The 138,293-nt window shown below is 40.5% G+C and overlaps 1 protein-coding gene across 13 annotated transcripts; it reads left to right on the top strand.

Annotated features, from left to right (window-relative positions):
• The first annotated feature begins 17,381 nt into the window (after nt 1-17,381).
• Nucleotides 17,382-130,468, top strand: KCNC2 (potassium voltage-gated channel subfamily C member 2). Of its 13 annotated transcripts, none has more exons than XR_008575394.1 (6): nt 17,383-17,906; nt 18,651-19,398; nt 119,936-120,866; nt 123,292-123,459; nt 127,357-128,300; nt 129,344-129,392. XR_008575394.1 is itself a non-coding variant. In XM_054812657.1 (6 exons), the coding sequence occupies exons 2-5, from the start codon at nt 18,769-18,771 to the stop codon at nt 128,265-128,267; spliced, it is 1,791 nt and encodes a 596-aa protein (XP_054668632.1). In that variant the 5' UTR covers nt 17,384-17,906; nt 18,651-18,768; the 3' UTR covers nt 128,268-128,300; nt 129,344-130,462. The 13 variants fall into 13 exon arrangements, 12 of the variants coding, with proteins under 12 accessions (XP_054668630.1, XP_054668628.1, XP_054668626.1 ...); XM_054812657.1 differs by having other exon boundaries at nt 17,384-17,906; nt 128,206-128,300; nt 129,344-130,462; XM_054812655.1 differs by lacking the exon at nt 129,344-129,392 and having other exon boundaries at nt 17,382-17,906; nt 123,301-123,459; nt 127,357-129,337.
• The last annotated feature ends 7,825 nt before the right edge of the window (nt 130,469-138,293 follow it).

Genomic DNA, 138,293 nt, shown 5'->3' with positions numbered 1-138,293 from the left:
TGCTTATTCTAAGCAAGAATCCTGATGTGGCTCATTACGATTTTCTTACTCCCCATTCCTGCTGGAATTTCTCTTGCTGGAAAGATTTTGTTAATTAGTGTTCTTGGAATTGGTGATTCTGAGAAGGGCAACTTCAGCTGGTTTTACAGGGATCTGCTTGTTAATGTGTCTGTTCAAATAACTGAAAAATACCAAGTGGCATTTTTATTAGTTTTTCAAAGAATCACCTACTCTGTTTAGACTTGTTCACTTAGGAGAGGTGTACCAACGCATAAAACTGTAATTCAGTTTAATAAATGTGAAAGTGATTGTGAAATGAGGTATTGACATATTTCTTTTTGCAATGCCTTTTTTTTTTTTTTTTTTTGCAATGCTTTCAGGAAGATTATTCCATATTACCCTATGGAATGGAAAAATTGATAACAAGTTGGTGTATCCTTAGTGGGCCTGCTTATCAGCAGAGGCTGTATAGGTCACATCTGCTGCAAATGAAGCATTTCTTTATTTTGCTCTCATCACTAAAATGATGTGCTGTTACAAGAACACTGTTTCCATAGCTTTGGTAGTCATGCATTATTTTTTTTCTTAATCTGAAGACAGATCCTTAACAGGGTAATCTACGATAAATTCTGAAGGTCAGAAATTTCCTGAAAATACAAGTATGTACTCTGGTAATTGTGTAAAACTTGTTGGGTATATAATTTCTGTTAACTAAGAGGTCAGTTATGCATCAGTAGCTGCCTCAAAACATCAGGTATGATGTCTATGGTGAATTTTTAATGGAGTTCACAAAAGCAGTTTTCCATCTGCCTGCTGTTTTTCATTGTCTAAACTTAGAGACTGTAACAAAGAATTCAAAGCAACTTCTACCCAAGGCTGGTCCAGCGTGCTTACTGTTAGTTGAAAAATACAGAAACTGTGTTCAACCTGGCGCTTGTCATGTCTGACTTCTTTTCATCAACAGTGGTCTCAAAGCCCTGATTAATTGCATTCTGATTTGTTCTTATTTACTTGTAAACATTTGAAGAACTTGAATCCTTTTTTTGGATCAATGCTTTGTAGCTTTAAAACTTTCTGGAGGTGTCTGCTGTGGTTTACTGCCTTTAAATGTGTTTCAGACAAAACTGTTTCAACATTTGCTGCCTTTCTCAGAATTGCCCATGTTTTCTGAATTGGGATGTGTTAGAAGTGATGTTCTCAGAGAAGCTGGCTGGCTTCTTTCCTGAAACTCACTGCTTAATAAAATTAGTTGTCTTCATGTCACCTTGATTTACACTTGTGCTAAAAAGTCTTCGCAACCTGCTGTAATTGAGAGTATCAGAAGTGTATGATGCTACGAACATATTTTGTCCTATGGTTTGTCACACTTCCAGAATCAGAACCATAGAATGGTTTGGGTTGGAAGGAACCTCAAAGATCATCTAGTTCTAGCCCCCCTAGACCAGCTTGCCCAAAGCCCCATCCAACCTGGGCTTGAACACTTCCAGGGATGGGGCATCCACAGCTTCTCTGGGCAACGTGTTCCAGTGCCTCACCACTCTAACAGTAAAGAATTTCTTCCTAACATCCAATCTAAATCAACCCTCCTTCAGCTTTAAGGCCATTACCATTGTCCTGTCACTACATGCCCTTGTAAACAGTCCCTCTCCAGATTTCACGTAGGCCCTCTTTAAGTACTGGAAGGCTGCTGTAAGGTCTCCCCAGAGCCCCCTCCAGGCTGAACAACCCCAACTCTCTCAGCCTGTCCTCATAGGAGAGGTGCTCCAGCCCTCTGATCATCTTCATGGCCCTCCTCTGGACTCTCTCCAACAGCTCCATGTCTCTCCTGTACTGGGGCCCCCAGAGCTGGACGCAGTACTCCAGGTGGGGTCTCACAAGAGCACAGTAGAGGGGCAGGATCACCTCCCTCCACCTGCTGGTCACGCCTCTTTTGATGCAGCCCAGGACACGGTTGGCTTTCTGGGCTGCAAGTGCACACTGCTGGCTCATGTTGAGCTTCTCATCAATCAACACCCCCAAGTCCTTCTCCTCGGGGTTGCTTTCAATCCATTCCTCACCCAGCCTATAGTCGTGCTTGGGATTGCCCTGACCCATGTGCAGGACCTTGCCCTTGGCCTTCCTGAACTTCATGCAGTTTGCACGGGCCCACCTCTCCAGCCTGTCAAGGTCCCTCTGGATGGCATCCCTTCCCCCCAGCATGTCGACCACACCACACAGCTTGGTGTCGGCAAACTTGCTGAGGGTGCACTCGATCCCGCTGTCCATGTCGCCGACAAAGGTGTTGAACAGTGCTGGTCCCAGTACCAACCGCTGAGGAACACCACTCATCACTGTTCTCCACTTGGACATGGAGCCATTGAATACGCACTGGCAATGTTAGCTGTGATGTTTAAGAGTATTTTTAAAAAGCAAAGCACAGGCACGTGTGTAAACCTTCAGTGGTGTCACTTTGTCAGCTAACGGAAATATGGCAACCTCACCTGGGATGGCTTTGTTGCTGGGAGGAGGTATTTTTACTGATTTGTACCCACAAACTCATTTCCATAAGAGTCACTGCCAGCTGATCAAGTTTTGTGGGTCTTTGGGGCCAGAAAAACAAAAATATTAGGAATTTATCTGCCACCGCATGTTTGTATGGAGGTGCTGTTTAGTTTGAGGTTTTGGGGGGGGGGGGGTGCGGAGGTGGTGTTTGGGTTTTTTTGGTCTTGTGGGTTTTTGGGGGTTTTGGTTATTTGGTTTGTTGGTTGATTTTTTGTTTGGGTTTTTGGTTTTTGGGTTTTGTGGGGTGTTTTTGGTTTTTTGAGCATGCTCTCTCTAGATAGTAAAAGAGAAAACCTAGAATTGAATTCTTATTTGTTCGTCTGTTAAGTCTATAGAAAAACAAATCAGATAAGTTTCCGTGGCAGAAAAAGGCAAGGTAAAAAATAATGTTTTTTTCCTGGATATTACTCTAACATCTAATAATTTATCCTTCCTCGCCTTTATACTCATGAATTTAGAGACTGAGATAATTCTGTACTTGCTTTTCATGTTGTTAACCATCTTGTCGTTGAGACACGGTCAGAAGGACTCTTGTAATCGTGAGGCATCTCCAGTGATGAAAGAAAGAGGCAAGTAGTATTTCTTCCAGACCTATTTAGGCTATTTTTTCCACAGACAACTTTTCAAAATGTTACCTGAAATGGAAAGTACTTAGGAAAGAAATGTGGCAAGATGGTACCTACATGATGACCCTATGAAGTATTTTGTTTTGTGGCTCCTATACTTTTGTTGCACCCCTTCTTGATTGTGCAGAACTAGAGGTTCAAAGATGTTAGAGAGAAAGTACCCTTCAGAAAAAAAATTAAAATTGGTTTCTTAATGTTTATTATAATATTTGTTGTGCTTACCTGGTATTTATAATATCTGGGTACCTGTTTTCTGGCTTTTTGTCTCCTCATTCCTGTGTTATGGTTTGGATGGAATTAATTGGATTTATGCATGGAAACTTCTGTGTTTGTTGCTACCGGCAGAATTTTGTGTGTCCAGCATCCCCAGAGAAGCAGCTTCAAAATAAGAAAAGTAATAGCCATTTCTTTGTGGCTTGATTTTTTGCAGGCCTCATTCTCATGAAAGATGTTTAATATTTTAGGATCTTTTGCTGGCTTGTGGGGTTTTTTTTTGTTTTTTGGTTTTTTTTAGCTCGTGTGTTCTGACCTTTTGCTGTCATTTCCCCTCCAGGTTTTAGGAGAAAAGAGGAACCTGAGAGACTCTGGAAAAGGTAGAAAAAATGGTATTTAGAAGGTGTGCTGCCTAAGTATCTTGCTAATGAGGATTCTCCCTGTAGAAACTCAACACTGCTTTCAAACTGCCCTTCTGAGTAGTCTCAGAGAACCTCTGTGGTGGACTCCTTCTAAGTAGACAAAGGCCCGAGAGGTTCTCCTCTTAGGCAGCACTGGTGAGAAGGGCTAACCTTGTGGCTGGGAAGACGAAGGTGCCCGCTGCGGTCCCACTGCCGATGTCTGCCTTCCTCTTTGGTAACTGCTGCAACGGTGAGCTCCTTTCGTAACCCTCGTTGGGAGAGGCTTGTGGGAAGGAGACTTCTTGCAGACATTTAGCTACCTACCAGCGTGCCAAGCTAGAATGCAAGGACTGTCCCTCTCATGGAAAAGCTGCTCTTTATAGCAGCTTTTCAAAGTATCAGCCACTGAGTACCGTCTAGCTGCCAGCCAGCGTAACGGAGAGGGCAGGGCTGGGCAGAGATGAACTGGAGAGAAGACGTGAAGAAAGGACAGGCAGAAGACATAAAATGGGGCAGTGGGGAAGATGAAAAAGCAGTGAATGGCAAAGGGCTCCTTTGCAGCAGGGATTTGAGGGGCTGCTTCCTCATTTTTCTCTATACTTCTATTTTATGCCACATCTTGCATTTGGTTGTAAGTTGGGAGTGAAACTCGGCAGAAACCCACTAATTCAGGTTCGAAAGGGCTCTGTTCCAAGGATAACTCCTGGTGTTCTAGTGCCCTGTTTTTATCTGTCCCATTTCTAGGGTGGTTGTTGGTAATTCTGCTCATGTTCTTATTTTGAGAGTTTTGGCCAAGGCCCTGCCAAAACGCGCTTTGGGAGGAGCGTGCCATGGGTGATACCTGCTTTATGCTGCTTTGCGCTTTGTATGGGCAAACCCCAGGTTGTTACAGGGAAGCACAGGTTAAAATCAGTGGAAGCTAAATAGCAGCCCTGGGGGTGTATCTTAAAGTGATATTCCCTTTTCTTACAACCTCTGTCAAGTAAGTGAACACTTAATGGCTCCGGTGACTAATTCTGGGTTCCTATGATTTGTCTTGGCATGAATTAAATCCTGCACTCACGCTGGTAAAATTATTCCCCTGAAGTAATTTCTTTTGACATTAGTATTTGCCTTGCAGATGCTAGTGATTAACTGCAGGTTTCAGTTGTGAATACTGCAGTTGTTTTCATCCACTAGACATTCTTGAATTCTTTTCCTTTCTCAGTGTTTCACGACCAAAGGGAACAGCAACAGAGGTCAAACTGATGCTACAATTTAATTTTTTAATTTTTTTTTTTAAACCAGCATTTTGGAAGTACCTGATACAGCAACACATTTTAAACCAAGTTATAATATTCTGCTTTTTATGGGTTTAATATGCTTTTGAGAAATATCTGTTCTAGATATTATTGTTGCATAGATTTGAGTAACCATAGGGAAATAAACACCCAGAGAAGTTAGTCAGTTAGTTTGTGTATTTATTAAAACCAAGACAGTGAGAAGGGAATCTGTTGTCAGTGCCAGATAATTAACTTCCCATATCCCTTGTGTTTCTTTTCTGATACTTACCCCTTTTTTCAGATTATGTGATTTCTAAGTTCTCTTTCCAATTTTACCTTGATATGCCTCCAAACTCTCTTCTTTTGGGAGCATCCTTCTCAGAAATGAGCTTCTCCAGTAACAGCCATAACCCTAAAGACTTTTCTGAAATAAATCAAAATATGAAGTAACATCCAGGAACAAAAATCCCTGGGGGAGAGGATAGGAAACAGGGCAGATAAAAGCAAACAGTTGCTGTGATAACATCACTACTCATGAATATTTTTTTTTCATTCATATCTTTTGCCTCTCCCCTCTGGAGCACCAACCATGAAGAAAAGCCTACCCAGTACTATTGGTCAGTGTAAATACTTTTCCTTCACTCACAGTCAGAAGAAATCAGTCTGGAAGAGATTTCATGAGGTTGTCTGCTCCATTATCCTACGTTATCTGGAAAAAATAGCATGTCTGCCCTCTTTTCATCTGTGATGGAGACTCCACTATATTTCCAGGTAATTTGTTCTGTTGCTTCACTGCACTTCATGTTAGAAGAAGTTTCCTACTGATTAACCTGAATTTTTCTTGCTACAGTTTAAGCTGATTGCTGTTTCCGCTATCTCATCCTTTCCTTATGCAACAGCTTTGAAAACTTTTACTACATCCCCTTTGATCTGAAGTCTGCTAAATATGACTGTTTAGGAAAATTACATTAACTGGACATGTTTAGTCCATTCTCATTATTCTCCCTTAAGTGCCAGCACATTTCTTGTGCTGAATGTGATGCCCTACGCTAGGCACAATGTTCTGGTTCAGGTCTTGCCAGCAAGGTACTATTTTTACAGATTTTCTTTCTCACTGTGCTCCTTTTTTTCCTTTTTCCTTATTCCTTGGCAACAACCTGATGTTATTAAGTATTGCTGAGGTTGCGATGAGTTTTAATCCACAATTTTTCTTCTCAAGAACTTCTTTTTCTTCCATTGTTTCATTTGAGGAACAGTAAAGTTCTGCCACACACTGAGATGTGGTTTTCCTCCTAGAAAACCTGGCCTCGAGTGTCTCAGTTGGGTGGGAACTTTGTGCTTATGCTTCTTTTCAGATAGCTAACATGCTCTCATCAGTTGTACTTGAGACTAGAAGTATTATTTCTTCTTCCTAGTTTTGCTTCATAGGATATATTTCAGTGAAATCCATAGCATTGACATGGAATCTTATAATGGAAAATAAAGAAGATCCAAACAATTATATTTTTTTATTATTGTTATTATTTTTAGGGACGGGGGGAGGGTAAAGGGAAGCTGAACCAAGATGTAAAGTGTTTAACAGCAGCTCTTTTCAGATATTGTATGTAAACAGTCTCTTATGCAATTAATAAATGTAATGTAATAATGTATGCAGGCATTTATTAGAGTAATCTTAACATTGCTTATTTTTCATGTCATTTGGAAAATCTTTTGTCTCAGCTGAAAGATATCTTTATTAGTTTTCGATATGCATACTAATCCCAGCTACTGCCCGATGTGCAGAAGTGCAGGTAGACCACCTTCAGTCTATAGTTACTTTACCGTAATTCCCAAGCCAAACTTTGCTTCTCTTCAACAATGTTCCAAATGTATGACTTCTATTATTTTCTGCTGCTCTGTTTTTTTCTCCTTTTACTTAAATTAGGCTGTCTCTAACATGCTGAACTGAAAGGTTTTATTCAGTAAATATACTGAAAGAGCACCGTTACCAGGTGAGATATTTCTTCAGCCCCCTTGTTAGCTTACTACTGTATTAATTTCTGCAGTGCTTTCCCCCTCCTCCCCAGTGAATTAACTACCATGAATAATACATAAAATTATGAACTGCCTTTCACCCTGAAGGAGCAGACCACAAGGTTGCTTTAGACGCTAGTCAGGATTACGTCGAGATTACGAACTTGTTAGTATTACCTTTTGGGCTTAATTGCATTTTTCTCTCACTAAAATGAAAGGACTACTAAATACAGTAGCTGTATTAGTTCCAAATAATCATGGACTTCAAACTGTTCCTTTGCACTTTTACTTCAAAGACAGTCTTTTTGATAACTTGTTAGATTGAGTTGTGCTCTTGGGCTGTAGAGAGTATTTGATGGCAGCAGTTAATGTAGACTGTGCATTCATAACTCATATCTATGAGCAGTTTAAAGGTGGAAAAAGATGGTTCTGACACTTAAAAAAACAACCGACAGTGGTAACAACATAGCAACGCTTAGTTTAGACTGTTTTAATTGCCACTTCCTAATATCTATCCTGATAGAAAATGTACAGAAGCATCGAACAAAAATTGGCATGGTAGATGTCAATTTAGTAATCTAATAAAATGTAAGTGGAGGCTGGTGACATGTCTTTGTGCTGCTGGAAGTGCATTATGCCAATTCTGTACTGCGAAGCTGAATGTCCTGTTGACAAAACAGGATACAGTGATGCTCTTCTTTTAGGAGAGGTGATTGACTGGAGCCCCTTTTGCCCACTCGTGTTCTTGAACGTGTTTTGCCCCAGGGAAGGGCTGGGTGGCTGTAGGGCATGAGCTGACACGTGGAACCTCCTAAGCAATTTTCAAAATTAGTATTAAAAGCCTAAGCCAAGGAGTTATTAAAAAATGTAAATGAACCTGATAAGCAGTGGCATTTTTTCCCAAGATTAGTGTAATATTCACATTAATTATGATACTGTTAGATTTTAAACTGGATCTTCATTTTCTGGAGGAGGGGTAGCAATCTTTCAGTCACAGCAGTGGGAGAAGCTTAAAGGTACATTTAAGATGGCAGCTCTGTTCTCAGAGCATTTCTTTTTGCATTTTGATTTTCACTGTGCTTCTCCTTTTGATGCTGAAGCTTTTTGAGCTGGGACATATGTCAGTTACTGTTTCATTAATGTGTTTTCTAGCTTTGAAGCTCCTGAAAACTGAGCCATGGGCTGAGCTGGGCACTACGCAAATGATTACTTTGGGATACAATCCTTGCCTCAGAAAATGTAAAATCTGAGTTGGAAAAGGTGCAAGAGAAGAGATGAGGATAGGAGACGGAATACTATGTTAATGATACAAGCAGCTAACATTTAACGTAACAACAAACATCTCAGGTTGCCTCTTGCTTAACAAATATCAGTGGTAACGACTTGTAGAATGAAGTCAGAGCAAATCTTCATCTCTGCATTGGTTAGCAGGAACACTGAAGTAGAGCTCTAGATAGGTAGGGGTTTAAAATATTATGAGGATATTCTTTGTTTAGGCAACTCCCAAACAGAAGATCTTTAGAATCCATTCTTTTTTAGAAAGGCCCTTTGAATCTCCCATGTGATACTTCTTGACTACAGTAGGTTTTATAAAAAAAATCACATGATATGGAAATGCTTCTTCCATTTTGACAGTCAACATTTGCTAAAAAAATGTAATAGGAAAGATTTTGTTGTTAGTGGTGGTTTTGTGTGTGTGTTTTGCTGTTGTGAACCTCCATCTTGGGGAAAAAACAGATGAGAACCCGAGTGGAACAAAGAGACAGTAAGGCACTTCCCCGTGCATGCCTCACCAGTCCTTGTCTTGCATACTGAGACGACTTTCCTCGCTATGGCAATGACAGATTGACTTCTGTCTGTCTGCCAGAACTGCTAACTGACGCATTGCAAGCTAAGTAGAAAGGTGAAGGTTGCAAAACCGCCACCCTGAATTCCCCCCGGCGCCTGGCAGTAAGCTTGTACTCAGGCTGCGGCATGCACGCTGTGATCTTGAAATGAAAATATCTCCTTAAGAGGGGTATAAAACTCTCAGGTCATTTTAGCCTGCATGCTTTCCGGGTGTAGGGGAAGGAAGAAAGTGTTACAGCAACCCAGTCTCAAGAAAGAGAATCATGAGTGGTTGTGGCAAGTTCTCGGTTAGTCACTGGCATGAGTGTGCTGCTTAACTTCAGGCAGCTGCTTTAGGCACCTCTGTGGTGCTGCTACGTTCTTTAGGCTGTCTGCTTATTCTGTAGAAAAAGCCCGGTCTTCCAGACCTTGAGAGGCATGTGTCTTCCTCTTGCTGAATATGTAAAAGCTTAGGGAAATTACCATAGCTAAACTGGCTAGCGAAAGTTAGGAGGGTATTGGGAAAAGCTCTTGAGGGTATCAAACATTGCCGAAATGTTTACAAGATTAGCATGGGCATGGCATGTTCTTTGACAACCAAGTATGACGGTCAATGTGACCAATATGGTTTTATTCTGCTCTGAAGTATATAAGCTGACTTGTTCAAAGACATGCAGAGACTCAGGAAATCAACTTGCAGTTTTACATCCTCATTTTATTTTCCTTATACTGAGATGGGCTACTAACTGAGAGTTAGCTACGCTGTTTCTGCCAAGACTTCTCTACCTGGCTATGACCTTGCATGGCTCTTTAAGGCTTATTGGCACCTTGCCCCTGAGGAGGAAATGCTGACAATGCTACCCATGGTGGAGCTGGTATTTCCCAGCTGGCTCTCCCCTGCCAGGTAGGGTAATGGTCCAGTTCACAGGTTATAGCAGAAATCTGTGCCAGCACCTCTAACTCTTGGGAGCAAGACTGAAGCACAAGCAGAGGAGATGCAGTGTTTATCTCTTGAGAATACTGTTCTGTTTCCATGGCAGTAGACAGCTCAGTCCAGATTTGGGCAATCTTGTCTGCAAAGTAGCATGAAAAAAATTAGGAGAGAAAAACTTGACTGCAGCTGAATGGAGGCAGTCAAAATTAATCAAGCTTGCATACACTGAGATTGGGCCTGCTATGTGAGACTGCAGACGCTATGAAGGAGCCTCTTTGCTTCCTGCATAGCTAAGGCATCTGATTTAAAATCTGCCTCCCTCAGTCGGCGAGACTCTGCATGAGACTTCTGCCACTTGCACTCTAGGAGCTTCCCTTCTGACAGGTAAACTATAACTACTTACAGTGTGAAGACAAAACCACTGCAAACCATAATTATTAAACTTTGAATCAACAGTAGAGAATGAACTATTGTTACAAAATCTCTTCAATACGCTGACAGAGTGATCAATTAAATGTCAGTAGCTTCAGGGATGCCTTGAAGATCATCAGTGCAAACATCTTCAGAAGATAACCTATTAAAGCAGATCCCTTGCCTTCTTGGGGTACATTTATTATGGTCTCTTACTAAAAATTAATGAAAATAATGGAGTTTGTTAGTCACAGAAAGGAAGAAAATGATAGATGAGGTAGGTCTCCAGTTAAACTTTGGTGGACCACAGAAATGTGGTGGAACAATGCCAGATTCATCTGAAAATCCTTGTAGTCCTTTTACTGTGTTTTCACTGATTTTGATGCAATGTGAGGGAAGGGATTGCTGACTTCCTCAGATAAATCACCATCATATGTGGGTTACATATAAAGTTTGAAGTGATTTTAGGAGAAGATCAGTAAAAACTAGCATTAAATGAAACGTAAAACTGCTCCCAGAAAATGTTAGTAAGTGGACCTTTTATTTTAAAAATGTAGACTCGCAGTTCAATAACAGTTTGAATATCGATTGAGGTAGTAGATAATATGTGTGCTGGATGATAGATAATATGATTTACTAAAATAAAAATGTAAAGGTATCTTTTTCTTTTTTTTCCCCTAGGCATCAAATTAAGTCCAACTCAATTTGATCACTTCAGGGACTTAGAAACTAAAGATTGATTAAAGTTTCTCTGTAAGGTTGTTTAGTGGTAGTTGTACAGTGCCCCTGTATATTGGCTGTTTCTTAATAGTCTTTCCCAATGAAATGAAAGTGACAGATGTTTCAGAGAAAACCGTGTTATAGATCTGGGGGGTTTTGTTGGGTTTTTGTTTTTTTCTTTTCTGAAGAGACTGCTAAAATAGATAATATGGCACCTCTTCTGTTTAGACGGATTTAGTTCTTTCAGGGCATGCTCTTCCGTAGCTGAAGAAATCTATTTGTCCTGTATCTCCCTGGTGATTGTCTATTATTTTTATTATGGGAATGCTTAAGACTTGCAACAAGATGAGGCCCTTGTTATGCTGACACAAAGTTTTATTATTGATGTGTTGTCCAAAAACTTCAGTCAAAATGAGATGGACAAAGAATACAAAATTCCAGAAATGTTGGGAATAGCATTTCCCAAAATTTTCATGAGGCTTGTGTTCCTGTGCCAGGAAGCAGAAGCAAGATCAGTGGAGGCGAGCTTCTCTCTGCTGGCTCAGATAGCCATGCTGTTAGAGAAGATACATGGCTTGGGCATTTCCCCATTTTCCCATCTCTCTCTGTTTTCTGCTCACTAATGGAAAGGTTTACCCCTTTTGAATGATGGAAGGTTGTACTCAAGAGCTGTAACTAGGTTGGAGGCACCACATTCATTTCCCTGTCCCTCAGGACTCTCTCTGTTTCACTAGGTCATTCCAAGACTTTTTTTTTTCTTTTTGTTTTCAGTCTCTGCAAATATATAGAGCACCTGCAAGAACCTTGGTCCATGTATTTACATTCTATTTGAACTAAGTTCAAGCTTGTTGAGGACCTCTGTACTGTGCTCACTGTTTAGTCTTCTTTACAAAGCCACTACCTTGCCAGCAGGTGACAGTGCCTCAGAAGTGGCATCGTGGGCTGGCAAGTTATGGATGAGAACTGACCTTTAACTGGAATTGAAGCAATTTTCAGGATATATCAAAAATTCATTCCCACTATTTCAGCATTGGGCACTAAAAAAATGTAAGTATGGACAGAGCCTGAGGCAATACCTCCTTTTATAAGCAGAATGTAATATCCTGTATCTCCCGAGAAAATGTGCATCCCACAAATGTGAATCAGCACTGACAAAGCTACTTGAATTACAGTGGAAACAGGTGAGTAATCTTTCTTTCCACCATCTTGAATTGCTAATACCTCTGGCATGAGTAATTGGGGGGAGTCAAAGGGCACCCTGGAGTCATGAGTGAAAAAGGCGGTGGCTGTGAGAAGATTCTGGAGTGACTGTCTTTTGGGCAAAGGGCATGTGGGAGCTACTCCTGATTTTGAGGAAAAATGGAATCTGAAGTGGAAGGTGATGGTTTCTAAAGGATTGGCCCCTGTGAGAGAAGGGGTGTTTGGATCTGGAAGTTTATCAGGGTGGTTGGAGGACGTGATTGAATGGAACGGCTCCACTTGCATTAAACGTGTGTTTGTACAGTGTTGTGGGCAAAACCCAGAGGGACCTGGACAAGCTCAAGAAGTGGGCCCATGCGAACCTCATCAGGTTCAACAAGGTCAAGTGCAAGGTCCTGCACAGGGGTTGAGGCAGCCCCCAGTAGCAATACAGGCTGACTGAGAGCAGCCCTGTGGAGAAGGACTTGATGAGAAGCTCAACATGACCCAGCAATGTGTGCTCACAGCCCAGAAAGCCAACCGTATCCTGGGCTGCATCAAAAGCAGCGTGACCAGCAGGTCGAGGGAGGTGATCCTGCCCCTCTGCTCTGCTCCTGTGAGACCCCACCTGGAGTACTGCGTCCAGCTCTGGGGTCCTCAGCACAGGAAAGACATGGATCTGTTGGAGCGAGTCCAGAGGAATGCTAAGATGATCAGAGGGCTGGAGCACCTCTCCTATGAGGACAGGCTGGGAGAGTTGGGGTTGTTCAGCATGGAGAAGAGAAAGCTCTGGGGAGACCTTATAGCAGCCTTTTAGTACTTAACGGGGGCTGATAAGAAAGGTGGGGACAGACTTTTTAATAGAGCCTGTAGTGATAGGACAAGGGGTAATGGTTTTAAACTAAAAGCGGGTAGATTCAGACTAGATACAAAGAAGAAATTTTTTACAATGATGGTGGTGAGACACTGGAACAGGTTGCCCAGAGAGGGGGTAGATGCCCCCTCCCTGGAAACATTAAAGGTCAAGTTGGACAGGGCTCTGAGCAACCTGATCTAGTTGAAGATGTCCCTGCTCATTGCAGAGGGGTTGGACCTTTAAAGGTCCCCTCTAACCCAAACTATTCTATGATTCTAAACCAGTCCCGAGTTGGGGAATTTTCACTTACTTTATTTATTTTAACCATGCAGGAGGCAAGTGCTGGGGCTCCTGGCTGGCTGAGGCTCTGGAGGGCGAGAGGCTGCTCACGGCGGGGCAGAGCCAGTTGGGAATGGATGGGACCAGCACCGGGCAGCTCACAGCCAGCTCCCCACAGGCACCCTGCAGTCCTGCTGCCCAAACCTTGCCATCTGTGCCCAAGATGCTTAGTCAATATGATCACATTTGAGATGGGAAAGATGTCTCTGGAGGGGGCTCGGAAATGGAATGGGACGGGCCCTCATTCCTCTGTGGGGGGAATCTGAGGGACAGCCCCGTGAAAGGAGCGCAGCACCACCTCAGCCCCCAAAAGAGAATTTTGCACTGGAAGTGCCTGAACCTGGAAAGGTCAAAGAAATGGTGTAGTTTGTGGTATCGGAAGCTTTTGAAGAGGAACGTTGCTTTGAGATCTTTCAAGCACCTGTGGGAGGACTGAAGAACTGAGATGACTTAACCATGTAGAATGGATTGTGCTGTGGATTACTAATTAGGCAATGCAATTAGTGTTTACCTGTTTTTTCTACTGTGTCATGCATGTGGCTTCTCAGGAGACTCCAACCTTGGGTTCCCTAGTTTTTCTTTCCTTAAGAAATATAATTTACAAGGAACTTCTCCAGTTTTTCTGAGACACCCCACATTCCCCAGAATTGCACAAAGAACTGAAGATCAGGGGCGAGGGAAGGTAGATGGAGCATACCTCTGTGCACCCCTACTACTGTGGGAATAACAGTAGACTGATTTCATGACAGCTTTCACGTTTTGTCCATCTGTCTTGCCCAATCTTAGTTTTATTTGTATTTTTCTAGACTAAGACCTTTTTTCACCAATTCTGTGTTACTGATCAAGCCAAGCTTACATTTCAACTGTATTAACTAAAAATGCAATCATGCTTTGGAATTTAAAAATAATGACAACTTTCTGTTGGCTTTGTTTCCAGCCTTGTCCAATTTAACTACACCATGGCTCCTTACAGTTATATTTCACAAACGTTTACTTAATCTATTCTTTTTTTTTTTTTGCAACTTCAGAGTAGTGATTCTGACTTATCACCAATGTACTTCAATATAATGTGGCTGTCATGTTCTGCAAGATCTGTAATGAGTCAGTACATGTAATTGTAAATAGTAGAGATTATTATAAATAATAAGGGAGAACAGAAAAATACGTGAAAGAAACAACTAGCAGCTTAATAAAATGTTAATGACAGTGGATATTAAAATAATTAGTTCATTTACTTAATCATCAACTAAACTCATATAAATTGATCGTATTTTGGCTATGCTGCACTGTCTTCAATTATAACTTGCCATTATAAAATTGATTTTTTTTTGTGTTTCCCAATTATGACATCATATGAAAAATACAAAATGGTGACCTGCACTAAAAAATCTAGGTGGCTTCTGCCCCTTATGTCCTCCTCAGGAAGGCAGACGGTAGCTGGGCAGGTTAACCTTCCCAGGGACCCCCTGAGACTGAGTCAACAGGGACTGAGCTGCTTCAGAAGCTGCTTCAGAGCATGGCTGTAACTGGGGTATGCTGCATTTGTCCTCAGATCTGGTTTTCTTTTCCACAAGTCCTTTCTTCCATTTACTCTTTCGTTGTTAGACAGCTGGTAACCCAATGACTTTGCATTGCAGTACTCAAGCTTGCAAGAAGAGTGAGTGCTGCTAGTAAGTAAAATGCTCATTTGGCTTGGGTTTCTGATAGCGGTCTTCACATCTAATTTTATTGCTTTCCCAGTTAAAACAATAACACAGGACCTTTCCTTTCATAATGTCTATCCAGTGGGGAAAATTGCTTGTGTATTGCTCAGCGTCACTCAGTTCTTCAAAGAGAGTTCAAAATGTGAGCTTCAGAAATGTTTCCACTTAACTTTTACATGAATATGTTTGAGAGTACGTGTAAATCATTTCTGGGTTTTTCCCGTTTGCAGATATATTTTATGGTAAGACTCATTCAGGAGGTGCATTTCTCTCTCTTATATATGTCTCATGCTTCCACTTTTATTGGAAACTGAAGAATGCAAAAATTCAGGTTAGTCTCTTGTAGGGGGGGAAATTAATTCATAAATGTTACTACAATTGCCTATGTAGAATATTGTCATTCAAGAAAATGTCGGCTCTGGAAAGTCAATGTCTAATATAATTTCATCCTTTATTGAGAAGTCTGCCACATGCTGAAAATACAAGGAAGACTGACACACAGATAAATTAATAGCATTATATTTAGTAACAGACATGTTGTAGAATATGGACATTTTGACATGACTGAAAGACTATTATATTCTGGAAGAGACCATTCCTTTTCTTACCAATTGGAAAAAATATTTCTGTGGCTTATTCTTGCCCATGCAATAAAAACCCCTGTGTGCTTAAGAAGTCTGAAGCGTAAACAGATTTCTCATAATAAATGCCTTTTCTTGGCATTGGCATTACAGAGTATGACTGTCAAGTTTTTGTTTATGAGATGCCATCCTTGCTAGCCTTAGGTTTCTTAGGTTGTTGGGTGGGTTGTGAGTTTTTTTTGGGGAGTGGTTTTTGAAGGTGGTTCTGTGTGGTGGTGGTGGTGTTTTGATTTGGGTTTTTTGTTTGTGGTGGTTTTGGTTGGGGCTGTGTTTTTTGGGGGGGGGTTTTGTGGGGGTTTGTTTTTTTTTTTTTGTGGAGAGGTTTGCTTGACTTGTAACTTGACCAGAGAGGTGGGACTTGAGCAGACAGTGACAGTTCAGAAGGAAGTCCTGGTATTCTGTGATGATACAGTTTGTCTAGTGCTTTGGCAGCTACTGCCACCCCATGGTTTTCCATAATGGATGAATGCTGCAGAGCTTTAATCTGTTTTATTTCTCCAGAAACCTCTCGTAGGTCAGAGAGAAGACAATGAATATTCATTTTGCTCTTACTCCCTCCTTCTCTATGCCCCCTTTTCAGAAAAATCTCCTCTGCAAAGAAAAGGAAGTATGGCATGAACAGCGTTGCTTTGGTTTAGGATGGGTGAGTCCTTTCCACTGGATTTACAATTACGTAATTGAATATTAATTTTGGCTCCTGGGATTTTTCACTAACTGATTATATCTACTTTGACAGGATATATTTTGCCTTTTTTTTTTTTTTTTGATCTTCAAAACATACATCTGGAGAAAGCTTTTGAAACTCATTTCTTAAAGTTGCTGCTGCTTTGGGAGTCTGTGTTTATATCATGGATGCCACATATAGACAGAACTGGGTTAAAGCAATCTGGTCTAAGCACTGTGTCCTCTGAGCATTGCTTCCAGCAGAGCTTTGCCCTCCCAACGCCAGCAAATGCCCAGCCAAAAGCTCTGACATAGAAGGGGGACATCTCAGATACCATTATTCATTACCATACTTCATGCCAGGGAATACCCTTGGTGTGGAGGAAAATTCTTCTCTTGAGGAAGTGGCAAGAGGGATCACCTTTAATTTTGCCTATCTTCTCTCCGGGGCTGGAAGCTTCTTTCCCTTTGACCAACCCAGCTGAAACCGTGCATCAATAAAATAGGCTGTAAAAAGAACTCAGCTGGTTTGGAGGCAGAGACTTTGGCACAGGCATTGGGCTCCCTTATATATTTTTGGGGACTCTCAGCTTCCATCCCACCACCACCTCCAACACACAAAGTGTATCGAGTATGATGTCTATCCACTTCACTGCATCTGTTTTTTTCCAGCTGACATAAAAGTTGAATCCCCTCTCCTTGAGCCCTCCCTCCCCGACCCCGGGAGGCCGGGGCCCCTCCGGCTGCCGGCCTGCGCTGGAGCTGGCTCCGGGGGCTCCCCGGGAGCCGCAGCCCGGCAGCACCGTGCGCATCCCCTGCCCCGGACGCCGAGGCTGTGGGCGCTGTATGACCCAGGTGCTGCAGGCACCGACCTGCCAGGTGAAGGACCCTCTCCTGGGGGGCCGAGCAGCTCCTCTCCGCAGTCACCTGTAGCTAGGCGCTGCTTTTCCTGCATTCCTCCTAGAAATAGCTATTCTCAGCCCCGATCCCTTCCCGCGTGTTTTCCTTAAGTGAACCAAAATTTACATGTAGCAGGAGCAGAGGTGGTGTTGCCTTTTTCGGAGAGATGTGGTATTTGTTTTTGCTATCGCCTCCCTCCGCCCCACAGGGCTGGGAGTGGGGGGCTGGAGGGGTGCGGAGGGACGGCTCCCCCGCCCCGGGGAGGAGCTTCAGCCCCAAATGAGGTGCGTTTTCACCTTTGGGCTCGTCTTCCCGAAGAGGCGCTGGGATTACGGCAGCACCGGTCCCCGAGGTGCCCCGACCCGCCGCCCATGGCTCTGCTTTCCGCCTGCGATGCTCGCTCGCAGTCCCGATGTGGAAAGGCGGCGTCTCCCTTGTAAAATGAAAGGAGCGGGGTCTCCGAGCGAGCCGCTTTTACGCCTGTCGGAGTTGAGCATGGAGGGAGGTAAAATAGCTACCTGAACGGGGGAAAAAAAACCAACCCCAAACCCAACCTCAACAACAAGTAGTTCTCGCCTGGCAGAGAGGTACGGAGAGCGGCTGGGAATCGGTGTCCGCCGCCACGCACAACCGGAGCCCGCCGGAGAAGAGGAGCCACTTTCTCTCCTCTGGCAAAGGTAGCGGAGGGGCGGCGGGGAGGAAGAGGGGCTGGGCGGGAGGGAGGGAGCGTGGAGGAGCCCACGGCAGCCCGGCGCTGGTTCCACCGGCTCTTCCCCGAGATGCACGCTCGTCTTCAGGATTTGTCTGAGAAAGTAGCGAGCCGAGGTCCGCACAGCCAGCGCTTCCAAGGGTGTGCCTACTGCCTGAGCTGCTGGGGGGCTTGCTATTTTCTCCCCGAACGCAATCCCTCCCTCCCAAAAATAGAGGCGGGGGAAGAGAGAGACAAACCTCTAATCCTTCTCTTCCCCCCCCCCCCTCGTTAAGCTGTTAGGATAATAAAAGATAGATGTCCGTTAAATAATTAACCGCACACTTTCTATTCCATCAGCTCGGTTCACGCAGCCCCGCGAGGGAGAAGGGGGTGGGGACGGTGGCGGATCCGTACGCGGGAGAAGCGGCAGTGCCATTTCGGTAGCCCGCTTTCGGGGGAAGCGGGGAGAGAGCCCGGAGCTTTGCCCAGGGCGGGGGGGGGGGGGCGCAGGCGGGAGAGCCCTCCGCGGGAGGATCGCGGCGGAGCTGCCCGGCGGTGGGTGGCGCGGGCCGGGAGGGTTCTCCAGGCGGTGCGGGGCGGCAGGATCACGGCGGGAGATCGGGGGTGATGGAGAGGGCTGGGGCAGACGACGAATAGCACCCCGCACCCCCCTACCCCGGTGATGCTTGGGGGGCTTCTCCTCGATTTCTTCTTTCTGTTTGCGTTTAAGGCAGAAGCTCGTCCCCCGCGGACCTGTCCGCGACCGGCTGTCCCCCCGCCCAGCGACCGGTCCCCCCCTGCCCGCTGCCGCCTCCCGCGCCCTCCCCAGTCATGTCCGACCCGGAGCGATGGGGAAGCTCGAGGACAACGAGAGGGTGATCCTCAACGTGGGGGGCACGCGGCACGAGACCTACCGCAGCACCCTGAAGACCCTGCCGGGGACCCGCCTGGCCCTGCTCGCCTGCGAGTCCCAGAGCGAGTCCCCGGGCGGCGAGGAGCCGCCGCCGCCGCCCCCCAACCCGCCGCCGGCGGGCGGCTGCCCCGAGCCCGGCAGCGGCTGCAGCCCCCGGGGCAGCGGCGGCGCCAGCGAGTTTTTCTTCGACCGGCATCCGGGGGTCTTCGCCTATGTGCTCAACTACTACCGCACCGGCAAGCTGCACTGCCCCGCCGACGTCTGCGGGCCGCTCTTCGAGGAGGAGCTGGCCTTCTGGGGCATCGACGAGACGGACGTGGAGCCCTGCTGCTGGATGACCTACCGCCAGCACCGCGACGCCGAGGAGGCCCTCGACATCTTCGAGGCGCCCGACCTGCTGACGGGCGAGCCGCCTCCCGACGGCGACGACGACGACCTGGCCGCCAAGAGGCTGGGCATCGAGGACGTGGGGGCGACCGCCGAGGGCAAGGGCGGGCGCTGGCGGCGGCTGCAGCCCCGCGTCTGGGCGCTCTTTGAGGACCCCTACTCCTCGCGGGCCGCCAGGGTAAGCGCCGCCGGCCGGCGCTCCCGCCCGGGGCGGCTGGGGAGGCCGAGGGGCCGCCGGGGGCGCGCACGCCACGGTGCCCTGCGTGGGAGGCAGGCGCGCGGGGCGTCGAGGGGAAGCTCGCCCCGGCTGGGGTGGGCGTGCAGGGGCGGTGCTTTGGTGGCCGCTGCGTGGGGGTGACGTTCGGCCCGCGTGGGGCAGTGGTGCTTGTCCCCTCTGCATCTGCAGGCGGTGTCAGGCAGTGAGGGGGTCCCACTGTGCCAGCGTCCCCCCGCGGGAGCGTACGTGGGGTGAGGTGGGAGCTGTGCCCCGAGAAGCCTGTGAGGGAGCCGCGCTCACCCCCCCGGCCTGGGCGGGGGTGTAAAGGTGTGCTTGCTGGGGGACCCGTTTGTGTGTGTGGGGGCAGGAACGGCCCACGGTGCCCTCGTCCTTTCTGAGCACCTGCATGGAGGTGCATTTGGGGCCGGGGCAGCTGGCCCCACTGGGGGGCCATCATCCCTCCCCCAGCTGTCAGTGGTCTCAGGTTTGGGGTGAGGTGGTGACAGTGATGCAGGAGAACGGCCTCAGCCCTTTCCCGGCTTCGCTCTGTCTGTGCTGGGAGGTGATCCAAGTTCAACAAAGTAAGTGTGACAGGGGGTCACCCTGCCTCTTCCTCCGTTGATTTCTCGGGGTGACCCTTGCTGGTTCTGTGACTGAGGGTATGGGTAAAAGTAGGCAGTAAATGGTTGTACTAAGTTTCTGTTATAGGGATTTTAGATTTCGATGCCAGCTACTTTCTACTTTGCTGATTTGGATTTTAGTTCCGTCTTTTAGTTGCTGTTGTCAGTGGTGATGTGGGTTCACTTTCTAACCCAGGGCTTTGGAGCAAACAAATGGTTGTAATTCCTTTGAGAGAAATACACGGCGATGCCTCAAATTCAGTAACGAAAAAAGCAACCACCAGCAAATCCCCTCTGCGACACAAGAAAAAAACCATGTAATTGGAAATGTTTCATTATAAATCAGTGTTTTGCAGCATATTTACCAGGATTCCCACAAAGTATTCAGAGCTAAGCCTCATCCTACAGAAAGTGGAGTTCTGGTGGGTGTCGTCATCTGATCAGTTCTACTGATTTCACTGGCAATCTCATAGATGCGACCATAAGCATGTGGTTAAGTGAGCTCCTGAATTGTACCCTACGGCCTGATGCAGTTTCTGTGAAAGTTAGCAACTCCTAGTTAGTGAGGTAAGTTAACCAGAACGTAAAAGTCCTTGTAGTTATTGCTGTCACTTGCTGAGTGCCAGCGTTGTTTTTGAAAGTTACCCACCAATACATTTTCCCTTGACAGCTGGCTCCAGCTGATACTTGAAATAAGTTTCTGATAAAGGATCGGTTCTGAAAACTACCAGAAGTGTCTGTCTTTGCTCATCAATGACATACCCACCTTGCTTGCGTCTTAGCTGTCTGAATCCTAAAGAAAATTTGGCCGTCAGTTACCTGACGAAACAGTAGTGTGCCCGGTGATTACCCTGCAGATTGTCTTTCACTTACGGTTTTGTGGAAAGTTGCTGGCAGTGTTGAATCTCAACTTTGCTGGAGAACCAAGGAGTACAGAGTCAATGTTAAAAGGAAGATACCAGGAGAAATAGGAAGGTAGGCATGCTGATTGCAATTGCGCCCTGGAGTTGTAGCTGTTGCTTGGGTTTTCAACCTGCTTTGGTCCACTCTTTGACAGAATCTGTAGGCAGTTGCTTTCCAAATTTTCCATCTGTACTAGACCATCCTGAACTGTCAGTGGCTCAGGTAAAGATATTTCGAGTTTGCAAAATGAACGCCGTAATTATCACTATAATAGAAAATTGCGACACGGCAATATGAATCTCTTAGAAGATAAGTTTATTTACCTTTTTATAACTTCAAAACTGGCTTTAAACATTATATTCTGTTTTCAAGCCCAGGCAGCTGGAGTAAGGCAGTGTCAGAGCCGTAACAACAGTGTCTAAATCAGTGTTTTCATTTTTTTCAAGGCTGCTGCTCTGTACCTTGATCTTTCAGGTAGGGAGACAACTTTGAGAATTGCTGGCAAGTTTTAAAGCATTCAGTAAACTTGTATTTAAGGACTAGCATGCACGTAGTAAGCACTCTTGAACGCAGTAATTTAAGGTGATGGTAACTTTAGTTTGGAACTGAGACGTTACTGTCAATTCAACATTTTCCCACACCTGAAACAAAGATATTATTTTCTTAGTATTGTGGCAAATAATACACTTCTGTTTTGTGTCAGCTGAAATGATGACTAACTCTAAAAACATTTGAGTGAAATCCTGGCCTTACTGAAATCAAGACAAAACTCTGTGAACATCAATCTTTGCCTCATAGTGTTAGCTACTGACTCATACACTACTTAGATTATGGTGAGGCTGCTTAGTGGTAAACTTTCTTAATAACTGTGGTAATTATTTTTTTAGCATTGCTGCCTGATTTAACTTCAGCAGTGTCTTTTCTGGGAAGTATGTTGATGATAAAAATGGGATATTTTCTATTAATGAAATGTTACTTAATATTTGTGATTTTTCTTTATCCTAAACTGTGATCTCTAAAAATAGAAATTTATAGAAATTCAAATATAAGTTGCCATGGTAACCTATTGGGGGATAGTGCACGCACGAGATTATTCTAGCAAGACCATCCAGTGATGTTATATAAATAGTGGAACTAGTTTGTTGACATGAGGGTTTACTTTACTTGAGATTCTAAAAACAAAAATTAAAAAAATCAACTTTTAGTGTATGCTGTTTGATAGTCAGATAGAGACATCTACTAAACATGTTTTTTGTAAATATAAAATGTAATCCATGTACATACAATTGCTATGAAACCTGCAACACTTTTCTTTGATTCTCACGTTCAAGAGTTACATCTGAATATTATTTCTGCTTTCATTTTATTGTTTTGGATTTCATAGACTGTGAAATGAAATTAAAGAGTACAGCAGTACTCCTTTCACCCCGGGTTTAATAGAGCAATCATTCACAAACTGCTATTTGACAGAATGCTGTTATGTAGATATGGAAAGCTACTGGCATAAGATACTGTCATAGGAGGAGAAGCGTTGGGCAACTAAATTTTTCTGTGCGTTGGTTTAAGCATCTCTGAAACAGACCCCTGATTCTTACCTGAATCAAACCTATGTACTGAGTTTTGTTAATACCTGTAAATGATTTTGGTATCCTTCGACGGCTCATAAGTGCAAAGTACTCATTATGCTTTAGTAAAGTACAAAGATACATCTAAATAGTTTGTAAGAAAGTACAAGAGGCATAATTAACCACTGAGTTTAAAAGAGTGTAGGTGCCCAGCCGGACCTAGAATGTCAGCGCTAGTCTCAGAATATCATATTTCAAATTAATGAAGCTTTTAAGACATTTTACTTTTGAATAATAGTTGAAACGTGATGCTGTTTAAAGAAGTAATTAGTATTTGTAATTGATTCCCCCTCGCCCCCCTGGATTATGGATTACTCCTGTACTTTGTACAGGAACTCAAAAAACGGCCCTGGGATTCACTAAGTTCATAGCCACTTTCTGAGAAGACTGTAAATCTGTTCCCGGATAAGGGGACAGCCCCTGCGAAGTTGGGTAGCTCAGCAGCGCGGGACTCGGTGTGTCCCCGGGCACTCGAGCAGGCCCCTCCTGCGACACCCTTGCTGTTTTCAGCAGCTGAAGGCAAGTTACACAACCCCTTTGCTGTACAGTCTGTATCTATATGAAAGATCGTAATTACTTGGTTTACAAGAGAAGGATAAAAACTAATTAGCAAGTATTTGTAAAGTTTGCTGTAAGTAAGAATTCACTGAAATGCAAATAAACCCACAAAAGCCTTGCAGTCTAGGCATGGAGATACTTACGCCTTGCAAGTGTTCTTAAAAACACTGATCTTGTGCTGCTTCCTCGTGACATGAGGAGCTGGGCTTGAGCAGCGAGCGCTATTATTTGATGGAAACACGAAGTTCCCATCTACTGCTTTACGTGAAGTTACGCTGTCAGAGGCTCCTTTCAGTGTCCTGTAACATGCACACCAGCTTTGAACATTCGGTGCGGTTGGTTGTAGGAAGAATCAGAGATGGGAGAGGGAGAAAATAGGATTTTATAGGTTCCCCTCGAAAGGCTAAAGCTACAGAAATCATATTGGAGAGCATTCTTATCAAAGATAACTTATGTCTTTATTTGGTGGCTTGCTTACGTTTTCTCCAGGTGCCTAGATACCTGTCGTGTACTATGGCGAGTGACTGGAGCGGGTTGTATTTTTAGGGCTTTGGCTGTTCGTGATGCAAGACAGTTTTTATTTTTGGTGGAAGCAATGCTGCTGGGATAGATTGAGATATTGTGAATGGAGTAGTGAAGATATGTTAATCTTAGAATATATGTTTGTGGACTAATAGTAGCAAAGTTTATTTGCTTTCTTAACAAATAGAAAGGCTCTTTAATTTATATGTGGAAACGTTTACTCTCTCTTTCATTAAACAAGGCAAGCAAGTATACTTGAGATTTTACCATTTAATAATTTTTTACTTTTGCAGACATCTTCTACATGAAAATAATACAAAGAAAATAGTAAAGGTTGATAAAGAACTGCAAAAAGGGTATTCCTTTTGTCATGTTGGTAATCAAAGTGCTGAATTTATTTTTAAGTGGGAAGAGAGTCCATTAGATTAAATTGGTGAAAACCAGTCATTCTGCTTGAAGCATTTAGCCTATGGGAGCTGTCATTTTTAAAGAATCAGCAAGACTTGTTCCTAATGACAAAAATCATAATGCATAACTGTTACAGATATTCATACACTCTATAGCTTCATATGTACATGGGCTGACTAAAATGCATTGTAAGTAAATTTTATTAATTTAGTTCTGGCATGCTGGCTTTTAAAAGTCTTAATTGCAAATTGTAGCTTAATACATGACATATTCAATATAAACTAGCTCGATCTACCTTAAATGTAGATGGTCTCTGATGGTACTGACATATTGGTGAGGTAAAATCAGCAAGATTTCTGCCTCCCGAACTTCTGCCTTTTCCTCTACAGCTGTTCTGCCTGATGCTGCTAGTGTTTCCATGGAAACAAGCCAGCTCTTGGCTTCCTCTTCCAATTGAAAACAGCCTTCTTGCTGTCACTTATTCATCTGGGAAAAGCATTTTGTCATGGCTCTGACATAAATGCCACAGAGATGATCTGTCCTATCATTTCAGAAATAGATGCTGTTATGTATGTGCACGTGCATACGGCCAGATCCATCTTCCAATGACTCTAAAATAATTCTGTTAATGGACTTAGGTTGAATTTGCTTTGGTGCAACTGGAAGTGGAAATTAGTTTAACATTCACAGCTCAAGATAATAACAGTGTGAGAAGTATTTTTGGTTGAGAAATCTGGCAGACCACGTTCCCTTCCTTTATGTAGTTAATATGTGATGTGCTCTGTCATGTTTGTTTACAGCGGTAAAATTCTTAAATGGTTTACTTTGGGGTTGGATGAGAACTTACCTTCAAACTGATGAAGATGGTGGTGGGAGAAATAGCTCACAACTTCTGGTGAATATTGTATAGGTTTCAGATGAGGTACCACATTATCATACCATTGTCACGTGATGCAGTCAGGAGATGAAAAAAGCGATGTAAGAAAACTGCTATCTTCGAGGTCCCTATATTCCTAAAGGGTCTGCCACTTAGTCCAAGGCAAATGTATCAATCAATACCCTGCGAAGAAGTCAGCATTTTTGCTTCTTTTGGTGAATTTGTGTTGAGACATAATCAAAGAAATTCAGAACTCAGACTAATCCCAAATCCCTGATTAGTTTCCTTCGCTGTAGGAACTTTAATTTTTTTTTAAGGGAAGTTTGTGTAAAACTTGCTTGTCCTTTTCTCCCTCAGTGATCATTGGCAGAAAGTGACTGTTCTCTTCCTATGAAGTTACCTTGCAATTGGGGTAGAAAGATCAGAGAAGAGGAAAGGCGTCCCTATATAATTTTTTAATAATAATCTCTTATGAAGTGCTGTCCAGTAGTTTTAAGATGGAAGAGACAAGTTCTTCTCATTATCAAGCGTTGTTTCAGTGCTGTTCATGTCTCCAGAGACTCCTCCTGCTCATCCAGCGCTTCATACTCTTGGCTTATCTTGAGGAAACATGGTTTCCTTCAGCCACAACTGGAAATAAATGGTTTAAGGTCTCTATATTTAGCACCTGATGGGGATAGTATGTTCCCTTTTAATTTTCTTTACTGAACTCTTCTTTAGACCTCACTTCTGGCAATGTGATTTACATAAGCTTGTTGATTCAATGTAGGAACTTGTGGGGATTTCTGCAGTGGTGGTTTTTTGTTTTGGTTTTTTTTTTTTTACTGTGAGTAAAGAAGTTAGACAAAATATAGATCTGGTAATATTTGGAATATCAAACTATCGGTTATCATTCTGCTTAGTATATTTCTCACAGTGATACAGTTCCTTTACACACAGTTATTCTTTCACGAGCACACACCCTTTCCAGTATAAATTAGTAATTGCATAGGAATAAAAATTTGTTTTTAAAGCAATGCTAAGCAAAGCTATTCAAGAATTGTATGTGGAGAGCAAATAGAGGAGCTACGTCCACTCTAACTTTCGTGTGCTGTTATTTCCAAAGAGCCTTTCTTCTGGTGCAAGGGCTGAAATGTGAGGATATTTCACACATCAGAAATAATTTGAAGTGCTGAACACAATAGATAATTGTGGAAGTGTGTATGGACATACTAATATAAACGTAGCATTGGCAATATTTATCAACATGATAAAAGGGATACAAGTTGTCGAGATGACCTGGTACGTTTTCTTCTCTATCCTGACATACACGTGCATATGTTGATATAACTAAATGGTAATTTTTTCAGAGAGCACTGTAGAAATAGCTGTAGAGAATGAACATGAAATCACACTTTTTTTTTTCTTAGTTCTACAAATGTGTTTAATTAACATCTTTGTTGGTACTTTATGATGACTAAAGCACTTTTGAAGGAAAAACTCCACTTCCATCTGTTAATCAGTAGTGTTAAAAATAGAATGCCATCTAATCACATGAAATACAATTTCTTGTGATTTGTGATTTGCTTTACAGAATTTTTGACTGAAGTGGTGACTTGAAGCTTAAAAACCGTATTTTCCAATTGTATGTTATAACCATGTGTTGGTTTCCCCCCCACCTTTAAGTTGAAAATTCTGAGATGTTGCTGTGCTTTTGGTCTCTTTACCAGTAGGTTAATTATTATGGTGGTGTAACAATTCCATCCTTTCTTATTACAGACGGCCTTTTGTAGGTTCTTAGTGTTTCTAGGTGAACCATAGATACTGGGTCTTTGATACGCTCCTGCAAAATGCAGTAAATGGAGAACAGTCTCTTACCCCTGTGCTGAATAACATGGTAAAGTTCATTAATATACATTAAATATACCACACTATCATCTAGTCTTATTTCTCAAATAAGTATGGTTTCTTAAGTGTTTACATTTTCATTAGCATATAGCATACAAAACTGGGGTTTTTTACTGTGCCTAGCCTTTGAAAAAAGGCAAGCATCCCTTGAAGATTGTGCGTTTGGTTTTGATAATTTATAGAGTACCAGCTGCATAGCAGTAATCTTCTTTTTAACTGTTTAATCCTTGTCCTAAGAGAAACAATTCTTCTTTAGGAATGACTTCCACCACACTAAAATGCTTTCTTTGATAAAAGCACAAAGCTACTCCAATCCTAGGGGTCTGATAGTACATGGGATTTTAGAGCAACAGAAATCAAACGCTGAAACTCAATTAATGGCTGAGAAAATTATTTTTCGGTGAATTGCGTTGGAGAAGATGAAGTTCAGCAGAGTGAAAAAGAGGGCTGCAGAACAGCGCTGTGAAATGCTGCGTACACGCTGGTGCGATGATGAGGAGCGCAGACTGAGTTCCTGGCGGTTTTGCAAGGGGACGGCGTTGGTGCCTGCCGCGGCACTGAGAGAGGGGGCTTAACCACCCCCAGTGGCGTCCCGCTGGCGGGTGCCCTGAAGTAGAGGGAGGAATAATGTCTTCTAATCATATTCCTGTTTGCCTACTTTAATTTCTCAGATCATAAACGTTCACAAAATATATTGGGCTTTTATATGCTGTCTACTATAAGATTGAGGGTAGTCAAGTATGTAGTAATCAGTATTTTATATAAAGCCTGTGCAATAACAGAATTTTTAATTTTTTTTTCATTAAAGTAGTGGTAAAAATTATTACAGGACAATGTAAAGGATGTTTTTAAAGTATACACATGTGTGGGTATAAACTTTCTTTAGTTCTTAGATAAAACCAAAGGAGATGTACTCATTAGTCCTTTTTTACATAAGTATTCAAAAATTCTCTGTACTTTTCAAGCGAGCTGTCTATTTTATCTTCTTCATTGGCACTTGGTAATCCTTTACCCATATGAATGGCAATTATTTTTTATAATTGGTTTCAGGAGTATCTTAATTTTCACAGGATAATGATTGTTAGGAGCTGAAAAAAGTTAACTTTTTTATATCATTTCAAGTGTTAGGCAGGTATTTTTTTTCCTGACAGGAGTTTTGCAGTATTCTAAGTTTAACCTAGATATGGTTTGGAGAAGAACCTTACTTGTCTTCCTTGTTTCTGATCACATTTGGGAAAGGAGTTTTCCTGCATTTTCAATTTTAGGTCTGATATCTACCTTTGGTTTTCCATTTGAATTTGCAAGCACATCTGGATTTCATCTTGAACATTCTTTCATTAGTCTGGGAAATCATTTAAACAAACTATAAAAAAACTCAGTGGGAACTTGAGTTTTGGCTCTACAGCTTCCTGAGGAGGGGAGGTGGAGAGGGAGGTGCTGAGCTCTTCTCCCTGGGATCCAGTGACAGGACACGTGGGAATGGTTCAAAGCTGCATCAGGGAAAGTTCAGACTGGACATTAGGAAGCATTTCTTTACTGGGAGGGTCGTCAAGCACTGGAACAGGCTTCCTAGAGAGGTGGTCAATGCCCCGAGCCTGTCAGTGTTTCAGATGCATTTGGCCAACGGTCTTAACAAGGTGCCGTAACTTTTGGTGAGCCCTGAAGAGGTCAGGCAGTTGGACTAGGTGATCGTTGTAGGTCCCTTCCAGCGGAAATAGTCTGTTCTAAATAAATAAGTTCAGGTCTTCCAACCTTCTTTTCCCTTACAATGGAAAATGAAGTCCTTTACTTAATAATGATGATGTTTCATATTTTGATGATTTAAAAAATAAAGTATATATTGTAAATGGAATATAATAAATTACATCACCAGCTTTTTTTTTTTTTTTTTTTCCTGTAGAAACCGAGTGGGTATTTCGGCATAGGTATTGAACATCAGCCCTGTTGTATAACTCACTGTGTTCATTATCTGGTAATACTTTATGTTACGCAAATTGATTTAAATACCTTAGGCGTCTTCATCCTTTGGCCAGTAAATTTTATTACTGGCTATGTTCGAGGCTATTTGAATATAGTTTTGAATTTGAGGACTGAGACTTTTGACAGCAGGCCGGAGTTATTTTCCTGCTTGCCTAGGTGATACACCTGTGCAGCTTGGAGAAGGAAATGGTGGTGTTTGTCATTTGTCTCCAGAACAGGCATGTGAAGCTGATGTTGCAGTGACCCGTGAATGGTCAACAAAATTGGTTTGATACATTGCAGCTACAGGGTCTCCTTGGTTAGTCATTGCATGTTTTAAGTTGGTGCCTAGATAGCAGAACAAATGAGCTGGGGAATTAGAAAGGAGAAAATATTTGATAAAAGGGAAAATTACATTTCGGTGAAAAATGAGCCATTATGGTCTGAAGCAAAGAATGTATTTTAATTATTTTGGTTTATCACAATATAGCCATCCAAACGTTAAAACTGGCAAAGGCATTTTATGTTTTATGTTGCATGTGTAGGTTGTTTGAGTGATGTTCATTGCTTTAAGGATGGAAGATGTTGGTTTTCTTTAAACTGCAGGTTTATCTACTTACACGTCTTGTTGCAGTTGCTACTTCCTTAACCTTAAAGTGGGAAGGGAGCTTTGATCTTTTTAAAGATGACTTCCTTAAAGACTAGGTTTATCGCACTTTGGAAACAACTACTGTAGGTAGGTACGGTCTTGCAGCCGGTCTCCACCTCAGTCCAGGAGCTGTGACAGCTGCAGGTGTCTCCCAAAATTATCTCCGAAGGCTCTCAGAGTTGGTTCTTAGTTTTCTGTTTCCTCGCTCTTCAGCCCCACTGCGTTGCATTCAGTATCTTACGCTGTCACTGACTGAATGACTGGCTAGTCTGATACTACTGAATCAATGCCTTTTCCCATGCTTTTGTAATAAAATTAACCATTCTGCTATGGTTTGGAGTACAACGATAGCTATAGATACCTCTCTACTGTTAATACTACCTTTAGTAGCTGTGTTAGCAGCTTTTCTTTGAAAGTGTGATGGCATGCATCACTTACTGAAATGAAAACCCAGGAAAATTGAAATGACTTTGTATTTTCAACAATTTAAAGACATTTAAATTTGGTATTTGGTAGCAGGAATGTACCCATTAGCCTCTAGAGAAATGCAGATGTAGTTCACGTTGGGTTTGTATTTCATTAGAGCAACCTACCTTGCACTGCAGTCCTGACAGATTCATGAGATGAAGGCAATCCTCTTTGATATTTGAATAAAAGCAGGCGTTATTTCAATAGCTTACTCTCTAAAATAGCGTGAGGAAAATGATGACACTCCTGTCTTGTGCTGCTACTGTTTGTGTGCTCCTTGAAAATATAGATCAGAAGGTGTGTATTAGTAATTATAATGAAGAATTTTTGCAAATCTTGTTTTGTTTGTTTACTAGCAATGCAATTTTAAAATAACGAGGTAATTGTTACAGTTCCCTAATCATACTGTGAGTAAAATGCTGCCTCCAGAAACCCAAGCCGTGTCTCTGGGTGGGAAAGTCTTGGCAATAGTGGAGGCTAAAGGAAAATGCGTGACCTAAATTTTTCATTGCAATTCTGCTGTTCAGAGAAGTACAGTGTGACAACTGCGCAAGCTGCAGAAACAGGAGTGAAATGTGAGTCTGAGACCAGGGAGGAGAACATTTGTGCTTTCAAACTTCAGGTGGAGTTTTCATCCACATATATAACTACAGACGCAAATATTTGCGTGTATGTGTCTATATGCACGCACACCTTTCTAAACAAATGCATATATTGGTGTTCCTAACCTGTAATTATGATAGTCAAGCAGATTTCTTTTCTTTTTTTTTCCCTTGTTTGTCCTTGAAGATTTTAATGAAGAAGGCTGCATCCCAACTCTCATGACTTAATTAAGTGTTCTTGCTTTTATTTGTTTAATTCAGCTCCCAGCTACAAGTTCAAGTAGAGTTTTGTGGACTGTCTGAATATCCTGCTTTATTAGGCTATGGTAGATCTATCTTACTGGATGTACGTACATATTACTACATTGGCTTACAATATTTTGTTAATCACGTTTGATTATAGAAGCAGTGTTCTGTTCTTTATAAATTTTATCTCACTAAAAATGGGAGAAACCTGAAGCAGTTATGTAACTAAAGAAATTTTGCTTTCTGTGAATGTTTATCTTACAGGTGACTCTCAGGGTCAATTAAACTTTTCCCTGCACTTGGCATATCATAAAGTGTCCCGTGAGTGCAGATTTGTTGCTGTCAGAAGGTTCTGAACTTGCTTTACAGCTTTTTCTCACTGAAGGTTTTGGATGACTCTTTGTCTAAATGGGCCCCTTATTTTCACAGTCCTGTTGAGATTGTTTTTAAAATCTCTATTTATTAATTTTATTTATTTTATTAATTGCTTTCAAAATCTCTATCTTTTGGTCTAACTTTGTTATAAACGGCCAGCTGGCTCAGAGTTCTTAGGTGAGGGATTGGTAAGTCTTTTCTTTTTAAAACAACCAACCAACAACAAAAAACCCAGCAAACCAAAACAAAAGAAGGTAAAGTTGCTTTTCACTTGGAAGTCCTGACAGCTTAGGACATCTTTTCTCAAGAAAGCACTTACATTTACACTTGTTACATCAGGAAGCATCGCTCTGCTGAAGTAACTGAAGCTCAGGAACAGGTTAGAAGAGCAAACAGAGGTTCAAGGACTGTTGTGACTGGGAGGGGAAATCCCTCCGCTCTTGAGAGCTCTGCCTTTTGTACAAGGAATACAAAATCAAGATGGACACTGTTTTTACAGTGTTTTGTGCAGTCAGTACTGCATTATGACATGCATTATGTCATTTAAAAGATACTTAATTATTCCAAAGCAAAGCTATATTTTGTGGTATCTTTTTTATCGAAAGCACCTATAAAATGTAAACAAGGAGACTAGTCTCTCTATGACTTTATTTCAGACATCCTAATACAAGTAATTATGTTGCTTTTATATATATATATTTTTAATACAAGTAATTATATAATTATATTGCTTCTATAGAGTTACACAGAATGGGTCAAAAACCTATAAAAAGGTCAAGTTCTTCTGGTAAATTATCTAGAATTGTGCTAGAACGCTACCAATTTTTATATTATAAAAACCTAAACGTTCTTTATATTATTTTATAAGACATTTTAAGAAAATCATGTCTCCCAGGGATGCAGCTTTTCCCTTCTTCAGCTGTTGGTAAGGGGATACATTAAATACAATCAAATTTGGCAATCATTTTCATCAAGTCATGTTGATGACATATCCCATGATTTTACATCTTTGAAGTGTTGCAACCTGTTTTATTATTCATGTGTCTGTGTGTTTTCATTTAGTTATTTTTTTAGAAGGAAGAGAGGATCAGTTCAAATCAAGTTCATACATCTCTGCTTCTTGTGAGGAATACTGAATAAAGAGAAGCACAAACCCACGAAACCAACGTTTAAGCAGAAGATGCAAAAAGTCATAGTACCATGAAAGCTGTGAATGGTTTGGGGATTGTGTTATGACGAGCTCATTTGGTCAGGCTAGGAGGGACATGGAGAGTGAAGAGGGCTCCGTGACTGAAGTGCTAGCAGGGAATTCTGGAGATCCAGGTTTATGTCTTTGCTGGGCTGCAACATCTCCTGTGATTCACCACACCGCTGTGGTTCACCCTGTCTGCAACCTGGGAAGGTACAAATGTTCTCTTACCTTAGAAAATTAAAAAAAACCCAACCCACCTTAAATTATGCAGTGCTCAGATAATGCAGTTAAAAAAAAAAGGTGATTGTATTTTAATTGGTGACTGTCAAATATAGTGCAAAGGAGAGCTGAGGTACTTTTTAAAGGAGGTTGGGGATTGTTTGCTGGTTTCTGTGCCCGAAGATTTAAGCATGCATAATTATCTCATGGTCCTTTTTTTTTGGTTTTGTTTTTTTTGTTTGTTTCGTGTTTTATTCAGTGGATCTATGATGGGAGTAAACTGGGAATGTAGTCATTTGGATATATGCATTAAGGAGTATGAGAGGAAATCCTCATAATATATTGATAATTTTGTTTGCAGAGCAGATTTGGAAGAGTGTATTCAGAGGAGGAGGCATGTATCCTACACCTAAGCAATATGGAAAAAGAGAACTTTGAATTCAGTAGGAAAACATTGTCCATTTTGTGAACTGACTAAGGCAGGGTCTACATGGGAGAAGACTCTTCAGTCACATCATTAGTAAAAATTGCTTTGTGGGATGTGAACACAAGGAGATTGAATTAAGGTGAGGTTTGGCGCAGATACAGTTTGTCAAAGTTATTCCTCCAAAACTTACTGTTAGCATTTCTGAAATAAAATGTGTCTAGAATTCAATAAACCTGAGACGATGTAATTCTCCATATTTCTCACAGATTGCTGAATGTTTGCAAAGACATTTGGCATTTGGCCTGTGTAGTTAAATTCTGGCACAACAGAGTAGAGAGTCTTAAAATGAGAAATGTCGGTCAATCATTGCAATTGGCTCTGCTACCAATTCGATCTGCAGTATATTAGAAAGATTGTTAAATATTTTCAATGATCTTGCGTTGATTCTTGGTTGTGTTGTGTAGCAGCTTTTGAAGTGTAGACTGATGGTGAGCCTTAGCCATCACGTACAGGGGAAATGGTTGAGCTTGTAGGCTGTACTTCTAGGGGATACATTTTATCACGCTAAAAAAAAAAAAAAAAAAGCCAAGATCCCAAAGGAACACCAGAACACTACTTATGGTAGCACTTAATTTTGTATTTCAGGACCATTTGCATTGATTAGTGAAAGCTAGTTACTGTTCTTTGCTGCTTTTTAATATGTTAATTAGTTGTGCTCAACTATATAGACGATCAGTATTGGCTAAGCAAACAGCAGTGCTGTAACTGAGTTACTGTAAATTTTGGTAAGAGATTTTTCCAAAGGAATAGGTAATACCTGTTCCTTAATTCTGAAATAACACCCATCTTTGGGTCCTCTCACGTACAAGAATTCTAGCTGTGGTTTCTCCCTGTAGAGATGAGTGAATTCTTCTGTATAGGTGAATGTATTTTCACAAGTAAGGTGTTGTTTAACGGTTTATTGTGAAACAAAACCAAACATTTTGCTGACTTCATCAGAAACCTGAATTGTTCTGCGAAGTGGAAGCCGTGGAGAGCATTGCCATCAAAATCATTGAAGTGTTTTGAAGATCTGCCTTTACAGATGCCTGGGAGCACCAGTCATGTTCGTTTGGTGGGGCTTTTTTTCCGCGCCCCCCCCCCTCTTTCCCCACAAACACCACAGTTCAGCACTGCACTACTTTTACATATCAGGGAAGCTATAGTGAAATATTACAGGAAATTTATTAATAGTTTAACTGCTGTGTTTCTATGCTGGGAAAAAACCCCCACCCAAACCCATCTAGCTATGTCTGGCCAAGATTTGAGGACGTGCTTGAAGCACGTGACGATGTTGGCTGAATTAATTCCGAAAGATGGCAGTTGACAAGCGTTAAGTCTGCTGTGATCGTGGACAGGCAAGCAATTTCTTCATTTACTTAATTGCTTTGGAACAAGATGCAGGATAAACAAATGAGCTCAGTTTCTTTTTCTACCTGAAATGAGCATTGCCTATAGCCTTAAGAGGAGAAAGCTGCCTTTTTGGGGATTTCTTCTGAAGCTTTTGAGGTTTGAAAAATTCTTCTCTGGTGTGTTGTTAATAGCTGCGTAAGGCAGGGCTGGATTTCAGCATGATTCCTTACACAGAGTAATGTCTGATCTTGTAACAATATAAAATATTTTATTTAGAATTGAATGCACATTCCCAAGCAATAAACCAACTGTAAGGTATTTAGCAAGAAAAAATTTACAGAATTATAGCTTTATAAGCCTGCCTCATATGCTTTCTGTTCTGCACATGCACCATGCTGATGTTGTGCAAGGTTCTGAATTTGGCGAAGCTCGTTCTGAACCAGGAGCGCAGGACAGATCATGTTTCACATTCACCGTGTAACTTTAGAAAAACAAACCTTCCATTACGGGAGTTTAACATGAAAAAATAGTTCTGTGTATTCCTAGTGGTAATTGCAAATTGTTGGCATCGGTGACTAGTTTGGCCCTGAAAAAGCTATGTGCTGCTGGCCGTGATAACAAGCTGCAGTGCTTTTTAAACTGAATTTGGCACTAGAGGTTAAGAAGGTCCTCCTTCACTGCTGTGGTATTTATTAGAGTGAAAACCCTAATATCTTAAAATATTTTCAAGTCTTATCAAGCTAAATAACTCGCCTTGTTTTTTATAAAGATTGGAGTTCATAGTTCTGTTCTTTTGAATCAAGGGTATTTGTATTTCCCCATTAGTGTGGCAATCTCTGAATCGGGAAAGAATTCCCTAGAATATGCAGGGAATCCTGCGCACACTGAGCATTGTCGAATTGCTAAGCTAAGTGTGCTAGAGGTTTTGAGTGCTCCTATAAATAGGAAACCAATCTGAAAAAAATACATTAAGACCTTGAGGAGAGAGGATCTTAAAGGACAAATCAGAAGATGCTAAAGAAAAATGATACATTTGAAATGGCAATTAAAGAAAAAGAAAAGCCAGGGGAAAGAAAAGACAAGACCTGTTGGGGAGGGGTTTTTTGTTTGAAGACCACAAAGTAAGTAAGGCTCAGGCAATTAGGGACTGGTGTTGCCCTGAAATGTAGATTGTGTTGGTTATAGTTGCTTCTAGATTTGTTTTATTCTGCTGTCTAGGGAAGGAAAAAATGCATGTTAACAGTTTTGTAGGGTGAAAATATTTGCGTCTATCACACAGTCCTTGGGAATTCTTCATCTGACTAGAATAAAGTATTGGCAAGGGGAAAGGAAAGGAGAAGGACAGGGAGAAGCCTCAATGCCCATTCGTAGAGAGTTACACGGTCTTATTAGGCACAATTATGCACTTGGTTCTTTTCATTTTGAAAAGCAATATATAAAATCTTTCAGTTTACCATAAATCTCTCTGAAGCTGTATCCAAATGGCAAAAATTCAGTGTACCTCTCTAAGCTTCAGAATGTGATCCTGTACATGCATTTGCTTTTTATTTTTCTAGAGAGTCAGTAGCTCATAATCTTGACACTGTGCTCATGCATAACCTCTCTGTCAAAAGTGGTGCTTGTTCTGCAGTATATGTAGCTTTTTAGATAGGAGATTTTTGAAGTTAAATGCCGGGAAATATGTGACACATATGGCATTGCGGTGTAACTGTTAGACAAAACACTTAGAGTTAAGTATGTACTGATATTATGAATATTATAATCCGGTGATTTTCAAAAGAACTGAATGCTGGGGTTTTTTTCATTTCATAGGAAGGTAAAAAATAAGTCATGTTAAAACAAAGAGGCTACTAAGATTAAATGTTTAATATTTGAAATTCAGGAAAACCACTAAGTAGTATAGAGATTTTTTTTTTCCTTTTATATCTAGCTCATTAGTTTTTTACAAAATAACCTTGCATGAAATTATCCAAAAGGAGGCCGTACTGTACATTCTGAACTGACATACTCAAATCAAGGCTTTTTCTCTGTCTCAAAACCTTCTTTAGGGCTGTTGTTGGAAGAATATTGGTACTGCAATGGTAAGAAAGTATCCCAGTAAGGCTTTGAGGAACCTCAAATAGCAGGTGATTCTACTTCTTTTTTTTAACAAAGAAAACATTTTGAAGTTATTGGAGGCTAAGAAAAATAGGTGAGCTGTAGTCGACTGTGGGGTACTTGCCTGCAAAAGTTAGATTTATGTGATATCGGCTAGTAGTGGTTTCTGTTCTTTTGGGAGAAAAGCACGGAATATAGTGTCAAGAATGGCTAACGTCTTGCTCTGCAGAGAAAAGGTGAAGACAAGTTTAAATGATGGGGCGGAACTTTTAAAAAATTATGTCAATTTTTTTATGTTTCCAGGTGCAGGGATTCCCCTTCCTTTAATAAAGGAAAATATGAATGAATTAGAATCTTAAACATGTTTCCTAAGCTTCCTTTAATCTTATCTCATGCTTTTCTTTGCGTAAAAGGTAAAGTCTAGAAGAAATTGTTGAACAAACCCCTCTTTTTAAAAATTTTTCTCTATAGAATGTAAAGCACTCATTTTTCTCTCAGTCATTGTCTAGAATACAGGAATGTGATGACCTGTGGAGTCCTAAGCTTGAGCTAATTCTCGATTTTTAGTGTCTTACAAAGCTATCCAATGCTTTGTAGTAGAGTCCTTTTCATTAGATTTTTTTTTTTTTTTGGTGGTAAATTTATATTATGGCAATAGAAGTGTTTTTTTGATATGTAGTGTTTATGATTTATAATGTATTTTTATGCTCACAGCAATGAAGAATAAGCGATTTGCTTCATCGTTTACTTAACGTACCTCTCTGTAGTTCTGACACTGGTTAAAGAAGTCATGCTTGTAAGTAGTGTAGAGCTGAAGATCCTTTGGCTGTAGGAATCTTACATTATTTTCAAGGGGAATTTCAGAGTGCACTGTTTCTGCTATGGATTAATATCCCAAAAAAGTGGAATCATTGTCCTTGACTGTGTTTTCAGTTTTCTGTCTTTAAAGACAGCACTGTTAATGCTATTAGCTAATATTATTTTGATAAGAAGAATGAGAGACAAAAGTGAGAGGAAGAACAAGTGACTTGAAATAACATAAAATGCTATATTGCTTGACTTGTAGGATACATTTTTATTACTGGTTTTAGGACATTTCTTATGGATCCATTCAATCAAGAAAAAGACTCAGAAAGGGAGAGGAAGAACAGTAAAAATTGAAAATGCAACTTGGAGGTTTGTGGTACCCCTTTTCCTGAATTATAAATGATGGAAATTAAAGTGTCAGATAGACTTGATAAACTACTTTGTGTTCATAATCAGACCACTTTATGAAAATTGGACTTATTTTGGAACAAACAGGAAGAAATGGAACAGCCAAACACATGAAAATTGTTATGTGTGAATGATGATTTTATGACACCTTTCACCAGAGGTTCACTTTGGAATGTGTAGAAAGGAAAACTCTGCCTAGACACGCACAGTCAGAGACAGTTCTAGTTCTGCACTAAATTTAGATTTTTCTTAACTTTTTTTATTTTTTTATTTATTTTTAAGTATATGAATCATCCTCATCATCATCCTTATTTCATAAGTTTGTTAATTTTTGGAACAAGCTAATTTTCTTTTGGCTATTTCCTGTTTTCACTTGTTTTTTATCTTTATTTTTTCATATTCACTTTTTCTTATTACTTGAGGACTTCCTAAATTTAAGTAACCCATTGCTCCTCTGTAGCAAGATTCATCAGCAAGGCTCCATTCCATGTGTAGGTCTTTACATCTGTAGAGCTAGTGGTAAATCTCATGAGCTTAGATATCTGATCCTGCAACACAGAATATGTGGGCGCAGTCCATACTCTTTTTTTTTTTTTTTCCCCCCTTTTAATGGGTAATGTAAAAAAAAAAAAATCTCTGTAGACTCCCAGCTCAGCACTGTTAAGTGTAATGAACAATATTCTTCTCTTTCTGAACATGGTTAGACTTACAAACTTAAAACTGCAGGGACAACTGCCTCTACTTTTTTATCCTATCTGCAGATCCATTATGTCCCTATTACAGAATCCTCTACACAATTTCTGCTTGAGAAGTTCTCAAATGTTGTGGTATATAATTTTTCAGCTAGGAGGCCAGGAGGTGCAATTCAGAGCACCTAAAATTAGGAATCCAAGTTTCCCATCTTCTTAATAGAGATGTAGGCCTAAATGATTAAAAGTAGCTGAGAGGATGCATACATTTGGACAGAGTAAATCCCCTTCTGAGTGTTTTAAATATAATTCTGCTATATGTGTGACTGAAATAGGCATTTGTGCTCTCTATTCCATTGTGATACATTTGTTTTCATGTAAGTTGTACTGCTGAGAAATAAGCAATGTGAAAAGTGAAAAAAGAGTGAATTGTATTTGTGGTCTAAATACAGAAATGGCACTGATTTAACTAAATTGTTTGCTAAAGCTGATTTACCTAAATCAATGTAGCAAGCTTGTATGACCATGGTTCAATCAGGTTAAGAATGCCCAGTACTCATTTAGCTTAGTTTGGCTTCCAAACCAATTTTCCCACACTTAACAGAATGCACCAGAGGCCAGCTCTGATGTAAATAAGTCAATTTGCAAATGAGTTTAGCTAAATTGGTGCGATATCTGTGCGATTTCTGTATAGGCCACTTGTGGTATTAAGGCGTTCAGACTCTCATGAGATATTCTAGGAAACCACTGTTGTATGCCTAGAGCTATCAGTTTTGCTCCTGAGCGCTTGGTATGTCTGAAGGACGCTTGCTTTCGGTATGCAATGCTTTTCTTGAAATTAAAGTACTTGAGTGAAATCAGATTGAGCCAAGACTCAGCTGCTCAGATACTTGATTCCAAGCCGCTCGCTGCCTGTGTGTAGTACTTTTCTGTTCCTACGCCTTGGTGTCTTTCAGCTGTAAATTACATATAAGCACAGGCTGTTGTTTCCGTATGTACGTACGTATTTGACCCATGCCTGTTTTGGATTGTGCGGCAGGAGCCCTGGTATCGGTTAGGGGCTTCCCTAGTTGTTACTGCAGCAGAGGTAGTCGTGAGTTCCCAATAAAATTTGCTGCCAAGTTTGTGACCTCATCAAAGTCAGGTGTAGTTTTAGAGAGCTTGAATGTTTGGGGTCTTTTTAGGAAGTCAGTAGAATCATCTTAATTCCATTCTGGTGTGTCTTATTAATGTTAATGGGGAACTGTGACAGCTGCCAGCATTTCTTATTGCAAATTATAACATCATGTAACCACCAACTGATTTTTATTTTTTTTTTCATTCTTTACATTTGGGCTGAATTTCCTCTTTGCTTGCCATGCCCCTGAAATGCACAGCAGAGCTATTGCGTGCTCTTGGGACGTGCTGTGGCTGCAGGAACCCCATTGAGGCAGACCTCCAAGGCTGTTACTTCAACATGAGTGATTTCTGTTCCCCCAGCACACCGCAGCTTCTGCCCTTCCGAGCCGGGGAGCAGAGGCTGGGATGGCTGCGCTGCACGGGAGGATTGACGTGAAGCTGGGTTGTGTTCGCAATCAGCAGAGAAATTCTTGTAGTAAATAGCGGGCTTGTGTTTTTGCGGTGGGGGTCGCGTGCAGAAGGATCAAAAGGTGAGGTCTGCTTGTCCTCTGCCATGTGAGGCAGTGAGAGCAGCGCTGAAGGAGCTGGCACGGACAGCTGCCTGGATGGACCTGTGGAGGTCTATGTAGGTGCAGCCTGGTTTTTATCTCTCAGGCCTTTTTTGGTGATAGAATAAGAGACACACCAGAGCATCAGCAACCTTAAAAGCTGTTTTTCTACATGAAACAATAGATGGCAATCACAATCAAAACGGAGGCCAGCACATTTTCATTTTAAAAGGTATGTAAATAGTGTCTGTTCAAAGGGAAGGTAAAGCAGGGGCTCAGCAGGAAGCCTCAGACTAGGCTGCAGTAGGCACACACCTGCTCAGCACTGCTGAAGCTTTGTTCAAGTGGAAAGCACTGTGCAGCATCACGGTAGCTCTGTTTAGTTTCTTTTTACTTTATGAAGCTGGACAAATTCCATAACTGTGAATTCTAGTTTTGCAGTTTTTATTTTTGATAGGAGAAGAAACTGTTGGGACTGAATTTTGCCTGCTCTCTTCTTCATTAGTCTCCTTTCTGCTGCTATACATCCCTTTTCATTTAGAGGAAATGAATGCAGCCCTCTGTGTTGGGTAGGGTAGGAGGTTATACAATTGCAGCTTTTATATAATTTACTCAGTCTGTGTCCGCTTGGGGAACAGAAACCTCAAACCTTCTCATGATCTTTTTGTCATTGTAGATAAGACCAATGCTTTTTTGTATGGGAAATACTTCCATATACGATATATATCCTTTAAATGCAGAAATTATGGTAAAAGGCATCTATTAAAATCGTACCGTTAGCACCCTGAATTAGGGAATACTAAAATTCATCATTTAGCAGTAACATCATCCTTATGAGTGTATTTAAGATGAAAAATTGTAGTGCTGGGTGATACTGTTCACCTAGTCAATGAGGACTGTTGCTACCTCCGCAGTTTGTTCACCAGGCTCCATCGCATGGTATAGACATGCTGGTAGGTAGCTATTAGTTTGTCATGTCCTTATATTTCCTTGAAAACTCTGTAATGAATTCATTATCTGTAGATCAGGCAATCTGGTGTAATCAAAAGGAAGGATCCTAGTGTGGGCTGTGAATTGCTTTCATTCAGGACCGCTGTGTTTTCTTTTGTGCTAAGAGGGTTTCCCTTTCTTTGGATTATATCTATTGGATCTCTGTGGGAAGTGAAAATATTCTTGTAACTTTGAAAGTTCTAGAGAAGGATGTTATTTTTTTTAGGGTATGTTTGAAAGAAACAGATTCAGAGATTAAATGAAGGATAACATGGTAATGCTGTAAAGACCACTTCAGCTTCTTTATTGCATACTAAGCTACCTTCTCAACACTGCTGTGGGCATTGCTGTGATTTGTATCCATCCAAGCTGACTTTTTGTTCAGGATGACTAATGTATGCACTGGTCTGAATGGACGGTTTACTGCAGTGTAGTGTTCAGCAGTGGCAAAGAGGCTAGAAAACCTGTTAAACCCCAAGAACTGCTCTCCAAATATTGCCAGGACAAACAGAGCAGTATGGAAAAACTGCTTTAGAAGGACAGCTACCCGTTGCTACTTTGCTTTTCCAGAAGCTGGAAGCCAGCTCCATTTGCTCAACTGTAGTTAATGGCTTCAGCCATTTCAGAGGAAACTGTCTTGTAGTGCACTGGAAAGAGATTGATTGCTTGACTAAATGTCATTGGAAATGTCATAAATATGAAAAAAACCCCAACTTGCTTTAAATTTCAAAGCAACAAGTCTTGCCAGTGGGCCTCTAACCTGCTCATGCAATGTGTGGCTGCTCGTTATCACGCGTTTCAACACATTTTGTTTCATACCTGTATTATAGCTTCCAGCAAATGAGAAAGGTTGCAAGGACCAGAAGTTTTGCCACTTTACTGGCTGGTGGATGCTTATGTGGTGGTGCATTACCTTATACCGATGGATTTCTTTAATGAAGTTTGTTCCTAAAGGTAGTAGGATTTACTATGTTTTAAAATGTTTGTAACTGCTGTAGGGTCTGACTAAAGCAGAGAAATTAATGTTTCATGATTTTGGCCTCTGAGGATGTGCAGACTTCCATGGTTTGGCTATTGCAGAGCTTAGGCTTGATTCTGGATCCAAAGTAATGTTTTGTTTAGTCTGGAGCCAGGCAAAGTAAACAATAATGTGAAGAGGCATAGACTTTCTCATTTACCTCAGTGGATGCTGAAGCCAGGTTCTGACCATATGAGTGCCAAGTTCATTAACCCGTTGACTGATGAACACATAAAAAAAAAAAAAAATCTTATTTTTCTGGTTATTTATGTAATCTTATAAAAAAACTCCCAAAAACCAAAAACAAAACCAGGGAAGTCTATTAGCTTGAAAAGATTGTAGCTTAAAGGACTAAGACTTAAACTAAATATTCAGATAGACTGATATCATATTTTCATTAACTGGAGTTGTGAAATTCTACAGTTGTGAAGACAATACTATGGAGCTTATATGAGTTTTGTGGTTTATAAGATTTTGTTGTTTTTCTGTAAAAGATGATCTTATTCTTAGGCACAAAAGCTGTATGTTCAACTGCAGTTGAACACCTGTATAAGTATTTCCAAATGACTCCCTTTCAACAATACCTGACAAAACACAGAAAAAATGGAAAATCAAAAATACCCGTTTATATTAGCTTGGGCCCTTGTCCTGGTTTCAGCTGAGATAGAGTTAATTTTCTTTCCAGTAGCTGCTATAGTACTGTCTCTTGTATTTAGTATGAGAATAATGTTGATAACACACTGATGTTTCAGTAGTTGCTAGGTTTGGGGAAAGACGATAAAACAGTGAAGAAGGTAATGACTTATTGTGATCAAGTCTTCTGGGTATGTGGGTGTAGCTTTTTCCTCGTAACTTCTGTTCTTGTAAGCATGAGTTTGTTTTTATTATGGAACAAGGATAGAAAGACGTGGGCTAATGGAGACAGTCCAGATCACCAAAGTATTCAGAAATTTAGAAATGAAGGCCTATGGGAAAGTATAAAGGACCTAAGGTTCGTTGTGTTAGGGAACAGGATAATGTAGACAGACATAGGGGACTTCAAATAGGCTGCTGCAAAGAAAAGAGTAAGCTTTTCCAGTGTTCATACCAAAGAGACCAAAACATAATAGGATTAAATTGGAGGTGGAAAGATTTTGTATAGATTTAGTTTAGTTTTAGTTCAGTTCAGTGCTTTAGTTTGGCCAGAACAGCTTCTGCAATGAGACTGAGCTGAAGCCATGAGCATGAAACATCAAGCCTTACTTTGCTCCTGTCTCCTTGCATCTTTCCAAATTCTGTGGAGTTGCAAACGGTCTTTAGGTTTTAAAGTTCAAACTGTACTTCTGTAGCTGGAGAGTTATAAATTAACAAGCAATTGCCTTGGATGAGATCATCCATACTTTATTCCCATCCATGCTTGTTTTATGTTTTGTTCCTAATTGCAATACTACTTTGTAAGAGTCTTTAAAAGTGATAGAAATTGTTAATGTTTAAGAGATCATATGTTTCTCGTCACAGAAATTTGGGAAATGTGTATTTGCCAGAAGATTTTGAACTTAGATTTGTAGAACAAGAGAGCAGCCTCAGATTGTAGGTTAAGGTTTTGTGTAGTCCTAATTAATTTCTTTTGCATGCATTCTTATTCTGTGTTGTCATTGTATGTAGCTGCTAAAAGCACCGAGTGACAAAAGTAGTTCCCTATGACAGGAGTGTTGGGAGCTAAGAGAATTGTGACGTTAGGCAATGTAGACTAAAGCTATTTTGCGTACATATTTAAATCACTGTGTAACAACAGTGATGATAAAGAGAGCAGTAGTCCACCAGGAAGAGTTGGCTGGGAAGTTGGAACACTTTTGCTCTACAGCCTCTATCTGCAGTCATGAATTTCTGCTCCACAGTTTCTAATCATGAAGCAAGCTTTAGTTGTTTGTTGGGTTTTTTGTTTGTTTGTTTTTTTTAAAAAAAAGTAGACCTGAAAGATGATTAAGAAGGTGCCAGATCCTATTGTTCTGGCCACATCAAATCGAGTCATCATTTATCATTTCTGTCACACAAATCAAGATTTACAAGCCTCCTCTACGTAAGAGAAAATGCCAGCCAATTTGTACCTCTGTATCTATGCTCCATGCAAGAGACTTGTATTAGTTTCTAAATAATCAAGAGGTATCTAAATAAGCGCAGGGAAAACAGAAACATTTATAGTGTGTGCTTGTGCCAAAAATACTTCATCTTTATTGAGAGACCTATCTTTTTCTCATGGAAAATGGTAGCAAGATTTTTACCTGAAACAAGATCTGAAAATAGGTTTTGAAAAACTTGAAAATAATATCAAAAAACTTCTGGAATACCCTTCAAAACCTTGAACTGAACCAGATTTTATCTTCCGTATATTTTATATTCATTCAACTGTTTCTTCTGAATTTGTCATGCCTTCTGATGTTGTGGCTTTTCATGTTTGTGCTTATGCAGCTAAGTGCCTGTTTAATGCACTTATGTGCTTTTCCGAGTCAGGGCTGTAATATTTTCCTGTAGTGCGTGTGTTTCATGTACAAAAGTCCATTCAAATACATGAAAAACAGCTGAAATGCTGGGCAATGTTTATTACTTGACCAGTAGTAAATTTGTCCAAACTGCAGCTTGGAGGAGGTGGAAACTATTCATAAATTTTGTTGCTGCTGTTGGGTAATTTAGGTATGGGGAAGGAGAAATAATGGGAAGGGGCAACATTTTTAAGGTGCTGAATTTTTTTATCAGCTGTTAATTCTGAAACATCATTTTCAGTAGAAATCTCATTAAAAATTAGAAACAAGGATAAGATAGGTTTAAGTATTTCGATGTTGAGGAAAAAAAAATTCCTCCTAAAAAACCCAGAAAAATATCCATTATGGACTGATCTATATTAAAATTTAGTATTTCAGTGTGTTTCTCAAACTGAGAAGTCCATTATTTTTATCGCTCAAGTGACTGTCCCTGGTTAGGCATTTGAGGCTTTCTGGGGAAGCGAGAAGAAAACAAGCAGAATTTAGAGCTCTCTGGAGGAGTCTTACAATAGCAGCATTAAAGGGCAAAACACCCTGGATGTCAAACACCCAAAGCAAAACTGACAGACTGCTCAGGTTGGAGAAGACTATGTCGCATGCTTAGGCTGCCTGAGATGTGTACTGGTATGTCCGAGCTGTGGGCGCTCTGACCATGGTTGTCTGGAGAAGGTTCATTAATTTCGGAATAATAGTTGTCCTGTGAGAGGGGAAAATGGAAGTTGCGTCTCAGTGTTTCAGCAGAAGCAAGAGATGTGCAAGGAGTTAAAAAAAAGAACCGCAAACCTGGCATGCTTAGTGGTCTTGATGAGTTCATTAAATCTTAGGCTCAAGTAGAAGCAAATTTTAGAAAAATAAAGTAGATGAGATTTCTTATATAAACATGAAGGCCAGGTTGGATGAGGCTTTGGGCAACCTGATCTAGTGGAGGGTGTCCCTGCCCATGGCAGGGGGGTTGGAACTAGATGATCTTTGAGGTCCCTTCCAACCCAAACCATTCTATGATTCTATGAATGTCTTCTGTTAAAAGCATGTGTCGATAGAGGTAGTGAGTCTTTATGAACATCTGTTGGCTTTTTAACAGAGTTCATTATGCAGAAATATGTCTCTGCTCATTTTAAAGTTTGGACATTAGACTTAATTGATTCACAAGAAGGTGACATGGGTAATAGGCTGTTATTAATGTGCATAACTTACTAAGGTGAGCTTTGTTCTGCTGAATTAGTAAGTGAATTGTAACAAAAATGGCCCAATTACCAGCCAAAATGGAACAGAATTTCTTTGTAGACAAGGTATAAATAAATATTATCAATTTAGATGACTTTTAAATTTTATTGAAACAAAAAAACAAGTGGAGAAGAATGACAGAAGTTTCAACTTTAGAAATCACAAGAGTTAACTTCTCCAGAACAGCAGCTGTTCTGAATTAAGGGAGTATGACTGCATGCAGGCAAGGGAAAGACTTTTCTCTTAAAGGAAGAAAGAAATATCATCCTTAGATACGCCACCGCAAAAAACCAAAAAACTCTTTTTCTCTCTTTTTCCCTTTCTCTGCAAGGGAAATCAGTTGCTTTTGCTCTGCTATTTGGAATGCCTACTCAAAAATTCTTCCTATATGCTCCTGTAATTTGTGCCATGATGCATCTTTACACTGCGAGTAAAATGTGCGTGTAAATATTGTTGTCCAGGTGTGACTGAGCAGTTGAAGAAGTGCGTGGGCTTGTCCCTGGCCCTGTGAATGTCAGCTGTCCTGCTGGGGCCACCTTATCTAGTGCCAGTGGTGTGAGACTCCGCTGTTGAGTCCCACCTGGCTGGTGTGATGTCAACTTGCAGACCTGTATGAGTATTTCTCCTCTTCTAGAGAACATTGTAGACCTACTTGTGTGTAGAGAGGAACTTTCCAATACACAGGAGAATTGGGAACTATGTCCTACATGCTCTCTCTCTGTATGTAATACGAAAGTCTTTTGCACAGCACTCGGTTCTGACTCCGTTGATGAAGCCCCATTTGCAAGGTTTAAATGGCTGTTTCACTTTGAAAACTCAAAGCAGCAGAAATGCTATTTCAATTAAATGGTACTTGCTCACCGAGATGAAAAAGTTATAAGCTAGTCAGAAATTTAGACCAGAACTGTTCTTTGCAAGAGTAGTTACTGGTTGCAGGAAAGAGTTTTTGAGAGGAAAAAGAGTTTGTACAACTTGCTGGCAGCCTTATACTGGAGGAGTGTACCAATGCTCTGTGTGTTCCCTGCAGATGTATGAGGAGTCCTTTTGCATAATTATGACACAAAGGGTGTGTTGTGCGAAGGAATAGGCATGAAAAAGTCTTTAATTATGTTAAAATTTTGTTCTAGTATTAACGGAAATTTTTTTGCAGTCCTTATGTGCACTATGCTCAGAGCTGTTTCCCAATCTCTGTAGCATGAGTTGAAATATGAGTTAACTCAGTTCAACGATCTGTTTGACATGGTAACGAAAATGGACGGAGTCTGAGGTGAAGGTCTTTTGTACAGGAATGTCAGCAGACAGATGTGCCCACAGCATAGGCTGGTTTTATTATTAATATTTTTGCTCGCAGGATTGTCAAGGTTAACTGTCTCCAGCAGATGTTTTACCAGGAGTGCTAAGTTCCTGATGCCGCTGGAAGGTTTTCATCTGAGAGATGCAGCAGTGTGTTTCTCTGGCACTCACAATGTTAGCGAACAATTTCCTTTCAGAGCGATGCTGCTAAAGGGAGAAAGAAATGATAAAGTAATGAAAGCATATATCTTCAACATTTGAGGTTAAAAAGTTCTTTGAATGATCAAAGCAGCAAATAATTCAATCAAAAAAGGGGTGGTGGTGGTAAACCCTGAAAATACTAGACCTGCTCTGGTATCTGTGGCTAGACATGCTGATTTCTCAAATCAGCCCAGAGTTTGAGCAGAGCTGGGATTATTTTGGCAGCTATGCAGAAATGGGCACCTTGGCTTCAGTGTAATCATTCAGCTTGTGGTTTTCTGCCTGCAGCTTTGAAACGTGGTCTTTATGTCCTCTTTTCTTCACTGATTCCTCTGCCTTAGAAATTAATAGTTGGCCAGGTAAGTCTGGACACTGAATCCGTTTGAATGTAGAGCAGCGAGGGAGGTGAGGAGTGATCCACACAAGGACCTTTTGAACTCGCTCTCCAGAATGTGCATCGTGAGGGGCTTGTTAGGGCAAAATGAACCTCACGGTTGTGTTCTATGTTAAGGAGACATTTCTTCAGTGAAGGAAGGGCTATAGTACCTGTGGTGAGGAAAGATGCACAAAGGGTAATTGTAAAATGCGTGTGTGTAGTTGAAAGGGCAAAATGTGGCACCTCTGCTCTCCCTTCTGTCCGTCCCCGGAGTAACAAGCAGTTCCAGACAGGTTTGTTAGGAGTGATAGACTGAATCTGCTTCATAGCATTTCTAGTACGATGATGAACTAGCTCTCTTTTTGGAAAAATCTGATTTTGCATCGGTGAATAACTGCTGTGAGTACAACCAATAGCTTTTAGGCAATAGGTTTTTTGTTTGGTTTGGTTTGGGTTTTTTTTAAATTGTAGTAGAGATGGTGTTTTGCTCTATATGTAATTTCAGCATGTATCCAAGGCAGCCATTCTTTTGATTGTGACCCACTGGCATTACAACTATTTAAAGAATACCACGCTGTCTAACGGGCAAGTGGGAGAAGAGCTAGAGAGATCTTCTAATCCCAGGAAACCAGGGTGGTCATCACTGGAAATGGTTATTTGAAGAAGTTTGCCTAGGTAAAGGCGATTCTAGCTTATCTAACTATTTCTGATAGAAAACAGAACTTGAAACAGTATTTTTTTTATGTCCATCTCTTCTACATAGAAACTCTACTTGTCATAAAACAATGGGAACTAGAATAAGCTTCTTATTTTTCTTAATGACTATTATATTTGGGACAGATAGAATAAGGTGAAGAAAACAAAAAGAAATGCAAATATGCGGGTTTTTTAAATTCACTCTGTGTTTGTATCTATTTGGCTTTCTATCAATAAAATATATTTGTATGAATAACAGTTTTCTTACCCAGATTTGCCATGACTTCAAAACAAATCGGCTACTAATAATGGGAATAGAATTTGGCAAATGACTACCCCAACTCGGCAATAACATTTGTTAAATCTGTCGTCTTTTTTTTTTTTTTTTTTTTTTGCTATAGTATAATAGAGCTAGTAATCTGAATAGATTTTCTCTTCAATGGAGAGTGATAACTACTGTAATTATTAATGCAATGCCAGTCACTTAAACATGTGGTATTCAGTATGAATAATAGTCTTTCTTTTAAAACAATTTTCACTCCTACGGTAATAATTTCATTACTTACTTCATGTCATGTTATTATTAAATGGAGTACACCTAAATGCTCTTCAGAAAAGATACTGCTGACACTTTCAAATTAGTTTTAGGTCTAATTAAACTTCCACCATAACAGATCAGGCATTTGGGGATTTCCAAATTACTATTTTTTTAAAATTTTTTTTTTTTAAATAGCGGATGAAGTGTCACTGGAACAGAGAGAGAGAGAAATACAAGTTGCTGCGACATGATATATTTGATCAATCACACAGAGCCTTTTTTCCTTGTGGAAATGTTAAATGCAGAGTGCCAAGTGTCTCAGGACACAACTGAAAATTAAAACTGCGACATTTGGATGTGTGGCTGGTCAGATGGGATGCCACAGAGGTTGATGAGGCAAAGTAAGAACATCTGACGTGTTGAAGCCGATGGGAGTATTGAAATGGGTAAAAGAGTAGGAGAAACCCATTTTGTAAATTTGTGATATTAATCACTGTCTTCAAGCCCAGAGCCGCTTAAGTTTCCATTAGCAGGCAAGTAGTGCGATTAGGTCCAAACGCAGGAATGCCTCCTGTTGATGTAGAGGTGAACGATCTGGTCTTCCTGATATGCGTTTTAAAATTAGTCTTAGGCCTGTGAAACGTGCCAAAAGAATACCACCCCCAGTGAAACTGCAGGAGGGGTCACATTATGATTCATATGTTGTATTTGCTTGTGTTCTGAATGCAGCATGACTGTCTGATTTGTGGTAGTATTTTTCAGCTCTGGATCAGATGTATATATTGAGAAAAAATTTGCTTTTCTCAACACTGAAATGTTTGAGAAGGAAATGTTTAAGGAGTGAAATTGTGGATCTAGCTGCATCCACAGCTCTGGAGGTAAGAGAAGTATCGACTGATTGTGTTTATCCTACATGCAATGAAGAAAACGGCTATCACATGAGACTTCTTTTATTCCAAAAGAAGAATTAAATGATACTCTGGCTTCTTGTTGCTGAAGTTCTCCATGGCTCAGAGCTGCAGTTTTCAAAGGAGGAAAAGCCATGTGCCAAATTGTATTGCATGCCAATAATGTTTCAACTCATGAAACTGCTTTGTGATTCCTGGTTGACAGATGTCAATAGTCAAATATATCACCCATCTTGTGAATTGCTTTAAACTGGGTTTAATGAATACTGGTATAGTTTAGTGGACCAACTCTTGTTTATACCACAATAGAAGCTCACTTTTTTTCTTTACTGGAAGCATCAGAAAGCTATTATTACTATTTCTTGATTTATTTCAGGATTTTGTTTTTCTCAGTATCACTATCCTTTATTAAGTAGGACAAAAGCCTCAGTTTTGTATGTGAGAATTCTATGGCTTTACTTTTAATAAGTATTCGCATCCTTAGTTTTCTACTTGTGGATCAGACATTGAGTAGTATTTGCTGCTTTTGACTATGCGGTGAAAAATTGGCTTGGGAGAATATTTTAATTTTGTGAGGGAAAAGGAATTTTTTTTTTAATATTACACCAAAATAAAGTACGTGAGAGGCAGTTGCTTAAGAGTTTGGCATAAGGTTCTGCTGGGCATATCTGGAAAGCTTTAGAAATTAATTTAATGTGGGATGGAAGCCAAAATGTAGTCCTGTTTATGGGACTGTGAACAATGCTAGGTTTAGTATCAACTTCCTGTTAAATGTCACTGTCACAACTGATGGTAGTATTTCCTAGACCTGATTAGGATTTTGATTTCATGCTCTTATCTTGATAGTTCCTTGTATAATTTGGTGATACAATAAGTCTTTTCCCATACTATTTTTTTTTCTCCTAAATTATAATTAGAAGTCTAAGCCACATTTCTTTTATTTCCATCACATAACACAGCCCTATTTACAGTTCTGGCCCTGTCAAGAGCATGAAGGTGCTTCTAAGTCAGAGTCAAGCCAAAAGGCTTATTGGCATTGTTATTTAGGTTAGAAGAAGAGTTGAGGTGATTACACACATACAAAAGATGATAAAGATTAGGTCAGTGATCCCAAGAAATTCCAGTAGAATCACAGACTGGTTGAGGTAGGAAGGGGCTTCTGGAGATCGTCTAGTCCAACACCCTGCTCAAGCAGGGCAACCCAGAGCTGGTTGCTTAACACTGCGACCAGTTGGGTTTTGAATATCTCCAAGGATGGAGACTCCACAGTCTCTCTGGGTAGCCTGTGCCAGTGCTTGATCATCCTTGCAGTAAAACATGTTTTTTATGCATTTAAATATCATTTCCTCTATTCTGATTTGTGCCAGTTCCTCTTGTCCTGTCTCTGGGCACATCTGGGAAGAGTCTGGCTTCTGTCTTCACTTTCACTTTCACTTGTGCGTGGCTAAGCTGGGTCAGCCCTAAACTTGACTTGTCATGATGTACCTGCATCAAATTGCTTTAAGCTTCTCTATACAAACATTAAGATACAGGTCTCCTAGATTTGTCTAAGACCATGTGGGAAAACAGTATTCTTAGTATTCCATTTAGTGTGGTTTATTAGTGTTGCATTTTGATGAGTTTTCAGTATTTAAAATAAGTCATCGCTCATTTGATTAAAAAAAGAAACATTGACAATACTGGAAGAAAGGTAAATCTCTGTTCCACATATTGCACCTATTCATTTCTGCTGTCTGTTAGAAGTCATCTTTAGCTCAGTGAATAAAATTAATATGCATTTATAAAACAATGTACTTCTACAGCGTCACTTTTGTTGGCAGAAAAATTTGACAGCACAGAATGGGCCCTTAATAGTGAGGGTCTAAATGGTTGTCTTGTCATTTACAGGTGAATTTACTGTTAAAAATGTACAAGACAACCAGCTGGTTTAGTTTTCAGCCAGTGGGAGGGTGGAGTATTTTACTTTTCCGCAAGGAAGAAATCCAGCACAGAAAAGCAAAATTCCAGATGTTTACTTCACAGCATGGGGAAGAATCTTAATAACCTCCTCTGCCATGCCAAAGAGCGAGACCATTTTTCTCTGTTAAAACTTGTGTAGCCTACATGGGTTCATAATTGCTTACTCTCTGAGCAATGCATGTGAAATGTCCTGGTTTGCAGCAGCAAACGTTTCAATAAATCTCCGTGAACTATGAGTACAGCACACTAGCGATAGAAATCCAGCTTGGCTTAATAAGAAATGTTTGTTTATGGTTTCTTCAGTGCTGAGACATTTCCCTGTTATGTAGAAAATTTTAACAATTTGAAGCAGACTAGCCTCAGAGACTGCAAGTGGCTGTTGCCAAAGCTCATGTCTGAATGTTGTGTGTTTGGTGTCCTCTATGACCTTCAGAAAATCATATATAAATATCTGAAGGGCAGGTATCAAGAGGATGGGGCCAGACTCTTCTCAATGGTGCCCAATGACAGGACAAGGGGCACAAACTGGAACACAGGAAGTTCCATCTCAACATGAGAAAAAACTTCTTCACTTTGAGTGTGACACAGCCTAGGAACAGGCTGCCCAGAGAGGTTGTGGAGTCTCCTTCTCTGGAGATATTCAAAACTCACCTGGACGCCATCCTGTGCAACCTGCTCTAGGTGACCCTGCTTTAGCAAGGGGGGTTGGACTAGATGATCTCCAGAGGTCCCTTCCAACCCCTGCTGTTCTGTGATTCTGTGATATTGTCTGGACAGCTTTTTTTTGTGTGGTGTTATTAACTCTACCACTACTCTCCACCGTTGTTCCTAAGCTATTAAAACAGTGCTTGAAAGCTCCTTTAGCTATCACAGTGCTACTTGCGGCCTCAAACAATTCAGGATGTGTCAGTGCTTCCATTGTAAGTCACGGTTTTCAGAATGTTACTACACTAAGCACATTCCTTCTGCTCTGAAATATGATCGACAAGGTATGTTAGAAACAAGATTTGATTTTAATTAATTTAACGGAAAGCTCTTGAGAGTGAGAGAGATTGGCTTTGGCTTGGGTTCAAAGCCTCCGCGCTTCCCACTGATTGCTGTGTTGCTTCCCCCCAGCCAGTGTCCCCAGCCTTCCCAGCATCGTCTCTCCTCTGGAAGGCTTTGCATTATGGTGAAAGGATAAAAGGCTGCTGTGAGGGCTTTTCCCCTCTGAGTGCTTAGGTTAAGAGCAACAGCCTTAGTTTCATCTGTACTGAATGTCGAATTTGAATCCAGTTTTGTGGAAAATAAACAACTCTGTCATTAAGACATTTAAACACAAGGTTTGCCAATTTGGGCAGTTCATGTTCTCTGCTGAAAGATAAATATTTATTCGTGAAATGGCTCTTCTTTAGCTCCAACAGCATTATGAATAAAATTCATGTACTACTTTTTCAGATAAGTAGAAATGATGGCTTGATTATTAGTTAAAGAAGGAAGAAAGAGAAATAGGTAGAAGATTTTTCAGTATTGTGGTCTGCTCATTTTAAGCCTGCAGATTTGTGTAGGGGCATAAGCCTTTGTATAAATAATTTTTTGCTCCCCTAATGGGATGTTTGTGCTTTGAGGTGATTACTCCTTGAGAAGAACATGTACACTCAGACTGTCCAAGAGTTAAGGCAACAGGACATTAGCTTCTGCACTTGTTGTCCTGCAAGAAATCTGTAGATTTTGCTTGTGGAGGTTAATTACAGTTCTTTTGGGAAGTAAAAATCCTCTCTCTTCGGCAGCTGCACAATATATGATTAGGTATCATGGAGCATTGCCTTGGATTATAACCAGTCTGATTGCTGAGCCTGAAAATCTGGTTGTTTAAACTGCCTGCTGCTTGATTATGCCTCTCTATCAGGACTCGGGATTACAGCAAGTGTCTCCCAAGGGCAGAGGTACCAGAAGCAGGTTGAAAGCTGCCCTTACACTTCAAGATATACTCGCTTGTGGCTGGTCAGGACTGCATATGCATGTGTGCGTATGTGCTGAGGGGAGAACGAAAATTTTCTGTTTACAAAGAAATGCAAACAAAACTAGTCATTCCTTGACTATCTGCTCATCTGGCAGTAGTTGGGGATCTTTCATGAAGAGGACAGCCATGGGTGGGAGTGCTTAAGGGACTAACGCTCAGGAGGAGTGGCTGCAAGGAGAAAATGTATATCCTGGTCTTCCATTGTCTGACCACTGGTTTTATGCATTGTGGCATTTTCATGGACTCTAATGATAAAATCGATGCTGCTGTAGGCTAGCTTAGGCTTTGCTGGAACTGGGACAACTCATGCAATCCAACAACTAAGATGAAAAACTCATTTAAGGTAGAGCTTGGTAAATTTATGGATGGAATTGGGTGGCAGGGTTGCTAGAAATTGAACCAATTAGTATGAGTCTGTGGGTGTCCAGCTTGGTGATATCACCAAAGGAGATGTGATTGGCATTGACAGTGTTCGTTTGTACCCTTTTTGTGTGAATCACAGCTTACTGGGATTGTCCCCTGACCTTCCATTGTATATCCTGTCTTCTCAGGGTTTTGGTGGGGTTTTTTTTTTTGGGTGTTTTTTTTGGTGGGTTTTCTGTTTGTTTGGTTTTTTCCTTTTCTTTTTGAAGTATACAAGAATGGCTGCAAGTACACAGGCAGGAGAAACTGGTGTGATCTGCTGATGCTTTGAGAAGTACCGTGTGTCATCAATCCCTGGCTGGTTTGTCATGTTCACATGCTCGGACTTGTCACCAGTTTTGCAGCTAGGGGAGGATTCTCACCCAGGTTTGGAAGTCAGGAGTGGGTTGTTTGGTTGGCTTGTTATCATTTTAATTCTGTTGCAGAATAGGGTCTGGGCCACTTCCTTAGGTCTCTTCTATGACAGAAACGTAAGGGGTGTTTTTGTTTGGGAAGGGGTTTGTTTTGTTTTAAATAGAGAGTTGTAAAGTGCTTGTTAGCAGCAACGTGGGGTCATTTCTTTAAAAAAGAAAATATAATAAAAATCTATTGTCTACTTGCCTGCAGTAGTAAATAGTAATACTTGTCTACTTGGCCTGTGAGGGATTAGGCTTGATCATGCTGGTAACCTGTTCTGTTCCTGTGAATGGGAGCTGAGAAAGTGAGCCTGGCGTTTCCAGCTTCTGAGTGTTTGGTTTTTATGACCTAATTAACAATTTTAATGTATTTCTTTATGAGTGGAGTATGTAATACAGAATATTCCTTTATGCAAATTGTTTTTTGAAAAATACTGAATAGAAAAATATCTAATACATTTCAGTTATAAACAAAGCAGCTTTCACATGTAGGAAATATCTACAAAGATGATACAAAACGTACTTTTTCCATCAGTGTGGAATATTTCTATTTTTCCTTTTGTATTTTACCTTTTTATATCAATGTATTTATCAGGCAGTAATAACTTTGAAAGACGAAGCATTTACCTTAGGATTTACACTTAAAGAAAACAACGTACACAAGCAACAGACATCTGCTTCAACAGTTGTTCCATTAGCTGCATTCCAGTGACTTACGAAATGTATTCCTCAGAAAATGTTTGTAGTCCTGAGGTGGATCTCTCTCAAAAAAGGTAAATCTCTATAAATTAAACTAATATTCAGTCATTTCTAAACATTTGCAAATTTACTTTGTGCTGAGGTGGTGCACAAATATTGCACCTTCTCACTCAATGGCTCTTTTGTTCAAACATATTAACAGATTTCTGTGTTTAATGAGAAATACTGAACTTCTGTTGCCACTACATAGGCTGCAGCTGTTATGAAGAGTTGACTAATGATTGCTCTTTCATGTACATCAGCAAAGGAATTGTTTACCCAAATGGTATTTATCAATTGTCTGTGAGCTATGGGAGTGTTTATCATATAAACACATTTTCTCTTTTGAAAAGACATGAAAAACTGCTTCGAAATCTTCTGAGTGGAGCACTGGTCCAGGCTGTGTTTGGAAATAAAGCTGCTGCCTTCAGAAAGTTTGGAATATTATCTAATTACCTACCATACTGTCTAACTTCCAGCTATAAAACTCCTGGAAACCGGCATCTTTCTTTCACACTGTCAGAGGTATAGGAGGCAGGACCACGGTAGCTCCTGGGCTGAAAAAGCAGCGCGCTGTGATCTGACCTGAATTTGCGTGGGTTGTACATGCAAATGTCTTGGGAAGGGTCTCGAGGCTGTTCCTTCCTTGGGGCACAGATCAGTCTGGACATTGACAGGATGACCGGTTTATTGAAGTACAGTTTTCTCCTATATTCCTTATACAATTGCAATTCTCATTGGAAGTAAGATTGAAGATATTTAATTCTGTAAGTTTTGCAAACTAAAGGCTTGCTAAACTTTTCTTCTTAGCTTAAATTTCCTCCCATGGTTTTTATTTTTTACTGTACAATATTTATTCTCTTTTAAAGAGATGCTTTCTTTAGTTGCGTTTTGCTCTGCTGTCTGACACAAATTCTGCCTTTTTTTAGCAGTGTTTCTGCCTGCCTTGGAAGAAAGAGAAAATTCTCCAACCTTCTTTGCCTGTTTTCCATGTCATACAATGCTTTTCGTGAGAGGCATTGGCAAGGAATTTGGGTGCATAAAACTGTGAAATACATGAAAATCCTGAAAGCATCATATAAAAAATTGAATGTCTAAATGTATAAAGCTCACACAGCATATCATCCTACTACATATTTAACAGTTTTTCCTGAGCAGTAGGCAGCTAGTGTTGGAAAGTTCATGAATATTTTATTCTCTGAGATGAAAAGTAACCATGTAGCAAACATACAAGACCTACATTTTTTATTTTGTTTATTATTTCTTTTTTTGGTTTTTGTTTTCATATGGGTGAATCAGCCTTTCATCTCCCACAAACCTTCTAAAATTATCCCCATCAACTTAGTAGTACTCATTGCTGAGGGCAGACCTCATCAGCTGGAGGTTCCCTTAGTGAAGAACTGAGCTAAACAGCACATCACGACTGTTTCTTTAGTCTTGTGACAGTTTATGAAGGAGAAAAAAATGACAATTAAAAAAAAAAAGTTCTGAAATGATAATGCTGAATGTCAAAATTAAAATATAGTTTGAACCCTTTGCGCTGCTGGGAACTGTAATGTTCTGTAACCTTCTAAACTTAGAACAGAAGCAAAAACATGGGATGTTGGCAAACGGGCTTTTTGACGGAACAACTAACTGAAGAGAAACTGGGCGTCCTCTGTAAGATGTTTGTCCTAGTTATGGTAGTCGGGCTGTTGTAGTTCTGCTAGACTAAAGATGGAAGAGAAATCTGATTTATAGGTAGAAATAATACCTTTTCTTAGATCAGAAGGCGTACACGGAAGAAATAGCCAAGGCTTTGGCTGCGTCAGCCGTTGTTCAGCTGAGAAACAGAAACAAAAGCAGAGGCAGTACAGGTTGAAGACAGTCGCTGTGAATTTAATTATGCAGATCATCTCGACAACTCAGAGAAAAGGATTCTTCCTACCTGTGGTGCAGAGAGCACTGTTGTGATGGATCACATTGTTTGATCTGGAGAAGGCAAGCCTTAGACTGGTAAAACTTGCTGATATACAGATACTCCTTCAAGTCTACAGGTATGTTAGAGGGAATGCATTTTTGTCTGGGCAATTATTTTTTGTCACCATGCTGGAATTTCTTTTACTGCTTGTTGACTGGCATCTGTTCAAATTATTAGAATCCAGTTTTTAAATATTGTTTTATGGCTTTTTTTCTCCCCCATGGACTCTTGAGAGCTTCTGTTGTCCTCTGTGCTCATTTTTTTCTTTTTTAAAAGTTTTTCTCCTTCCTCTGTCCCTCCCTCCCTTACATTTCACTTTTTTATGTGTTAATCAGAGAGTTCTGCTTTCTGTGGCAAGATGTCAGGAAAGTTAGCTGAACATGCCAGTACAAGTTCCCCAGATGTCATATCACATGCATGGTATCTAGAACAGAAGTAAAGAAATGATCTGTATGCATTGTAGTTGGAGGCAGCGGAAAGGAAAGCCTTCAGCCGCTGCCAACGTTTATTTAGTACAGATGCTGAAATCAGGCAATCATTCTGCAGCTGTAGTTCTGAGGTGGCCAGGAGATCTTCTGTAAAGGGCCAGTAACTGAATAACAGTCTTTTTTTAAAAAAAATGGAAATGCTAGTTAATGGGTAATCAAATTCCAAAATGGTCCCTTGAAGCAGAACACAGATACAATAGGATGGCCAAGAGCACCTGAGCAATTCATGGCTGGTGGGAGGGGGCAGAAACCAAAGGAAAAGAGGCAGTTTACACCAATTGTAGATCTGTCATAAGTTTGTGTTTTATTTCTGTAAATCCTAAAATGTACAATAGTATTCTAAGTGCGTTATCCCTCTAAATCAGAAGACGAGATGAGCCAAAACACATAGAAAACATACAATATACGTAGCTCCTCATTTGAAACTGAGGATTCAAAACACTATTTACTGTATACTTAAGAAAAAGTCAGGATAGTTTGTGAATTGTGTGTAATAAAATGTGTATGTTTACACACACAGCAGTTGGAGGAGGGAAGAGAAGGTTTTGTCACAGCTTGTTGAGCGACACTGGGAGCGGGGAACGCATTGAGCCTGCTGCCTTTCTTCCAGTTCACACGGTCTAAAAAGAAGGCTATACAAATGGGTCTGGGCTTGCCTCCCTTGAAGGGACTTTTGCTTTGCAGATCTATCAATGAAGATGAGCGTTGTACTTGGAAAGGTGTAAAGTTACTACATATTCCCATTTGCACTCTTCCCTTTTAGTTTTTTGTGTGTGTACGTTTCTTGAAAGGGTGGTTGTGAGGATTAAATGCTGTGGCAGCGCATCGCAATACGTGCTGGAACTGCCCGAGTCCCCCTTCAGTTTTTCAAGTCCTGATGGCTTTTCCTTTTGCATTTAAGCTTGAAATTATTGCAAATCTTCGAAGCCTTTATGCTTTTCTCTCAGCATATGTTTATACCAGTAGAGTACCACCGAGTATTTGCTATTTCATTACATTCATGCCCCCTAATCAACACTGACTCTGAAGGTAAAACAGATGGAATTTGTTTGCTTATGAATTATGCAAAATTATAGTTTATTAAGTTCCTGCATTTTAATGGGTAAATGAGCTAATGGCTATGTGGGTGGGCTGGGTACTACACAGTGTGTAGCTGCGTAGATGGACTACAATTGCTTCAGTTCGCTAACTGTGCTTTTCAAGTACACCTGTTCTCCATTGTGGTTTTCAGCTGGAAAATCTGCCATCTGGAATCAGATCAGGTTTTGAACAAAAAAATGAATGGCTATAAATTTAGGTCAAAACACTGGGGTTTTTTTTGAGCTAAAAGAATGCACTTTTCGTGGAACTTGATGAAAGAAACAACTATTTGTTGAGAAATATAAGGATAATTAGTGAAGAGTTTCATATTGCATGCTAATAGATGATGAAAGCTGAAAATGAGGGAAATGTGTGAAGTGTATTGGCACCACTTTAAATTTTGCAGATTGCATTTAATCAGAACCTGATTTGGCTTGAAATGGCTGTTCGTTGGAATGCCATTTTTTATGTTCTGAGAGACAGAATATAAAGCTCCAATGACTTTTTTTTTTTTTTATTTAAAGGGAATGAACTGGAAAAGATAGGAAGCAGCAGATGACAGGTGTGTTATTTGGCCACTGTCTAACTTTATTTACATTATTCACAGACAGGAGATGGGCTTCTCATCATACTTTATTTTATAGCTGGACAAAGTTTGATGGAAGATTCTTTAAAAAATCAACTTCCATTTTGGTTTTGAAAGTCACTGCGCCAACCCAGTTTCATAGTATTAGCCCAAAAGCACAATAAACTATATTGCAGGGTATTTGGTAGTGTAGAAAAAGGCAACAGTTAAGGTGGGAAAATGAATCTTTTAAATTACTTTCTTGTAAGCATGAAGAGTTTGTGGCCATGTAGGTGACTTACTAAAAAGAACCGATATGTGAAGAGAAATAGGGATAGTATGTATTAGCAAATTAATGTTCACCAGTTATTTAATTTTATAGCTCTGCTTCTTTTTGGTGTGGGAGAGTCAAAAATAAAAAAAGATGAGCCAAAGCGTGCCTTTATATGCACTAGTGCCAGTGCATTGACCTCAGTGTGATTGCAGAGCTGTAACAAATGCTGAAATGTGGCTGTTAAGAGGGAGCCTGGATGACAGTTTCCCCCTCTGCTAAGGGCAAAAGCAGATCCCCTTTCCTGCAGACATCAAAGATGACGTTACAGCTACCTGTGTGTGATCACCAGGATGGAGGTGGTTATGACCAAAGGATACTAGCCGCAAGGAAGAATTATTTATCCATTTGTCATTCAGGTCTTCCAAAACGCTTTAGGAAGTTATTTAGAGCTAAGATGAAACACTTTGCTTTGATATGAAATCAAGACACTCATTTTTTTTTCCTATGGGACTGGCAAACTTTAGGAGAGGACAAGTAACAAGCTTGGGGAAAAGTGGTAACATCGAGCCGCTCTGGTAGCTTCCAAAATAGTCAAGGATATCTCTTCCCCATCTCTCCAGTTACTACTTTGTGGTGATTACTATTTTTATGCCAGGAAAAGTGATTTTAGGTGTTGATTTTGGTGGTTTGAAAACATTTATTTATTTAATTTTTTCCCCTTCAGAAGGGGAGTGTTCGTCTGCCAATACTGCATGATGCATAAATGATGAGCACTGATGACAGCTGCTTGCTCACATTTGTCATCATTATGTAAACCGCCGTCTGTCAGAAATGGGCACCATTGGAATAAAAAGCAGAAGAGCTCTGCTGAATATCAGACGCTGGGCTGGGCTATGTAAAGATTGTCTGGTTGAAGACTCAACTTCTTCCTTTTGAGTTTCTTGCAGTGATTGGCTTTCCAATGAAATTGGTGTGCCTTGGCTGGGCGACGTGCATTCCTTGCTTCTAGTACTGTGCTCCCAAATAAACGTTCAGCAGAGAAGAACCGATCTATTGATGTGGCTTTTATATCACGTTCGTTGTGAACGACAGTGCTATATTTGGGAGAAAAGTTGGACTACCTGGTTATTGCTTTTCCAACATTACAGCTCTCAAATTCTGCAGCCAACAGGCTTGGAAATAAGTAATGATAGACTACTGTGGCCAGAATTGAAGGAAAAGAGAAATGACTAATCTGATAGAGGACGATAGAACTGTTTTCTGCTTTGCAATATAGCATCCTTTGGAAACGTTTCTCTGAAGATACAGTATTTTTGTCCAATTAGTAAGAGATTATGTTTGAGAAAATTCCACTTAAATATATTAGAATAACCTAAAGATAGTTACAAATTTCTATACAACCTGTTTGCTGTTCAGGTGCTTTTTTCAAGTCTATCTCCTTATTTTTATGTTACAGCTAAGTTATCCCTAGTCTAAACCCAGCAGGATAATATTCCACATTGGCCAGTATACACTGATACTGTAATGATCTCCAGCTGAGAGAGCTCCTACAGCAAAAGGGATTTGTTTTGTTCAAAGGCTTTATGTTGCTGTAACGTTCAAAATTTTTAGTCAGAATTACTGATAGACTGTGAGTCTTGATTAAAAAAAAATCTTGAAACTTTTTTTTTTTTAATGTTCCTCATGTCCTTGCAGAATGATGATGCCTGCCTCAACAGTGCTGCATCACAGTGCATGAACACGGCAGGAGACAAGCGAGGGTTAAATTTTGTGTAACTCTGGAGGTTTACCTTTCCATGTTGACAGTGACGCAATATGATACATCCTGCTCTTGATCACAGGCCATTTAAAATGTGATTAGTGCATTTAGTCAAAACTTAAATATAAATAGAAAATAACCATCCATATAAAAATATTTGTTGTGTGTGATTTTTTTCCCCTGGAGTAATAAATTAGCCAGTAAGAGGTTTCACGCAGTTTTATGATGTTTATTAGCTGCTATGCCACACTGTAGAAAAAAAATAACTCTCTTCAATTTTACAAAGCAGTAGAAGAACCTTTATTTGAGCAGTTTGTGGCCAGATGTCCCAGATGACAGGTGCAGCGAACAGTAACTTTAATTTTTAATGTGTTTTTAGCCTTACTTTGTCAAATACTCAACATATCAGAATGAAAAATGGTTTTCATTGCAGTTTATGCTTGATCTCAGTTACCTGAGATTGCAGATTTTACGTTGAGGAGTTTGGAAGTACAAGGACAGCAGTGCGGGGTCCATAGATTTGGCTCTCTGGAGCAGAACTGAACAAACGCACGAATGTAGCAACCAGCTACAAGTTTTTCCCCAAGCCTAGACTCCTCCTTATCCTTCTCTCTGTTTTTAACAGTGACACAAAGTCTTCCCTGTTCACTCCTGTGTTACTTATGTTTTGCGGCCAAGCCTTGCTTCTGGTTCTTCTTAATCCACCTAGAAAACCTACTTTTTCCATCTTTTGCCTTCACTAGGAGGCAGAAGGCTAGAAGTCAGCTGCGTTTTCTTTTGCTATACTTCCTATGAACCTCTGTTACTCCTTTACAAACTCAAGAAATCAGCTTCAGGCATAAAGGCCACCTGTGTTTTTGTCTGTAGGTGACTTGACTCTGACGCTAACTGATCTACACCGCCACATTGGGTGTAATGAATTTTTAAGTAATCTATGGCTATTGTGTCTATACTGTAATGTCTGTGCTTTGACTCTCTTTCGTTGTGCTCGCTTGGCACCTGAGTTCATGCTCAGCCTCAAATTCTGTGTTGTCTTTGCTTATTTGGTTTGTTTCAAGTCGTCTTGTCGCGACTTGAGAAAAGAGCCAAGCTCCAAGTGGGTTTCCCTGGTTGGCACTGTGTTTGTCGGCTTCGTGGAGAACCTTCCACCAAAACATGAGCAACATGATTCAGACTTTGTAAGACCTTCATAAAGTGTCCGGAGTATTTCTAGCCTGTTCAAAGACTTTTTCACTTGCTGTTTGCAAGGGATTTAGGATAAAAAGGTGGAAGAAACAGTAGAAATAGATGTGTGAACCATTTGTCATCTGCTAATGTAGACAGCTGTCCTTGTGTGCCAAATATGCAAGTACCTTCACTCCAAGTGATTTTGTCACACTTATAGTTAGAAAGACTTTATATTTCCAGTACTTCTCCAGTATTTAAAGTGAACCAATAATGTTTATTCTGTTACAACACTTACAGTGTAGCAGCTTATTCTTTTGTTTTGATTTTATGTGTTTTGTTCTTGTTCTTTTCCCTCTTAATTTTCACCTGTGAACTGATTCATAGGATTTGTTAAATCTTTCTATAACATGTCACATTTGGTCTGATTCTAAGAATTTTTTAATCTTGCATTTGCTGCTGAGATAAAATAAGCAAGGGGAAAAATGGAAAACTGCTTTGCGGAAATGAACGTTATTACAGCTTTGAGGAAATGACACTGTAATTAAAGCTGAGACAGACATTTTATTCAAATCCCTTCTCTTCAGCTGTGCATAGCATATTGAAAATAATGTTGCGATAATTTATCATATTTAAACTATTTAATGGACAGTTTGTGGAGAGAATTTGTACTTAATTGAGAGAGAAAATAGAGTATTTCTGCATGATACATTCAGACTTCTGTGAACTTTTGCACAAAGTAACTTGGAAACTGGCTTTAAACTTCTATTTTGCTTCAAACTCCATGTATAGTATTTCTATGGATGTTTCTATATGGTGGAATTCTGTCTTTTCCTTTCAAGAGCCAGAAAATTGGAGTTTGAATTTTGACATTAATGCGTATCATATTCTGTAATGATTAAGGATTTCTTTTTGCATGAGTAGATGTGGAAAGGGAGAAAACAGAAAGAAAAAAAATCATTGATACAATTGACTAGGTTTCAAGTTCTTGCATTGCACCTGTGACTCTACCATCTGGAGACCTTCCAGATTTGGGAATTTGGAGGGGGGGAAAAAAGGAAAGAAAGAAAGAAAAAAAGAATATGAGTAAATATGAGCATACTTGCTCTCATTTCCTCCAATCTCAGCCATGACATGTACTACTGAGCTGGAAAAGTCATGAAATCAGACAGTTTTGATTAGTTTGTCAGCATGGGAATACTGATTTCTGTCATCGTTCTTTCCTTTGCAAGTCAGTTCTAGTAAGTCAATTACATGTCAATTCTCATTCTCACAGCATCTCCATCCCTCTCTTAGAAATAGCAATATATATTTTTCAATTAGAAAATAAAAAGATAGAATACAGACAAAATATGGAATAGAAGACTTGAAGATTCACCCAGACATGTTCCATAATTAGCTCTTCCCCTTGTTCTGGTCAACAACACCTCAAATTATTTTAGTCTTTTCTCATTGCAGCCTTTTGTAATGCCTTCTTTTCATTTAGCAAAGACGATAGTTTCTCTGAACACAGAGAATCAGTTCAGTTTCTCTGAACACAGTGGGAATCAAAGAAACCCATAGCTTTAACCTGCAGTTCTATCACCTGATATTTTTCATTACAAATCCCTTTTTCCAGTTGCTTATATTTTTGTCAAAATCACTTCATACCAGTATGTACTGATCTAATTCACAGAAGGGGAAGTTTATCAAGCAGATCCCTTTCTCTAGCAAAGGGGAACTGTATTTTTAAAAGGTTTATGCTTAAATGAGAAGAAAGTTATATGCACAAAATATAACAAATTTCATGTATACATAGAAAAAATACACAATATTTGCAAAGATGCAAATATAAATCTTTGAAGAATCAAGCTTGGGGTTTTTTTAAGCATGATTTTTGTAATGTTAAGTAAGAGGTTTTTATTTTTAGACAGGAAAAGTAACAAGTAGTATTTTCAGTGTCCTTTGTTAGTGTAGGGTCAGAGTTCCCAGCTATGGAAAGCATATAACTAGTGGTTTGAAACCCTCTTCAAAGTGGCTTGTAAAAGCTGCCTGAGCAGATAAGTGATATCTCATACTAAGTTTGAAAACCTTTGATACAAGCCAGGTAGGCTGAACTAAAATCCTTTCAGGTGAGGAGAAGGATGACTTTCTGCCCTGTCTTCTGAATCCATTCAGAGCATTTAATTATGAGCTTTTGACTGTGAAAATTTGTGGTATATTGCAAAGTAGTATAGGTAAAATAGGGAAATGACCTTTTCTCCTGTGGTAAACTTTTTTTTTTAAATGTATTTTTGTTAGCAGAAGGAAAAAAGGCAAAAGAACTACTGCAAAATACTACACAGCTAAAGATATCAACTATGAGGAACACTTTCCTAACAAATCTGCTCTCTGCTTCAGCTTTTCACCCTCTTGCAAGATATTTTCAGAGACGCTTTTCAAGGAGAGTTTCCCCAGTATGAGTGCTGAGCTGGAGAGGAAGGCTGAACACATACCTGACTCGCAACTCTGAACAAGCTCAAATTAGTGAAAGAGTGAGCTCTTGTCATCATCTTGATCTGTGTGATGAAATTTGTTGGAGCTCAACAGGTTATTCTAAAAAAGCCTATGCATAGCAGCAGATAACTTATTGTCAATTCTCAGTGTTGGAGATGCACTGAGATTTCTAAGATCATTCTGAGGTAACTATAAATAGCACCATGCACAAAGAAGGTCTGTAATGCTTCAAAGGGATGCACAAAGCCTAGGGGGATGCTCAGACTTACTGCTGTGTGTGATTGCAGAAGTAAGTCGCAAGGCTTGCACACTTCAAAAGTCAGGGCATGCAACAGTTCAAGCAGCCCACGCAAATTCACCTCCCCCCTTCTGCTTGTTCATTACAGTGCATATAATTGCTCAATCACTTTCATTTCTTCAGGACATTTCCTTTAGCAGTGAAGAGATTTGATGATGTAAGTACGAATGAAGTTCTTAAGTAATGTTTATCGGTATTAAGCTTTTTAGCCAAATAGAAATACGAGCTTTTTGTTTTATTGCTGCTGCCTTGCCTTTACAATCCATGTCTTTTTTTTACCGTGACCTTATCTATTAAAGATCTCTCTTGTCTATCAAAGCAAGCTTCTGTTCTCAAATGCCTATATGGTACATCATTTACTGGTGTTTTGGTCTATGGGTCGCATTTTTACATGCTGCTGTAGCTGAAAGAAAAATTACGCTTGAACAGTATCCTGTCTGCCAATATTTAAATAGAATCTGTTAAAAAGATTTGATTTCATACAGTGAATAAAGGTATTTCTTTAAAAACATAGGACTAAGTGATGGGGATGGAGTCTTAATTCCACGTGTCGTGGTCCTCCAGTCCAACAAAATGATTCCGCTGCAGTGATGACACATACAGGTTTAAACCCAGCATAGTTTAAGCCCTCTCTGGAGTGTAGGAGGTGAGGTGACAATATAATAATCAGGACTATTACAGGTTTAAGTTCACGAGTATCAGCCTTTTCATTGTATTATGGAGGCTGAGGTACACATAGCAGTTAGAGCAGCTATGTCCTGCAGTGGCTGATGTAATATGCCCTTTACTTTGTCTAAGTTAGGCTCTAGCAAGACTGCAATTAAGCCTTTGTATTACTGTTATTGTTGTTATTATTATATAATAGTAGTCTGGTTTCTGTGTTTCAGTGAGAACACTCAGCCTCATGTAATGCACAGACCAACCTTTGCCTTTGGTTTCAGTGCTGTCAGTCCACTTGTGGGAGTGTTCTGGATTTGGAGACTGAGGTCTCTTTTCTCTAACAAAATAAAATTAATCCATTATTAAATGTGACCTCAAAAAGAGGGAATGTATGGCACTGTCTTTATCCATATAGAGTCAGGTAGTTTCTATGTAATGGCTTCAAACAGATGCTTTTTGTTGCTGGACATTTACATTTCTTGCAGAGTACTTTATGTAAAGTGATAGATAATAAACTGGTTAAAAATACTACTGTAAAGGATTTTTATGAAAAGGTGAAATAGTCTAAACAAGTTTATAGTGACTGAATAGATCTGAGGCATAAGTGGCAGGTGAAATTTGACAGATTTGACGTACTAATTGCCTCCAGCACTAGTTAATGCTGACTCATCAGTTAGTAAAGACATACAGTAATGTCAAATCTGCTAATACAAGCCATATTAAAATACTTGAATTTATGTTCACGAACTATTCTTTTCCCCTGCCTGCTTAGCCAATTTACTTCCAATGCCTTAATCACAGAATTGTCAGGTTTTGATGAGACTACTGCACTTTCAGGCTCTTTTTTTTTTCATCAAGTAGTTTAGTGTTGGTTTTTCCTGTCTCCCAAACCAGAAATGCTAAAGCTAGTCGTGAACTCGAATGTTAACAGTGAATGAGAGATAAGGCAGAACGTTTTGAAAATCCTGGAAATTATATTTATGAAAAAGTATTTTAGAGGAAAAAGGAAATGGCTCATAATTAAAGAAATAAGAGTCAGGCATGATCTTTATTTCTGTCTCTGGCAGAAGCTTTAGGAAATTGTTTAACGTTTTTGCATGTCTTTGTTTCCACATCTCTAAAATGGCATGATAACGGTGTACAGGAAAGCTAAGCTAATTCAAGGCTGCAAAGTGTTTAGAGACCTGTGGATGTGTCAGATGGAAACAACCGCAACTTATTTCAGTATTAAAATGTACCTTATTTAAATTACTTGATTAGTATGCTAATTAATTTTTTATCTAGAGCATAAGGCACACTATTGAATAGCTCATGTCTATCAGAATCATAACTTATAAAAAAAATGGTGGCAGAACCAGAAATTAGTCTCATTTTCATGTCATACAAGGGAGACCAATTTGATAGTCTCTGTTTAGTTTATTTCAACTCTGAAATAATTTTGAACTTCTACTAGGAATATGCAACAACAAAAATTCTCAAGCATTAAGAAAAGAAATGATCACAGATTTTTCAAATAAAGCAAAATCTGGAAATTCTGATTACATGAACTCAAGAAGTGTATGGGAAACCCCTCAGTTCAACTAACTTGCACAGGTTTTTGATGGATAGTCTGTCCCTTCCTGGCCATCCTACCTATTTGATTTTGGAAATGCTTCTAGAGTTTCCCAGAGGTCATGTTTTTGGGGGGAGTAAAAAACTCAAGTTCCTTGGAGATACTTTTGTTGAGATGGTTGAAATTAAGTGTTTGGCTTTGAAATTTGAATCTGTTTTAATTTCATATTACAGTGTGAGGTGGAAAGTAAATATTCTTCAATAGAACTGTCTTCAAGTAAGTAATTTTTTTTATTGAAAAACAACTTCATGTTTTGAAATATCCACCCCATTAAGATTGAGCATACTGTTGTTTTTTATTTACTCTAGATTAGAACATTTATTGTCCCATGGTGAAATATTTAAGAGCCAGTCTGTGCAAATGACACAAACAGCTAAAAATAAGTGAATAATAAATTAATGAGATGCGTGTTACTTGCTAAAGTGTCTCTAAGGGTTTATTGCCTTAGTGAAAAGAAAATGAAATGCTGTGTATATTTTCCTGGTGATGATGTGGAAAATCAGCCAGTAGGAAAATAATGTCTTTGTCATGGGTAACCTCCCAGGGAACAAATACAAAGGAGAAAAATCTGAAGCCAAATCGGTTCTTCATCTAGGAAAAAATACTGAAAGTATCATGATTAACTTTCATCTAATTAAATGATAAGCTTTTATTGAGTTAGGCAAATACTATATATTTGAAAATTTTATCCTTAACACATGGTTTATTATAGTTACTAATTTTGCTATGCTAAGAAATACAGATATGTAAAGCAGGTGGAAGGAGGAAGTTATTTGAGATCCAGAAGGAAACTCTTTTAATGTTTCTTTTCAAGAAAAGAACCTGAGGTACCTGATTGCAAGGTAATATATGAGAGAGGAGTGCAGGCCTTCTGAACACGAAATCCCTGTGTAGACTTCAAGAAGAGGTAGTAACTGAATTGGTTACACCTTTTGATAATCTGCCTTTTTACAAAAGATGAAGCCTCCTCCATCCCTGGCAGTAATTTTGAATGAGTTTTAGGCTATATGATCCAAACCCCTCACAATATATAGAAAAGGAATGAATCAGTACAGTGAATCCGCCCAGCCTCATCGTAATAAGCAGGGTGAATTGTGCCAATCTTTTTATACAAGAAAAGATGTGATTTTTAATGTGAGATCTAAGGTTTTGAGGCAACAATCTCAGTCCTTCACAAAGCATTCCTACATGTGTATAGTTTACTATGTCTCAACATTGTCAACTCTTAAAGGAAAAAATGATCAAGTGTATCTGAGGCTTTTCTCTAGCCACTTATTTTATTAATGTCTTACGTGCTTTGCTTGTTGATTCTTACAGTTTTGCATTGCAACTTCAAAAGCTATTTAAGGATACTGGCCAGATAAACAATTGCTTAATAGATGCAAAAAGCATCAGAGCTAAGTTGCTCACTGCAGCTAAGACATAATCAAATAATGATTCTCAGTGTAAGTTATAGGCTAAAGATGGTGGTTTGTGTAGCTCTCTGGCTTAATAAATGTACAATATTTCATTGTCTCTGTTCCTTCAACCCTTAGAACTGTGGACATTTGTTTCATTTATGTAAAAAATAACTGATTTACTTTCCTAAATGACTAAATGATTTGCTTTCCTCTTACATCTTTAAAGCTAACTGTGCAAGAGAGGGACATGTCTTAAAAATTTATACTGGGAGAATTTTAATTACCTAAACCCTAGCTTTAAAAATGTTTATTTCTGTCCTGTTTAGTAGTGACTTGAAAATCATTAATATTTAAATTGGAGAAGAATCAAAATAAGCAAACTTCAAGTTAGCTTTTCAAAATAGGAATTTGAAAAGCTGTAGTTGCTGAAAGAAAAATAAGTATTATTTGCACATAAGGTTCTTTGTCTGACCAGAACAGTTTCTATTAGCTAGTAATATATGGTTTCTTATACTGAATTTCTTTTGAAAACAATGACTTAAGGGGAAAATCATGGATGTTAAAATGCTTTGTAGAGACTGTGTCCTTAAAAATGGTAGTTCTGAAGTGTAGGTGAAACCACACTGGTTTTATATTGTGCTGCATGAAACTGTAGAAGACTATCCAGGCAGAAAGATTTGAAACACCATATGCACCATCTAGTATGATTACGCACGGAAAGTTAGCTGAACGATAATCTAAACTCATAGGCAGTTGCCTATAGCCACAGTTTTTTGATGTATCTCTAGAGAAATTCAGAAGAAATCCATCAGGGGAAGATTTTCAGCTTTCTCATAAAGTTCTTTTTTCTTCTTTTTTTCCCCACTGTTTAAATACAAAAAAGGCAGATATCTGGGTGACAGCTGTTGGAAATAGAATGCAAGAATTTTTTATGAATGGGAGTGGGATTATTCTTAGCAATTTATGTCAGGCTTGTAAAACGTCCTTCACCTACTCATCCACAACTATTAATAACAGATTCACGCTGAGCTTGAAAGACAGCTGGACTTTCAATTATCTATCTTCCTTTTTGTTCCTAATGGATTGAAAACACCATGACCCTAACTCAATAAATTGTAATTGCCTGTGCTGGAGAACCAGTGATTTCACCATGTTTCTATTAACTTCATGGGGAAACAGGATTTGTCCTGCTTTTTAAAGTTCCAGCAACCTGTCTTCTAGTGGGAGTTTCCAGCTCACCTGAATTCTCCAGGGTGAAGATTCATCTTGGGAAATAAACTGAAATGCATACTGAATTGTTTATGATACCTCTGATACCCATGAAACCTTTCAGAAAGAACTTCCCCAAGAAAGTCCTTTGCTTACATGGAGTAGGGTCCCAGTGGAGTCCCATACAGGACCTGATTTAGTTGTGCTTAAGCAGTAGGCCAAGTGTGAACGGGCTTAGTATTAGAGTCTGTACTTGAGTGGAAAATAAGGTTTTGGGCTTAAAAATGGTGGTGGGATCCGATAGCCCAGCTGAAGTGCATCTACACCAATGCATGCAGCATGGGCAACAAACAGGAGGACCTGGCAGCCATTGTGCAGTGGGAAAACTATGATATAGTTGCCATCTGTGGTGGGTTGACCCTGGCTGGGGGCCAGGTGCCCACCAGAGCCGCTCTATCACTCCCCTCATTCACTAGACAGGGGAGGAAAAGTATAACGAAAAGCTTGTGGGTCGAGATAAGGACAGGGAGAGATCATTCACTAATTATCATCACGAGCAAAACAGACCAAACTTAGAGAGGAGATTCATCTAATTTATTACTAAGCAAAACAGAGTAGAGGAATGAGAAATAAAATCAAATCTTAAAACACCTCCCCCCACCCCTCCCATCTTACCGGGCTCAACTTCACTCCCGGCTTCAACCTCCACCCCCCTCAGCGGCACAGGGGACGGGGAATGGGGGTTACGGTCAGTTCATCACACGGTGTTTCTGCCGCTTCTTCATCCTCAGGGGGAGGACTCCTCTCATCGTTCCCCTGCTCCAGCATGGAGTCCCTCTCACGGGAGACAGTCCTTCACGAACTGCTCCAGCGTGGTCTCTTCCACGGGGTGCAGACCGTCAGGAGCAGACTGGTCCAGTGTGGGTCCCCCACGAGGTCACAAGTCCTGCCAGCAAACCTGCTCTGGCGTGGGCTCCTCTCTCCACGGGTCCACAGGTCCTTCCAGGAGCTTGCTCCAGTGTTGGCTTCCCATGGGCCACAGCCTCCTTCAGGTGCCTCCACCTGCTCCGGCGTGGGGTCTTCCATGGGCTGCAAGGTGGAATATCTACACCCCCTCATCCTTCCTCCATGGGCTGCAGGGGGACAGCCTGCTTCACCATGGCCTTCACCACGGGCTGCAGGGGGATCTCTGCTCTGGCACCTGGCGCACCTCCTCCCCCTCCTTCTGCAGTGATCTTGGTGTCTGCAGAGTTTCTTACATCTTCTCACTCCTCTCTCCAGCTGCAAAAGCTCTAACTTGTTTTTTTTTCTTCTTAAATATGTTATCACAGAGGCGCTGACTGGCTTGGCCTTGGCCAGGGGCGGATCCATCTTGGAGCCGGCTGGCATTGGCTCTATCAGACACAGGGGGAGCTTCTAGCAGCTTCTCACAGAAGTCACCCCTATAGACTCCCCCCGCTACCAAAACCTTGCCATGTAAACCCAACACACCATCACAGAAACATGGTGGGATGACTCGCACAACTGAAGTGCTGCAATGGATGGCTATAAACTTTTCAGGAGGAATAAGCAAGGAAGGAGAGGTGATGGGGTAGCCCTGTGTGTTAGGGAGCGTTTTTGACTGTCTAGAGCTTAATGATGGTGGTGATAGGGTTGAGTATTTATGGGTAAGAATGAAGGGGAAGGCCGACAAGGCAGATGTCATGGTGGGAGTCTGTTATAGACCACCCAACCAGGATGAAGAGGCAGAAAAAATAGTCTATAAGCAGCTGGGAGAAGTCTCACAATTGCTAGCCCTTGCTCTCATGGGGGACTTCAACTTCCCAGACATCTGCTGGAAATGCAGTACAGCAAAGAGGAAACTGCCTAGGAGGTTCCTGGAGTGTGTGGAAGATAACTTCCTGACACAGCTGGTGAGTGAGCCAACTAGGGAAGGCATCCCACTGGATCTGTTGTTTGCAAACAGAGAAGGACTTGTGGGTGATGTGATGGTTGGAGGCTGTCTTGGGCATAGTGATCATGAAATGATAGAATTTTCAGTTCTTAGAGAAGTAAGGAGGAGAGTGAGCAGTATTGTCACCTTGGACTTCCAGAGAGTAGACTTTGGGCTGTTTAGGAGCCTAGTTGACAGAGTCCCTTGGGAGGCAGTTCTGAAGGGCAAAGGAGTCCAGGAAGGCTGGACATTCTTCAAGAAGGAAATCCTAAAGGCGCATGAGTAGGCCATCCTCATGCGCCAAAAGACAGACTGGTGGGGAAGAAGATTGGCCTGGCTGAACAGAGAGCTTTGGGTGGACCTTAGGGAAAAAAGGAGAGTTTGTGGACTTTGGAAGACAATAAAAATAAAGACAATAAAAAATGTATCTATAAATACATTAGCAACAAAAGGGGGGCTAAGGACAATCTCTGTCCTTTACTGGATGCAGAGGGGCAGGGGGAAACAGAGTGACAAAGGATGAGGAAATCTTAATGCCGCCTTTGCCTCAGTCTTTAATAGTAAGACCGCTAGTTCGCTGGGCACCCAGCCCCCTGAGCTTGAAAACAGGGTCAGGAAGCAGAATGAAGCCCCCATAATCCAAGGGGCAATGGTTAGCAACCTGCTACATCACTTAGACACACACAGGTCTATGGGGCCAGATGGGATGCACCCAAGGATACTGAGGTACCTGGCAGAAGAGCTCACCAAGCTGCTTTCCATCACTGGTTAGCAGTCCTGGCTAACTGGGGAAGTCCCAGTTGACTAGGGGTTAGCAAATATGATGCCCATCTACAAGAAGGGCTGGAAGGAGAATCTGGGGAACTACAGGCCTGTCAGTCTGACCTCAGTGCCAGGTAAGCTTATGGAGCAGATCACCTTGAGTGCCATCTTGTGGCACATACAGGACAACCAGGTGTTCAAGCCCAATCAGCATGGGTTTATGAAAGGCAGGTCCTGCATGACTAACCTGATCTCCTTCTATGACAAGGTGACCCACCTAGTGGATGAGGGAAAGGCTGTGGATGTTGCCTACCTACACTTTAGTAAAGCCTTTGACCCCATTTCCCACAGCATTCTCCTGGAGAAACTGGCTGCTCGTGGCTTGGATGGGTTTCACTGCGTAAAAACTGGCTGGAGGCTGGGCCCAAAGACTTATGGTGAATGGAGTTAAATCCAGTTGGTGGCCGATCACAAGTGGTGTCCCTCAGGGCTCAGTATTGGGATCAGTTCTGTTGAGTATCTTTATCCGTGATCTGGATGAGGGGATCTAGTGCACCCTCAGTAAGCTTGCAGATGACATCAAGTTGTGTGGGAGTGTCGATCTGCTTGAGGGTAGGAAGGCTCTACAGAGGGATCTGCACAGGCTGGATCAATGGGCCGAGGCCAACTGTATGAGGTTCAACAAGGCTCAGTGTCGGGTCCTGAACTTGGGTCACAACAACCCCAGGCAACGCTCCAGGCTTGGGGAAGAGTGGCTGGAAAGCTGCATGGCGGAAAAGGACCTGGGGGTGTTGGTCGACAGCTGGCTGAATATGAGCCAGCAGTGTGCCCAGGTGGCCAAGAAGGCCAGCAGCATCCTGGCTTCTATCAGGAACAGTGTGGCCAGCAGGACTAGGGAAGTGATCGTCCCCCTGTACTTGGCACTGGTGAGGCTGCACCTCAAGTGCTGTGTTCAGTTTTGGGCCCCTCACTACAAGAAGGACATTGAGGTGCTGGAGTGGGTTCAAAGAAGGGCAACGAAGCTGGTGAGGGGTCTTGAGCACAAGTCTGATGAGGAGCAGCTGAGGGAACTGGAGTTGTTTAGCCTGGAGAAAAGGAGGTTGAAGGGAGACCTTATTGCTCTCTACAACTACCTGAAAGGAGGTTGTAGCCAGGTGGGGGTTGGTCTCTTCTCCCAAGTAACAAGCAATAGGACGAGGAAATGTCCTCAAGTTGTGCCAGGGGAGGTTTAGATTGGATATTAGGAGAAGTTTCTTCACAGAAAGGGCTGTCAGGCACTGGAACAGGCTGCCCAGGGAAGTGGTGGAGTCACCATCCCTGGAGGTGTTCAAAAAACGTGTAGATGTGGTGCTTAGGGACATGGTTTAGTGGTTGGACTTGGCAATGCTAGATTAACAATTGGACTTGATGACCTTAATTGATTCTATGATTCCATAATCAAGTAGGTGAAAGTCTGAAGAAGCTTACTAATTTTAATCATACTTGCCAGAAAACAAAATAAGCTGACTTCTGTCCTTAAGACCTTCTGACAGTTCATGTTCTACCCTCATTGCAACTTCCAGGAACTATCCCTGAAGCTCTACATGTGTCTATGTGTCAGAGGTAGGTATGTTCGTTGGAATATCACACACATAAACCTTTTGTAAATCTCTTCATAATAGCAGTAGTGTGTTCTAATGATGATGATTCACATACACACAGGTAGAAACACAATTAAGGAAAGCAGAAATTTCCTTTGTAGATTTTTAACTCCTAATTTTTCATTTTACATGGCTTGTGGTTGGTTACCATGCAAAGTTGCTTACTGGAGTGGTATAAATTGTCTAACATTCTTCATGCAGGTCACTGATGTGTGTAAGTGTTTGTACTTAGCCTGTTGAAATGCTGATCCCAGCCAGCAATATGTGATCAATAGGTTAACACAGATTTAGAATAACTGGTGGTGGAAATGGTCAGTGAGTATACCATTCCTTTTGCCTAGCCTAATCCATCTAAACAGTATTTGTCTATATTTAGTTAGTGTCTGAACTCTCAAGTGACAAGAGTTACCACAGGATAAGATGGATCGCTCTCCTGAGATACCCATCTCTCTCCATAGACTATAGAAAAGGAGTAATTCTCCTCTTGGTTCCTCATCCAGCATACTGCTCTCCTGAAGGCATCCCTGTTTAACAATGATGTTTGGCAAAAGTATTGGTGTTTGTCCCAACTTCTGGATTTTTTGTCCTGTATGATGTGCAACCAGATCTGTATTCAAACAGCCAAGGGTGTATATATAAGCCCTACTTGGATTTATACTGTGAAAAATATAAACCTAGTGTATCTGCTTTCCTGCTTTTTTTCTGATTTGAGCTCAGTTGTTGTGGTACTTCAGGCTCTCAGACCCAAATACATCCTGTCCCCCAGCGTACCCCTACCTGCAGACCTATCCAGGCTAGAAGGTCAGTCACTCTGGTGTGTGTATGACTCCTTAGCTGGAAGAACTTGATATGTTCTCCACCTGAGGTGTGGACCCTCTTCTTTCAAAATGAAGCCTATCTGCAGCAAGTAAGCTTTTCCAGTTGCTTCTCAGCTGCCTGTTCTCCACACTAGTTATCTGCTATATCCTTAGTTATCTCCTAGTCATTCCAGCCTCTGCTAACCCCCTCTTCAGGCACTTCCTTTCATCTTTGTTTAATTCTATTTATTTGCTGTCTCTTCTGCTCTTGTAACCACATTGTTCTGACTGTGGTTTAGCCCCAGCCAGCAGCTGGGTGCCACGCACCGCTCACTCACCCCTCCCCCGGCGGGCTGGGGAGGAGAACGGAAAAACAACGGCAAAGCCTCGAGGGTTGGGATAAGGGCAGTTTACTGGGGCAGCAAGGGAGAGGGAAACAATCAACAACAGTACTGATAACAGATATTCACAATGGGTGATAACAAAGAACAATTTACCAGACACTCAGCCTGTCCCAGAGCCACACCGCACCCGCCCCTGCCCGACTGGCCCCCTCTTATGGTGAGCATGACGTCACATGGTATGGAATAGTCCCCGGCCAGCTTGGCTCACCTGTCCTGGCTCTTTGTGAAATTAACTCTAGCCTTGCCAGAACCAGGACATTATCCACCCCTTATTCCATACCATCTACGTCATGCCCAGATTATTTCACAGATCTCATTCCCTTAACTCTACGGGCTATCGCTCTAAAATGCCTGTCAAGTTCATTTAGTCCATGGCTTTTGGGTTCCACCTGCCATTACAGTCTCTCAGAGCAGGAGCAATGGTGCGTGCTACTGGATTGTTGCACGCTACCTCCAGAGTTTTCACGGCCGGTGTATCTGGTGTGGTCCATGATCACAGTCTGGATGTCAAAGATGTGATTTTTAATGAAGTTCCTGGGCACCAGTTGAAGTCAGTTCTAGTTCCATCATCATGGCACTTTGTTCGGTTTCAAAGTCCATCCTTCATTAGTTTTGGGTGATTCTTATGGTCATACCATTGATACAGTATATAGCTATTAATATCATACAATTTGATTTATTAGCTATTTTCACCTAAAATCAAATCCCCTTGGGGTACACACCGGACTTCCCCATCTTTTCTCATCACCCACCAAGTGCACCCTGGTCCCTGAGCAAAAGCAATCCCACAGATGGGCTTGCCTTTGCCTGAAGCAGAGATAACCCAAACTGTTTTACCCAACATATTTTTCATGCGCACTACAGGAACTTTATCCCCTTCTACTGGGTGTGGAAATTTTGATTGGGCAGGGCCAGCTCGATTGGCGGATCCCCTAGTGTTAACTAACCAGGTGGCCTTTGCTAAATGTGTGTCCCAGTGTTTGAGGGTCCCACCACCCATTGCTCTCAGGGTAGTTTTTAGCAGTCCATTGTACCTTTCAATTTTCCCAGAGGCTGGTGCATGATAGGGGATGTGATACACCCACTCAATACCATGCTCTTTGGCCCAGGTGTCTATGAGGTTGTTCCGAAAATGAGTCCCATTATCTGACTCAATTCTCTCTGGGGTGCCATGTCGCCACAGGACTTGCTTTTCAAGACCCAGGATGGTGTTCCGGGCAGTGGCATGGGGCACAGGATATGTTTCCAGCCATCCAGTGGTTGCTTCCACCATTGTAAGAACATAACGCTTGCCTTGGCAGGTTTGTGGGAGTGTGATGTAGTCGATTTGCCATGCTTCCCCATATTTATATTTCAACCATCGGCCTCCATACCACAGAGGCTTTACCCGCTTGGCTTGCTTGATGGCGGCGCATGTTTCACATTGATGGATGACCTGTGAGATGGCGTCTATGCTCAAGTCCACCCCTCGATCACGGGCCCATCTATATGTCGCATCTCTTCTTTGATGGCCTGAGGTGTCATGGGCCCACCGAGCTATGAACAATTCACCCTTATGCTGCCAGTCCAAATCCACCTGAGCCACTTCAATCTTGGCAGCCTGATCCACCTGCTGGTTGTTCTGATGTTCCTCTGTGGCCCGACTCTTGGGTACGTGGGCATCTACATGACGTACCTTTACAAATAGCTTCTCTAGCCGGGCAGCAATATCTTGCCACAATGGGGCAGCCCAGATGAGTTTGCCTCTGCGTTGCCAGTTGTTTTGCTTCCACTGCTGTAACCACCCCCACAGGGCATTGGCCACCATCCATGAGTCAGTATAGAGGTACAGTGTTGGCCACTTTTCTCTTTCAGCAATATCTAAAGCCAGCTGGATGGCTTTCACCTCTGCAAACTGGCTCGATTCACCTTGTCCTTCAGCAGCTTCTGCAACTCGCCGTGTAGGACTCCATACAGCGGCCTTCCACCTTCGATGCTTTCCCACGATGCAGCAGGACCCATCAGTGAAGAGGGCATATGGTTTCTCATCTTCTGTTAGTTTATTATACGGTGGGGCTTCTTCAGCACGTGTCACCTCCTTCTCTGGCGACATTCTGAAATCTTTCCCTTCTGGCCAGTCTGTGGTCACTTCCAGAATTCCTGGACGACTGGGGCTTCCTATTCGAGCCTGCTGCGTAATCAGTGCAACCCACTTACTCCTCGTAGCATCGGTTGCATGATGTGTAGAAGGAGCCCTCTCTTTGAACATCCAGCCCAGCACTGGCAGTCGGGGTGCCAAGAGGAGCTGTGCTTCAGTGCCAATCACCTCTGAAGCAGCTCGAACCCCTTCCCTAGACAAGGAACCTAGCTGCTTGGCCTCCCTGCCCTCCAGTTCCAGGCTACTGGCCTCGTTATCCCAGCAGTGGAGCAGCCAGGTAATAATGTGCTCCCCTGGAAGGCGGCTGAAATCTTTCCGCATATCTCGCAGCTCACTCAGGGACAGGGATCGGGTGATCACTTCTGGTTCTGGCTCTTCTTGTTCTCGTGATGGTCCCGATTCATCATCATCTTTCACTAAGCGAACCGATTTCCTTGTGTATTTCTTTTTGTGTATAGGGGCGACTGATACTGGTATGGGTTGATCTTTTGGCTCGGCTACAGTGCCTGTTGTGGGGGTTTGGGTAGCTGCGGTGCCTGTTGCAGGGGTTTGGGCAGCTGCGGTGCCTGTTGCACCTGCGGGGCCTGTGGGTCTGCTCTCTCCCTCTGGGTGGTGCTGTCTACTCTCAAGCAGTGTTTGATAGATTGTGGCCAGGGCCCAGCACAGTGCAGTAAGTTGTGTCTCCTTAGAATCCCCACAGCATTTTCCTTTCAAATATTCTACCATTTTATCAGGGTCTTGCAATTGTTCAGGAGTGAAGCTCCAAACCATTGGGGGTGAGAAGGTCTCTAGATACCCGCCCATAGTCTCCCACATGCCATGCCAGCCCTGACCATTCAGCCTTGGGGAAGATCCTTGGGTGGTATTCTTGAAACAATTTTTGCTAACCCTGAACAGGAGTTGGAAAGCATGCAGGAGACATAGCAATAGGAATATACTGGCCTGAACATTCCAAGGGTATTCAAAATTCTCAAAAATTGTTGTAACCAACCAAAAGGGAAAAGGGGAGGTGAAAGAGTGAGAGAAGGTATCCCCCCCTGTCTTTCCCATAGATTGGGTGTAATTATTAATCAGTTCTGAAAGATACTGACCGAGGTACGGGCCTGACAGAAATGCTACATACAAGTACCAGCTCAGACTCATGACCGTCGATGATATCTTATCATAAGTCATTATCACACAATACAATAACATGAGAACATAAACCCCTCTCCCAGAGATGATAAACAGCGCCGCAGGGATTACATAGAGTAAACACGGGTTTACAAACCAGAGCCATGTGACCAAACACAACATCATTATGACCAGCAACTGTTTCAATAACATTATAGATGCTTATAACAACTTTGTTTTTTCAAACTTGTCGTTATCACAACCCTTCGTGCCCCACGTTGGGCGCCAAAAAGGACTGACGTGGTTTAGCCCCAGCCGGCAGCTGGGTGCCACGCACCGCTCACTCACCCCTCCCCCGGCGGGATGGGGAGGAGAACGGAAAAACAACGGCAAAGCCTCGAGGGTTGGGATAAGGGCAGTTTACTGGGACAGCAAGGGAGAGGGAAACGATCAACAACAGTACTGATAACAGATATTCACAATGGGTGATAACAGAGAACAATTTACCCATCTGAGGACCCGACCCACCGGACGCTCAGCCTGTCCCAGAGCCACACCGAACCCGCCCCTGCCCGACTGGCCCCCTTTTATGGTGAGCATGACGTCACATGGTATGGAATAGCCCCCAGCCAGCTTGGCTCACCTGTCCTAGCTCTTTGTGAAATTAACTCTAGCCTTGCCAGAACCAGGACAGTTCACATAACGTACAACATTACAAACAGTTTACAGATCATGGATACTCCTGAGGTAACTGTAGTGGTACTGCAAAAAAACCCCCAAATACTTGATTTTCTTTTTGTTTGTTTTTAGTGCCTTTTCTTGTAGCAAGAATCTTTCAGCAGGTTTACTTTTTTTTCTTTTCTTGATGAGAACAAGAAACTCCCTTAAAGTATATGAATATAAGGATTCTGGAGAATCTGAAATTACTACTGCAGAGGAAAAAGGGGGCTTCGCATGCTGGCAGTATGATAATTATAGCTATGGGCAAGATTTAAATAATTCTTCCTGGCGAGCTGGGTGGGTGCCTCAGGCTATGTCGACGCTGAGCAATTTCTGCCTGAAGAGATCCTGGATATGCCAGATCCTCCCAGGACTCCCAGCTTTGCATGCCTGGCTTTCCTTCTTGGGGAAACCTTCTGGAGGAGGAGGGAGAGGGAGCTGTTGCGTGTCTGGGTCTTGACCACAGCACAGTTTCAGGACAAGTGAAACCAAATTCCTGGACCCATGGGCTCAGAAAAATTCCCAGCTCCAAGTTCAGCCACAGCTTTAATATGCAGGAGCCTTTTAATCAGATGGAGAGTAATTCTTCTTTAATACACCAGTAAACTTATAAACCAAACTAGATTATTGTTTTCTCCTGAAAAAAGTTTTAATTAGGATTTACTTTTGTGAAACTTTTCTGAGGGCTGATATTTAGCTGTAGTCTACTTAGAAAGGGGACAACTGAGTGCTCTCTTGAAGTCCCTTAAGCAAATGTTAATTGTCTACACTTGATAAGCACAGTAAGTGCTGGAGGGGTGATGCTGCCTGTAACCCTCGTGGTAACAAACCTAAGATTGACTAGAACACAAGGAAGGTAACCCTTGGCTAAAGTTAGGCTCAAAGTGAGATGTTGCCTGTGAAAATCTGAGCTTAAAGCAAAAACACACGATGGTTGGGGATTTCTGCTAGCTAGAAAATCTTTCTAATAAGAAAACAAGGACTGGCAGGATAGTGCTACTTTTAGCGGGAATTCTGCTCCAAGGCTCGGGCTTGGGCTATACATGGAAGCTGTGACTTTCACTCTCTTCTGTAGACTTTATTTTATTGAGCTGTAAGTCTTATGTGCGAATAACCATTTTAATGTTTCTGAGGCTGCCTGCCATGCCAGATATTTAGTTCACCCTCAGATAAGCCTATAGACTGTGTAAATTCTACAACACAGATTTATTGCATCTAAATATCTAAACATTGATAATGAATTGAGAAGACCCATTAAAAATGCATGAATGCAGGCTTTATAATTTGCATTTCAGCTGCTTTTGTTCCTAAGAAAACACTTTTAAGAAAAATTTCTAGGAATTATTTCATTGAGGATTTATTAGCATCTATGTCCTTCTCTCTGTAGGCTCATCCAGTCTCAGGCCTTTTGAAAAATAATTGTTGTTTCAAAGTGTAGTGCTAGTGCAAAACCAAGTACCATTCAGCATGAAAAGATGTAGGAATTGACGCTGCAGAAATATAAACAATCAATTTGGGAAAATACTTCAATGATAGTTTTACTCATAGCCCATGCAAATGTCTCTTTTGGTTGTGTCGATGTTCCTACTAGGAGGCATTAGCAACATGAGGTTTCCATGGGTCCAACTATTCATTGGCCAGGGAGGAAAATCACTAAGAAAATACACAGGGTCTGAGTAGTCCCAGTTGAATTAAGTGACAATGTTTCTACTCCCTAGGCAAAATCTTGCAGGAATTAGCAAATAATTTCCTCCCCTTGCCCCAGCCTAAAACATGCGCTATGGATAAAAGACAGGACCACGAGCACTTCCATGTGTTAACAAGTATTTTCTGTTTCTTTTTGAAACAGCCATGCAGTGTATCCAACAAGAAACTAAATTGGGTCTCTCGGCTCCCCTGTGTACTTCCCCTCTTCAGTATGGCATAAGAAAAAATAACTGACCTTCAGTCATTTATTTGCAGACTAATAAATGAATGTGGAAACCATTCCATGCTTACCTATTGATTTGAGCATTTCACCCTGAATCATAATGCACAATGTTTGCATATGTTCCTGTCTGCATTGGTCATGCTAAGGGAATAAAGTTAAAAGTTTCAATAAATTAATTCTTAAAACTGGTGCTTTATTAAAATGTCTATTGATTTTTTTTTTCTTTGAAGTCACATGAAGCAGAGAAGCTTCCAGACAAAAGCTGGTTACCTCATGGGCTTTGGAGTAGTTCAGGATCAGCACTGAAGTTTGTGGCATAGGTCCCAAGTGAAGATACACAGAAAATTCAAAAAAAAGTGAAAGAAAAGAAGTTGTAACCTTGGAGTAAAAGTTGCACATGAGTGTCTCTTAGCAACAGAGACCATAAAAGTACGGAAGCTAATGTTAATATCAGCACCCAAAGTGCCTATCATGCGGATGTCATGGCTGTATAGAGTAGTCTCTAGGGTGAATTAAAAGGCAAAATGGTTCCTGTCTTTATTACTTGGTGGCAAGAGAGTTGTGGAATTACCCTCCTTGTTGTGCTCGTCTGGTCCTGTCTGGAACACAGCAAACCCCCAAAGGTCCATTTACTAACTAGAAAATGAAAGGAAATGTTAATGCGTCCAGTTTCTTTATCATCCATGTAATCCTTAGTTCCTTCTAGTAGATACGTTGTCTGGTGGTTACTGGTAAATGTGTTGCATTTTCCTTCTCCTGCAGAGAAGAATCTCTGCAGCTGATGAAGTTAAACCACCCTGGACCTAGATCGTGCTTTGCCCTTGCCAGTGTTTCTGTGGGTGTGAGTTTTTCTGTGAGTTTCCTCTGGAGCCACTTGAGTTTGTTCTTTCATATCTGCTTCTTTTTTTATTTGTCTTTGTGTACCTTTTGCGCACAGAAGATGACATCTTCGGCAAAGCTTCCCACTTCTCCAGACTTTTCTCTGTAGAACTGAGTACATCAAACAGTTTACGTGTTCCAGGACCATTATCTCATGCCCTCCTGAGCTGCAGTGGCAGAAGAAAATCTTTACTTTGGACCGAAATGCTGTGCCTCTTAAGAATGCTTATTTCTCTCCACTGTCTACGAAGGGAACCTAGATTTGTATGTCTACGGTACAGGCATCTACATTAGATCATTAATGCCTACATAATGCAGCATATGCTAGTTGTTGTCTTTTTGGTTTCCATATAAAATAGCCCAGTGATATGGAGAAATTGGGGAATCAACCATAAGAATAAAGGAGAGAGTTAATTTTTCCAGATTTACTATTCTAGTATCACTTGGATGGTGAGGTCTAAGGATGAAAAGGGAGCAACTGATTGGCAGGACCTGTTGGTTAAATGTTGTGCTAGAGCACTATGCAAAGTCTTGCTTTGCCTGCCTGCGGAGAAAGCTGACTTTTATCTAGCTGGGAAGAACATGAGTGTCCATAGTGCTGGTGTCCGTCTAAACAAATTCAAGGAATCTGTTTTCAGGATGAGCATGGAGAACCCAAATTCTCGGTTTTGTGTGTGTTAGCTGATTGAAACTGCAAGGAATGTTGTCCTTACCAATGAGTGAATGGTTGTGTGCATATGTATATATAAATTCTATATAATGCAGATAATTATATTTAGAATGCATAAATTATAATGTATATATACTTACATATGCAATTTTAATGTATGTATCTACTTTAGAGAGAAAGCATCAACTACTGCGTATCTGTGTTATTTTCACATAATCCCTGCAATCTACTTCCATTCTGCATGAGTAATAAATATTATGTACCTTTTAAGCATACAGCTGTAGGGCTTAACAGATTAATTGCTGTAATGTGAAATGACTCCACTGTCCCTGAAGATCATGCTCCGTCAAAATTGCAACTAATTAAGGCTTGTTGGCTATCCAAGTTTATGCAAGTAGAAATAACAATACACAAAGCTATATTCTTATAATGAATTAATTAAATAGCATTTTCACCAAGCTTATTCAGAAATTTCTTCCATGCTTTCATCAAATAGATAGTTATATTCTTCATATAAACTTTTGAAGCAATTAAGCTATTACTCATTTCATGGATTCAAATTATATTAGAAACTCTCTGGGGCAGGAACCTGTCGCTTCAGTGTTTGTGAAATTTTGCTCTCATTGCAATTGAAGGTTTTGGTACTACCACAAGATAGGAATCTTTTAAGTTCATATATTTAGGATATGTGTTAAATAATTTATGGAGGGTTCTACTTTGTTTCTTCTGAATATGACAAATGTTATGAGTGTTTTCTTAAAAATTGACCATTTCCTCTTTTTACTTCCATATGTACTTTGCTAACATGACATGTTAATTTGCATTTGCATCTGTGTAATAGAAGGGGTTTTAAAACTGTAACTTCCACATTTGCTTGTTTCTGAAGAAATGTCACTTTCATATAGACTTGTTTTTCTTCCTTATGGGAAATATTTCCTATTTATCAGGGAAATAAAAAGCCTTTTTAAATGCAAAGACAGTATATATTAAAAAACCCCAACAACCAACCAACCAAAATGAATTAAAACCTAGAAATCGGTTAGGTAATGATCTAGGTTTACATGACTTTGTATTTGAATGAGTCCTGGTAGTTGTGGAGGGAAACAACTTGATGTTTAGGTAGTTGAATAGTAGGTTCTGAAGCCTTCCATACTGAATTGGTGGCAATTCATAACTGTATTTAGAGGAACTCATAACTGCACTATTTATGAGTATTTACAAGTCCTTACTGTCTGCTTAGCAGCAGTCAAATAACAAAATGAACAGATGTCTCTCCCAAGCTTCTTAAAAAGAGCTCAAGAAGAGGGGGAAATGACTTATTAAGCGTAACTAATGCTGCACAAACTACCTCTCTCTTCAGCATTGATTCACATTGGCATGGTGAGGCAATATGGTTCTTGCTATGACTAAAGCAAACCTGTTCCTGATTGCATCCTGACTGTGGTACATTTATAGTGCTAGCCCTTGGCATAGTCTCTGTGGCGTATGTGTGTTTTGGAGAGCTGCATGCATCTGTTTTATTTTCGGGCTTCCAGGTAACCGTTTCAGGTTATTTGGGGATACAGAGAGGGGAGGCAAAACTGACTCCAGACTGGTTGTTGTGGGGCTGCAGAGCATCAAGAGCCTTGCAAAAATCAATTGCTGCTGGCCTCAGCAACTCACACATTTTTAAGGGACTCAGGGAAGTTTTTCCCACCTTAATCAGCTCAGCCTCTGCAGTCCAGGAGGCAAGATGACTTTTGGGGACTGAGTCTCCTGACACATACCCCAGTCATTCTCTCCAGCTGGGTGACTTCCTGGTTGCTGATGCAGGCCTGTGATTAAAAGGCATTAGCTCAGAACGTATAGTTTGTTCTAGAGGTTTGTCTAATGCAATTTGTATAATGAATAATCATCCCTGTCTCACTTATCTAATATGAGTGGAAAATAACACAGGGTATGAAATTTGCAAGAGAAGCTTGTGGCCGCAGCATTTTGAAAATAAAAATGCTTGATGATTGTTTATGCTTTTGTTCTCCTTTATGCAAATTAGCTGATGATAAATGAATGCAGTATTTTTTCTGTAGGCAAACTGAAAACATATAAGACATGAAATCTTCCACCTTGCATAACTCTAGCTCATCAGTAAACCTGACAGAATGTTTATATCTTTGGTTTCTTTTCTGCAGTTTAGCATGGAGAATGGCAGTAATTGTTACTGCTGAAATAAATCTGTCACTACCTAATCACACTGTGTCAAATATACTGTTAAAGTGATGTTAGAAGTACTTTGGATGTGGGTGCTTATGTAGAAATTCCCACCTCTACCTTTCAGTATGTTTCACATCCAAGGAGCTCTGTCTCTGCACTGCCTCTTTGAATAATGCCATGACAGTGTCTTCCTCTCTTTGCTGGGTTTCTTCCCACCTCCTCCCTTGCTGAACAAGCCTTTAAACCCTGTGCTGGGAATCAGGAAGCTCTCCAGCTCCTGCAGAGATAAGCTATTCTACGTGCTGCAGCGTATACCTTGTGCACTCACTGTGTGGCACTTGGGCTGTAGCTTCTCGTGTGTCTACCTGTCTTACTTCACAGGGCGGTGACTTGGACACATGCTTAACACTCGCAGCTTCTTTCAGCAGATTTGCTGTTGCCTGTTGATCAAGGACTCCTTTGGTGACAATTTTTGATGTTGTCAAGCAAACAGTAGCAATAGTTCGCTTGTATCTCTGGCACAATGTAGGCAGATCATCAACAGGAATACCAAATGCATCCTGTTTAAAAATGCTGTGTTGTATCAAGTATTGAACATTTCTATCCATCTAGATTAATGACTAGGTCAAACTGTGGTCAATGTTATGTCATTTTATGAGTCTGTGTATAATTTCTGTCCTCACTTCCCTTGACAGTAACAAGAAAATCAGTGAAAACAAAGCTGTTTAATGCATGTCATCTATGCCATTCAGTGCTACCGATCGATGTGTTTCATACAGATGCACTTCAGTTGTCTGTGCTGACATCGACTTTATCGTCTTGCAAAATGTTCCATTTCACCATAATGGTGTCCCGTCTCATAATTTTTATGTAATAGGTGGTCTTGCTTCATAATATTTTTGTTAACTTTTCCAAAACCTCACCAGGGCATAGTTGAAGCTTGCTGATATTCAAAAGTCACCTGGAATCTTTTAAGAACTTACACTTTTTCAAATTTTCAGTAAGTCTAGAAATAGTATGAGAAACAAGATGATTGTGTTGTTAAGGGCTTTGGTGGCAGGCAGAAGACAGGAAGACGAAGGGGATGATGGACTAACTGTTGAAGTCCCACAGTAACGGGAACAGTTAGGATCCTTTTCAGGAGCACTGCCTTTGCTGAGATTCTGATTTTTTAAGTGTTAATACTACTGGAGATTTGAAAACGCAATATCCATTCAACTGTCGGGTCACTGGATGAAGCAGCATTGTGTCATACTCAGCTAACTTCCATGCACTGGATAAAGCTCATACTGAAGGTAGTGTTGCTAAATCTTTGGCAAAGTTCTGAATAACCATTCTCTTCCAGAAACAATTCTTACAGGGGAAGGACGATGATACCACTAGTCGTTTATGTTGTCTGTTTTTTGGTTCCTTATCCAGTAGATACTGATTCCTTTAAACTCTCTAGGGAAGTTGCAGTGGAGGATGTGGGAAATGAAGAGGTAAAAGAAGATAGTAAGAAGAGAGTAGTCTTGCAAGGAGAAGAAGATAGTAGCTTTGAGACTACTATCTATGGATACATTATCTGTACATCTGACTAATTTGAAATAATATAATGGATATACAGAAACAAAACAATCACATTGCAAAAGCTGGACAATATTGAGACAGAAGGTTATATGAGATAACATCTACAAGGAGAGACAAGAAAAGCCATCAATCAGTTTCTGAATTAGCAATCTGTTTTTCAGATCCAAATACTGATATTTTCAGTAGAATCTGAACATTTTATCTGCTTACGTGTGTGTGAATGTAAGTTAGAAGCAAAGTAATTTTAAACAGCTTCCTCCAATTTTTCATCTTCTGAAAAAGATCCTATATTTCTTTTAAAGGACTATTTAAGTTACTTTCAAATGACAAGAGATAAGGTAAGGGAAAGAAGCTGTAGCTATTTTTCCACCAAGGTTTTGGTAATTCCATTGAAGAAATCAGGCAGTGACACATGGAAAGGGAGCCCTGTATACAAATAAATCATTCTTGACATATCCCCTGGGCAGTTGGCTTTCTTATGCTATGCAGTGCACTGGGATATACTATTATTATTTCCCATGTGATTGTATGTGTGCATATGCTGTCACTTTCCATTGCTGGAATAAGCTGTTTGAGCTGGATTGTTTCTGTGTTTAAATCTTCCCTCTGTATTCATCAATGAAAAGTTTTGATGCAAATGAAGGCCTTGCTGAATTTGATTAGCAAGGAAAAATATAGTCTTTCTTTCTTTTGTCCCACCTCCAGTTGTACAGCTAAGGGGAGTCAACATCCTCTAAGGTGATACTGTAGATGCTGGAAGTGGTATGAAGTGAAAAAAGTGCAGCCTTAGCTGTCCATTTCCAATCTGAAGGCCTCCGGTTTGAATGTGTTGAGTGTTGGCAGCTAGCACTGAAACCCAAAGGAGCTGTATGGGTGTTCATTATCTCCCCACATCTAGACCTAAGGAAAGATGCCTTGCACAAAGCAGTGGGAAAGATAATTGTCTTTTGTAAATCACTGTGTGATGCCCTGTGTGATTTTCAGAGAGATTTGTTTGTGGCTTTCTGTCCTTCCATCTCTTCTGCTTAGACCCTGGCAGCATGATGATGATGCTTTCACTGTACTAAATCAGGACTAAGACCTCTGTGACTCCTGATCACAGTCATATCTGGTTCGTCCTGGAGGGAAGAAGAGTCTGGTTATGTTTGTTTGTTCGTTCATGCACCCTTCTCCATCATCCCCCTTTTGACAATTATTATTTCTCACTGGCTGTAGGTGCTTGTTGTAGGGGCAAACACAGTGTTTAGCATCCCTGTCAGTGTAGGGAATGTAACATGCTCAATATTTTGCACAGGGAGTACTAATCATTCTGTGCCGGATTGATTATTCCAGTAAACATTACTGAAATATGACTGTTCAGGTTTTTATTGTTCACTGGGTGTTTCAGGGCGTGTGTTGCTGTGGAAAGCCGTAGGGGTTGTGCAGGTTGGCTGCAGTGCGAAAAGGGGCAGCGACTCCTGTTTTCCCTGAGTCTTGCTGTGTTATTTGCCACCCCTAACCGCTAAGGTGTTGGGTGGGAGAAGAGAGGAGATTTCATCACCCGAGTTCAGGCATTTCATTAACCAACCACAGCCAAGGTTTTACCAGACAAAGCCATATGTGTGATATTGGCCTGTGGTAGTCCCGCTTTGTCACCAACCCATCATTTTCCCCTCCTGCGATGCTCCCTTTGCTGTTTTGCCACAAAGCCTTGTGCAGCTGTGCCATGAATTGGATTTGGAAATGGATGACTTAAGAACTGTGTGAGCTAGGAAAATGTAAATCAGGATGACAGTGTTTCTCCTGAAACCACAGCCAAATTCAGAAGATAGTCTTCTGAGGAACCTTATGTAGTAAGTGGAGAGAGTGATTCCTTCATGGTGCTCCTTTCATTACAGAGGGAACTGGCTGGAAGTTGACTGGTGTGAAAGTGCCTTATAGAATGACATTTTTGGAGGAGCCCTAACTCTGAATTGCCCTTCTTTGTAGATTTAAATATGGATTTTGTTTTAACAAGCCTTCCTATGCTCACAGAATATGTAGGGTCATGTGTTTTGTGCAAACCAAGTTGTTATCAATGGCATGAGTGCAAACTGGATTTTTTTCTTGCAGTTACCTATTTTACATTCACCAGTACCTGCTCTCTTTGTGTTTTATGAGAGGAAATACTGAGGCTTAAAGCTATTTTGTGTTTTTCCTTTAGTACCTCCCCGGGCCTGAGACTTCAGAGATTTTTCTCTTCCCCTGGCACTTGTAATGGCTTTTTCTATCCACAATTAATAGTCACTGTGCTTTGGCTGCAGCTGCTTCAGAGCCCACTCACTGAGCTGATGCTTTGGGCAGAGGAGGAGTGAGAAGCCACAGCCTGAGGGGTTGCCTTCAAAACACACCTAGTGCCTGGCTGGTGTATTTCTATCGAGTTTCCTTCAAAGTATCTCTGACTGTTACTAGCTGCACAGGCAGTGTTAGTTGTCATGCTGTCAGATGTGCACGCTGGATCCGACCCATTCTGACTTCAGAAGTTTATTTCAGCCTTCTATTATTAAAGTGTTAAAAATAAACCGTGGCTTTGAGCTGCTGTCCAAGGTGAGGGCATGGTGAATACACCCTTCCCTGCTGGAAGCACAGTGGAGAGCCCACAGATTCAGCTCTTTCCACGTTGTCAGAAGCGGGTGAAGAAAACTGTGTGGTGTCCTGTCTCTTTTCTTCCCCCTAGTCAATTATCAGACTTTTTGATGTGTTATGATATCAGTTGCTAGGAAGGAAGACTGCTTTTGACTGTATGTGTCGCAGACAGTGCATAGGATCTCCCTATAGGTAAAATTATGGGTCCATCCTAGTCAATGTTCTTTGGTAACGTCAAATCAGCTAGCAGTATTTCTTCTCCTGTCTTTGCTTGCTCTTCTTTTAACTGTGGGATCTGTCCTCATACAGTAGAGGTAGAGAAAGAAGATTGTTCCATGTAGAAAAGTAAACTGTTTTAGGATTACAAGTATTATTATACCAGAACATATGTAACAAGTTTTCTTGGAAGTGTGAAATATGCATGTATACATGTCTATATACAGAGGGTAATTTGAAATTATTTAGTATATGATGGTATACATACTGTCACTTCAAATACATATTATAGAATTTTCTGCCAAGAGGATATGGGGAAAGAATAGAGACATATCAGTACTTCTAAATGGTCACAATGATATGCCGTATTCCCATCTTAACCCTTGTGGTTTTGTGTGTATCAATGCATTAACAGTTTAGAATACATTATTTAACTTTAAATACAATTCTGCCAAAGCCTTCTAAACAGAAAGGTGATTTTATGTCTAGCCCTAAGTGTGTGTCTTAAGGTACCATTGCAGAAATGTATGTTTTGTATAACTCATTATTTCATAGTTTTATTATTTCATAATGAGTAGCATAGTGAGTCAACTGAAGTATGAAATTATGAAAAGCAATCATTTCAATACCAAAAGAAAATGCAAAATCAAAGCGAGTATTTAGACTTCTTCCTTTATTCTTTGTTTATATGGCAAATGGAGCAATAGATAAGTGATATATCCATAAAAGAGTCAAGAAGGATTGAAATCGTGTAAACACCATCTGTTGTCATTTGAAGTTCTCTCTAAACGATATCTTGTATGTAACCTTCATAGTCAATGGCAGAAACGTTTCCCTGCCTCCTTGTAATTTTTTCTTTAATTTATGTTGTCCATCTAACTTCTTCAGTTTCAGCCGCTTACTGAAGTGTATGTTCCCAGAATGCTGACCTCCCTACCTCTGTGGTCTCCTGTGTAAGGGATTCTAGTTGCTGTCATGGTATCATGCTCATGTCATGTCTGTGCTGTGAAGCATCCACTGTGGAGTATAAACCTTGCTGCTGCATTATCTTACTAAACTGTACTCTGAGGGCCAGATGGTAGCACATTGTGGGCATTCATGTAAGCATTTTATGGTCTGAAGTGTGCCCCATATCCTGTGTACTTGTTTCATGGGACGTGCTTTTCACTCCCAGCGCCTGCAGACTGCTCATTGTTTGAACTTTCTAAATGGCAGTCACTCATGGACAGCTTGTACTGTTAGTTAGACCCTGCTGCTGCCTGATAGTGCCCCTTTTCCTGCATATTTCATTGTTCCTGGCTTCTCTGACCTTCTTTTACTCTTTGCAGTTCCCTGACCTACCAACCATCCCTGTTTCATTGAGAAGACCTGCAACGAGAACATGGTTCTGGAGAGGACTGTGTAACAAACAGGGCTTTGCTGAATGTCAGGGAAATAGTTTCTTTTACACCCGCCTTTTCCTCCCATATTTTAAGAAGGAGGTGCCTGAAGGTGAGGAGAAATCGCCTGTCTGATAACAAATAAATTCCCCCTTTTCTCTGTAGAGGTGAAATGGACGGAGAAGGTTCAGGGTGGGCTTGCTTTTGATCGTCTTCCTAGCTTTGAACAGTGAAATACAGAGCCTCCTCAGCCCTCTAATTGAGTAGTGGCAGATGAAACAAGGGAAGGAATGCTGGTTTAGCATTGCATGATGAGTATAAGAGGTGTAATGGATTCCTTCCTTTCCTTTGGGTCCCTGCTGGTTTCAGTGGTCAGTCAGAAATGCCACCTTCAACCCCACAAACCCTGACAAATGTGAGAATAGGATAATAAAGGGTGTTGGCAAATGTAGTAGCTCTTCATGGGAAATTTTCAAGCTGAACATTTCTGATCTTCTTAGTTCATTTAGCATGCTCAAAAAGCCTTCTCGGTGTATAGTGTCTCAAAGGGCAAGAACATGTTTCGCATATTTTCTGTTCTGCAGAAAGGAAGGCACTTAGACTTCTAATGTCTATTGATTACTGTTAAATATTTGTAAGCAGGTGGAGACAATCTATACAAGGGAGGTAAAGAAAAGCCCCCCTAGAAAGAGAAAGAAATTTCATGGAATTATGATAAATGTATGGTAATTTTACTTTACAGTTAAAATTAACGCTGCTGAACTTAAGAACTTTTCAATATCTAAAAGTATATTTAAAAGTCAAACCAAACAATGTTGCACCACTGCATTACAAAAATATGCCCCCAAAATGAAGTCACTTCTAGGTCTCTACAGCAAGCATTTTTACATAGCAAAAGAAAAAGCACTGAACAGAAGCAGTCTTGCTGTTATCTTCTGCCTGATTTTTTTCAGATACTATTTCTAAGCACATTTTTGCACCGTTAAAGATATAGGTAATTAATTCCCATTTATCATGTGAGAAGCAAGAGATGAAAGTCATAGTGGTTTAACTCATACGTAAACCTGCCTGTCAAGACTCAGGCTGTTTTTTAACCTTATTATGTGAAGATCAGGGATGAAGGGCAAGGAGAGTAAAGCAACTAAATAAGAATTCTGAGAACTCCCAAGGCGTTAGTTCCTCAGTCAGACATCCTTTCCCCTTGGGAGGCTTACTGACTGAATTAAATGAGAAAACAGAGTGCTTTCTTCCATGGTGTACTCTTACTTTTGAAACAATAGGGAAAGGAGTTCATGGGGTACTGAATTTTGCTTTGGTTTTCCTCTTTCAAGGCAAGCAGTATTTATTGTATTTTTGTTTTGCTTTGCTTTGTCTTGCATTGATAACTCCATAGGAAGATGCAGTCTGTGTATGTGTAGACTGAGGATGAAAAAATAAAAGGGAAAGTATCACAGATCCTTTTTAATTATATGAAAAACATATTTTAATATTAGAGAATGAAGTCAACTAATGCCTTTAAAGGATGGCAAAAATATATGATTTTTACTTGAATTTTATTATTTAAATGCTTCTAATTCCTAATTGCTACTAATGTCTTAGCTTTGAAGATTTAAAGAGGTATCTGCAATGCAACGTTGGCTTCTTCTGAACTGTCATTATTATACTTTCATTTGTTCCAGAACAAAAAAGAGAATATAGAATCTAACGGTGCATGTGCCAGGCAACAAGTCAAAGTTCTCTTTCCTATGCTGTAAACCTAGAGGTATAAATAGATGTAGTTATCAGCAATTCTGAAAGTCAGCAATTTGAAAAATTAATTTTTCACTCCATAGGGACAATATGTCACCTAATGCCTACACCCAATGGTTATAAATCTGCTTATGTTAGTTTATACTGGTCTGCTATTTCTTACATAGGAGGAGTTCACCAAGCAACACAATAATCATCCATCTGCTGTGGGTATATTAAAGAGGTGACACTTTTCCATTCATCAGTTTATTTTTGACATTGTTAGATCCATATAGAGTCCTACTTAACTGAAACAAGAAATGCAAAATACATCACAGTAAAATATATCTAGCTTAGGAAAATGTAGCAGCGGTAGCACATCTAAGAAATAGGATGTTGATTGTGAATATTATTATTGACTCACAAAATATTATGAAGGGGAATATTAATGTGCTGCCTTAGTTGGCCTCTCTGTGTCACAGTTATATGTATGTATTTTGTGAAACCAGTTCATAAAAACATTGAAGAGTGTGTTTTTTATAGGGCTAGAGTATTGTGGTTTAGGTTTTTTCTGAATGAGTTTTTCTATGATAACCTGAATAGCAGCACTGTATATTTTCAAAGCATTGATATGATGGAGAAAACATGAAGAAGCTCTTTGAAAAAGAGAGTGGTTTTAGCTTTTTTTTTCCTCATAAAAGTAATTGTATGGTCTATAGTTCCTTTTTTTATCTTTGAATTCAGTGGCATTTTACCTAGGGAACACAGGGGAGGGATTAGGCTTTGTTAGTCATAGTTCAGCAGTCAAAGTGGGAAGTAACCAAACTAAACTGGGTTTGGGTAAACCACAAAATGTGATGGCAGTATTAGTAAGTTAGAGATGTTCTTCTGAAAAGTGACGTAAGTGACTGGTGAGGATACCACACCTAGCTGTGGAGCCACAGCCCGGGAAGGGAGGGAAGCTGCCATGCAGACCTCCTGTAAGTAAACTCATTTGACCGCATTAAGTGTCAATTTCTTAATTTTTAAAACATGCAAAGATGAAGAGGTGTGCTGCGATGATTTGCTAACGATTGTAAAACCCACACTTTGACCCAAGAAGAAAGTTTGTTATGTTGCAGTCAGCCTTGATCTGAGCAGCGTGTTGTCCCTCTGAAGATCCCGCTTTCCACTGAAAGGTTTCACACCTGAGTGTGTGCGTTAAAACACCTTCTGAGTTCCCTGAAAAGCCAGTCATGTTGGTAAGTCTCTGGGGAGACCTTCGAAACTCGTGTTCTCTGAATCATGATGTCTGGTTTGAACAGTAGCAAGGAAATCCAGGCTTGCCTCCATTAAATAAAATCGTGTTAGTGTAACAGGAAATATCACTTGTCCCTGGGGTTATAAGCACTCTTTAAATCATACTGTATAAAAAATATTTTTCTCATAGACTTTTCTTTGCACTATTACTCTAGAGCAAAATATTTCTTAATTCGTATTTAAAATAAGAGGTTTTGTTCATTACAATAGTTTGTCACTCTAGTATAGCAGTTCATTTGTAGGTTTTCTATTACCGCATTGTTTTTCTACCCCAGGTTGCATATCTGTGTTTTAAGTAGAATGGAGTAAGCAGCCAGTCATTCAACTAAATAGAGAGTATCTGAAGGTCAAATTAAGATGGCATATTTGTTTCATGACCTGAATAAATTGCAATGTTATTGTTTTGATAAAAATGTCTTCTGATCTGGCTTAAACAATACATCAGAAAAATTATTTAAAAACCTGGCCTTATATTACAATTCTCTTTAATGCCTGACTTAGCAAAATTCTTTCTTCTGACATAATTTCACAGCTATAAATGGCTTGAGATGCAACAAACAGAAACTATTCTGTTGTGCTTCAGGGTCTGAAACAAACATTTTGATTTGAAAATAAAAAAAGTTAATGGACATTCAAGGACATCTAAAGAATGTGATGCACTCTAGTCATAATGAAATATTTCAGGTGGGGAATAATCTCACTGATTTTTTTTTTTTTGAGTGAAATTTTAGAATGCTGTAAACATTAAAAAATTCTGAATTGTCTCTCCAATGTGAAATCTCATATTCAACATTTCAGACTTTCCTCATGTGATGTGAATTTTATAGCTATACTTCCCTTCTCCCTGTCCTCAAAATGACGGTAAATTAAGCCTAATGGATCTAACTAGAATTGCTGTCACTATCAAATCTACTGCCTTACGAAATCTGCTCTTTGTGTATGAAGTATCTACAAGTTGTTTCAATGGTATTAGTATCCAGAGTGCATTAGATATGAGGATGGGAGGCATCCGCTCAAATCTTGTGGTGTCCACACAGCAGTTCAGTCACACTGGTCTCCTTTCATCATCAGCAGAGGCAAATGCCCGCTTTCATGTCCTGTGCTTCAGTTCTACAGGAGACTTCTTTCTGGGTCCCATCAGTAGTACCTTGAAATTGCCTGACTCTCTCCGTTGACTGTAAAAAGAGGCTAGAGGGTAGAAACTCTGTGAGGACACGCTATAAATGTGAGAGAATATCTATTTTCTGGAGCCCCAGTCAGCTTAAACAGAACAGAGCTCTTAAAACTCCCCAAATGGGTCTGTTCTGAGTAAGGAGGATATGCATATCCCCTGATGCCCAGAAAATTGTGAAGACACACTAGGGAGTCAGCTAGTAATTTTGGGCACCTCCAAGCTCTGGTGCCAGATGAGGAGGCTTTTTTAGACTGTGGGTTTGGGGACTGTAAGTCACATGTGGTATCTAAGACCTCTGAATTTGGCCTCATGAACCTGGGAACCCAAGAAAAGTGGAGTTTATTAACTAAGAAGAAATAGAAAATGCATAGGTGCCAATTCAGAAAAATAAGCAAGTGCTAGATTTTCACCACAAGCTTATTTCCCGCTAACTTTGATGAGATTTTTTAGTCCTACAATAACAAGATGTAAGAAAACATCTTTTAATAAGACCTCTTTGAGATAACTTCCAGCTTGGTCAAGGATTTCATAACACTTTCCATTCAAAGATGATGTGTGTATGACATTTACATTAAACAGCACATTTTCATAGTATTATATGTAGTTTCAACTGCCCTATCTCAGCACTTAAGAAATATACATCAAAGAGTTTTAAATCCTACCAATCCCACCAGCTTGGTTTCCCCCTTTCTATATAATTAAGTTAATCTTTCAAGGCAAGTTGACACATGTAGTCAATTGGTCACAGGGATTTTTAAGATCATATTTCATATTTCTCTAACAGACTAGTAACTATGGTGAAATCTAACTTGGGAAATTTTCTACCTGCACTGACAGTTTCTTATTATTAAATTCAAAGTGCATATATGCTGATTGATTTCTGATTAAATCCTTGTATTCTGGAATGCTCCAGATGATAATTTATATAGACAGTTTCTTTTGCAGTCAAATATTAAGAGAGAATAATTCACTGTGTTACGTGCAATTATTTGCAATAATAGTGATTTAATCAGTCATATTTCCAGGATTCCAGACACTGGCAACATAAACTGCAATAAAAAGTTATTATAGTTCAGTTTGTTATAATTTTCCTCACATTTAGCTGCTTTCATGCGTTATTAGTTGAGCTGTGAAATTTATAGGGAGGTTGAGGAACAAACAGCTACCTAGTATGGAGCGTGAAACCTGTTTTTAGTGACTGCTGGCATCTTGACTGATGTGCTATTATGCTAAAAAAGTGGTATATAAACACTTCACTGATGAAGGAGGAATCTTTAATTGGGAGTTTGACCAAGGCCAAATAGATATTAAGGAGAAGGTCATGTGCAGAAAATCGGTTCACTGATAAATGGCATGATCATCTGCAGAATGAAATCAGGGACTTTGTGTGAATGATTGCCAAAAAGGAGAATGCAGTAGGGACTACAAGATAAAACATTTAATATCATCACAGTGAGATGATGGTTGGTCAGATGCTGCTCCTGACACAGGTCTCTGGACTAACTTCTGAAATCGCTGAAGCACCTTGGGTTTCTGTTCCCTCTGTTTTTCGCTGTCGCAGAGCTATTTCTGCTCAGCACTTTCTGGAGGGCACACAGCTATCTGTGTGTTTATTTCCACTTGTTCCTCCATCCCTGTAGGAGAAGCATCCAAGGGAGATGAGCCGGAGAAGTGGGAAGGATTGTGACTAGGACTGTTTGCTGACCCTTGGCTTGCAGAACCACCATGAGCAAGCCTTCCAGCTGGCACCAGGGGAACAGCTACGACGAAAGACAGATGTAGGACTGTTATGTTCAGTGGAACTAGTCCAGGCTCTCAGTAACTCAAGTGGCCTGTTGTTGACAATGGCACGGCTGTTGTTGCTATGAGAAACCAACCACATACTGGCAAGAGGGAAAGATTGCAGATTAAATATTTATGTCATGTTTGTTTACCTTTTCATTAGGAAAGCAAACAAATTAATTGCCTATGGCATGGTCAGGTTAAAGATGATGTATTTTTTTATTGTTCCTAGTGAAAATATGGTCTCTCTTTAGATGTATTCTTAAAACTCCTAAATAGAGGAACTAGCATGCTTTGGAAGTTGCAGAGGAGCCAGTAGCAATGGCGTATTTTCAGCTATGTATATTTGCCAGGGAGGGATCCTATCTTCTAAACAGCAGCTCTTTCTCTTTGTGCTTTGTTGCTGAGCGTACAAGAACAATTCCCAAAGCTGTTGCACTGGCAGAAGGAAACGCTTGTTTCATTTAATCTTTTCCAGCTATGGTAATTGTGATAAGCTCCTTCCTCACAAATTTTCGGTATTAACTCACCAACTATGGACGTGCCTGTGCAGTGGAACAAGCCTCTGATCTAATGTATGTATGGTTAGTGGTCTGAGTCTAAACTACACATCCCATCTTAGTCTTTCTGTGGGAAGTGGTAGATGTTTATGGAAAACATGGTTTTGACTGTGGCACGAGTGGCTGCCAAAACATGTGTGAATGGCAATTATGTTAAATCAGTTCTGATGATCAGAGTAGATGTTCTGCCCATGCCCCATTTTTTCCCAACTAGGCTGTCCACTTGAGGAATCAGGATGGTCCTCCCAGGGGAAGCACCATAAATAACCACCTGACTCAGGTCAGCTCTAAGAAAATGAATGACACTTATTTGTGGTGCATTTCTACACTGCAGTGCTAAGAACAGCTCAGTTTGATTTGAGGGCCAGAGCTCATGGACTGCTGGTGACCCCCAGGCTAGCCCATTTAAAGCTGCACTGCAGCTCCCACTTGTAGACATGTTCCCTCAGGCAGACTGAGTCCTATTTTTCTGTTTCATCCAATATCTAGTGTTGCTTTTGAAGGTCCTGATGGGTTCGTTCTTCTTCTTTACTTCTTTCTCGGACTACCAAGTTGGGAAAATAAATAACCCTTTGAAGCCTGGGATTTACTTCCTCTTTCAGTGATTGTGGGTACATCTCTGTTACAGCAGTCAAAATGTGGAATGGGTTATTCTATTTTCTCTGAGTTTTCTCCTTATTAACAGTGTGGGCTGAAAATGTAAAGAGTGTAAGAACTGCACAGAATATACAAACACACATACAAGAACACTTACACACCCAGGACAGGAAGAAATTTAGAAAATTTAAACTTATGCCTCACAGTGTTTTTATCCATGAATGGATAAAAACAACTGGGACCAACTGTCCAAATTACATGTATTGAAGAAAGATAAAATTCTGAAGAAGTACTCCTTCTGTCTTGCAGTGCTGCATGGTGGCAGCAAGCCTCTGAACTAAATTGGACCTGCCCTATTTGCGGGTTACTTATTTAAAAAAAATTAATAGGACACTGAATTGAAAAAAAAATGTTTTGTTTTTCTGTATCAAGTATGTGACCCTTCCTTTCCCTTCTAACCTGGGAACTCCTTCTGTCTCCTCTGTAAGCTAGTTAGCACACATATGATAAGCAGCTCTCAAATCTAGCCTGAGGTTTAGAGTAAATTCATGCTGAAGATCAAAATAAAGCTTCTAATCAGATGAATGCCATTAATTCAAAACATTTCTGCTGGCATTTCATCGACTTGGGTTGCATCTAAGATAGGAATATTACCAGAGGTTGAATAAGGCTGTGTTTACTTCTTCTTTTGTACTCAGCTACATTATTTAGTGTAATTATTAGTACTATTCTTAGAAATTAGGAGTCCCTTTATGAAACTAAAGCTTGGAAATAGCAACATCTATTTTCAGTCTCGTAGAAGTCATTCCAGCTGGTAATCTTAAAAATGGCAGTGTCATAGTCGTAGGAGTACCCTGGGGAGAGCTGGGTAAGTTTTATTTTACCGACCTTCTCTGTTACCCACACCTGTCTACACATGCCTGGTTTATGGTGACAACTGAGTACTTTCAATTTGGCTGGTTTGGTATATGAAGAGTTTCCAATGACTTGATGCCTATATCCTATCCAGATTTAGTTTAATAAACACTTTTATCATGCCAATAGCTTTGTGGAGAAATTTAGCAGGGACATGGGAGAAACGGAGCTTTCTTATGTACACTGTCACCATTCTGAACTTCATTTCAAGCTTACTTCTGAGGTAAGCATGTAAGAGAATATTAATTAATGATTCAAGACCAGCATCTCCCTGCATGTCAGCCTATCTTACGAGCCTGCACTGAATACACTTGTTGGACACTTCTAAAATACATGAGCCTTTCCGGATTTAGTGTGAATAAAAGAAAGATCTTAAGGTCCCTGTCACGAACTGAATCTTGGATCATGTAACAACAGATTTCAGAGTTTGTTTTATTGCTTCTCTATAAATTTACTACACCTAGTAGCTGCAGAACAGTACAGCAGCAGTCTGTGAACACTGAGTGAGCTTACACGCACACAGGGGACACAGAGCCAGCATCACATTACCAAAATCGATGTGTTTATTCCTGGGTCAATGGGATTCTTAAGCACGTGCCCCATTGAAACCTCTGTGTCGTCACATTGACTTCAAAAGAATTGCACAGTCACCATCTTAGACGGTCTGACATTGCCAGGCTAGGTTACATTTTTTTTGCTTACTCTCCTATTTCCCCAGTTCTATGACACTGGGTTTGTTTCTGGTATCAATTCTAACAGCATGAAACTCCGCGGGGTCGTACTGCGTTATTCTGTTATTATACCAGTGCAGCTGCATTCATAATCAGGTCTCGTATGGCGATGGTCAGCCACTGAAGGACTACAAGCCTGCATCAGCGTATATTTTTGGAAGAGTGTCACTGATACCAGCTAGCATTGCCGGCAGCCTGGGTCTGAATGAAGTGAAGGAGAGAGGTCTTTTCCTGTGCAGGCTGTCGCTGCTCTATCACATAGATGGGTACACGTGTACCACACTAAGTCTTGTCTAATGGCCTACTGCCTCCCTAGCGTGCCTCGTAAATGCACATTCGACTGATAAATGTTCTTCTTTTGCTGTTGTGTGTTGCTTGCCTTATTGCCTTCTATTATATTTGATGGGCCGAAATTTTCTTATGGGCTGCTTCTGATCTCCGGATGCATCCGTTGATATATGTAAATCTTATATGACCATATTTTGCATGAGCCAATTTTATGCATTGTGATTTCTGCAGCCAAAAAAACCCCCAAATACTTTAATAACTGGCTCTGTTTATACAGAATTTTGTCTCATTTTGGATTCATGAGGCAAATTTTCCACCTACTCTATATTCTTTCATTGGAAAGTGCAAGAACCTTATGTGCCAAACTAGTTATGGCAGTGATCTTTTTAGCCTCTTGCAATGTACGTATTTCAATAACACAGAACTGCAGAAAACAAATATAGTAGTGTTTTCACATAGTACTATTATCAGATAAGTGAAATAAAATGAGGAAGATACTTTAGCTCCACCAGTACAGGCAGTGATTTTCTATTTTCCTGTTCTGGTTATCCATTGCGGTCATGGATTTGTGACAATGAATAATGTTGTAAGATACCAGCAATCTGTTGTCCTAGGGTGGCCACAGGTTTATCTAAAAATGCACAAAAATTTTTAACATCTGAGTATTTGGATCATTAGCCAGTGGTAGATGAAAAGGGATTTCTATTTAATAATAGACATTTGAGTACTTTTTCTGATCATATCCAGCATAATTTTGCATGCATTTGAAATAAACTGTTAATGAATATGAAGCTGTGAAGCTTAAATTTTCACACTGTTATTCTGCTTCATATCTGAAGCATTATATCACTTGATAGCCTGTTAATAGTCATAATGTTTAATGAAAACCCTACAAGCAACATGAGGAATATAACTTTCTCTGTCTTTTAAACATAGCCCTCTACCCAGTGGGCAAAACTCCATCTCAGCTGGCCTGACACATACTTCAGCTGGGGACATAAGTGTCTATAACCCCATTTTTTACGAAAGTACTCTCCAAATGTGTTCCATATTGGTAGTCTTCCAAGAGAAACAATATTCCTTGCTTCCCAACTTCTTGCTATCTGTAGTATCAGAACCTAGCTTTTAGAATATGCTCCCAGACTATAATGTGTAGCCTAGGATGCCTGTTGAGATTCAACTGGAATTTTGTGGCTGAAATCCAAAAAAAGTGAATAGTACACAAATAACTACTTTTATTTCAGAGAACATCCCATCCTGATACTGCAGTTACATGTACCTGAAGGGTTATCTGTTTCCTATTCATTTACCTGATGAATAACCTACAGTGAATTTATGTGTAAGAAAGGTTCCAGGACAAGGAGACTTGCTTAGTGGCAGCTGCTCAACGACCCATCTTAATCTTGGTAGTGATTTAACCCCATGTAACATAGAGAATTTTCTGAATCCCAGATAATTTTTAAAGATTGGGCCAAAAAAGAAAGCTGTAACTGGCAGTGTGGGTAGTTGTAAGAACTGCACTAGGACAGTATATAATCAAAGAAACAGTAGAAGAAACATTAATCAAGTAAAAAAAAATTCCAGAAAGCTATGACAGCAAGGCATGAGCTCTGGAAGCACTAACATAAAGTTTGACATAAATGCCATACGGAAATGGAGATAAAAGCCCAAGAATGTTAGATGAAACAGTGTGTACAAACTGAGATTTATACTGGTTTTATTTTCCATAAAGGTAAAGAGCTTTGTCAGATTCCTACATTCCTATGTTTCCTACAGGGAACCTGGGCAAAGAGCCGTCATGGGACTAGTCCAATGTTCTGCTTATCTCTCCCTCTATCGAGTATCCTCAGTTCCCACTGCAGGAGGTGCTCGGTATTTCACAGGACTGAGCCTGAAAAGCTCCACATATTTGACTCTGGTTGAGCTCCAGCCATTCTTTTTATTAGTGGGGGTTTTTTGATAGAAATAGTATTGGTGCCAGCTGTGCAAAATGGAAAAAGCCCCCACCCTTGCTTTGACTCATTCTATGTCTGATTTCTTCTGGAGAGAAGCTCTTGTATTCAGTGAGCGTGTGGCCAGGCCATTTGTCTGAAGGCCGGTTTTTGTTCTGGGTTGGCAGCGTAGTATTTTTGTGAGCCCCCCCTGCTTCCTGCCCCCCGCTATCACTGCAGCTGCACCTGGCAAGAGGAAGCAACCCACAATCTAAAAAGCTTATCGGAACAATAATGTCTATTTCTCTCTTGACAGGTTAATTAATTGCATGCCATTATATTTTGTGTGTGGTTTTGGATGGTTTTGATACTTTTCTTTTAAGTGTGTTTCCCAGTAGGGTTTGAAAAGGCTGGTGCATTGTCTGCCTGTCTGTCACTTCAGATGGTGCTTGATGCAGAAAGAAGAGATGGAGAGGAAAAGAAAGAGAGAGAGAGAATGTTGGGGTGTTACAGTTAGAAAATCTTACCCACTAGGAACTGGGATAAAATCATGGTTATGGCTGACTGGAAAACAAAAAAATTTGGGGTTTGAAGTCTGTTCCGTTGCCCTTTGGAAGGCAGGGAAAGGTGGACACCACATCAGTCCAAGGCTGTAGTTTGGGGCATGCATTGACTCCTTAGAGACTTTAAGATGGTCTTTCACCTCCACTGTTGAGCATCCTAACCCCCAGCTACTGGCTGTTTTGGTGGGAAACCTCTTTTGTGGGAGGAGAATGGGGGAGAGCAAAAATTGAATTCTCTCCTGGAGAGACTGGAATTCCTAATGAAAATTTCGTAAACAGTCTTTTTGTGAATAACTGCAGCTTTTCACCTCTTGGATTCCATTATTTTAGAAATTAAAGTAGCAGCATGTAAATAATGTGCTAGAACTAAGGGAGTTGACCAGACATTATGATTTTTCAAACTGGAACATTTCCAGAGGTTGTATAACGCCTCTTCATGTCCTCCCACCCAGAAATATATTGAGACTTATGGGATGAAGAAGTTTGACAGTTTTCAGTGTTGGAAGATTCACTGCTACAGAAAGTTTTAAAAGACCTAAGTGTCATATTCATGTGTTAAGACTATTTTAGATAAACAGGTAACGTATCAATGTCCACATTCAGCATAAAGGAAGATATTATTAGAAATGTGTTATTCATGTGCAAGTGTGTAGGTTTGGAGGGCATCTGCCATATGGCCCGAGACAGGAGCTTTGTCTCCATTGTCTCCACACAAGAATTTGCTAATGAAAGTGCCATGCACTACGCGGTCCTTCCAAATGCTCTCTGTAACTGTTCTGAAGTTGCTAATGGCTGTTATCGGTTGCTGCTTTTGTGCACCGCTGTATATAGTACCAGTGCAGAAAGTGTGCCCTGGCATTGAGGTTTCAATTTCACATGAATGAAGCAGGTACAAGTGGGCATATTTGGACCAAAAGAAAAAAAACCCAAAGCATAACAGACTTATCCAAACACCCTAACTTACAACTGGATGTCATTCACTGTAGAGGAATTTTTCATTTCATCTAGCAATGACAAAGAAATGAGAGGTCTGAAAGTCTGGGAAGCAACCAGACTCCCTGCGACATGTGGGAGACTGGTTATTTCTATCTGAACTTCAATGATTTTCATCTCTGTTGTATATCAGGAAGCTAGAAATAGTCCTTTTTTTTTTCTTTTACGCTGGGACATCTGGAGCAGCGTTGTGGCCTGGGAGCTGCCTGCCCTGGCCATAGTGAGATGGAACTGAGCTCAGGATCAGGAAGCACTAGAGGCACCTGGGATCCAACATCCCAGCCCACACAATACAGATGGTTTCATGGATCATTCTGCAGTACTTGAGCTGGGTGGATGAAAAATATTTGGTACAGGTGAGTTTATTATTAATTTTAATTTAGCAAGTAATGTCTTTTTCCATTGTTTTCCTCTAGAGAAGAGGGGAACTGGATTTGCAAACAGGAGTCACTACTGCTGAAATAAGATGACTGGAGTTTCTTGCAATGCTAAAAATCCCCTTTGTAGCAACATTCTTCCATTTGTTGACTGGATGTGGTGGTCCCAACCTTGGTGCCTGGTGTGAGTCCTGCAGCACACTCATCTGACACCCCCTGTCTCTCCCTAGGGACCAAACCCATAATTGCTCTGAGAGACACGCACCAAAGGTGTCTGTTATAAAACTGCAGGTCAAACATGATGAAGTGTAAGCTATCTGTATTTGAACTGGAAATAACATATATATAAACATAGCATACAGGGCAAACCCTGCTCGTGAATGGTATTTTTTTTGAGCTGTTCATGTGTTGAGGGCAGGGGAAATACCTGACTGGCTGATATAGCATTTACATTATAGCATATCCTTTACTAAAGGAAGAAGCAGCCTTTTATTCCTAAAACAGAGCGGAAAGAAGACCTCTCTCTGCCATGTGCTGCAAACCAGAAAGAACTCTCTGGTGCATTTAAGTTGGCTTCTGTTTCCCCCAGTCCTCCAGTTTTGTCTCGTGCCATTTCTTAATGTGTCTCTGCTCTTGATTGGCAAAGTAGTCCTGTACACTGCAAGTGATAACTTTATATTAGACTATTTTGGTGGGCATCATCTCTCCTAGTAGCTTCAGTCCAACCCCCTCCCCCCCCAAACTAAACTAAATCACCAACCCTATTTGAATAAAGGTTGCTGTTTTAATGCAGTTATTATAATTCTTAACATCTTAAGGGACAGTCTTAACAGTTAAGAATCATTCGTGAGTAACAGTGTTTTTTTAGGAATTAGGAGGCTATAAAGAACAGTCACCACTAGCATCCTGCTAATTTTTTTTGGTTTGTTTTCAGTTATCTCAAGAGTTACCACGGCAAATTTCATTAGACACCAGGGAAATGGGCTTTCTTTCAAATCCTGAAGAAGCAAACCATCTGGAAAATTAGTGGTGAAATGGCTTATCTTCATATTCTACATCTTGAACTGCAGAATGGTAAGAGAAGAGTGAGTAGGTGAACTGATGAAAAAGAGCTGAAGAAACAAGGTGAAAATGAAGGCTGAGCCTGCCGCTGGACTTCTCTGCTTGTATGCTGTTAAATAAAGTTGTTTTTCTTGGCATGCATCATTTTGTCAAGATGTTGTACGACTGTCAGTGATATGTAAACAAAGAGAATTTATTACCCTTCAGATCAGGACTGCAAAGCTCTAAATAAAACCACAGAGTTCCCCAAAGCCCAGTTTGCTACTTTCTAAACACTACCAGTGACCAACCTCTGCTAGTATGTCACATGCATATTTCAGCAGCGACAACACTTGTAAATCCATGTACAAGCAACCTACTCCTTATTTAAGAGAAGTATGCACACAGACCTAAGCAATCTTGAAAGGAATATGCCAGCAGTAAATATCCCATGTAGACCTTAAACTGGAAATGGAAACTGTGAAATGTGCCTCAGCGCAGCATTGCGTGCCGCTCCTTTTGCAGATTGCATTCGCAAACAGTCTCTAATGAGCGTAGGCTGCCTGGTAGTGGCAGCGGTGGCAATTCATTCCCCCAGAGTTCCCACTCTATGCGTAATCAGCAGCAAGATCTCAAGTCGTGTCAAAGAACCCCTTTACCGCGTGATTTCCTGACTCTGGTCTTCGTCACAGAAAGTGTCTCTAGGCGATTGCGTTCCCTTACGGCTAAGTTTCCACTGCATGCTACAAATGTTGCCTTTCATTGCTGTGAGGATCTTTGTAAAGTTACCAGCCCAAACTAAAATCAGCGCAGAGTTATTTTTCTTCAGATCGCTCAAAATCCTAGTTGCATGGAGCAAGAACTGCCCCAGCCAACTCCATGGCATATAGAGTCTGACACATAAATGATAATTAAAGTATTGATATTGCTGGCTGCTTTACTGCAGATGAATTTTAGCCACCCAGGACATCCAAATGTTTATACTAAGTTTATATTTCTTCACATGCCCCTTTGTGTGGAGAATTTAATCAAAAAGATCCTGGAATGGGTCCACTGTGTATATTCTACTATTGATTTTTCGTAAGTAAGCTATGAATGTAAGTTAAAAAATAAATAAATGGGGTTTAGAATCACAAGGAAAAGGATAAAGGTATTTATTTTCTGAATAAATGTTATACCTCTGAAAGAAACATAATTGTTCTCCAAAGCAAAAAGTGCAGCAGACAGACAGTAGCTTTCCCCAGCAAGTTGGGAAGGCAACTTCCAAAGCCTGCTGGATTGCGATGAAGACTCTTGTCCATCTCAGCACGTGGTTCTGAAGATGTATGTGCTTTGGTGGACTGACAGGATTGACACAGGAATTCATTCCTTGGTTCTCCCAAGGTAACAAGGCAAGTCTGGTTCCCTTCTGCTGCTCGCAAGCTCCCTCTCATCTGTAACAAGCTCTTGGATAAAGAAATCTTCAGCAGGATGATGGTCTGTGCAAAACATCGCTAGTATTTGTCATTGTGCTAATTAGTCCTTCCCTGAGTATAAGGATTAGTGTCAGTCCCTAGGGCACACTGGTGATAAAGCTCTAAGAAAATGTTTAAGCTAAATAATTTTGGCAATGCAGATGCTTTTAAATAATAGGAATACATTTGAAATGGTGCTGTATGCGGCTTCAATGCTAATGCTTGCAGTGGCGATAGCTTAGAACATAATCTATGTATTAAATAAATGTGTAAATTGGATTTGGAAATATTCATGGGGACAGAGGGCTGAAGAAGCCTCTTGGGTCTTTCAGTCCAATTCTCTGTTATCACAGACCCAATGTCATATAATCCCTCTCATAAACTTGTGTAATCTTTTTCATATGCTTAAACATGCTTCTCTCAGGATCTAGAGGAGGGACTTGAACTATCTTTCATCTCAGTTCAAGTGTCTGCTTTGAACAGGGCAGGAATGAAATCTGAACGTCACAGTTGTCTGAGTGTCCTAATAACTGTTGTACTGGTGGCTTTTCTCTTTCTTACATTCCCTTTCTCAGTTCAATTGAACTGTCACTTCTGCATCCCTGGAGACAGGGGTAAGTGGAATTTTAATGTATTAAAAACTGCAACTAAGCTACATATAGGTTTTTACCTATCTTTAGGAAAACCTTCAACAAGATTCTGGGCAAGTGGTTGACCAATGCAATTTTTTTTGCACCATGAAGTCAAAAGATAGATAGATCTGAAAAAACAATGTGTATATATGAACTAGTGTTGTCTGGGGTGATGTGCTCAGTTCCTGAGAGTCCGGATAAGCCTAGCTGACTACTGTTGCAATGAATAATTCACTGTCTCTAAATTTAGCTTTGATCTATGTGATTGTGTTGTGAGCTTGAAACATACTCACATACATCATGAGCAGAAGCTTTAACAGCCTTACCCTTCCCCCTTTCATAAAAACGCCCTTCTGACCTCAAACTGTTCTTTAAGTGCATCACATCACTCTTACAGCTGTACCAGTGTTGGGGTGCACAGTTCATCAATTTAGATATCTCAAAGATTTTTTTTAAACCTTGAAAGACTTTTCAGAGGCTCCTGTGAGATCATGGAGGAATTCCAAGGACACTGTCTTGTCTGGCCTAGGAAAAGGTTAAAACTGAGATCCTGGATTCACTTTATATACTATCCAGTGATTTGACTATAGGAAGGCATAAATCTTCCTCTGAAGAGGAACTGTTTTAATTTTATTAGATGGTGTATTTGTTTAATTAAGGTCAGCATTTATCCTATGCTCCCTTCCGCTTTCCTGGCATCTAGCTGATGTGGGGGAGGAAGCCTTCAGCCTCAAAATGAGGCCAGGTTTGGAGGAGAAATAATGTCTTTCATTAGACCAGTAATTTGGTTGGAAAAAGCAGATGAGTTTGTAGGCATGTGTGCCCTTCAGATTCAAATAAAAAAGTCATAGAAACCACACAAGGAGAGTATACTGGCATAAAAATCCTGATGAGGTTGTGAGTGGAAGCAGAAAAGATACCCCAGAGTGGCTGGATCAGAGGACCATGGGACGGTATCAGCATTGGAGCAAGACAAAGTTGCTTTTGGAGATGGGAAACAGGGAGGTGGTTGTGGTTTATGTCAGAGAAGAAGGGCTTGAAGATCCTCCAGAAATGTGGAGGGAGGTAGGAAGATACAGAGATTGAGACTAAGAGGAAAACACGGTTGGCTGAGCAAACTGCCTGGGACAGAGAGCTGGGGGCATCCTGTGAAGTGAAGGCTGAGGCTGGAGGAGGACCCTGGAAGAGGGGAGGTGCATCAGCTCTGAAGAGCTGTGTATGAAAATAAGGAGTGAGTGGAGATACAGGACATGGATATACAAATCAGGTAAGAACAAGCTGCTCAGAAGAGAGGAGGAAAGTTTGGGATACAGCTGTAAACCTCAGGAGTAGAGCTAGGGTTGAGAAAAGGAGTGAAGGACAGGGAAGAGAGAGTACCAGGGCAGGGGCACACTGGAGACCGAAATGCAGAAAGGAGGAAGCTATGGACACATGGCAAAAAAAAATTTGTACTCCCTAGAGGCTTTTCATGTCAGAACCAGGGAGCTTAAGACTGCAAAGTCTCAGCACTGTGTGTTCTAGCATGAGTCAGGTAAACTATGCCTGGTGTTGGCTCCCCTGCCAGTGCAAATGACAGAGAGGTTTTGTCTACTGGATTGCAACTGTGATAGTTCCTGTAAGAAGCCATAGGATAAAGTTTCTGGGTTCATCATTTGCTTTTATGAAATCTAGGTTATTCCAGAAAACCTGCTGCATTGGAAACTCATCATTAGACTACCATACCAAGCAACTAAGATTTAGGCAATGCCATAGTCTAGATAGCCTATTCATTGTGTTTATGCTGTCCCATAACTAAATTGCAATCATGAAACAGGGGTATGAGTTAACGTCAACTGTATTGTATTACTGTGGTGTAGGTATGAAGAATTAAACCAATGCTGCTTAATTAGTATAAGGAAGAAAGAGCTTCCAATCAAGAGAGACCTGGTAATCAGCTGTTTGAAGGCTCTGCATACACTTTTGAATACCTTGGAGATGGCTCCGTCCCTTCAATTTTTAAATAGTTTGGTAATTTCTGTTCCAGCATTTGCAGTAGAAGTCTTATTATGTTGTACAGGAAAAACACAGGCCTGGAACACTTGTAAATAATTCCAGTATATTTTTATTAGATTTGGGATGGCAAAAAAAGGTTATATGGTTTGGTTATAAGGCTTCTCTGGTGAAAGCTAAGATGGGCTCCATTACAAATCTTAATGGATTTCAAGCCTCAAAATCTGAAAGTTTTCTAAATTCACCAATGTAATTTTAAATTAGGCCATCAGACTTGTTTTGAGTGAGAGAAAAAGTAGGCATAAATGAGCCCGAGTGCTTAAGTGAGACAGAAATGATAGGGCTGAAAATGTTTCTGTAATTTTAATGGACATGAGATTTATGTACTAGGCAAACTACAGTATAATAGAATTTTCATGAATTTGTCTTCTTAAGAATTTCTCTCTTTTCTCCATTTGTCTGCATGAGTGTGGAAGTCTATTAATAATAAATAGTATTATACTAAAGTTGGGGTTTTTTGCAGTTTTGACCCATTGAGCCAAATGAAACCTTTTCATGATAAATCAAGTGCAGAAAGAAAGACACTGACTGTGTAGTATTTCAAGTTGCCAGGTCCCAGAGCCCACTCTGCTGTAATGGTGTGAACAGCGGGTAGTCTAGGAAGGGGAAACAAAGCATACAGAGAGGCTAATTTGGCTCAGCATGTAAATTTGGGATTGGCTGAATTGGGTCCTTCAAAATCTGCCTTCTTCAGCCCTCCAGAGAATTTTAGCTTCTTTTTGGAAGATGCTCTCTTAGTAAAAAGAAGCCTCTAAATGTCTGATACCAGACCCAGAATATGGACTGAGAATTCCCTTTTTCTCAGCTTTGCCTTGACTCCAAGAAGAACATCCATTGCAATCTTGCAGCCACCAGAAATATTTGCCTATTTCAGTGCATAGATTTATAGCAATGTTTAATGAATGAGTGGCAGTGGTTTGCTTATCAGGCTGTGTAACCATGCAGACTTTTTCAATAAAGCAAGGTCAAAGTGAGCCTTGCCAATGCTTTTTTTAAAAAATGATTGCTAGAATGTAAATGCCAAGTCTAGTAAAAAAAAAAAAATCAGCAGAGCTGGCTGTAAAACCTAAAACATTGCTAGGATAGTCAGAGCTCAGAAAGATCACAAGTAAAACAAGCTTGATAAATTCAAGTGGGTGGGAAAAGGAAGCTTCTGGAGGCAGCACAATTGCTTTTCAGGCAGTTCTGCTGAGTCTTCAGGAGTGAAAAACAGGCAGTGGGATGTATGTTGTATGTCGGTCTGACGTGTTTGACTTAGCCGCTCAATGGGACAACAAAGTTAGATGATTTTGATTTCCCTAGTGTGAAACCATGCTGATCATTTAGGAAATTAGTAATTTTCTTGGACATAAGGCAACCAGGAATGGAGTACAAGGGAATATTCTGGGCAGCAGATCAGTCCTGTCCTGAGGACCCCCACTGCATGGTGTGGTCCCACCACTGAAGCACACTGTTCCGTCTGGCTTCTATCAGAAACAGTGTGGCCAGCAGGACCAGGGAAGTGATCGTCCACCTGTACTCAGCACTGGTGAGGCTGCACCTTGAGTGCTGTGTTCAGTTTTGGGCCCCTCACTGCAAGAAGGACATTGAGGTGCTGGAGCGTGTCCAAAGAAGGGCAATGAAGCTGGTGAAGGGTCTCGAGCACAAGTCTTATGAGTGGCTGAGGGAACTGTGGTTGTTTGGTCTGGAGAAAAGGAGGCTGAGGGGAGACCTTATTGCTCTCTACAACTACCTGAAAGGAGGTTGTAGCCAGGTGGGGGTTGGTCTCTTCTCCCAAGTAACAAGCAATTAGACAAGAGGAAATGGCCTCAAGTTGTGCCAGGGGAGGTTTAGATTGGATATTAGGAGAAGTTTCTTCACAGAAAGGGCTGTCAGGCACTGGAACAGGCTGCCCAGGGAAGTGGTGGAGTCGCCATCCCTGGAGGTATTTAAAAGATGTGTAGATGTGGTGCTTAGAGACATGGTTTAGTGTTGGACTTGGCAGTGCTAGGTTAACTGTTGGACTTAATGATCTTAAAGGTCTTTTCCAACCAATGATTCTATGATTCTGTGATTCTATGATATTTCCAGTTGCTCAGCAGAGGCAAGGTTTTCCATGCTGAGCAAAAGAACATATGTCTATATCAGGGTAGATTTGTAAATCAGTTTTGAATCCTTTGGGAAGATATATGTCACTCACTTAAATGTAATTAAAATACAGCATAATTTGTAACTCTGGTTTTCTTTATGATCTGCTTTAAAATGTAGATGTGTGTAAGATTTGTTGAGTATCTGGGTTAAACTGGTGTCAGACTGCTGATTTACCTGACAGCTGAGTTACAGCAACTTAATTGTGGACCTGGATTTCTGAATACGAAAAGTGGCATTCATAACCTTTTGATTTGTTCTCCAGTTGGTAATGAAAGACAACTGCTTTGTAAAACTATGACAAATGGGAAAAGAGTGAGCAAGCAAGAGAACATTTGTGTTCCCACTACTATATACAGATGGTAGCCAGTCTAAGCTGTAAATACTATAAATCTATGCATAGCATATTACTTTTAGGCTGTCCTTAAACGGTATATCAATAACAGGATATTGATATATAGATTTTTTCATTCAAATATGACTATGCGCAGAATTGTAACAGCAGAATGTTAATCGTTAAACTGAATGGAAATAATGTTAACGAGAGAGTACAAATGAGGAGGAACTGTACTGGGGATTTGAAAATAGGGACTTATCTTTCACAGGATGAAAACTAAAATATTGACCAGAACTGTACCAACTGTGGCTTCATGTTTAAGAAATTGTAATGGGTAGAGTTTCTTAATTAGGATGCTACAGTTGGGCTGTTAAATCTTTATGTAGACATTTAAAAAAGAGCTAATGCTCACATTCCACCTTACCTCCCAAAAGGAGGATGAGTTACAGATTTTTAGAGACATTATATTGGTCTTTTTTTAGTGACTGATACTTCATGTATCATGTTTTTGTTTTTCCTTTGAAGATACATTTAAAATGCTGTGCCTGTATCCATTCCTTAATCTTTGGAGAGTGATAATGTGAGAGATTATGATTTATGAGTGTTGAAGAAAACTGATAGTATATGTGCCTTGAGTTTGTATTTCAAATGCCAGTAGTTTGGTTAGTAGCTACTGATGGTATTTGAATTCTTACGCAGTATACCCAGATGCAATGCACTGAAAATGTATCACACCATAAAACCATGTGACTTTTCCTTTTTTTTTCCTTTTTTTTTCTGTGAAATGATAATTTTCCAAGGGGAGCTTATAGCCAAGGAAGAATAGAAACTTTGAGGAATAGAGTCATGAAGACACTGATGATCTGTTTGGTGAGATATTTGGGTTTATGTAAAATGAACGTTAATATTTAAATTTCACCCCACAGAACATTAAACCATACAGAAAGGTAAGGTCGTCACAAGAGCTCATTCTGAAATCACATTATGATTTTAGCAGTCTCCTGATAGCCAGATGAAATTAAACAGAGGGAAAAAAATCCGTTCTGTTAAAACCAGAAATGAGGACAATCTGTCAAATCTAAATGCAGAGACAACTCTCTTTAAAGCTGGAAGTGGTATCTAATTCTGTGATTTCATTCCGATGTTAGTTGCTGCTCATTAGAGTGAAGCACGCTATGTAATTTACAAATACAGTTTCTTTTTCTGCTTGCGTAACATCCATAGTCGAGTCATAGTTTCACCAAACACCCAAATCCCTCAAATTTATTGGAATTTTTATGGGATTTTTCTTTAAAGACACTGGTTGTATATGACTAAGCAGCTATAAAACTAGATTAAGAAATCAGCATCGCAAGTTAGTTGTGACTGACTGAAAACAGTATGTGACATTGGCTTTGTTCCCTGTTCGACTGAGTCTCACTCCTATAGAACTAGAGGCATTCCACAAAGTAATGGGGTTTGAATTCCTGGAAGAATAGAAAAAGCTTGTGGAGAATATTACGGGACAAATATATGGAAGATTTACAGGAACAAAGTCTTTTCTTTCCTGAACCTAGAGAGGAAAAAAATCCATATCAGATTATAATGTTTATAATGGGAATATCTAATTTTTATATAACCACTTATAACTGTCTTATTGTAAGAAATAGTGCTGATTAATGAGTCTTAGAGTACATATGAAGAAAAATTGTAAAATACAGTTTTGTAATGAATACCTGTGACTAAATTTTTGCAGTCAACGAGATTGGATGCATTTAATGCATAGATTAGCTTTCCTATGTTGTCAGGAGGAAGAAACTGAATCAGTTCTTTTTTCAGATAATTTATATCATATGCTGAGCTATAAAAGACGAAGCTTAAACTAACAGATGTGAACAAACATCACTGGAAATAACTTTTAAATCTCCAAAGTATGGAAATTTATTTTTGATTTTTTCAAAATGCACGTGATATTAAGAAAAAAAAAAAAAGTTGTTTCCCTTTTAAGTATTTTGTTATCCAACAGAAAAATTACTCTGTTTTGAGGGGTCTGTTTAGCACGAATGCTCTGGTGGGAAGGCAAAGAACTCATGACTCTGGAAATTCTCCCACTCTTGTTTTTGGTCAGGAAAAATTAAGAGTTGGTCAGTAAACTCTTATCTTTTGTAATGAAAGCAAGATTTTGATTTCCATAGCAGACAAGCTGTCAAAGCTGGTTTAAGAAATAAAACACAATCTCTTTTCTGTGCCCATCTCCTTATAGTTGTCTTTTTAGTCTAAGCGTGATGGGGAGGATTATTGGGGTTATTTTCTAAATTGTTTGAATTCCAGCAACATGCATGTATCATATTTCATAATGTGCCTGTGAAGATATTTCTTTAAAGCAACATTGTCATCTTTTTTTCTTTAAAGGCAATTCTGTACCTGCATTAGAGAATATTAAATGTTGTATTTCCAAGGGCTTATTAAATATTCAGTAGTTTTCTTTTTCTGTAGTCAAGTGTGTCAAGGGCAAGCCTTCTAAGTCCTGGAATGAAACTCGGATGAATTAATTGAACCTTAAAAGCTGCTATTGAGTATTCACGTTAGAAAATATACATTACACAGTGAGGGAAGTTGAAGGATGAGGTGTTGAGATCCAGCCCCAGAACAAGCTGTATCCAGACAGGATATAGACTTTCTGGGAAAATACTGAAATGCTGTGAAATATTTTTATTCAAAACTTAACTATGAAACAAGAAGTAAGGGTGACTATGACAGCCAGCAATTAACTGTGCATTAACCTCTTCACTGACTATGACCTTTCCATCTTGGAATACTGAATAATATGTGGAAATAGCCTGTTTTAAGGGTGCAGGATGAACAGACAAAGCACATCTTGAATATGGAGTAGTATGAGTCTGGTTTTATGAATATGAATAACACACCTGACTGCAAGGATCAATTTTTATGTCTGTTGCTGTTTTATTTGTCCTGCGTATAAGCTGATAAACCTTAGAATGACTGAAGTCATGCCCTGGCTACATCACAGGACAACATCAAGTTGTGCAACCAGTCCCATGTCTGGGTTTGTGCTGGAGAGGAAACTTGGACAGACAGGCTAGGTGTGAGCCACAGCATCCTCTGACCAGGTGCCTTTGCCTACTGTGAAATCCAGATACAGCCTACAAGGCTCTTGTCAGGTCACTTGCAGCCACAATTTTTAAAGTGGCCTTAATTTCTGCAAGGCATGTCAGGAGCTATGTGCAAGGTAAAACATGGCATTGGGCGCACAGAAGTTCTGATAATCCACGGACTGCTCAATTTGCAGTCCTAGAATTGGTTGTCATTTTTGAAATTGCTTTAAACTCTGAGCAACTCAGTTCCGCATGGGACACTGAATTCAAAATAGGAATTAAAAAGTTTTCTGCTTCCAACAAGTTATCTGCAGGCATCTGATACTCGCTTTAGATTTATATGCTTCATTAAAAATCAAGTTGTAGATGATTAATCCACTTACATGAACATTAGTAGGACTCAGCAGCAGAGCTTGACTGGTGATCCCATCAACTAGAGAAGGTGGGAGCTGAAATCTGTACCAACGTTGTCTGAAATGTGATGCCGACACACATGAACAAAATTGGGTGCACACTGCCTTCAAAATGTGAGCAGCGGGAATCAGCAGCCTACTGAGAGCTTTAACTACTTAATGAGGAACATTCTGCATGCTGTGTATTACACACTGAACATTTTCGTAACGTTTAACTGCTCTCCTCTGGCAAAAATGGACTGAAATTTTTATTAATTCCATTTGTATTAATTTCAGTTTTGAAAAAGGCTGGTTTGGTGGCCCTGACGTGTCTGTACAACCATTCTCTCACTTAGAAAGGTGTTGTCAGTCGGGAAGAAAAAGAAATCCTAAATGAAGAAGGATAATTTTATCTCATCCATTGAAACAAATAAGAAACAACAATTTTTTTAAAACTTCTAACAAATGAGAAAAGGATCCTGAATTATTTGGATCTTATTTAAAAATTTTTCTTCATTTTTTTTGCCAAAGAATTTCAAGCCATGTGCTTGAGCCACAATCTTTGATTTAAAAAAGAAGGCTGATAAAGTGGTTTTGCTGTATACCAAGGCTGAATTTGTCTTGCAACTAGTCAAAACCTAAGTTTTCAGAACTTCTCACAGTGAAAGGTTGCTAATGATTGAAACAAAAAATTGTCTCTTCCTGTGACCTTTCTGAAATGATGATCAGGCTAACTCCTTTTAGATTTGTGTAAAAAAACCCCCAAAAGTGGTGTGTGGTACCCCAATTATTGTGACATTAGCAAGACTGAGGAAGAGAACTTGGTTGGTCCCATCCATCAGAGAATCTGGGAGTTTGGATCTGTACCGACTTTGTCTGAAATGTGGTCCTTGCCCACATAAACAAAAATGTATATGTTTTTAGAGGCTACAGAATGAGAGAAGATGGAATTAGAATGAAGCAGAAGGATAGCATGAAGTGAGGATAGCACATGACTTAATTTCATTTCTATCGTTACAACTGTTTATGAAAAACATGCTACACATTGCCTATTGTGTAATACAATATTAAGGAAATATCTTTGTTATTGTAAAGTAAAGGATAAAATGTTCCTTCTTGCATTGGCCATTGCATTTTGTTCTTGCATTTTCTCTGAACCCTCCGACTATTTCTATAGGTTATCTTGTCTATGAGGTTTCATTCTGCTAGGTGCTGTGCAAGCTCTGTCCAGAATGTCCTGATCCAAGGAGTTTACAGTTTAAAATAACATGCAACAAGAGTTAATAGTAGTGAGTGTCTTTGCTCAAAATCAGTGATCTATATGCTATTGTGCGCATGGCAAAATGTGCGCATCTTGTTGTTTTACGTTGCTATGAATGGAAATTGTGGGATTATCAAGAAATCTGTCACCAGATTAATAGTTTTTTCTTGCCTTTGTTTGTTCTACCCTCTGAAAGATGATTGTCTTTAGGATAACAGAGTAGGATACTCAGCAGATTTTGGAAATGACTGAATGTCTTTTTCCTTTAGGGATAATAAAGCACTATTGAATGTAGGTGCACAGTTAAAAATTTTGAGCTGCTTTGCCAAGTGCAGAGTGCCAAGTGCACTGTGGCCTTTCACTGTGTCAATGGTGAGCAAAAAAGTAATAAATAGCTTGTCAGGCAGTTCTACCTGTAGTTAATATCTCTTGATATTTGGCATTTTTTTAGAAAGGATCTGAACCAGAATGGACTCTCTTTCTGAAACACAGCCCAGAAACAGGTGCTAATTATTTATATACTATTAGATTCAGTGCACTGTTGAATGTACATTTAATCCTTATTATATCTGAGTTGATGGTAAATTTTAGTTTGACTAGGTTGAATATAATTTTCTGTTCTTTTCAGACAAAAAATGTTCGCAGTTGCCTGAAATCACCAAAGTGTTGCTGTTAGAGGTTGTCCAATATTTTATCTCTTAAAAGTTCCCACCCAGATTGCAAACTACAGTGCTGACTTAGCTTCATTGATCCTCAAACTCCACAAATTTGCTTTTTCCCTCCTTCACTGTGCAGAAAGATGCTGGAGGATGCTCTAGGAGCATCCCAAGGGTCATACTTAGTCCACTGGTGGCTTGGAGTCTGATAAATTCTCTGTCCATGTTGCAGAGAGGTTTTGTAGAGATCTGCTAAGATTAATTCACTTAGGTAATATAAATCTGTTTGTATTTGCTGACTCTGGTTGTCTCACACAAGATTGAGGCTTTTTGGTGTGTGTTGGTGTCAGGTGCCAGGAAGAAATGAGCTATGAACGTGCAGCAGTTTTGTAGTTAAGACAAAGGCAGAAAAACCTGTTCAGTAAAAATCAGCCAGACAGTGTAAGATTGCTTAGTTTGTGACTAGAAGTTCAGAGTGGATGATAAGTGTTCAGTTCAGTCCCTGAGTCAGTCCTTTCAGAAAAGATAACAGATTTAGACTGTTTGTAATTGAGGGGCCTGGTGTAATAACTTTGTTTCATTGATTGAGGAAGAAAAGCCATAAACAAGCTGCAAATCTCTGATATAGGTAGATATATGGGGTTTTTTGATAGATAGATATATCTTGTGAGTCCGAATATAATAAATTTGCCAGGCTTGCATTGCAAATTTAAACTTGTTTCTTAGAATAAAAGCAATTCTCTCTACCGGTTGTAGAGACAACATTTTGTTGTCTAACTAATGTTTTGTGTTAGAAAAATGCAACCATTCAGTATTGTACCAGCCTAAATGAACTCCTGTGGCGCACAATACAAAATCTGTGTGCTAATATTAAATTTGGTGATTGATACCCAAAGTACACAAAATTAATTTTGCTGCAATGTTGCAGCCTGGATTAAAGTGACAGAACAGAGGCATTCTTGCTTATGGCTGCTGTTCTGTCTCCCTTGTAACTAGATTTTTTCAATGAGATTCAAGATTTTGGTGTGATAACATTACCACCATCTTGCTGCCATATTTTCTTTTGCTTCTACCACTGGGCCCCGGACTCAAAGCTGCCTTTTTTCAGTAGGCTGGTTGTAGAGGATATGGAAATTTTTTTTTCTTGCTGGGCTTCTTTAAGATACTCAGTTTCAGGCTGGGGATTAACATTAAAGGAGTGATTCCCTGAGTGATTTATAAGTAATATTAAAGAAAATATAAAATACGTTAAGTTTATTTACTAAAATAAATAATATGAAAAAGGATGAAGAGCCTGCCGCAGGCTCTGATCCCTATCATATATTTTTGCTTTACTAGCAAGTGAAAGTTTAAAATTATAAAAATTCAATGCCAATTGAGTTAGTGATTTGCTGCCATTTTGAAATAAATGTTTCTTTCATGATACCATGCAATGGTAGAATTTCAAGCTGTTAGATATGAAAGGAAGCACACAGGCACTAGATATTTTCAAAAGCCTCTTCAGGCATCTTTTTATCTCTTTGGGCCTCTAAATCCTTCAAAAATCTTCAAGTTTTTAGAAAGTTTTTTCCAGGATAATACTGGCTGTAAAATGTCTATTAAGCTGAAAATCCAGAATAACAAACACATTGATAATATGTTATAAAACCTGGCTCAGGGAGGCATTTAAACACATTGTCTATTCATGCACCACAGCATTGCTGTTGGAGTGCTGCACATGGTGGTAATGTACTGTCACTTAACAGAATTTAACCATTGTAGCAAAGGAACAACTGGCTTCAAAACACCTTTTCATTTGGGGTGTAAGAAAGTTTATCTCCTCTTCCAGCTGTTTGGCTCCGTGTTAATTTTTATAAGATCCTCTCCTGGACATTCTCTTTTCTTCAATGCTTGACTGTGATGACTGATTTGAAGATCAGGCAGTGAATGTTTTTTAAGTCCTTAACAATCCTCTGTGAGGGCTCTCTCCAGGTTATTTATCTGTATTTTATCTATTCATGCTCCTCTACTAGAACTGAATTTGTATTTCCCTATTTGTTCAGATTGTCCTGGATTTGTAACTTTGATAGCAGGATTGTGGATTCTAACCCACTTGCAAAGCTCTGCCACCGCAGTGAGAGAGGTTCTGCTAGGTTTACTCGTAGTCCTGCCTAGGAATATGAGTGATGGATGACTGCAAACATAACAGGCTGTGCAACCAACTCTACCTCTAACATGGAAGGCATTTTCTATCAGTAAATATCTTGTGTTTGTGAATAATTGAAAATCCAAAGGAAACCCGGTGTTTGGATCTGTTCCTAGGACTGTCTTGAGGTGCCCTTCAGGCCTGATGAATTCCTGAACCATAATCTCAAGGCCATTAGGGTCAGCCTTGTTTTCCAGTATGTGAGAGGTGGACAGCCTTAAATCTTGCTGTGGTTGGTGTGTATGGGGGCTGTTTGTAAGGTACCTTGACAACTGAATGGAATTCAGATGATTTAGCACAGATTAAAAAATTTGTTGCCACTTTCCGAATGAGAGGCAGGTTGTCATGGTGTCCATCACTAAGACTTTTCCTGCTCCCAGACTCCTGGCCTACGCGTGAGAGCTGTCTGCTGCACTCCTCTGGCCTAGATGCAAAGTTTTATGCGTATGAATTTGTGAATCATTTGGGGATGAATCAGTAAAAGATTTATAATGATCACTGACATTGTAAGTATTAATGTGAAGAGCTGTGTAGTTCTAATGTCTCTTTCCCCCCTTTTTGTTTCAGTTTATCGCCTTTGCCTCTTTATTCTTCATCCTAGTTTCAATCACAACCTTTTGCCTGGAAACGCATGAGGCTTTCAATACTATTATAAACAAAACTGAGCAGGTTGTCAACGGGACAGAAGCTGTGCTACAGTATGAAATTGAGACAGATCCTGCCCTGACATATGTGGAAGGAGTCTGCGTGGTGTGGTTTACATTTGAATTTTTAGTACGTGTTGTTTTTTCCCCCAACAAACTTGAATTCATCAAAAACCTCTTGAATATCATTGACTTTGTGGCCATCCTACCCTTTTACCTAGAAGTGGGCCTGAGCGGGCTGTCCTCCAAAGCTGCTAAGGACGTGCTTGGTTTCCTCAGGGTGGTAAGGTTCGTGAGGATCCTGCGAATCTTCAAACTCACCCGGCACTTTGTGGGACTCAGGGTGCTGGGCCACACTCTGCGAGCCAGCACCAACGAGTTTTTGCTTCTGATAATATTCCTGGCACTTGGTGTTTTGATATTTGCTACCATGATCTACTACGCAGAGCGGGTGGGAGCCCAGCCTAATGACCCGTCAGCAAGCGAGCACACACAGTTCAAAAATATCCCTATCGGCTTCTGGTGGGCTGTAGTCACCATGACCACCCTGGGATACGGGGATATGTATCCACGGACTTGGTCAGGCATGCTGGTGGGAGCCCTGTGCGCGCTGGCGGGGGTGCTCACCATAGCCATGCCCGTGCCTGTGATTGTTAACAATTTTGGGATGTACTACTCCCTGGCCATGGCAAAGCAGAAACTGCCGAGGAAGCGGAAGAAGCACATCCCTCCTGCTCCTCAAGCCAGCTCGCCCACCTTCTGCAAGACAGACTTGAACATGGCCTGCAATAGCACACAGGGGGACATCTGCCTGGGCAAGGACAACCAGCTGATGGAGCACAACAGATCATCAGGTAGGACCCCACTGGAAATGCATGTCCTCTGAAAACACTTTATAGACCAGTACGTTTGGTAGGGGTCAGAAAGCAGCCAGTCTTTCTGCCAGGAGAAGACATAGCTCCCACCCTTCTCCCCTCCAGTGTTTGCGTGTGTCAGTCTCATAGAGGACAAAATAGGTATAGTGATGTTCCCAAACCTCTATGTAGCTGGTCTATACAGTTTTGCTTGCTCTGTTGAGAATGCTTTCCTGCTGATGATATCAACCTTTTCTTTTGCCTGTTGTTTGTTGCGTTGTATGGATGTTTCTTGTTTTTCTGCATGACTGTGACTATTTGAGCAGCCACCGTGTCCCACCCTGTTGGACTCCATGGTGTTTTGCCTCAGTGTCTGTCTCTTGTGTCAGCTTTGCCTGTGCCACATCGTGGCCTGTTAAGCAAGATCCTACAAAGAAGCAGTCATTTAAAAGGAGCAGGTGCTTTACATCAAAAGCCCAGCACTCAAAGGAAATAAGAAGAAATTCTCTTTCTAGCTTTCTTTCCATTTGGCATTCTGCTTCCCTGGCTAGAAGAACTTCCTTCGTCTGTGTTAGATGAAACATTGCATGATATTTACTATTAATTGAATGATAATAGCATAGCTGATGTAAAGTTTGTCAAGAAAAATGAAAATGACAGCCCCTAGCAACATCATCGTTATTAGTGTTGATTTTTATGATTTATATTACCTTATTTGTTAGAGTTCCAAATGATGGATAAGGAGTATTTTGTGCCAATTGCTGTGAAAATGCATATCAAACGACAGGCTCTGCCCCTCCAAGCCACTGCCCTATATTCCATATCTCTTCAAATTAAAGACTAGATTTTATTTCTCAGTATAATTAAAAAAATTTTTTTAGCAGCAAGGATTTTTTGTTTGTTTCTTGAATGTATTTATTCTTAAGCCAAGCACAATCTGATTACAAAGCTCATATACCAGTCATTAGACTCCTGTTGGAAAACTACTAAAGAATAATAAGAGCAAAACCACCCATGACTGGTGTCATTCAGTAATTGAAATTTATTTTTTAAAAAGAAGAGTCTGGAAAATCGGTCTCTGAACAATATTCGTCTTTGGTCTGTTGCTCTGTTACTGAATAGTATTTATGTTCAAAGAAGCTCGGTTTCAGTCTCCGAGTGAGTGTTCACAAAGTTAACACAGCTTTTTGAACATCCTAAATATATTTAAGAGGATGGAAACCCTTGAAAGGACTCACACTGAGGGTGGAATATAGTTAGTTTTACAGTGCTTTGACTGATACCCACTTTCAGACAACATCTTTAAAGTGTTAATGATAACAGCTTTTTCATGCCATCAGGTCCTACTGAAGGTATTCCAGAATGGAGGAGGCTCAGTGTGATCAGAGCGAAGAGACACTTTTCTGTGTCTGCAGCTTTATTTACAAGGGGTTATAATCCTTGAAGTTAGAGAGAAAGCAGATATGCAAAAAGGACCCATTTTAAAGTGTTAACTTTCTCTTCAGTAGTGCCACTGCTCACATCATGCACTGTAGCTTTATTTCTGGTAGAGGATGCTAGTGGAGTCACTAGGGATTCTGTGCAAAACTTCAAGGCTGAATATAGCCCTTTGCAGTACCAGTTCAGAAAAACACATGCTCAGGTTTAAATGCAAAGGTAAAGCTGAAGTCAATAACGTGCCATTACCTGTTATGTGCTGTACTGAGCAGAGATTTTTTTCTTGAAGTGTGGCCTGAATCTGGAATAGTAGATAATTTTAAAAGAGAGTCCTTTGGGAGTGCCAAATCAGGAGAGGTAAGAGTTTCACTGTTTGACAAAATAAACTACACAGACCAAAGACAGCATCTAATGTTGGGTACTTATGATGACCAGCAGTGCAAGCGTGCTAAGTATAGAAGTGAAAGCTAATTGGAGTATAGAAATGAAAGCTAATTGGTTTTAATGCCAAATGTTGAAAATTTAACCCTTCTGGGGAGAGGTTGTCTTTAAAATATGCTAAACAATATATTCTAAGCAAAAATGACTAACATTGCTATCCTCTTGTTTAGCAAAAAGGATAGCCACAACAGTAATTACTTGTTTGAAATATCCAAGGCTGACTGTACTCTGAAAAGTTACAGTCCATAATAGGCAACTAACTGAGCCTTGATTTGATTATTTCTCATTTCATGTTCGTTTAGTAGAACTTCATGTGAGATTTAAAAGAAGAACAGGAAAGTCAAAAGATCATTTGTTCTTGCATAAAAAATATACTTTCTGCCATTTTGTACTGATTAATGGTGAATTGCAATCTTGTTTTCTTCTAATGATTTACCTTATAACTATTTTTGAGTGATGGGAATATCCGGCATTCAGCATAAGCTCTTTGTGATGTCTCATTTCCTCATTCATTATTGTCTGTAAATGGGCATGGTGCTTTAACCAGTGTTATCAGGTGAAGACAGTGCAGGAAGTGAGCAGCCACTCTCACCTGGTGAAAGGCTCCCTCCCATCAGACGCTCTAGTACCAGAGACAAAAACAGAAGAGGGGGAACATGTTTCCTACTGACAACAGGTGATTACACGTGTGCTACTGATGGAGGGATCAGGAAAGGTATGGATTTCTTTCATTAGATCATAAAAGGTTACTCAGCAATGCGCTTGTGAAAAGCAAGCTTAGAGTAAAATGTTGTGCACAATGCTCTTAGAGGAAAGACTGTACTCACAATGTATCTTTTTTCTTTATTCCTGGTCATTCTTTTCTTGTTTTCCTTTTAGAAACACTCATCTCCTTTAGTCTTCACAAAATGTGCTTGATGTTGGAGCCTCATTTCACTCGTGTCTTCATTTGTCTGTTACCTTTCATGGAAAAGCTTGCAATTCAGACCTTGCTCATCCAACCACTCATCACTCAATACTACCATTTGTCATTCTAAAAGACAAATTAATTATTTAATAACTTTGGTCTGCACTTAATAACTTAGTAAAAATTACAGCTGAATAAATTACACTTAAAAGGTTGAAATGTCAGAAGTAAGCAACGTTTTTGTTCTGAACACAACAAAGCATATCATATGAGATGCTATTTACTTTTCTTTCAAAGAAAAGTTTGAGTTTATAATGCCACAAAATGATTCCTCTTTGTAGCACACCACTAATGCTAAAAGGTGACTGTCAACCCCAACCAGAATTCAACTGCAATAAACAATGTTTGATCTTGCATGGTGCTAAAAATGCCTTTCTAATTATTCAACCTCTTCAAATCTGATTACTCACTGTTCTGTAGGATCGGGTTCCCCAGGCAGAGCTTACAAAACCTTCTGTCATTATATGCATCACCCAGGCGACTGCTGGTGGGGCTATCCCATCGGGCCACAGCTGGCTGTGGCTGGAACCCTAACTTCAGGGCACAGACCCCAAATCAGCAATGCCAGTGGTAGTCGTGCCATTTTCTTAGATAGGAATTGCTTTGGTTTCTTGGCATATGGTATCATTCCAACAGGTTTCACTTTCCTGAGTGCTGATGTGCAGTTTTTCACCTCAGAGTTCATCTGCAGTAGCCATGTGGCACTGGACAAACATTTTGGCTGAGATTTTTCTGTCCTCTTCCCTGTTTTTTTTTTTTTTTTAAACTTGCTTTGTGTACAGGAAACATGGCTGTCACAGCCAGCCATAGACACTAAAGGACTTCTCTTGGGTTATTCTGCAAATGCTCTTTTTACATTTCGAAAGCATGAGCTCAGTAGGTTGAACCTGTGAAGGCAGATATGCAACTAGAGTTCGATGTATGTGGTATTTGTAAAGAGTTTGATTGCTCCTGTGTTTCACATATTCCTGTATATAATGGTTAGATTAAATGGGACTTCATTACAAACATGTTTTTGCACAGATTTAGGACGCTTTCCACTGAGTGTATATCTCTCAATTTCTTCTCAACAACTAGGATTATTTACAATATCTCTAATGGTAAGGGTCCAGTCTTCTGAGGAGGTCAGGAACACCTGAATAAGGCAGATTGCCATGGCATCTTGCAAGATAAGGTTCTTGACTTCTTTTAGAAATGTTAGTATGAACATTTGAGTGCTGTTAACTTGGCAGTAGCCATAATTAGAACAGATCAGAAATAATAAAAGAAGTTACCCATTAGCTACTACAGACACATTCATAAAACAATAAAACATATTTTACATTGAGACCATGTGAACATTTTCATTTAAAAATCTAGATTCAAGAGAAAAATTGTTTCATAGTTTTTACTAGAAAAATGGGGCTTGACTTCAGAACTGACAGTTTGTCAATGAGAAATGTGCTCTTTGGCTCTGATGATAACCTTAGTCTAGGCTGAAATGTTTTAGCCACTGGCTTTGAAGTTTATTTTATACAGAATAGGGAAGTTAGCTCATAAACAGAAAACATCTTCAAGTTTTTGAATACTTGAATTTAATTCACACATCAAGTCTATTACTTTTTCATTTTATTTTTTCCCTTTCTTTCTTTTGGTACATCCTTTTTGTTTGGTTGGTTCTTGGTTGTGTTCAATGATCATTTATTCTGCGCTTTTTTGCATTAGCACCTTATTTCCATCTCTGAGATGACACTGATTTAGAGCTGATCCAAACCCCACTGAAATACCTGGAAAGCACCAATTTTGGATCATGCCTCTATATTCATCTTGTGTATTTGTTTTTCATTTTTTTAGGAGTTCCTGTTTTCTTTATCATCTTCCTCTATCAGTTCTTTGCTTTTATCATTACAAAAGTAGCAGGAAAAATGTTTTTAAAAAATAGTTTCCTAGTTTCTGTGTAAAAAAAAAAAGCTAGCTGATTATTTTGATTTTTTTTTTGGTAAACTTTATGTTTACAGGGGAGGTTAAATATATACACTAGCATTGTGCTTCCCTTCTATTCCCCTTTCAAACATGATTCTTTTTAATCTTTGTAAATACTGATAGAAACTCAGAAACTGGAGGCTGTTTTTGAAACGTATCAGAAGTCTGTGAAGCATCACAGTCTAATCTGCCCTTGCAATCTGGAGATAACATTGTACAAAGTTTTAGCAGACATGAGGTTATACATTTGCTTTAAGTATAGTTTTACAGTATGTAATTCTCAGTAGGTAAGAAATGTGTTAATTGTCATTAGGGGAGAACCTAAGATATAATTTTTCCTGAAGATGCTAACAACTATCTGTTAACTGTTTGTTATCTGGAGATCTGGAATTTGAGCCAGTAACTGTTTGAATAAGAAAAAAAATGTCTGGTGACACCCTGTGTAATATTTAGCTGTATTGTCATTGACATTTTATAGTTTCTGTGGGAAAAGTCTCAGTATTTCACTATAAGCAATTTATACCTGAATGTCTTAACCTGACAAATGCTTAGGCACATACTTGTCTTCAAGGAAATGGGTAGTGCCACTGAAATCAACAGGAGTTCTCATGCTTGCAGTGAAGAATGTATCTCTGTAATTGAGGAGCAAGGTCCTGTCTGGCTTCATCTTCATTGTATTTCCTTTCTGATATCTCTCTCCAGACCGATCAGCTGATCCTTTTCTTCATAAGTGGGATTATTCAGGTGTTATTGAAAATACTTGACTATGAAAATAGTGAGGCAGTGAATAGCAATGCTGTTCCGACGTTTTACAGAATAGCCTCTGCATGGTGAAAACAATCTATGTGTAGCAAAAAGTAGGTAGCTAGAGCTCACAGTGCATGTGAACAGAAATGTCTGCAAGTGCAATGTTCCCTCCAAATTGTGAAGCATTACGTGGTTGCCTCATTTAATCATTAACTATTTACTATTTGCTTATGTGGATGAATACCGTTTATTTCATCTGAGTCAGCTGGAGAATGAGCACAAATATGGTGTGTTAAATTTGCCAGTCAGGAGTCATTTGCAAATGTGTCGACCTCTGCTATCTTATTATACTTTAACATTGGACACAAAGTCTTAGAGTTAATATTTCTGAAGATGGAGCTTCTTTCCCATAGTATCATTCAGTCCTCTTCAGAAGTGATTTACAGATACTGTATGCAATTTTATCTGGGTTCTGTTTTATTTATTTTTAAATAATAATCATCCTTTATTAGGAATTGGGTTTAGCAAAGATTATATACTTCTAACAGTTTTTATAGTCTGTCTCAATGGGGTTTTGGTTATGCTTAGCCAGCGAGCTCACGCAGTAACCCTGTTGGGATCCTTTATCTTCCGCTCTGTGCAACCCTGCTGAAGCCAACAGAGTGGCACTGAGCGCAAGATGGGATGTGGAAGAGCAGGTCAGACCTCTTGTGTGATGGTCTGTTTAATTTTCTGGAAAGAATAGCGGCATTAATTTGTAAATAATTTTATTTATCAATATATTTTGGTAGTAATGTTTCTCAGCATTGAGTTCTTTTGCAGGCAGATTCCCTCTGAGTCCCAGATAGTTCCTTGGATTACATTACATTGTATTGTTTGTCTTTGTCTATTTTTTTTGCTGAATTCAACTGATGTCTGTGCATTTTCTCATACAAGGCTACGAAAAATCTCGAAGCTTAAACAACATAGCTGGCTTGACAGGCAATGCTCTGCGACTGTCTCCAGTAACATCACCCTACAGCTCACCTTGTCCTCTAAGGCGCTCTCGGTCTCCCATCCCTTCCATCTTGTAAACCAGATGGCATCAATCGGCTACATAGTATTAATTCAAATACTGTTTACCACATATGGGAAATAAATGTAGCATTAACCATAGGCTCCACAAATATGGTATAACTCCTGCATGATATAACTGTCAGTAGTAAGAAATGCCACTTGGGTAGCTGAAGATTTAATCTTGGCTTCTAAAGATTACCTAAGGTAGCGCTTCTCCTTTTATCTGCTCTATTGTCCTACTTTCCTGTAGCAATAAAAGGACAGGTAGTGGATGCCGTTGGCCAGTATATTCAACAAATAAGCATATTTTCAGGGAGATTTACTTAAAATAATGTGCTTCCAACTAATTATCGGTCACTCCATTGAACCTCCATTTCTTGTGACTCTAATCCATTCTGAAGATGTCTGGAATCATGTCTTGGTTGCACACAATGTGACTTGGGTCTGCACATTTGCATGGACCATCCTGTCTCCATCACCTGACAAGCAGTGTTGCCAATTGTGGAGACCACAGAGGGCTCTGGATGTGTGTTCTCGCATTGTACCATCCTGCTGAAATGAAAGCACTGATAAACTGGTCTGCATGTGGGATTGTTTTTCTTTGTTTAACCTTTTCCTTTATTTTTTAACAATCTACTTGTTTATAAATGGCTTTATTTTGTGATTAACTTACTTTGGTACTGGATTGCTGTATCAGAGTTCTGAATGTCTCCGGTTGTTTGCACACAGATAACTGCAAAGAGGTTGTCATTACTGGTTACACGCAAGCAGAAGCCAGATCTCTTTCTTAATGGCTTGGGGAAGGCACAAAACATGCAAGAAAGGTAAACGCCATCCAGACTTGCAATTTTAAGCTAGCAAGTGCTGCTTGGTACTGTAGTCATTTCTCTACTCCAGGGTTCTTCAACATTTTCAGAGGCTGAGTACCAAGTAAAATCGAGAAGATTATTGGGGGCTTTTTTGTACCATTGTAAGAGGGTAGTAGTTCTCAAGTCAGGTTTTTGACCAGCCTTATACCTCTGGCTCATGAGCTTCAAAAATTTCTTCAGTCAATGTTTTTTGAGGTGCTTTGTCCTATATGTTGTTTGTCTGTCTGTTTTGCAACCTGTCTACTGTATTCTCCATCTGTCTCCATAAAGCACAGAGATACTGTTAAAATGCCCCCCTCTTTTAAGGTTAACTAAGGACATTTTTCTCCTTTTCTCTTTTTTTCATATGGACTATACTTATGTGTATAGATACAAATATATATATTTTTCAAGTGCAAGTTAGTATCGTCTAGACTAACTCATGTGAGCACTCTGAAGATTTTTTGAGTGGGATTTAGTAGCAGCTTTACAGTACTGACCGGTTGCCTATTGCATCAATCTTCCTCCTAGCAACCAGCATTCATTACAGTTTTGAAACTGTATCTCCTCTAGCGGCTTTTTCATTCAATATTAACTTCTGTTTATGCAACAGGACAAATGCAATGGCGATTTTACATTCTGGGCTGGTGAGGAAAAATTACCCTAAACTATAGAGTTTTAGAACTACATGGGGAAGACCGTAACAACCCAAATCTTAAGAGATCCTTGAGATTGTTGAATAATCCCTGATTGTCATGTTTTATTTTTTGGTAGGAAAAGAAATATAACTTATTGTTGACCATGTAACATGTTCTTCTGTATATAGCCTAACCCAGTAGCATGATCTGCATGTCAGAATTCTTGTACAATAATGTATTTATCAAAATACACATTTCTGATATTTAGAGATGTACATTGATTTAGTTTTGGTAAAACATTGTCAATAGAGAGATAATTGCAAACAGCTTTTAGCAAAGGAATTAATATAATATCTGGTGCTGCTGTTATATTAACTACAGTGTTGTACAGAATTTATCATGGATTTTTGACTGCTGAAAAAGGGACAATGGAATTTAGCCATACCAAGGACTGTACTGGAAAGAGACTGCTGCTGCTGAATGGGCCCTGATAAACAACTCACGCCTTGAGGAGGTCACTGAGACTTTACAAGGGAAGTAGAGCTTGTTAAAGAAGATTAAAGACTGCTCATAATTACTGCTGCCAGAGGAAGGGGTGACTAGTCACTGTTGATGAATCAGCTGTAAATAAAACTTGTGTGCATGGAATATCAGTTTTAATCTATATCAAGGAAAGCTGAATTCAAGTCATCATTGCTAAGGCTCCATGCAAAGACCCACACCCCTGTGTGTATTCTTCCTGGTTCCTGCAGTAAGTTGTGCTGTGAATCATACAAAGACACACACTTAATAATGATAGTGATGTAAACTACATCTGTCTTGACTTCTGTCATAATAATGATATATTTTGCAAAGGTCACAAATATGAACAGAGTAGGTTTGCATAAGTCCTTGCTTTCTCGGTTTGCCATGACCTATATTTGTATGAATTCTAGTGTACTTGCCAAGTCTTAAGTTTACTTTTCACTTTGATAACAGAAATGTGACTGCAGACAAACATCACTGACTTTGTTCACAGCACACAGTCTTCCTTCATTGTTACCTCAAACTATAAGTATTATGAGAAATAAAATTCTGGCAGCAAGACTATTTTGGGTTTTTTTTTTTTTTAATTCAGTGTTGCAAACCCAACATCAATAAGTATAAAAGTTGTATTAAAATTATATCCTACAAATGTATATTTTACATAAAAGAGATATTCTTTGATGAGTTACTTTCTGTGATTTTTGTGGTAAATGAATCTAGTCTATTCTATGTTTATGAGGCATTGTAGTGCTACGATGTGGTAATTATGTTCTCTCCATCCTATTCAGTGGGAAATTCTCCAGAATCTGTTTTGTCACCCTGGTGTCCTGATTGTAGGGACCTGTCCCACTTGTGAAACTCTGTATTGTGGAACTTCTGTGAACATGTCAAGGTGCATGCACAATCCTGGTGGAAACCAGTGGAAATGTAATACCTGAATTGGAGAATAAAAGGCAAAAGACCTGGGGAGGAACTTGGAACATATCTTCTGAAGTGGCTCATGCGCTTTCTTTAGCTGTATCGGTCCCTTGCCTGCCACTGGCCATCCCCGTTCTCAAACCAGTTTCCTGGGGTACATGAGGAGCTAATTCAAAGACTAGCATGAGCTGGCTTCTAAAATTTTAAAATCTTCCTTCTTGTTAATGAATTCACGCCTTGTACAGAAGTTGTAATTGGGCTAGACGTTATCAGACTCAAGGCAGTTTTATTGCATCTAGGTGTGAAGTCAACCTAAAAAGAAGGTGGTAAATGGTTGCTTAAAACTCCTAATCCAATACTGTATTTGGGGCAGCCAGTGAAATCCCTGTACAGCTGTGCACATGATCTGAGAGGCTGTTACCGCACTATCTTGGAAAAGGTGCTGGAACTTAAAAGATTCCAGAAAACAGGATCAAGAGGTGTTCAGCTTTTGGAAAATGTGTTATAGTGGCATACCATGAAAGCTCAATGTGCTGAGTTTGGCCAAAGGTTGAAAGTTGACTGGACTGTGACCTGTGAGCAGTACACACATGAAGAAGAGGTGTAGTGGCTCGCAGCCAACTCCAGTCACACAGACCACCAGAGAGAGGTGTCTGGCTTTTCTCAGCGCTCAGGGCTCTGAGGAGCCCCACATGGGATGCAGACAAGGTAGTGCTTTGTATTGGGCAAGACTGTAGAAAACAGCCAACTGGTGTCTGACATCTTCGACTGTCTCTGGATGGTAAGGAGCTTAAGCCTGGATGGACCTCCACCGACACAGGACCTTGAGTCCAGAATATCCTGATTGCAGCTACTTATTTTCCCCCTACAGAACCAAACTCATGTTTAAATGTTTTCCTTTAAAACACACCTGGATGACAAGCTGATGGTGAGTCTGTTAACTATTCATGTGTCTTGGGGCTACAACCCAAATCCGACTGTTCTAAGAGGAAGGATTGGCTTAACCACCAGCCCTCAAAGACTACCTCCCTCCTGTTCTTCCCCAGCTTCTGGGTCCAAGAAGGGGTGAAAGTGGGAGGTAGGCCACCAAGGTTTAACTTTCTCAGAGTGAGGAAGGCTCTGAACCTAGACGTCACTCTTCAGGGTAATGCAGTTCTTCTGTCTCAGATATTATGTGAGGGATGGGCAGCACATTTACATTCGCTTCCTCTTTTGGCTGTCTTTTAAAAATAAGTAGGAATAACGATCCTTCGTAAAAGAGGTCCTCACAGTGTGATGTGCTTATGCAGAGCAGATCTATCTGAGTCCCTAGAGGCCTTCTGCCATGCAAAAGCAAAACTATTCCTGCAGGAAGGAGTTTTGGGTCAAGCAGGAAGATGCTGTGTGAGTGTGGGTATCCTGTGGATCAAACAGTCACCAAGGGGCTGTTGTGGGAATTTCTGGGCCTACTTTAAGAGTCCAAAAACTTATTCAATCCTTGTATAAGTAAGACTTGAGGGTTAGAAGTAAAAACTAGATCGAATTAAACAAGCAATGAGTTTAGAAGCAATGTGTCCATTAAGACAATTTACCAAAGGCTGTTGCTTGTTTGCCTTGTAAAGTTGTAAAGTCAAACTGTCAAAAATGAAAATCTTTTTGAAAGGTAAACTAGTGCAGAGATCAGAAGCTACAACGTGTCATGGAGACGAGCTATGACATATTGTAGAGACGAGCAGATTATGAGACCTTCAGACTTTGAACGCAGCTATTGTTCTTATGGGGCCTCATTCAGCACTGAGAAAACATTGCTGTTCCAGCAAATGTTGAGACACTGTATTATGAGTGTTATAGGGGTGTACCAAAAACTGGTGCCAGAATTCCTAAGAAGCATGCAGTTAATGATAATTAATATCATGCTGTGTGTCAGGGGGCTTTTTCATGTGTGAAATAATTATTGTTCCTAAAAGTTCTCTTACAAAAGGTCTGGATTAAATTACAACTTAAAAGAAAATTTCAGGAAGCCTCCGTTCAGATGGGTTACTGAAAACTAGAGGGGGAAGGGACCAATCTAACATGAGCAAACTTGCCAGCATATTTAATGTGAAGATATGAATTTTAAAAGTCATGAATGAATTAAACTATATGAAAGAGGAGGGCATTTTATCATCAGAATAAATCATGCAGAAGTCAGATAAAGGAAATTGGAATGGAAAACTGCTACTAGAAAGAGAAAATGAATATATTAATATGCTGTATTACAAGCAGTGGCTTGAACGATTCCATAATAGAGCCTTTGAATACTAACTGAGTGAGAAGAAATTATGAAAAAAAGCAAAGGTTTCTATCAGGTTAAAGTTATCAGAAATATTAATATTTTTATAATACATTATTTTCCCCTTGGAAATACTTGTTATTTATTTAATTTCTAAAGAGACAAGTTATTTAAAAAACAGTGGGTTTTAAAGTCCAGAGTTGGCTCGTGAGCAAATACCGAGATCTTAGTGTTGGGCACCTAGCTGGTGTGCCGTTACCAGCATTTCCCTCCTACTTAACTGAGTATTCCTGTGTCACTTTGAAATGGCAGAGGTGTCTGATTCCTGGCCCCAGAGACGCAGACCTGTCACATGCCAGCTCTGCGGGAGCGCCGGAGCGGAGCGTACTCCAGCCAGGCAGGAGCGGTGCAGAGCTCCTGGCTCCGCGGCACAGCCTGAGCCAGGTCTACGTGTGGCTTCTCATTGCCTTCTGGCAAACTACACGTGCTTCCCCCACCTTCTGCAACCTCCTCCCCAAAACCCAGCCTTCTGTCACTTGCATTTTTTTCTCATAAGCATGTTGATGAAGAGCTGACAGATTTCAGATTCATACTTTCACAGCTTCACATTCACAGATGGCAATATCCTAGCATATTTAAAAAAAAGAAATTGGAGGTGGACACTTCTTGAAAATTTGGCACCAAAATGTTATGCATTTCATTTAACATGTCCTGTATTATTTGCAGGTGGAAGACTGGAGATCAGTTTAAAACCAGGGCCACAGCTAGGCTATACTGAAACTTTCGGGATGTGTTAATTTTATATTCTGCATCTGGTTAGAGCATTGCTGCATTTTACTATTGCACAAAGCTCTCAGTTTTCTCCCCAAAAGGGATTTGGAGATAAGATGCTAGGGCAAGTCAGAGAGTACTATTTTAAGTCAAATGTTTTCTCTATAGAATGGTTGTGACTCCTATAGGACTGTAAACATGAGTTGTAATATGATGAAAAAGATATTGCTTGGGAAATACCGAGGCTGTAATAGATGGCTGTAATCCATCTTTGTCTTGCAGAATGGTACAGGCACCCTTTCTTTAAAACACGGAAAGCAGACGATTTTGTGTCTGCCTCCTCAGGGCAGCATTAGACTTGCCTAAGATAATGAACTACCAGAAGAAGAAAGTGGAAGTTTTTTCCCTTGACCTTAAGACAGCTTATTTGCAAAAGCAGCAAGATCAGAGTTATTTAAGAAGCTTGGCCTTTGCAGTGAGACAATGCAAAACTCCATCAATTTGAAGAATAGTAAACTGTAGCCACATTATCCTATTAGGCTGATGCTAAATATAGAATGGATTTTCAGTTTCTTACAGGGATTTCCTTGCTTTGTGACTAAATGCAGCACCAGGGTTTTATGAAAAATCTTATTTTCTTCATGCCTATGAATATTGTTGGTACAATGCAGTGTTTGACAGTCTGAAAGTCTTAAAACGATGCCATCATTTAGTAATACTTTTTGCATTTTGCTGGCATGAAAAATGAGGTTTCTTCTGCACTGGAAAGGGGGTAGAGGGAGCACTGGAGGGTATAGTTTTCTTGAACTCTTATGGAATCTGCCGCAGGTAACTATGACCACACAGAAATAAAAATACGCAGCTTTCCCTATGTCAGTGTCTTGACATTGACTGTAACTTTTCCAGTTCTGAAACTTCTCCTCTTAGCTTTGGTTGGAAATCACGGCAACAAAATTTATTTTGTTACTGCTGTTTATAACCTCTATTTAACCCTTGATAAGTTTGCTTTAAATTTGTGAATACAGAGCTTAACAGTACTAGGACTGAGCTCAGAGAAGAACTTATGTACAAACTTAATAGCTCCATCTGTAATTATTGAAGAGTTTTCTCAATACAGGGCATTATCTGAACAAGTTCCCAGTGTGGAATGGCCTCACTGAAATGAATGGCAAAACTGTCCTTGGCTTTAAGCGAGACTACGTCTTGGGAAGCAACTGGTTTATGTCATGGACATTTCCAGGAAATTTATCACCAAAATCTTAGTATTCAAACATATTTCAGCTGAAGAAATAATAACAGCAGCAACAATAATTACAACAATAATAACAATAACATAATAATAATGATAATGTAATTTATTGTGGTGGTTACTGATTCTGGTTTCAGTACAAGTAGCCATGAGGATACACAGGCACGGCTTTAATCTGTGTCCCAATTCCCCTTTACTCCATCCTCCACCATCTGCTGCAGCTGCAGCAGAACAGCCCGTGCGAGTGCCCAGGGCTTCACCCTGAAGCTGGAAGGTCCAACCTCCCCCCGCCCAGTGCAGGCGTGAGGAGCAGAAGGTGATTGTCACCTCCACACCCAACTCAACTGCAGGGTGTGCAACAACATCGCTGTCCTGTGCATGACTGGTGCCTGCTCCAAGCAAGCTGCTTGGGTTTCTCCAGAGCTAAAGAAGATGGATCAAGAATGTCCAGAAAGTGATTTTACCCATATCTTAGATACCTCTTTCAGTATGGGTCAAATTGATCTCTGCTAGTGCATGTTGATGAAAAAGTAGCCGGATGTGTCTCTCTCCTGGCGTGGGGGCGGAGGCTCGGCGTAGAGACAATGTGCCCCTGCTCCAGTGCCTGCCTCTTCTCGTGCTTTGCCCGCTCTTGCAGATGTGCGGTGCCAAGGCTACTGCATGAACATTTCCCTTCCACTGCCCCAGAAATAGTTTCTTTTTCAGCACTTGCATTCTTCTCAGAAGAGGAAGGGAGTGCGCAGTCAGAGCCTGCCCAGGAGGTGGCTCATGCTCACAAGTACGTGGGACTGACGTGCCCAAACGGACTCTCAAGCTTTCTCCTCTTTTTTTTGTTGCAAGAAATACAGCTCTGACTGAAACCATCCTATTGTGAGCTCCAGCCATACTTCAAAAACACATCCTAGAAGAGCATTTGGCTATCCGAGAAGCTTTAAGCAGGGTTCATGTTACTTGTTTGCTTTTTTTTTTTCATTCTGCAGTCTCCCGAACCCACTATGTAGATTATTCCCTTGTTTTCTTTGCATGTGCCTTCACTGCTCTCTGCCTTCTGCAGCCTTCCAAGTTTCAACTCTGCCCATCCAGGACTTTCCCGCATGCCTCCTTTGCCTGTCTCCGCATTACAGTGCAGCTCTAGTCTGCATGAGAGCTGCTGGGAAAGAAAAAGGTAAGTGAATTTGAGCCTTAATCAGAAGGGTAGAGGAGTACAGGACTGAGTCTCCTTGTGAAGCTGACTAAAACTTGTTGGAGATGTCACCTTAGGCAGTTGGGTCCAGCCCAGCTTGGAATGAATTTGCAATTCTCTGCAGCTCCTTTTGTATGGCCACCACAGTTGGGAACATTACATTTTGGAACTACAAAAAGTGCTGTCTAAAACCAGCACAGCTGTCAATGAAGAGCAGTTTGCAACTGGAATACAGCCAGTGCCAGGGACACTGCAGAGGGACATGCCAAAAAACACATAGAGATGATTGGTTAGAAACCAAATCCAGAAATTAGATTTTCTAACCACATATTCACTGAACTATTGATTTACCAATCAATATAATAGTACTGAGCAGAAGGATTGGAGTGCTGAATATATCATAATTTATCAAAAATAATGTCAAATACTGACATGATTCTTTCTGCCCTTTTCTAAGGCTTACTGTAATACCAAATTTCTTTCAGACCCAAAGATAAATTCAATGAAAATAAGTGCATTAGCTGAATTAACGTCAGGGAATAAACATCCCTCAAACCTAACTATAAGAATTTACTTTAAGAAAAAATTTTATATTCTAGTCCTAGACAAAAGCTGTTTGTTAAGTTTTATTCATAGTACTCAGTACCCTTCAAATAGGGCATAATTTCAAGACTTCTACTGTCCTTATTACCTGGAAGCCTGTTTCACTTATCTGTATTTGAATCTTTAGTCAGCAGCTGGTAAGTTTTTGATTCAGTCATTCCTGCATTGCCCACGTCTATGTAAAAATGCCAGACAAACTGTGTTACTTGCTTCCCCAAGTTTTTAGGTGAGATATTTTGTAATGACTGGCAGGGCAGGCAGACGTACGCTTATCCACAGAGATGCTCCAGATTAATGGTCTGTAGTTCACAGCAGGGGTGATTTGTGGGGCTGGCTTTGCCTCAATGGGGCTGTCGCTACTATGTCTAAGCTAAAGGAGGGTCTGTCTGACTCCCCATAAAGGTTTCAGCACGCAGAGCTGAGAGGTGCCAGCATCTGTCTATGGCCGGCGCTGGGATTTAATTCCCTGCCCCCCTAAAAAGCCTGTCCCAGCCCAGTGAGCAGCATGGACATCCTCTGCAGGGCACAGCGCTGGTGTCACACCTGCATTGCCAACAGCATTGCCAACACCTTTTCAGGTCCTGGAGCTGATTTCATCCCTGCGGCCCGCTGCCTTGTTTGGGACCCAGCAGCGGTGCGTGGGGTAAGTGTAACAGCATTCAAGCCTTCACACTAAACTGTGCAACCCTGGCAGAAGTTTCAGTGCGTCAGCTGGAATGCGCTGTCTGCCCAAGAAGCTGTGTTATGTGACAGCCACAGCGCTGCTGCGGCACGCGTCCGTGTCCTCTTGTCCTGAAGATTTAATGAGGGTGTTTTCTCCTGTGCGGTGGGCTTCACTCACGGAGCTGATGGCAGGGAAGCAGAGCTGTGCAGCGAGTGCCAAACATGGCGCAGCCCTCTCCCCCTTCCCCTTCGCCTCCACGGCTTCATAGAATAGTCGCATCATCACAAAAATGTTTGAATAATGACACATCTTGGTGTTTTACAATATCATGTGCTCGGTATAAACCGTAAATTGTTCTGCATGTCACAAGGCAGTGGAAGGCAGGGGATCTTCTCCAAATCTCTCTGCAGGAGTACGCCTTTGGGAGATCAGCAGTAAGTGATTTTTTTTTTTCAGAGATAGAAAAAAAGTTTGTGTTTTTGCCTGTTGAGTAGGTGGGTGAATTTGGAGGGTCATGCAGGCCCAGGTAGGCCTGAGAGGGGGACAGATGTGCACTGGATGGTCCCTGTGTCCATGCGCTGGCCTGCCTGCACCAAGATCTGAGGGATCTGTTGGATGTGGACCACACTGTGAGGGCTAGAGACAGTATATGCCAAATCAGTCTCAGTGGCCAAATCCTGCTGGTCCTCATCTGCTGGGGCTCTGGGTGTGGGCAGGAAGCGAGTGAGCTGTGCTGCACAAGGAGGTAGGCAGCTGCAGAGGCTGCAGGTCAGTGGGGAGAGCTGCCACCAGGGCCTGGGCACAGGTACGGGGCGGTCCAGGGGGTGCAACATCACTCCCCACTGCATGTCCCTTCCTGCTGACAGCCAGAGGCATTGGGCCCTTTGCCCCAAAACCATACCTTGCTCCTCCGCAGTCCCTGTGTTTTCTCTTTTAGGGCTTGATTTGGCTCCTACAGACCAAGGGAAAGCACAGAGCATCCCCCAGGATGAGGGCAGAGAGAAACATTTGTTCCTTGCGTGCCCTGGGTATGGGGAGATCCTCCTCTCCCAGGCATCACTGTAGCCACCAGCTCCTCTCCTTCCTGCCCAATCTTGCCCCCCATGCATCCCCAACAGCTGGAAAATGAGAAACCACTGTGCATTTCTGGCCATAATGAGATTCTTT

Source organism: Grus americana, chromosome 1 (genome assembly GCF_028858705.1).
Source record: "Grus americana isolate bGruAme1 chromosome 1, bGruAme1.mat, whole genome shotgun sequence".
In the NCBI taxonomy this organism is placed as follows: domain Eukaryota; kingdom Metazoa; phylum Chordata; class Aves; order Gruiformes; family Gruidae; genus Grus; species Grus americana.
This window is presented reverse-complemented; position numbering and strand designations above follow the sequence as displayed.

Excerpts from the sequence above, each read along its gene's own strand:
- KCNC2 (XM_054812653.1), top strand. The coding sequence starts at position 18,769 with ATGGGGAAGCTCGAGGACAACGAGAGGGTGATCCTCAACGTGGGGGGC. Across the intron at positions 120,867-123,291 it reads GGAGCACAACAGATCATCAG|TGTTATCAGGTGAAGACAGT; the intron begins GTAGGACCCCAC and ends TGCTTTAACCAG. Across the intron at positions 123,460-127,356 it reads TGATGGAGGGATCAGGAAAG|GCTACGAAAAATCTCGAAGC; the intron begins GTATGGATTTCT and ends TTCTCATACAAG.